A 117334-nucleotide genomic window follows, 5' to 3' on the forward strand; every position below is an offset into this window, starting at 1 on the left:
CTCGTCTTTGGACTTTATTTTCTGCATGTTGCAAATACTCATTTAAAAACGCTTTAATGGTTACTCTGAGCATCCAGAAATAAGGGTAAAGGGGGATAGATGGCCGGCTGCGTCCGTCCTCAGAAGGGATGATCTCCTGGGATGGGATTGGGGGTGAAGCTGAGTCTTAAACCCTGGGATTATGAGGATTAATCCAGATCATCCCTCTAAGCTGATCACCTGGCTGACACACCTGCCATGCCCGGCCTTTCAGACACATCCCTGACAGCCCCGCCCCCCAAGACCTGCTAAGCCCTTTCCTTCTGCCTCCTAACTTCACCCTGGTCTCAACCTCGTATTGATCTGAATAGGGTTTGCGTCCTCCTAACGGACTGGGTCTGCTCTCCCTTGAACGTTCCCTGAGATCCACGGTGAGTGGAGACCTGCAACCAGGGACCAGAGAGAGCTTAGTCCTGAGCTCCAGGCCCAGGCTCTCCTAGAGAGCTTTGACTCCTGGATGTCTTTCCATTCACCCACTGCCAACTGCCAGTCTCACCTGCTGCTGAGACAGAACCGGAAGGAGCCGCGTGGGGCAGACCCACTGAGCTCCCCCACGGGAGCCCACTTCATCATCTCTAAAAACCGTATCTTGCTACCCAAGTCTGGCTGGCTGATCTGCAAAACAGTAGTAGGCTTGCCCGCCGCTGTTCCCCATGGCTGGATCACTACAGCCAGGGTCTAAAGCGGAAGCTTGTCCTCTGGGGAGAAGGTGAAAATGAGTAATTCTTCATTTCTCTGATCATCAAGTTAGGGTGGGAGGGGAGACTCACTACTGACTACTGACTTTTGGACTTTTTTGTTTGTTTTTAGAGTCAGGGTTTCGCGCTGTAGCCCTGGCTGTCCTGGAACTCATTCTGTAAACCAGGCTGTCCTGGAAATCATATAGATCCGCCTGCCTCTGACTCCCAGGTACTGGGATTAAAGGTGTGAGCCATCACCACCTGGCAGGAATCATTGGTGATAGGAAAAATGACTTTAAATTCATGAGTTAAAAATCTGCAATAAACCGGGCGGTGGTGGCGCATGCCTGTAATCCCAGCACTCTGGGAGGCAGAGGCAGGCAGAGTTCTGAGTTCGAGGCTAGCCTGGTCTATAGAGTGAGTTCCAGGACAGCCAGGGCTACACAGAGAAACCCTGTCTCAAAAAAACCAAAAATCCAAAACAAAACAAAAAAACTGCAATAAATGATGGAGGCGCTATTAACGTAGTTGGAAGGTCCACGTTAATTCATTTACTCCATGCATCAGGTACTTTGATACTGAAGATACAAAGATGACCAAGACACTTCCCAACCTTAAAGCAGGCAGTACGCTCACCCTGCCCAGAGGGTCAGAAGAGCACAGCAGGCGGGTGTCTAATAAGGAAGGGATGGGGTGTCTGGAGAGTAACTCTCAAGCCAAGCCTGAAATTACTGATAAGCCAGGGGTGTGCAGCAGGCAGAGAATTGCTTCATTCCTGTGGAACATGGAGGGCTTGAGAGCCCGGCACCTTGGGGAGTCGAACGCAGCCAAGCCATGGCCGAACTTTAGGAGTGAGGATACACGAGAAAGAACTGGTGTGTGTACCCAGCTTAGAAATCTCCCCAGAGCGCATTCCTGCGTATCCACTTCTGGCCTAAAGGAGACCTGCTGAGATGTCAGATCTGCCCCCAAGATCCAAGTTCATCGCTTGAATAAATAGATGAAAAGGTGAAAAAAGCCTCGTGGTCTCGCACATTTCCGGTTACAGGGAACATCGGTGGTGCCCACACTGCACAGGTCACAGAGGGCGTGGCTCAAAAGACTGAGAAGAAGGCAGGTCTTGGGACGCTTGGCTCAGGCTTGGTGGGAATTCGGGGAAAGCAGTGATGTACCGCCTAGCAGTTGGCACACCCAGGTCTCAACTTCCCTATCCGCCAGCCCTGCAGTATCTCTGGGGCGCGTGAGGCCACCCGGAGGGATGGGTTTTGTGGACTGCAGGGATGGGGACGCTAGCCCTGTGTGGAGACCAAGGAAGTGCGCGCGTGTCTGCGCATCCGCAGGAAAGAGTCCATTCTCCTCCACCTCCACTCTATACCAGGCCCCGAGGTCCTACACGCGGCTGACCCAGGGTGGGTTCTGCAGGCAGAACCAAGCCATCCTAGCACTCCTTGGGTGCATCCTCAAGACCAGGTAGCTCACATCGGCTTTGCAGGAGCGGCAGACCCGAAGCTGCCTCGGGCGAGCCTGGGGCACTTTAGTGACGCGCTCTGAGCCTCTTTTGCGGGTCCTCACTGTGTCTGGAGCGGGGGACTGGGGAGGGCTTCCGGGCGGCCGCAGGCGGGCACTCGCGTCAGGTGGCCAGGCCAGGCCCCGCCCTCTCGGCCCGCCCTCCATCCTCCCTGCGCACCGGGCTCCCGGTCCCCGGCCCGGAGGCTGCGGCTTCTGCTTGGGAGGCGGCGGCGGCGGCGGCGGGAGCGGTCATGGAGGCAGGCGGCGGGGCCGGCGCGGGAGCGGCGGGCTGGAGCTGCCCTGGCCCAGGTCAGAGCCGCCTCTCCCTCAGCTCCCTATGCTCCTTCCCCCCCCCACCCCCCCACGGCTCTCCTTCCTTCTGACCCTCAGGTGCTCCTGGTACTGAATCGGCTCCCTCCACCCTGGCCTCCACCGGATACCGGATACTGCTCTCCATCTTTTCGACCTGGGGTGTCCCTTCCCAGCGGTCACTCCCCAAGCGCTCGCCATCTAGTCTCTCCAGCCCGACAGGGCTTCCAGCTCACGAGGGGGGCGGGGAGATTGTCTCTAGAGCCTGCGCCCTTCTAGTTCATCAAAGCTCTTGACCACCGGGAGAGGGTGGGGTGGGCGAGGTCTGGTGAGGGAGGGGAGGGATAGAGAACCGGCCTAGTTTAGATCCCCTTCTCTTCTCTCCTGGTCCAGCCGCCCCTCCCTTCTCTGCTTTGCTCTCTATACAGGATCCTCCCAAAACCTTCTTTCCCAGTTCCCACCCTACCCCTCTTCTCCTTGTGCCCCAGGCTAAACACTCACCCTCTTCTGTCTAGGCGAGGGAGAGGAGCAGACAGAACAGTCTGGAACTGGGGTGCTGAGGTTGGGCCGCGCCGGGCTGGGGACCTCTCCATGGGCATGAGAGGTGGCTGAGGGAATAGGATCCCAGAGCTGGACAGAGTGAGTCAGGCTTCTCCAGTGTGATTGCAAATTCCGGGGCTCCAGTATAAGAGCGCACACCCCAACTTTCCCCTCAGCCTCAGGCCCCTCGAATCCTACAGCGCCTGCTTTCTCCCTGCTCACAGGACCCACAGTAACCACCTTAGGCTCTTATGAGGTATCTGAGAGTTGTGAGAGGAAGAAAGGCCAACGCTGGGGTTCCCTGGAGCGCCGTGGGATGCAAGCTATGGACGGTAAGTTTTCTGAAAAAGACTTTCCCTCACCCTACTCTGTAGCTCCCTGCCTCCTTCCTTCCTTGACCCCAGAACTCTGAGCCAGGACATGACCCTTCCCTCACTTCACCTCAGGCCCCCCCTCCCTAGTGGCTGAGCTCCAAGCCTCCCTGGGCTCAGGCATAGATGGAAGTTTGGACACATCCCTTCGGGGCGCCAGTCACCCAGCTAACCAGGTTGTGTGTCCTGGGGGAGCTGCCAGACAGAAAGAGGTCCTGCTCAACCGGGAAGCAGGCTTTCGGCAGGGGACTTGTTCTCCTCACTGCCTGCTGACCCAGATCCCAAGCTGTCTCGTATTTTTAAAAGCCAGGACATGGGCATGTGAACTGTCTTTCCGATGCCTCCACTGTCAACTCTGAATAGAGCCCCGCAGCTTTAGTGAGGAAGTGCTTAGGAGAGAGCTAGATGAAGAGAGCCATTTCCCAGCAGCACTCCAGAGTAATGGGGCAGGTGGTACCAACACATTATCCAGGACTTCTTGTGAAGGGTCTCCAGTCCCCTCTGTAGCTCAGCACAGGCCTTCCCTAGAGACTAGATGATGTAAGGGCTCTCAGATGAACCATATGCTGTTGGTATTAGAAGAGGAAAGACCAGAGATCCAGAATTTAAAAGCAAAGCAATCCCTACTAAGACAAGATTTTGCTATTTACAGGATCTGCATTGCAGTTAAAAAAAAAAAAGGAAGTGTTCAGGAGTCTGAACACGAGGACTCGAGGACCAGTACCAAATCAGTTTTTCAAATATGTCAACGGGACTGGAGAGATGTCTTAGCAGTTGACCAGTCCCCAGCACCCACGTCACAGCCCACAGCTGTCTATGACTCCAGTCTTAGAGGCTCTCATACCCTCTTCTGTGGGTGATAGACAGACACACATGCAGAGAAAGCATTAAATAAATAACCGAATAGTTTAAAAGAATGTGTTAGATGCAGACTTTCTTTTACACATACGTTCAGCCTGACACTTAGTCTGAACATCAACATGGGTCAGAAGGAAAGAGATGACCCTTGTGGCACCCAACAGGGAAACAACAGGTATAGAAAAATTTAAAAAAAGATATTTGATAACATGCATTTGAAAGGGTTCCAACATTGCTGCAGTAAACAACTCCAAGTCATTTCCCCCTAATGTTTCCTTTTCTACCTACAGACCAAGCCAGTATTTCCTTATTATGAAAAGGCCAACTTGCAAGCCACCTAGATTTCTCCCCCAAGCATGCTCCATTTGGCCTAAATAAACAGCTGGTGTCTGAATGTCTGAATCCTTTTTTTCTTTTTTCTTTTTTCTTTTTTTTTTTTCCTCTGAAACAGGGTTTCTCTGTATAGCCCTGGCTGTCCTGGAACTCACTCTGTAGACCAGGCTGGCCTTGAACTCAGAAATCTGCCTGCCTCTGCCTCCCAAGTACTGGGATTAAAGGCGTGTGCCACCACCGCCTGGCTTGTCTGAATCCTTTCTTAACTCCTTGTCCCGCTACCCAGAGTTCAGACTGCTAGAGCCAGGTGCCCTCCTCATGCAAGCTTCCTGTACTTGAGCCAACATGAGGCTGCCGTAAAGGCAGTAGACGGTCAATATTAGGCGTTTGGAAGCCAGAGAGGATGCATCCAAACTTGACCTACCAGAGCCTGACCATGAGTTAAGTCCTACCCAAGGGCACCTCGGGGGACCCCAGGTGGCACTATTCCAGGCCCTGGGGTGGTAAGGTGCAGGTTCTGGACCGGGCACTGACTGTGGCGGGGTGATTGTCTCTCCTAGGGGAGGTGTTACTTCCAGCTCTGTATGAGGAAGAGGAGGAGGAAGAAGAGGAGGAGGAGGAAGAGGTCGAAGAAGAAGAGCAAGGACAGAAAGGCGGCAGTTTGGGCTCCCTGTCGATGGGCAAGCATCGGGGCCTGAGCCTGACTGAGACGGAGCTGGAGGAGCTGAGGGCTCAGGTGCTCCAGCTGGTGGCCGAGCTGGAGGAGACCCGAGAGCTCGCTGGGCAGCATGAGGATGACACTCTGGAGCTTCAGGGTGAGCTTCTGTGACCGGGCACGGGGCTCGGGCCCAATGGCTCGGTGCTTCCCTGGTTCCAAACCAGATGTTCCTCTCACCGCAGGCCTCCTGGAGGATGAGCGGCTGGCCAGTGCCCAGCAAGCAGAAGTATTCACCAAGCAGATTCAGCAGCTCCAAGGTAACTGCCCCCCAAGTCTAGGCAGAGGGGAGTGGCCACCCTAATCAAACAAGCCTGAGAACCTTACCTCTCTCTTTCTCTCCCTCCTCACCCCTTCTCTCCTCCTTGCTCTCTGCCCTCTTCTTTCCTTAATTTCCCATCTTTGTCTATCTACATGGCCATCCCGACCTCATCTCTCTTGCCTTCCTACCTTCTCATCTTCTCTCTCCTTCTCTCTCTCTCTCCCTCTCTCCCTCTCTCTCTCTGGTTCACCCTTTCCCTTTTCTCTTCCCAGCCCCTCCCCCACTCACGTCCCTGTTTATTCGCACCCATGTCCCACATGTCTCAGGGCCAGGGATGTATGATCAAGGTTGAGTTCCAGGCTGTATTTCTCTTTCTGAGCCCTCCAAGCTTGTGCCCCCCCCCCAACTCCCCTGTTTTCAAAGTCCAGATCCTTTTGTCTTGGGAAGCCGCGAGGCAAGCGTCCCATATTCCCTGCACTACCAAACAGAGAGGGAGCTTTTGTTCCTTCTGTGGGCTTCCGGAAAGTTTGGAGGATCTGCCCTAGAAAACAGCAGGGACTCTGTAGGGAGAGCTGAGATCAAGCCAACTGCAAAGTATAAATGGAAGGGGAAAAAAGGTCTGGAAGCTGTCCTGGAGAGAGTGAGCGAGCGAGCGAGCGAACATAGAAACAGAGGAGCAGAAGAGCCGGGTACAGAGTGCAAGCAAAGGGAGGTGCGGGAAAGGTGGCGAAGAGAAGACAAATGGCAGACACAGCATGGGGGGGGGGGGGCAGCATGGGTGTTGGCCTCACAGCGTCTGAATTCCCAGGCTTAGCTTTACTGTTTACGAACTTCATTATCCTGGGCAGGTTGCGTATCCCTCACATCCTCAGCTTCTTCCGTGTGAAACAGGGCTAACTCATTGGTCTGTCAACTGTTTGTTGAGAACCTTTATATTTTAAAAGGGCCAACAAAGAACCCCAATTGTCCAAATCCCCGAAGAGTAGATTCCACAGCTGGGCAGGGTGGCACAGGCCAAGAATCCCAGTATGTGGGAAGTAAAGGCAAGAAAACCAGGAATTTGATGCCAGCCTTGGCTACATAGTGAGTTCAAGGCTATTTGGGTTTCATGAGACCCAGCGTCATTAAAAATAAATAAATATATAAATTCTAAAGGAAAGCATAAGAATGCAAGTTCAGGTGGTAATAAAGGCAACACAGGTATGAGTGTAATATGCAATATAAATAAAAGTATGTGGTACTGATAAGTTATTTTTCTGCCAGTAAAAGGAGCCAATTCGAGCCAGATTATATTAAAGGCAGGCTTATTGGGAAGCTGCTTTTAGGTGAGTTCACTGACTCCAAGGACTGAGGCCATGGGAAGGGAGAGAGAGGGGAAGAGGAAGAGAAAGAAAGGAAAAGCATGTGTAGAGAGAGAAGAGAAGAAGAGGAGAGGGAAAGGGAGACCAAAATGTCTGGAATATATAAGGAGGAGCCTTTCTGGGAAGGGTAGCCCAGGTCCTGGGCTGGAAAGTTCAGGATTGGAGGCAGGGTGTAACAGTGCCTCAGTAGGGACTGAGGGATGCTGGGAGAACCGAGAGGCCAGGTCTGCTTTGGTACGTAAGATATGCACCTCAGTCCCTTGTCCCCAGACAGATGTGTGGATAGGAATGAGGTAGGGGTTAGTTAAGTTATGTAAAGTCTTTAAGAAGGTGGTGCTTCAGTTGTGTAGTGGGAAGGATCCAACCATTCAAAATCTGATGGATGAACCTACTAGACAGGAGAACAGCAATCACAAGGTCTGGAGGTGAGAGCGAGCGTCATGTTAGGGGGCAGGACCAAGGTCACCACAAAGTCCATCTAAAGGACCCTTGTAGAAGAAAAGCCTAAGAAGAAGGCAGAGGTCTAGTTGGAGTAGGTAGGCCTTTTGGGTCTGCTGACAGAGCTAGCTTTCAGTGTAGATGTAGTAAGAGCTATTTTCCAAGGCTGGAATGACTGATATGTCTTACATTTTTATTAGCTCTTTGCCTTTTTCCTTCTGTGGTGAGGGTTTGTTTAATCCAAGGCTTTTGTCCCGTGCTGACCACTGAGCAACATCCCTGAACCTGTGCTTTACCTTTTCAAAAAGAGTACTTTAGAATCCAGGGGGGAGAAATGGAGTCAGGCACGCTAGTAGGTCTGTTTAACTGGCTGCGTTCTTGAATTACAGCATTAGAAATGGTGATGGTTGGGAACATATTTGAGGGTGGAGCCTTCATGACTTTGCCAGGAGAAACTGGGTAAATACTGATATCTAAGGGCCTGGGAGAGCTTGGCAAATTTGCTTGGGAACTAGAGAAGCCATCTAAGAGGGTTTTTTTGCTGGACAGGTTTGATGTCCAAAGTGAGTATGTGAAGGAGCCATTTGGATGTATGATCTAGAACTGGGGGAGAAACAAGGGCTGGAAATGAGCTTTGGTAATTATTAACATGTGGACAGCATAATCTATGGGAGATGGGACATTCAGTCACGCCGGAGGGGAGAGAAAGGGTTCATAGAGACCCTCCTAACTAGAGGCCCAGGATAGGAGGAATGGCAAAAGAAACGAGATAGAAGGAACACCTAAGTCCATTCTGCCCTGAAAGGCAAGGGCAAAAAATGCTTCCGGGAAATGAGGATCCACTGCGTGGAAAGCTGTGAAGGCAAGTCAGGTGGCTGCTGGGGTTGACAAGATGGAGAACCAGAAGACATGACATGGCAGGACGGATTGGGGTTGGCGAGAAAAACGGGAGGTCAAGTGGAGAACAAACCGAGTACAGATCATAGTGATAGCCATTTTAAAGAGAAATAAGGGGAGGGGAGGTGGATCAAGGCGAAAGGTTTCTTTTGTAAGGCAAGGAACCCTTGATCTTGTTTTCATGATGAAGGAAAAGGTCCAGATGAGTCGACCCAAGTATTAGTCTTTACTTGGAAAAGAGCATTTTTTTTCTTCTTTCCGGTATGGAGAAGTCTGAAAATCTGAAAGAGAGGGGGAAATAGAGTTGACGCTCTAGACTTCAAGGATTCCCCCCCAGGTGAGGGGCGGCTGGCCTCAAACCCACTCCAGGCCCCGCCCCGCGGAAGGAACCTGAGACGGCCCTCGCGCACGCGCGTTGCCCGTTTCCGCCAAGTGGGGGCGCTCGCGGCCTCAGAGGTACCTAGTGTTCAGAGGCGGTTCCGGCCGCCAAAGCCCCCCGGGGCGGCACCGGCCCGGGAGGCGGGAGCCCCCCCTTTGGAGACCGCTTGTGGGGGGCCGCCGAGATGCAGGCCATAACCAGTAAGTGCGAATTGTCTTCTCTGCCCCTCAAGTCGACTCCCGACTCCTCCTCCCGCCGCGCCCCCGACGGCCCCAGCCCTCTGTCAACCGGCGCCAGCTCTTTGGAACCTGATCCCTGCTTTTCCAACTCCTGGCTGCGCTGTCCCCGTTCAGCTTCCAAGATGGGCCTGGCCCCTCACTACCCATCACTACCCCACCTCCCATGATCTAAGAAGGCACTTGACAGAGCCGGGTCCCAAACAGCTACCCAATGAGGTCTGAGGGTGTGCTAGGGAGATGGAGGTTGGTCTGCGCCCCTAGAATACCCAGACCTGGGGTCTTCATCATAGTGACCAGTGGACCCTCATACCTCTTCCTCCAACCAAACCCTTCAAGATCTCACCTTGTAAACTCTTGTACTGTGGGATATATTTATGTTGTGGGGTGTTTTAGTTGGTCTCCCGATCTCTTGGCCGTGAATTTTATGAAATCAGGGAACACGCTTTGTTTACTTCCTTTCAAAGAGAAAGTCAGGGTATGGGGATGTAGTTCAGTACCTAGCACACATGAGATGCTGGGTTCAACCTTTAGTAAAGGAATTTAAACAAAAATCCAGGAAGTTACACAACCTAGTGCACATACTTGCTGAAGGCATAGAGACCTTCCTGTGTGCCCTCTCCACTTACTGGTATCTGCCAACCATATACCCAATTCCCTTGCCTCTGCCTCTAGAGTGCTGGGACTACAGACATGTACAACTATGCCCTTAAATGTGTCTTATAGAATGCCTGTGTGCTCTTAACATGTAATTTGCATATACAAAAGAAACTCAGTAAAAATTGAATGAATGAGGCCCTCCACCCTGCATGAATACAGTATATGTTTACTGAACTGGATTTTGGTTTAAATTCCTTTACTAAAGGTTGAACCCAGCATCTCATGTGTGCTAGGTACCAAACTTCAGCCCCACACCCTGACTTTTCTGTTTGAAAGGCAGTACATAAACCAGCACGTTCCCTGATTCCATAAAGTTTATAGCCAAGGGAGGATGGAACTGAACACAGCCACATGTGCTACAGAGTTCAAGGCGCTATATGATCCTTGAGGGTTCCTCTTAACTTTTGGAAGAGGTGGAAGAGAGGCTAGAAAAAGATGAAACCCAGGTGTTTGCTAGAATACACAGGAGATGGGACATGGGGACAGCTTACCTTGTGACGTCCAGTTTTCTATCATCCCTTAATCCTGCCTGCATGTCTGAATTCTTACTAAAATCCATGACTTTAACCTTTCACTTTTGAGTTATTTTCACCCATTCCAAATGGGTACCTGCATCCATGAGAAACTAGATGTAGTGACTCAGGTCTGTAATCTCATCACTTGGCAGGCTGAGTTTGAGACCAGCCTGTGCTACAGAATGAGACTCTGCCTTAAAAACAACAAAAGAGCAGAGGTAGGTGGACCTCTTGAGTTCCAGGACAGCCAGGGCAACACAGAGAAACCTATTTCAAAAAACCAAAAAGAAAAAATAAACTAAAACAACCTCAGATGATCCATGGGGTTCTGACACATTTGTTTTGCAAATTAAAACATAAGCATAACAAATATAAGCATAATCCATATATAAAGAGTAGAAACTTGTGAAAATCAAGCAACACCAGTACAAGATGTAGATTAAAATACCTGTAATGTTACCCCACTCCTCTGAAGCAACTACTTTTTTTAATGTATTCTCTGTGACTGTGTGAACACACATGTGTGCCTGTGAATGTGGAGACCAGGAGTCAGTGTCAGGTGTCTTCCTCCCCCTCCCCCTTATGTTTTGAGACAGGGTCTCTCACTAAACCAAGGGTTCTCTGTTTCAGCCAAACTGGCAAACCAGTAAGCTCCCGGGATTGGTTCTCTGCCTCCTGCCCACACTCTGCAGTCCCAAGGGTTAGGGTTACTGCCTCATGCCACCATGAGGGTTTTTGTGGATGCCAGGAACTGAACTCAGGCCCTTAATAGTTCTATGGCAACTACCTCACTGCCTAAGCCCTTTTCCCAAACTTGAAGCAACTGCTTTCTAGGTTTTGTGGCGTGGATAGATCTTCTTAGACTGTCTTTCTGTATCTTTAAGTATTTGTGTTGTACAGTATCTGACTTGATTCTCTTTCTATCTAATATATCGTAGAAACACTTTCATATTTTTCTAGTTAATGAAAAGGTTTCCTTTGACTTACTGTTTTTGGAGGTCTAAAGTGGCACGGACACTGGCTTCTGCTCAAGGCCTCTCGGGAACTGTGTCATGATTCAGCTGATGTTGTCAGTCACCATGTAGGTGATTAGTCCATGTTTTATTATCTTGTGATGAAATTATTTTTTAATTTGACCTTGAGTTCTAAATGTGTGCTGTTTTGCATCCTGTGCTTACAGGAAGTATGGGGCAAAGGGGAACCTCTGAGGTCTTATATTTCCTAAGCTCTAGGATGGATAAGTGAAAATACTCTGAAATTTTTTCTAATCCATGGAGATTTTAGAAAGACTTAGAACACTGATAAAATACTACCTAATAGATGCTCTACCTCTCTGGTGGAGTAAAGGCTCAGCTGTCAGCGGCTGCCAGACAACAGGTAAGATTCTTGCCAATGCTGTTTCCAGACTGTGCTCAGCCTGTTCACCTCCTGACCACCAACCTTTGGTTTTTTCAGGTGAGCTGCAACATCTACGGGAGGAGATCTCCCTGTTAGAGCATGAGAAAGAAAGTGAGCTTAAAGAAATAGAGCAGGAGTTGCATTTGGCCCAAGCAGAGATCCAGAATCTACGGCAAGCTGCAGCAGACTCCGCAACTGAACATGAGAGTGACATAGCGTCCTTGCAGGACGATCTCTGCCGCTTGCAGAATGAACTCGATGACATGGAACGCATTCGAGGGGATTATGAGTTGGAGATTGCCTCGCTCCGTGCAGAAATGGAATTGAAGACTTCTGAACCATCTGATTTAAGTATCTCAGACTATGCTGGGATACAAGGTATGAAACTTTCTGATCTGTTCACACAGTTGAACAGAGCAGAGGACATTATAGATAGGAAGATAGTGGAAGAGTAGTGTTAGGTTATGCATTAGGAACCTCTGGGGGAAAAATCCCCCTTGTTTACTTTGAGACTAGAGAGAAAAACTTGGTTGTTACATAACCAGTGGATGGTGGTATAAGAATTAGAGATGGACCCTAGAGATTCTTAACAGGGAGCTGTTGGCACCCTTTGGTTTGAGTATGGGAAAGTCCTCTCTGGGAAAGTGTCCAGGTCTGGGGTAGACACAGAGGGACCTGTCACTGTAGGAAACCCTTCCTATTGCTGTGACATCATGGCTCTTTGCCTGAGCCTGTTTATGCCTTTAGCCCTGCATCAAAGATCCAGAATGCTAATTCTTAGCTTCATTTAGCCCTCCTGAGTAGAAACTTTGGAAGGCAGCAAATCAGAGCACAAGACAGCTGGAGAGGAAAAAAGGTTATTTCTAGTAATGCATGCGGTACTCAAAAGCTTTGAGCCCTGTTTCAGCCTGTCTCCCAGCTAGTTGCTAGGATTCATGACATCAGAGGGTTTGCCTTTATTCTAGCCTAGATTTATGATCCAAGTATAATGGAGGACCTATACTTGGCCAGGTCAAGCAGAGACAGTCAACAAGGAAATCAAAGAATTGCAATCTTCCCAGCTGTATTAAGCTTTTCAGAAAGAGTTGCTTTTGGCCGGGTGGTGTTAGGAGAAGGGTCAGCGCAGGGTGGAAAGGTGCAGCTAGGGGTAAGCTAACCTGAGTCAAAAGCCCAGCTCTAGTCGGGGGAGCAGGGTCAACTTAGTCAAGTTATTATCTCTCTCCAAGCCTCATTTCTATATCTGGAATATGAGCTGCACTTGGCTAATAAAGTCTTACAGCAGGATGGGACACTAGGACAGAAAAAGACCTAAGGAAAACACAGAGGAGCCTGAGTGCTATGTGGAGTTAATTGGATGGATGACTCTTGGCTCCTTAGTCATGGCAAGTGGGCAGTGGTGATCTAAGATGCCTTACTGCTGCCGAGCCAAGGTGGGAGTTCTCCCAGGGAACGCTGGGCTGCATTCTTCTGTTAGTCTAAAACTATACTAAAATCAAAGGTTTCTTTAAGCAGGAGATCTTATGCAAGGCTATTTCAAGGATTAAATGAAGGTTAAAACCATCAAATCTTCACACACAGTTCTCATTACAGTTTCTTACTTCCCATGGTAATCTTCAGGAGTCAAAGAGTTTCTTTCTATTCATTCATTCATTCGTTTGTTTGTTTATTTATTTATTTATTTATTTATTTATTTATTTATTTGAGGCAGGTCTCTCTACATAGCCCTGGCTGTCCTAGAATTTGTTATGTAGACCAAGCTGGCCTTAAACTCAAAGAGATCTGTCTGCCGCTGCCTCTGCCTCCCAAATCCTGAGGTTTAAGCTTGTGCCACCATACCTTGACCTGTCTAAGAACTTCTGATTGGATTAAAGAAGAAACATTAAAACTGGTGTTTATGGAAGTTTAATCCTCTTATAAGTAAAATATCGTATATTGTAATTAAGGCCAGTTAGTGTATCTTAAATGTTGGGAGAATTAGTGTTGTAAATGCTGTGATTCTTTCTGTGTGTGTGAGTGTGTGCTGTGTGTGTGTTGGTAGGGGAAGCACTGACACCCTCATACACTGTAGAAGACATGGGTTGAGGTGGGTACCTACCTCTATCAGTGTCTACCATACCTTATTTTGAGACAGGATCTGTTACTGAACCTGAAGTTTACCACCTTGGCTAGACTGACTCACTGGGGAGTCCCCAGGGTCTACCAGTCTCCACACCCTCAGTGCTGGGGTTATAGGTACAAGCTGACATTCCTGGCTTTTTAATGGGGATATTGGGAATCTGAACTTAGGTCCTCATGTTTATACACTTTACCTACTCAGTCACTTCCCCAGCTTCAGTAATATTATTCTTTTCTTGAAATATTTATTGGTTTTATTTATATGTACATGTATCCACATGTTGGATACCTGCTGAGTCCAGAAGTGGGCACTGGGCTGAGATTATAGGTGGTTATAAGCCAGGCAACGTGGGTGCTGGAAACTGATTTTGCTCTTGTAAAAAAGCATCAACTCACTTAAAGACTGAACCATCTCTCTGGCCCTGTTGGTTCTTATTCATAAAGAGATAAAGCGTGGGTATTTGTAGCAACTGGGGAATTTTAACCAACCTCTTCTCTCTTCTAATGCTTGAGGAAAACAAGCATTTTATATTGGGATGGGCTTTTCTGTCAGCAGATGAGGAAGATGAATATGACTTGGGGGAGTGTGCCTGCTGGCGTGCATGGCAAGGCCTAGGTTCATCCTAAGCACCATCCCTCCTCACAACAAACAACAGACAGCCCAAACCCTGCAATCCTCCTCACAACAAACAGCAGACAACCCAAACCCTACAATCCTCCTCACAACAAACAACAGACAGCCCAAACCCTACAGTCCTCCTCACAACAAACAACAGACAGCCCAAACCCTGCAATCCTCCTCACAACAAACAACAGACAGCCCAAACCCTACAATCCTCCTCACAACAAACAACAGACAGCCCAAACCCTACAATCCTCCTCACAACAAACAACAGACAACCCAAACCCTACAATCCTCCTCACAACAAACAACAGACAGCCCAAACCCTACAATCCTCCTCACAACAAACAACAGACAGCCCAAACCCTACCAGGAACATATCTGCTCCCAGGTTGGTTTCTTCAGTGTGGAGCTAAAAGGAGGAGGGATGGTCAGCATGAGCGGGTTGTCTCTGGAAGGCAGATCTGGAACATAGAAGGTGGCAGTTTACAGCTGGCAGGGCTCTGAACTAAAAGCATCATGGCGGCTGTAGTTGTGCCTCAGTTGCTAGAGGCCGTGCCTAACCTGCATGGAGCTCTGTGCTGCATAAATCCCCAGTACTGTGTAAAAAAACAGGCACTCAAGAGGAGAAAACAGGAAGATCTGAAGTTTAAAGTCAGAGACCAACCTAGGCTACCTGAGGCCCTGTCTCAAAAAGATAAAAAGAAAGAAAGGCAATGGGAGGTACTATAAATAGTTAACTAGAAACTTAAATACGATAAATTCAAGAGTTCCTAAACATGCAAGATGATATTTCTATTGGAGCTTCAAGGATTAATATACTGGGTGTGTATTCTGTGCCTCAGAAAAAGAGAAGCTATGTAGCCCTTTGCTGTTGAGTTTCCATTCAGGAAATATTGGGGTTGGTCGTGAGTGCTCTGTGCACTGAGGACACTCCCCTCTCTCTGCTCTCCTTCTGCAGATGAACTGCACCAGCTTCGGGAGCGCTACCACTTTCTGAATGAGGAGTATCAGGCCCTGCGGGAGAGCAACAGCAGCCTCACCGGGCAGCTTGCTGAGCTGGAGAGTGACAGGTACAGCCAGGGTCAGGAGCACCACAGCCTCGCAGGCTTCCCCAGAAGCAGAGGGTGGGATCGTGAATATTTCTGTGTTCCTGGAAAGCAGTCATGTCTGTGTACTCCCAAGGGTATAGAGACCTCCCAGGAGCAGGCTCAGACTGCCACTAAACTGTGTCAGAACTGTAGTTAAGTGAGCTATAAGATGCAGTTTTCCTCTATTCTTGGCATTAGGGTCTAGCTAAGCTCTGCTTTATATTATAGATCAGCTGAGGTCCCTGTGTCATCCACACAGGTGTGATTCAATGTAGTGGCACAGAACAGCCTTCCTAATGCTGTGGCCTTTAACACAGTTCCTCATGTGCTGATCCCTACCACAACATGATATCTGTGCTACTTCATAACTGTAACTTTGCTAGTGTTATAAATCACAATGTAACTATCTGATATGCAGGATATCTGATGTGGCCCTTAAAGGGGTCATGATCTGAAGGTTGAGAACCACTGGCACAGAGCCTCTAGGTTAGATGTGTCTTGACATCAGAACCAGCCTTGAAACCAGCTAGGTCAGGCATCACAAGATGTTCCAAAGTTAAAATGCCATGCAGTGACATGCTGGAGGTTGTGTGTAATCTTGTGAACATGTTAATCTGTGAGGTGATGCACAGTAAAAGGCTCTTTAGTAGCTTTGGCCTAACTGGAAGCACTGGACCTGCGCATGCCTGACGAGTGATACCTGGCAGAGCTCCTCCCAACATAGTCCTGGGTTCTGGATTACAGGACACGGAGAGCAACGGAACGATGGTTGGAATCTCACCTGCTAAGGAGTACGATGTCCTCAGAGTCTCAGACTTCAGAAATGGATTTCCCAGAGCCTGACCCTGTGATGCAACTTTTGCGCCAGCAGCTGCTGGGAGCTGAGGAGCAGATGCATGACATGCAGGACAAGGTAGGCGACAGAGGGTGGAGTGGCAGGCTGCTGCTACCATCTCTCTCGCCTTTCCCTGGCCTGTAGCAGGGATAGAGCTAACAGAGGAGCCCTGCACTGTAGGAGGGTATGGTATGGTATCCCAGGGTCTTGTCTGACTGGCAGAGTATGTCAGTCAGGGGATGACATTTCAGTCAGAAAATAGACCAGATATTTGGTAGTTGTCCCATACAATTATGTGGATGCTGAAAACTCTGTCCCTACTGATGTGGTAGTGCAGCATGTCATTGCACATGTGTGTGGTGCTAGTGCACATAAGCCTCCTGTGTGTGAGCTGCCAGCTGTGTGACAGTACAACACATACCATTGTTACATAGTGCAGTGACTTGAAATGAGTGCTAATATTTTGTGTTTCCACCATATTGTGTTTTACTGTTATTTTAAAAGCTTTTGTCCTTAAAAACAAAAACAAAGAAAAAGTGTTCATTATAAAAGAGGACACCAGAAGGGCAGTGGTGGCTCACACCTTTAATCCCGGCACTTGAGAGTCAGAGACAAGCAAATCTGAGTTTGAGGCCAGCCTGGTGAAGTTTTAGGATGTCCAGGACTACACAGAAACCCTGTCTCAGAAAACAACAGCAAAAACAAACAAAAAGACGAGGATGCCATGTTACACTGACAGCATCTTCAAGTGTCTCGTGTTTGTCGCCTCTGTTAATGGCGTCATTTTCATTGTGCTGCACTCACATTAGTTCACTGTGAGGGTGTACATTAGCATCCCAGGAGCACTAAGACAGTGACAAGCACACGTGCTGTGCTTATCTAAGTGTGTGTAAATGGACTCTATACTGGTCATACAATATTTCATTAGTGTAATGACAAATTCTCAGCATGAGTCTACATTGTTATTTGACACCTGACTATATTCTAATCAAAGGAATGACATTTTCCCAGGTCGTGTTCTCTCTCTCTCTCTCTCTCTCTCTCTCTGTGTGTGTGTCTGTCTGTCTGTCTGTCTGTCTGATCTACTACAAATCAGCCCCATTCCGTTTCCCACACAGTGTAAGAGCTTGTGTAGTGAATTGGAAGAGCTACAGCATCACCGCAGAGCCAGTGAGGAGGAGCAGAAGCGGCTGCAGAGGGAGCTCAAGTGTGCTCAGAATGAGGTGCTCCGGTTTCAGACCTCCCACAGCACCCAGGTAAACACTGCCAGGGGAAAGGCAGCAAGGCTCAGAGTCACTGCCTCCAGGGTGGCTGGACTTCCGGAGTGAGGCTGAACTCTGCTGACTCTTACCCTATGACCAGAACCCAACAGCATCACCCAAAATCCCTGCATATAGAAGCCAAATAGGATGGTATGTAGAAAGGTGTCATTGTTGAGTGTCTTCATCACTGCAGACACCCAGCCATAGATCCAGAGAGCTTCTTCTCAAGGTCTCTGCGTCAGAAAAGTCACAGAGGCCTGGATAGGGCCCTGCTGTTTCTTGAGAGTGACTGCTCTACCCACATCCTCCCTACCACAGAACGAGGAACTGAAGAGCAGGCTCTGTGTCCTGCAGCAAAAGTATGATGCTAGCCAGGACGAGCACAGTGAGCTTCTGAAGGTGCAGATGCAGCTGGAGACTGAGCTCCAGCAGCTCAGACTGCTCAGATGCACACCTGTAGAGAGCCAGAGTGAGAAGGTAACAGTGCCAAAGGTAAAGGGAGAGCGGAGGGGCCAGCAGCACTGGGCTGGGTTGCGGGGTGTAAATAATAGGAACTCCAGAGCTTGGGATGTGACTTTTGGCAGACCGCCTGCCTAGCATGCATGAAGTCCTAGGTTCACTCCCTAGCATTGAAACAAAACAAAAGGAGAAAACTGTGTTTTGAGCCTAGTGTGATAGGACATACCTGTTATGACAGAACTGAGAAGATAGAAGCAGAGGAATCAGGAGTTCAAAGGCTAGTGCCTGCTACATAGACTGAGTTTCATGAGCTTAGATTACATTTGTTTATAAACAAGCAAGCCAAAAGGATAACCGGCTTCTTGAAGGTCTGCATAGGTGGGAGGACAAGTAGCAAGGGAAAGGAGGAGGTAGATTCTTAGGTGGTCAGTGGTGAGTCAGGGGAAGAGCAAGGTCATAAAACCCAGCACCACTACCCAGCGCCCCCTGCATACAGGAGTTGATGTGCCGGCTCCAGAAGCTGCAGGCCCAGCACCAGTGCAGTGTGAATGAGAAAGAACAGCTTCTAGAAGTCCAGCATCACCTGCACGACAAGCTGCGGTGCCACGAGTCAGAGGTGCATCGTCTCCGAGACATGGTGGACTGCTTGCGAGAGAAAAATGAGAAGGTAAAAGGAAGGCCAGACCAGGAGCACATAGCCAGGCAGGACCTTCTGTGAGGGTAAGCAGGGCGGGGCTGTTGGAGTTCTGTGGAGGAGTTGCTGGTGAGGTGGACCCAGGACATGTAGAAAGAGCTGCTTTGGAGATAGCCACAGTTTCCTTTTATTTTAAACCAGAAAATCAGTCTACAGAAAGGAATCCTGTTGCTTCCTTCAGGAGGAAGTCTCACAAGGTCAGGGTGTCAAGCCTGTTAAGGATAGGTCTGTTTGGTTCTCCCTGGCTGGGATGAAGTCAGGGTTGGAAAGGTAAGGGGCGGAAAGATCACGAGTAAGGCAGTAGTTGTACATAGGATGATGGCTCTGCCTTCCCTACCCAGAATTCAGGGATACACATCCAGCTTCAGGAGATGAAGGGATTGTATCAGTTCAGCAGGGATGAGCTGGAGCGGCAGAAGCACATGTATGACCAGCTGGAGCAGGACTTCCTGCTCTGCCATCAGGAGCTGACAGAGCTCAGGTCCAGCCAGTCCATTTGTGAAGAAAATGGAGACTGCTCGAACAAGGTAATTGTACTTCAGAGTGCTAAGTGCTGCTGGCACCAGCTTGGGAGAGAGGAGAAACAGACAAGGGATGAGGTCACCCAACCAAAGGCGGAAGACAAAGGCAGACCCATGTCTGCTGGCCTTAAAACAGTTCATCTTGAACTTGACTTGAATAAGAACCAGAGCTTAGTAGATCAATACATTTGATCTCAGTCAGTATGGACATCTGTTTTTCATATGACCTCCTGTATATATGCATTTCTACATTGCTATTATAACTGTGTTGATGCCTCATCATTTGAAGGGAGGCACATACATACACATATGTTTAGTTTAACTAAACTAAAAAGAATAGAGCCAGATTTCTGAAACAGGTTGCAAGTGATTTTAAGGGTATGGTCTGTACCCTGAATGCTATTTGAGTATTAGAAGAACCAGTGCTCTTTTAGGATGTAGTCAGATTTGAAGTAAATTCTCAAATTACTTCAAATTGAAGTAATTGAATTTTGCTTCAAATTAAACAAAATGCTATTCTTTTTGGGGGGTAGGATGGGGGGAGAGGAGTGTTGAGACAGGTTCTCAGTGTTTAGACTAGGTTACTCTTGAACTTGTGGCAATCCTCCTGCTTCCATCTCTATTGCTAAGATTACAGGCATGTACCACCATACCCAGCTTGGTACAGAACAATATTTTTGCCTCACTTTCTTTAAGAAACTAATTGCAGCAATGATACATAAGGGTTTGTTCACTTTTTCTGTGGTGTATAAGATGTCAGCCAGCCATTGCCATTGCCCTGTTGAGCACTATCAGCCTTGGCTATGGTAGGAACTGGGAAGGAGTGGAGCCCCTTGGAGAAAAGGCATAAGAGTCTTGGGAGATGGTGAGGCTGGCCACATTCTGTGAGGGGCTCCGTCTCCTTCCTCTCCCAGCATAGACTGTCCCTAGGGAAGGCCTTTAGGACATAGAGGATTGAGACCGTTAGTCTGGTTCTCATTCCATCCCAGGGCTGCGTTTGCCTGCTTTCTTCACTCCCACTCAGTTGAGAGATTCACTGATTTGCTTTAATACCTTGTACAATGCTATAGCTTACAGGAAGTGAAAGGCATGCTGGTGACAAATCACTGAGATTTTACTTGATTTTAAAATACCTGGTTCTGAGAATCAGAGGCTAATGTAGCTTTAACCCAAATTTAGCAATGGCTCCTACTCTGCTAAAGGTTTTACTGTATGGTTAAGACTAGGGATGCAGCTCCAAGGTAGAGCATTGGCCTAGCATGCAGTAGGTCCCAGGTTCAATTTCTAATATGGGCAATAAAAGTAAGGAAAACAAAAATAAGAAAAATTATGTCCAAATTAAGTCTTGATTGATGAGGTAAATAAATTAAGTCTAAAAACAGTTGACGGGGTGGCTTGAACTGGTGTTCTCTGCAGTGCAGGGAGGTGGGGATAGTGTGCCACAGGGAAGGGTGAACTTGGAGCATGGACACTGAGAGGACAGATGGAGTGTTCAGAACCACCTGATGGGGCCCCTTAGCATAGAGGGCGATCAGCTCAGGGGACTGAACAAGGAGGAGAGGGGCTGAAAAAGTCGCAGGAGGCAGGGAGCAGAGCGCACAGTAGGGCCAGCCCCTAAGTGTCCCTTCCGTAGTAATGTTGCCCTGCACTCCTCCCGACCCACAGTGTGACGCACTGCTGGCCAGACTGACAGAATTGCAGGAAAAGTTCAAAGCCAGCCAGCAGGAGATTGGGCACCTGCAGATGGAACAGTGTGAGCTCCTGGAGGACCAGAGGAGGCTGCAGGAGGAGCAGGGCCAGCTGCAGGAAGAGCTGCACAGGCTCACGTTCCCACAGCCCAAGTGTGGTGTCTTGCAGAAGGTACTCGTTGCCAGGGCGACAGCACTGAGCAGGGGAGGCTTTGAGAGGCTCCCAGGTCCAGCTGTCCATCGGGAGAATAAAGGGCGGGAAGTGAGCACTTTCCTTTCTTGCCCAAGCACCTTTCCTTACCCTTCTCCCCACAGAGCTTATTGGGTTTTTCTTCATAAAGCCTTTAAAACTTTAAAATACATTCTGAATTTATATTCTGAAATCTGTGCAGCGTTATATATTTAGCTTTTTGGTCCATCTGGAGGAAGTGCACCTGAAATCACTTTGTGAACTTCAAAGTATCCACACATTGGAATCTTTTTTTTGTTTTTTTTTTCAGTTAGCAATGTTCCATGGAAAGATCCTCTTTCCCCAGAGGGCTGTGTGAGGCAGACAGAGCCCAGCATGGGTGGGCCCAGGAGGGCATTTCCCCTTAATCATCACTTTTCCTTCCTCTTCCCTACTCAGAGTCAGGAGCTGCTTTCAAAGTTGCAAGACCTGTGTGAAATGCAGCTACTCTACCAAAGCATGCAGGACCAACAGAGAAAGCTGATACAAAACCAAGAGTGTGTATTAAAGGAACAGTTAGAGGCACACAAACATCTTCGAGGTTTTAAAGAGTCTAATTTCCAGGAAGTGTTGGCGAGCCCTCAAGATGCTAAAGGGCCTAGGGCCTCCAGCTGTGAGAATAAGGTAACGGCAGAAGGAAGGAAGGAAGGGATTTGGCTCGTGTGAGTACAACTGTGTGGCAGCGAAAGGGGCCCTGTGAAGAGTGGAGTCAGGAAGGCCTATTTGGATAGGAATGAGGGTGAGACTGAAGCCCTAGTCAGGGTCTTCCATGGACTCCAGAAATTAGACACCCTGAGTATCTCACCCAGAAGCACACAGTCTAATGTTTGGATACAGAATGATTTGTTTTTTAAGAGCTGAAGGCAGCATCTAGAACAGAGTTTATGTCTGTCTGACCACTGGATTCTGTCCCTACAACACAGCATTTTCAAATTATGTGCGATCAGTTCAGTGTTTTGATTCCCGTGGACTAGCCCTAAGTATGTCATCTTTTTGTATGGGCTGGAAAGTCTACTTTTCCATTTTCAGAGTTTATAACCTTTTGAGTCTCCATGAACAAAATCTAGCCCCAATCATCCCCAAGGAAAAAGTTGTAGTAGACAGGTTCGTGGTACTGACTGTACTATTTTATTGAACGTTGGGTGACGCCAGTAAAGTCAGGTTACAGGGACTGAGTAGAAAAATCACTGTTTCTCAAGGACTGTCAGGTGATCATCCTGTGAGGCAAGATGGCCAGGAATTTCTGTACAATTCTGTTCAGATTTGGGCAATAAATTTGATCCAAGGTCTCAGTGTAAGCAATAGTACATAGACAGTTTCAGTATGGGCTGAACCTACCAGTTTTAATATTACCAGGAACAAGGAGAATCAGGAAATAGAGGAAGTCCAAGCTGTGGGCCTTCTTGATCATTCCAGGGTGTCAGATATTCAGGCTGAGAGCATGGGTGACATAGAAACTGGGAAATCATGTATAAACTGTTTCCTTGATCAGTTATATTAATGCTGAATATGTACTTGGGGTATGGAAAACATACTTCCAGGCAGAAGGTGCGGGAACTAGTGAGGAGCAGGGACTTGATTCCAAGCATGCATCTTCCAAGAAAAAAAATTCACAGTCACACATTTGTAGCTGGGCTGATTTTACCATGAGGGGTGGTGCAGAGGGCTGAGCCCAAAGGTCAGGATGAGTGAGTGCACCTGACTTAAGATCACCGGTGTGGTAGAAAGCTAGGGTGTTCGTGAGACTCACCTACACAGACAGCTTCAAGGAGGAAGTACCCAGAGTACAGAAACCAGCAGGACAGGAACCCTAAAATCACTTAGTATCTGCCCTAGGGAGGTCTTTGTCAAAGGAGCAGAAAGCTGATATACACCAGTCTCCTGTAGGTTAAGTCAAAGACAAAGGCCTTGTGAAACGGAGGTGTGTGTACCCTTCTCAGGTAAGCGCTCACATCTGCCCTAGGAGAGGGGCAGCTGAAAGGACTGAAATACCTCCCAGTAATGGTGATGTCTCCTGCTCCCCTGCCTCCCCCTAGTTCAAGGTGCTTATGGACCAGCTGCAGGCTCTGCAGGCGCTCTATGACAGCAGTCAGAAACAGCAGGAGGCGCTGCAGCAGGAGCATGGGCGACTCATAGAGGAGCGAAGGAGGCTGCAGGCTGAGCTACAGCTCTGCATGGAAGAAATGCAGCTGCTCCAAACTCAGTCCCCCGTCATGAAAAGGAGTCTTGAGTACTGCAGGAAGAGCTCAGGCAGCAGGGCCCCCAGCACCGAGAGCTTGCACAGGAGTTACGGCAGTACCATTGATGAAAATGAAGGCTATCAGAAGAGTTATGTGAGCTCCCAGCCCAGCAATGAAAACTTCCTCAAGAGCTATGACAGTAGCACCAGTTCCAATGAGGCCTTTCAGAAGAGTTACTGCTCCAGCAGCACAAGTGTGAGCTATAAGAAGAGTTATGTCACTGCTAGTAGTTGTGAAACCCTTCACAAGAGTTATGCCAGCAGCAGTACTGATGAGGACACAGCTGAGCCTGAAGACTTGGAGGTAACCATTGCCAGGTGATTGGTCAGGCAGGAAAGATGGGTTCCTTATCTTTGAAAGAAACATCACCAGGGGAAGGGCATGTGAATGAGATAGGAGTAGGGTCAGAGCTGGCCTGGAAGACTTCCTGAAGTGTGTAAGACGTCTGCTAGTGATTGTCCTGCTTCCTCTTGCTCCTGACAGAGGTGGCCTGATTTGGACAAAGATCCCGGGGTTCAGGACGCTGAACATAGTCAGGATCTTCTCTATGGGAAGAAAGAAAGCCCCCTACCCCACCCCACCCCAGGCAGCTCCAGGAAAGGGCCTATCAGAGTGTGGGACAGAGATGAAGTGCTTCTTGGGGTACTGTCATCGATCCCCCACTCTCTGCAGCACTTTGAGGAAACAGTGGCCAAGGTGCTGACCAAGTTGCAGGCAGTGAAGGCCCTGTACCAAGTGAGCCAGGAAGATCACTGCCAGCTGCAGGAGCGGATGAACAGGCTGCTGGCCCAGCAGAAGTGTCTGAAGGAGGAGCTGGAGTGCTGCGAGAGGGAGCTGAAGGAGTGCATGGAGAACTTTGAGAAGCCTGCAACTCCCCAGAGTGACAAGTGTGAGGTAACAGCTGCCAGCGGCACAGGTCCTCCCGGAAGTCCCTAGAGCCAGCATGGGGGCGAGGGGACAGGCCTCTGCTGCATCTGATGGGTATTGCTCAGGTGAAGGACATCTCTCCAGGGCTCACTGCGCCTGGTACTGGTGACTCCAGTCTACTCGTGTGGCGTGGCTCTCGCTCCCCTTTGCTGCTTCTATTCTGCCTTTTACTTTGTGCCCCAGAGCACTTGTATGGAGCCTTATTTGTTTCCTAGCCAATATTCTTTCATTAGTTGAGTGCATTGTCTCCCCCCACCCCAACTAGATTATATGCACTTTGAGGACAGGGCTCTGATAGACAGTGGACCTCATGATTCACAGGCCAGTGGGAGAATCAGTGTATGTGTTTGGGAGAGAGAGAGCAGATGCAGAGGGTGATGGCCACAGGCACCTATGCTGATTAGTATTTACTGAATAGACCATGTGCTGCCATCAGCCCAGGAAGACAAAACCTGAGATTGGGGGACAGGGTTCTAACTTCATCCATAACCAGGATGGAATTGCAGGTGCCATATATATATATATATATATATATATATATATATATATATATATATATATATATGTGTGTGTGTGTGTGTGTGTATATATATATATATGTGTGTGTATGTATATATATATATATATATATATATATATATATATATATATATATATATACTGTCCTAAGTAACTAACAAAGGAATGGAGCAGGTGAAGTGGGAGTTCCTGGAAAGAGGATTACGTAATAAGAAATGCCCAAGCTTCAGAAGTGGCGGCACTCTTGTAGTTATTTCCTAGACTGGTCAGGATCAAAACACATAATAATATTTTTGATTTAATAATAATTTTTATCATTCTAGATGCAGATCTTCAGCTATTTCAATTTAGGGGGAAAGCTATCTGTGAAGCCTCTTAGGTTTCATTGCCTACTTGAACTTCTTACTGTCTGTCCACTTCTTTGTGAGCTTTAGCGGGGAGATCTGTGAGACACTGGTTCCCTAAGAAAGACCTGGGCTGACTGGGTGGGACTGCTGTGGATAACTGGAGTCCCACTACCAACAGATCAAAGAACTGCAGACTAAGCTGCGGGAGCTGCAGCTGCAATACCAGGCTAGCATGGATGAGCAGGGGCGGCTTCTGGCAGTGCAGGAGCAGCTGGAGGGGCAGCTGCAGTGCTGCCAGGAAGAACTCCGCCAGCTCAAAGAAAACAGGCCCTCTATTAGCTCAGAAGCCAGGGGCAAGAATGTCAATAAGAACATGAACAAGAATGCCAACGGAGTTAGGAATAAGAAGTTGAGCAAGGCATGCTCAGAGAATTCGGAGAACGGTTTTGAGAATGAAAAGGTGAGTTGCAGCCTTAGCCAGGGAGGCAGGAGGTGGCGGAGGCCCTGGGAAGAACCATCACTTCCACTAACAATTCTTCTAAGTAAGGTGCTGTGAAGAAGTACACTTTTGGTACCGCTAATATCTACAAGAGTTCTAACTTTATAAGAGTTTGGCCACTTTCCTGGGTGCTTTGGGGAGGATGCCCACCAGTTGCTTTCACTAACCTACATCCATCTCTGGGACCTCTGTTGTTCCTGGGTTGCATGTTCAAAGTCCATCATGACGCGGTGAAAGGCCAGCTAGATGGAGAGAAAGGAATTTATGTATGCAAGAGGATTGGCTGTGGTGAGGATTACCGGGAAGGGAGGGGGCAGCAGTCGAGGAGCAAAGCCCACGAGTCCTGACTTATGGATATCTGCCTACAATGGCCTAATGATCAAATCTGAGTGCTAGCTTAATAAGCTAAATGTGACTGCCCTCCACAGTGTTTTTTGGAAATATTAGTTTGTAGTTCCAAAATACTATCTTGCACAATGGAACCCTGATGTGGTGTGAGTAGAGCTTTCCTGAGGTAATATAGCCCTGTCTGGAGGGTAAGATTCATTTAGGTAACAGCAGCCCCACCCCACCCTACCTCCATCCTGCAGAATCTGGAGGTGGTGCTATACTACAAGGCCAGCCAGAGGAAATTAGATGAGCTAACGAAAGAAGAAAAAGAGATGGAAGAGGCAAGAAAGAAAGAAAAAGAGAAGCAAGCCAAGAAAGAATTGTGTAAACTAGCTACTAAGTCAGCAGATCCTAGGGCAGAGCCTGAGTCAGCAGAAGATGAAGAGGAAAACTTTGACGAGTACGGCGAAGGGGAGGATGAATCTTGTGAGACTGCTGAGGAAGGCAATCCCCTTAAACTTTCTGAAAGCAAAAAGGTAACCATAGTCGAAGGCTAGACCAAGTGGGAATGAGCCTAGGGCTCAGGTGCTCTGGTGTTGAGGAGTGGCCCTACCATGGGTACACCAATACAAGGTAGAGGCCAGTGAGCATCTGTTGGACAAGGGAATGAGGAAGGAGTTGGAGAGGGCAGTCTTTCTGAAGAACATGGCAGGCTTAGATTAATTTGCTGGAGCCATTGCACAATGACTGCCTTTCTCAGAACCACGGTGGAGGTCATGTGTCCTTCCACTTACACTGTGGCACTCAGTCACCTCTCTATATCAGCAGTGCCCCTCATCTCTCTCCCCAACACAAAGGACCTTGATGGCGTAAGCCCTTGTTCAGCACTTTTCTGCCAACCTCAGCAATTCAGTTCATCCTGTTTTGCTATGATACCCTGTGAGAGTTAACCTTCTTGTTAGTGCCCACTGGGTTTGGCATCTCACATCATAGGATGTGAAAATTGGACCTTGGGAGTCAACAGGGGTGATGAAAGTTGCAGTCTGTGCAGCAGGGACACTGGCCAGTCTACCACTGCTCTAACACTTAGTTCCTGGATCTATGAGCAATTGGAGAGAAGTATCTTGGGGTATATGCAGATGACATAGGTAAGTTAGCTGCCTAAAGAAGTATTTGCATCTTACAACAACTGATACATTCCTTTTGGTATGCACCAACTGAATTCCTGTTCCGAGGTTAAATGACTACTAAGTCCCCAGTTGGCAGTACAGAAAATAGTGGGTTATCCCACTCACTTTGTAGATATCTGGAATTTTGCAGTTCAGTCTGCATTGCTGGTTCATAATACAGTATTCAGTTCCTGTTAACCACTAGATGGAGGATTGTTACTTAAGATGTAAGCAAGGGTGACTCTAGCCTTTCCCCAGGCCAGTGTTTGTTCTGAACTTCCCGCATTCTACCACAGGCTGGCTCAGAGAGCATAGGCTTCTTTGCCTCAGGGACTACCTGTCCAAATCTAAGCCTGACTTTTGTACTTCAAAGTCAAATACACTGTCGATGTCTGCACATGTAGACGCCCTTTCGCCCCAGTGGGTCCTGAATCTTTTGCAGATTACTCAGCTGGCATTCATGTTCCTGCATACAAATTTAGTTTTTCTCAATAAGTTGTTGTAGTCAAAGAAGTATTCTCCAGCCCTACCCTATTGTAGTACATTTTATCTCACAATGTATTAGATTCCTAGGGGATTGTAGAAACATGGCTCTGCATACCTCTAAAATTGGTAGGAAGTAAGGCTGCCGTGTAACCTGGCTCAAGACTGGCTCTTCCTGAAGTTATCCGGGGAAAGTATCTACCCAGTTCCTGTAAGAAAGCCCACTGTATCCTCTGAAGCTTCACGTTTCCCGAGTGTCTGGCTCTAGAAAGACCTGCAGATAACTTCTGCTTGACAAGATATGAGCCGTACACGACTAGAGAGGACTGGTCTGGAGACCTAATCTGGACCTGTCTACTGTTTGACTCTGTTTTGCAACTGTTCCAGGCTGCCAGGATGAGGAAGTCCTCTGCTCTTCTCAGGGCTCTGGGAGCCGAGAAGAAACGCTGCTTCTCCAGCTTATGTGGTTTTTAACCTTGGATTCTTCTCTCTTTCCCTTTGTTTTCTCATCCTCATTATCTGTTGGGTTTGTGTGTGTGTGTGTATGTGTCTTTCCATACTATCACGCGTCTCCCGGTCTCTCCTGTGCTTCTCATTTGACATGTTGCAGCCACCCCCTGCCCCTGATCCCCCCATATTCTCCTTGCCTCTTGTAGGCCTGGTGGTCATATCAGCTCTGCTCTGGTGCTGGTGGGCTGAGACATCGTCCTAACCCAGGTACTGGTATTGCTTCCTCTCTTCCCTCTCAGCTTCTTACTTCTCCCGTTATAAAATAGGTGATGCTCAGGGCTGAGTTTTAGCCCTGACTTTTTCTTATTTTGCTGCAAAACCTACAAGCTTTCTTGAGCATGCCATGATTGACGTAGTAGTGGACAGGTAGTTGGACTGCCTACCAGATGCACAGGTTGAGTTTCTGTCTTTGGCTGGGGAAAACTTGGATAAGCATATCTCTGTTGCTACTGACAAAGCTGCCCAGCTACTTCTGGATGTTTGCTTAAACTCTAGAGCCAAACATTTGCTGTCGTTTCAACCTGGAAGGAAGGAGTTCCTCCCTGAGTTTAGGTGCTAGAGGAGGTCTAAGTGCTGCGATCCTTCTGGTCCTCTCTGGAGCATTTGGATGAGTGCGCTCTGAATCGGTCCCTTCCACCTTGATGGAAGTGGAACTGAATCCCTGCTGTACTGTGTTGCTTACCTTAAAAGATCTCACAAGTTTGAAACTTCTGGTTACCAGAAAAATGTCAACAAAATCCCAGGGAATTACATACAGTTGTGTTTATTCCTTTGGGGTACCAGATTCCATTGCAATTAGCCTCTCAAGCCAGGCTTCTGGAGAGGGTGTGATGTTGCTGAAAAGTTTCTAATGATTAGAGATGGAAATATTCTCAGGAAGTCAAGAGTGATATATTCTGGGCACCTCTTCCTTGGCCCAGTTCATGTAATCTGGTCTGTTGACAGAATTGCCAGTTTAGGATGAAGATTGTTTGATGGTCTAAGGTAGGAAGGAACCTGAGGTTCCACCTGCCTCTTGGAACCTGTAAATTCTCTTTGACTTCCTTCTCAGACTCTCCCGGCTGCATCGCCTCTGTCTCCTCCTCTTCTGCTTCTTTAGATAAGGTACAGTTGACTCAATGCAAAGTTTTAGAGAGGCAGCTTTTGTTGATGGCAAATGGTGAGGCACCCCTCACCATTTTTCTTTTTAAAATTTGTTTATAATACACTTATTTGGGGAGTTGGTGTCTGAAGGTGAGAAGACATCTTCCAGGAGTTCGTTTTCTCTCCTTCTACCGTGACCGTCCCAGGGATGGACTCACATCATCAAGCTTAGCAACAAGGGACTGTACCTGCTGAGCCATCTTGCCTCCCCTCCCAGCTTCTCCTTTCTCTGTTTCACCTTCTCACAGCCTTCAGCCTTCATCTTTTCTTTCCTTTAGGCCTTTCCCACAACAGCCTTCAGTTCCTTTCCTGATGGGAGCGCTCCTTGTCCCTGCTCCTCCCTGAGTCCTTCCAGAAGTCGCTTGAGTTCCTATGGAATGACACAAGGGCTTCAGCCCCAGCCTGTAGCCAGGCTCCCCCATCCCCGTGGAGTGCAGGGAGGGGCCATGGTTAGGTTTTCCTGGAATCCTAGTGTGCCCGGAGCTCTGGCTGGGTCCCCAGTGTACAGCTTGTGCCAGGTCTTGAGGGCATTGACAGTTGCTAAGAACCCGACTCAGTCTGTCACCTCCTGTTAGCTTTGTCCCAAGGAACAAAACTTGACTAGACTTCAGCGGCTTCAGTGGTAAATAAAGGATGACTACTGCCGCCTTTTTCTCATAGAGTTTCTGTGAGGATTGGGCGAGTTTCTCCCTCTGGATCTACATGGGAGAAACCGCTCCGATAAGTTGTCCTCTGACCTTTATGTGCACAGCCTCCTTCCAGTGAATAGATAATGTAATAATATTTTTAAAAGTTAAAAAATTAATTTTTAAAATGCAAAATAGAAAAAAAAAGGTTGCACTCAAATGCTGTGTGCTGTGTGCTGTGTGCGAGGCACATCTCTAGTCATACTGCATAAGGACAAACTTAATCCCTGCAGCAGGGATTAAAGCACTCACTGCGCCATTTTACACATGAAAACTAACCTGAAGACAACTGAAGCCAGCCAGGAAATTGTGTATATGACTATAAGGAATTAATATTAACAGTTAGAAAGTTATAAGTGGGTGCTAGTGTGGAGGGCTAACACCAAGAGGTGGGCTCCCTCTTCTCAAAGGAATGAGGAATCAATATTAACATAAAGCTGCAATCCTGTCACTTCAGTTAGGGAGGCAGCAAGATGGGACCTTTGAGACCAGCCTGGCCTGGTCCCTATCACAGAATAAATAAAACCAAATCCTCTTGTCTCTTAGCTCTTTCACTGTTCCCTCCCTCCCCCTCCCCCGCTGCTTTGCTTCCTGGTGTTTTACACAGGGTGGAATACTGACCTCAAGTCTATATAGGGGAGGGTGACCTGATACGCCATCCTCCTGCTGCCACCTCGACTGCTGCGATTATGTGTGTGTGGTACCACACTGAGTTTGGGGGATTCTGGGGGTCAAGTCCAGGGCTTCGTACATGCTAGGCAAGTATTCTGCAGACTGAGTTATATTCCCTGCCCTTCTGTGTTGTCTCTGCTCATTCTGAGTGCCTTTCATCGGTTGCCCCTCTCCCCCACTGGGAAGACCACACCCTTCAGAGTGTACTGTCACCTTTTTGTGCTTATGGGCCCTCCAACCTCAGCAGCTCTCTTGGTGACTAATATTAATTTACTCGTGCTTGTTTCTAAGACTTGTGTATTGTGCACACTAAGTATCCTCTCCTCATTCTGTACTACACTCGATTGTTTGGCGTTCAAAGGCAATGTTTTCCATTTTTCTATTAGCTGTAGTTCACTGCGTAGCGGAAGAGTTTTGTGGGGGTTTGTTTGATTGTTTATCTTGACCCTGTGTTTTGTGTTTTCACAACACTTGTTTCCTGCTGGCTTCATTCACATCCTCAGGTGACAAGGCCACCTCGCCTTTCACCTTCGTGTTCAGCCAGATTTCATGGAAGGACCCAGCCTCTAGGGGCTTGTCTTGCCGAGTTCTCTTTGTTCAACAATTTCGCACTTAAGAAATGATCATAACAGACAATACTGATATCCTACTCTTTCTGCCTGTTGTCTGCAAGGACTTCAGGGAAATCTTGTCAGGCACCTTGCTTCAGTCTGTCACTTTGGTGATGCTAAATGCTTTCTAGATGGGAAGACCACACCCTTCAGAGTGTACTGTCACCTTTTTGTGCTTATGGGCCCTCCAACCTCAGCAGCTCTCTTGGTGACTAATATTAATTTACTCGTGCTTGTTTCTAAGACTTGTGTATTGTGCACACTAAGTATCCTATTTTGTGATTTCTCAGCGCCCAGAGCTCTTTGCAGCACCCACATAACCCGGCATCATCTGTGTGCACATGGCCTGGAGCTGCCCATGGAGCCTTTGGCTGTGCAGCAGCCCCTCCCCTGCATCCTTGAGCCACTAGATCTGGCATCTAGGCTTTTCTTTTTTAGGTTTTGGGACAAAATTCCATGTGGCCCAGACGGGCTTCAAACTGGCCATGCATCAAATGCTGGGATTGATGTGTTGCTACCAGAGCTGGAGTAAACATCGTTCCCAGAGTGTCCGTTTGTCTTGAGAGGGTCTGGCGCGTAGAGCAGGCAGCCGCTCTCACCTCTGCTCCCACTCCTGCTTCCTAGTTTCTACTGGGGCTTATTTTGTACATCCACTTCTAACATTAATTTTTTCAATTTACATTTTTATTCTTAGCAACTGTTGCTATAAAATTGGGGATTCTCTTTGTAATTAGCTTAAATTTTTCTTTGAGATCAGCTATTTTTTAATGGAACATGTTAGCTTTAATGGGCTCTACTCTGGTTTTTCCTCAAGCCCCCTTCCCCTTATGATTCAAAATCCAAATTCTTTAAGCAACAGTAAAACAAGTAGTGAAAATAGGAACTATTTCTCTTATTTTTGTGTCCAAGAATTCTTGTTTCCTGAATATTTTTTATGGTGTGTTTTCCTACCCATGAATCATCAGGATTTCCTAGCAGCCAGTGTTTAGAAATGTTATCACCCTCAGTGCGTGCTGCAGGACAGCCAGGCCGGACCTAGTGACTGAGGGTGGAGAGCTGGGGGGGAGGAGTGTGGTTATTGGCTTGTGACACAGCTGCTTGGGACCAATAGCCGATTCCCTGAATTTCCTCGAAGTAACACCATCTGACACAAAATCTCTGGCCACCGTGATCTCTCCTTCATTCTACAAGGCCTCTTATTGCTGCTTCTCATGCCCTTTCCCCTTAACTTAGCTCTCACTTCTCCGTAAAGTCCATGAGCTATGCCTGACTTCTCCAAAGGCCCCAGGTTACCCCACCTCCAATCACACACCTACATGAAGAGCCCCTGAAGGCGGGCCTGGAATCTTGCTTGTGCAAATAGGAACCAGTATTCGAGTCAAATCAAGCACAAATACAGGAGTAACCTAAGCAATCAGTATCCTGCCACAAAACTAGTGTGCTGGAATGAAACCACACAGTCTCCATGACCGCCCTGGAGGTGAGAGAGGCTAGGCTAGGCCGTGAGAATGTTCCTGAGGCGTGCCTTCTGGTAGGCAGTGATTTCTGGCTTAAGGAAGGGTTGGGAACAAGGCGTGGAACTCACCGTTTCTCTTTGGTCCCCACAGAACATGTTTGGGATGTGGAAGCCTATGGTATTCTTGGCTATTGCAGCAGTAGCTCTGTATGTGTTACCCAATATGCGACCGCAGGAACCAGAATTCTACATGAAGTGATGGCAGACCTGGACCAGCCCAGAAGGCAGATCCCCAGAGGCTACCACTCTCACCTTTGGGCAGAATACACTGTGCTAGAGCCCCCAACCCGCCTATGTTGCTCCATCTCCTTTGCCCCAGCCACTCAGACTGGAAAGGCTTATGGGAGTTGCTGGCTCTCAACCTCCTGCCTTGTGTAAGAACCCGGGTTCCTTGTAATTAAATGTCAGCCTAATTACATGAGATATTGTGTGACTTTTTCTTCAACGAATGTTTCACATACCATTGAACAGAGCAATTACCAAGTATATCCCATAAGAATCTGTTTTAAATATGATTTTTCAGAAATGAGGTTGGTTCCCCCTGCTGCCAACTGAATCACAGAGAGACTGATCTGTCCCTATTTAATCCTATTTCAAGGAACTGTTGTGAACACAGAGAAATGGAGAGAACTGGGTACTCTGTGTATGGGGCTGGGACAATGAGCAAACAAAAGACCTCTTAGTTTCTGTGCCTACGAAGATCTTCCTGGGAGCCTTCATGGCTTACTCTTCAACTCAGGAGATTCACTTTTGGAAACATTTTAATTAGTCAAAAGCCTGGCAACAAGAAAGACAGTCAGTACTTGGACTGAAGAGAATTGCATGAAGCAATTATGTGGGAAAGACCGGAGAACCAAGGAGAAGTAGTTTGAATATGCTTGGCCCAGGGAGTGAGTGGCACTGTTAGGGGGTATGGCTTTGTTAGAGTAGGTGTGGGCTTGTTGGAGGAAGTGTGTCACTGTGGGGGTGGGCTCTGAGACCCTCCTCCTAGCTTCCTGGGAGACAGTCTCTCCTGGCTGCAGTCAGATCAAGATATAGAACTCTCAGCTCCTTCCTCAGCACCATGTCTACCTGGATGCTGCCATGCTTCCCACCTTGATAATGGACTGAACTTCTGAACCTGTAAGCTAGCCCCAGTTAAATGTTTTCTTTTTTATAAGAGTTGCTGTGGCCATCAGTTAAAACCCTAAGACACCACCCTAGAATGGAGGAGGAAGAAGGGACTTAACACCTTAGGTTACAATCCATTATTGAAGGAAGTCTGGACATGAAGTCAAATCAGAACTAATGGACGAATGCTGTGTGGTGATTTGCTTCCTGGCTCATGCTACTAGCTTTCTTATGTAGCCCAAACTCAACTGCCCACCATGGTACCCAGAGTGGACTGGGCCCTCCCACATCAATCATCAGCCAACACAGTACCTCACATGGGTCATAGGCAACCCTGACCCTCCTCCAATGAAACTCCATCAGGTGGCTTCAGGCTATATCAAGTTGACAGCTGAAGCTAACTAGGATACTGAGCAAGCCTGATGACCTAAGGTCAACTCTGCATCCACGGTGGAAGGAGAATTCCTGAAAGTTGTACTCTCTCCTCCACATGTGCACCGTGGCATGCGTGCCTTCACTTGCCTGACACACTTTTTGAAAGTGGAGCCCTGAGAAGAGACCCCGGCAGGAGTGCTAAGCCAGATCTGTGATGATATGAGACGTTTAGGACCCTTTCCTCCCGTCAGCCTGTATCCCACTGGCCAAACTATCAGTGAACCAGAGAGCAGAGATGCCACGGTGATGTAATCTTTCAAGGTCAGCTTCTTGGAGCCTAACGTTGGACAGAAGATTGAGATGGGTCTTTAAGGAGATAGCAGCATGGCTAGGATAATTTATGCAGCTTCCAATTTACTTTCTTTCTCTGTGATTGGTTATTCTCAAGAGTATTTTTCCACACCCAAGGCCCCCAACTGCTTTCTTGAGCCACAGTGGACAGAATGGCCCTTGAGACCCCTCTCTCTGCCTCTGTTGTGTGACAGACTTTTCCTGGGAAGACTCAACACTCACACCCACTCACAACACACAGATCACATAGGGAACCCATGACAGAATGAAGTACAGATCCCACCGTCAAAGTTGGTGAACCAATGAGTTTAATTGGGGCATTGAAATATAACAGAAACAGAAATGACTAAGAGAGAGCTGCACCACCAAAGCCCACCCCAGCATGCATGACAGCTTACAAAGCTGGCAACCTGGAGCACACTGCACAGCCTGCAGGTAGCACAACAGGTTGGAGAGTGTCCTTCATGGGCGGCTTGATTGGTGCAAACTTGCAGGCAGCTTGGCCACTCTCAGATCTTTGCAGCACACCTTGCACCTCGTCTGAGCTTTCTTGGAAGCCCTACTCCTTTGAGAGTCTTCTTTGTAGCTTGGCTTTACTCTGCAGGCCACATATGCTGCCACAACAGTAGATCGAAGCTCAGATGACTTGGAGGACCACCAATATCATCTGGAACTAGAAGAGAAGGCAGGTAGGTTCTGGTAGTCAGTCCATCTAGTCAAGAGACCCGGACCCAGTGAAGCCTGGGTGACAGAATGTGACTTGTCTTTCCTCAAAAAACAACAGTTGTTCCCTTAGAATACCTGTCCTCTCCTCATCTTAGAGCCTTAGCCCAGGGACGACAGGATGACTCAACTTCCTGCTCTTTCAGAGGACCTGAGTTCAGTTCCTAGCACCCACTTTGGGTAACTCACAACTGCCTATAACTCCAGCTCCAGGAGATCCAACTCCTTCTGGCCCCCATAGTCACCCCATCTCTCTCTCTCTGTCTCTCTTTCTCTGTCTCTGTCTCTGTCTCTCTCTCTCTCTCACACACACACACAAATATACACACAGATACACAGATACACACACTTTAGAAAACACTTTCACTTTCTTCATTTGGCTTGGATTTGGTGCCTTCAGGTCTTGTGACCCTGTATTCCCAGAGGACATGAAACAGGTCCCTTTTTGCTATATGTGAAGAAACATTCACCTAATTTAACTAAAAAAAATAAATAAATAAAAAATAAAAATAAATAAAAAATAAATAAAAACCCCAAACCAAACCAAAACAACACCACCAAAAAGCAGGCCAGGCTTGCCCACAGTCCTCATGTAGGGTAACACCTGCAGCTTCTACCAAGTACCAGCTGCTGTTGGGAACAAGACAGGTGTCTTTAAAGAGCACAGTAGCGCTGGTTCTGGTAGGTTAAGTATTAGGATGGAAGGACAAGGTGAGAGGATCTGGACTGTGGACACACAGCTGTGCTGAAGGAATTCAGTGTCTTAGAAGCAGCAGCAGATGAGATCTGAATCCCACGCTAGTCACCATCCAGGTTTGGTTTGATTTGGTTTCTTATCTTTACGCATTTTGGGGGGATGCTTATTAACACCATTTTACGAATGAGAAAATAGAGGCTCAAAAGAGTTGTATAGCCTACTGAAGGTTACGGATCTAGAAATGGAGAAACTGGGATTCAGTCCTTGCCTCATATCCAAACCAGGCCACACTATGACTGTCAGAATCCCAGCTCTGGAGTCCTGGAACCATCACAAGTGATCATGGGAATGTCCCTGGGTCCATTTGACTTACTGCTGTGGCTGTGCTTGGTGGCTGATAAGCCGTGTCCCTTGAAGGGAAAGGCAGGCCCAGGTAAGAAGCAAGCCAGGCAACTTGGCCTCCTGAGAGGTCAACAGATACTCAGGGGGCTATAAACGGCCTGCGGCCCCACCAACACTTCTCACACTCACTCAGCTGATGAAACCACCTGTAAAGCCCCTCCTGGGACCTCTGCCTGGCCTGTGGGAGGAACATACTAGCTCTTCTCAAGGTGGGGGCCCCTCTTGGCAGGCCCTGGGACAGCATTGCGCACGGTCTGTTCTGCCTGCATGGCTGAGGCTGAGGGCCTGGGCTCATGGGCTATATTGAGGGCTGAGTCACCAGCCTGCGCCTGGGTAGGCTGACTGTGACAGGCTGCTGGGGCCTGACTCAGGCCCCGATTTATCCTGGAGAGCAACAGGCTCGGGTTTCGGGGAGGAGGGTGACGGGAATCATCCACTGGCACTCTGTACCCTGCTCTGCTGACCTGTGGGGCCTGCACACCCCAGATCTCCCAGATAAGAGAATGAAAGGAAGAGACTGCTCGGGAAGCTATCCTTGGGAGGTCTCTCTGCCCTTGCTAGATCCCCTCTGGACAATTCCACCTCAACAGAGTCCCTGGCCTGACTGGAGATTCTTATAACATCTACCAGGTGGCTGTGTGCCCTGAGGGACCGATTGTTAACCAGCTCCCAGCATTCTACCCAAACTCCCTTCTCCCCTCCCCTAGCTCAGAAAGCAATCTATTCTTTTTCAGATCTGCATTTTGGTTTCTTCAACAAAGCCAACATTGCAGAGCCTACTCAAGTTGGCTGTCAAAAGTCTGCCTTCACACACACACACACACACACACACACACACACACAAAACTCTGCTTGTGTGATCCAGCTATGTGTCCAGAGCTAGGCATCCCTCCACAGAGAACTCAGGTTTTCAAATAGACAGTGCTGGTGCCTGCTGGGGGTTTTGGCTGAGGGATGAAGGTGGCTCAGGGAGAATGACAGTTTGGGAGACAAGGGGGGGAGGTTGCCAACAGGAGAGTGGCATTCCTGAGCACCTCGTCACAGGCAGCCAACAGAACATGAGCTGCAGGGCCCTAGCTATTTATACCTCTCCTGTCACTATCAGGGCCTCTAGAGACACCCCTGCTACACACACCATGTGGGTCCCTTTTCTGTTTCTGGCCCTTTCTGTCCACCCCCTCCCTCCTAAGGACCAGGCCTTCTCCTTAGGTAAGAAGGACAATGAAGTGATTGATGGAAACTTCACCATGAGCTCCACCTCCCTAAACTCCTTTCTAAGTTCATCTGCCCTTGGGGAAGGAGCCCCCAAAGACGGTTTAATATCCCCCCCCCTTTTCATTATGACTGGAAGGAGGGGAATAAGGTAAAATAATTTACTGAAGCCTCAGCGGTCACATGATTTGAGTTAAAGACTGTCTTCCTTCAAAGCTAAAGTTCCTCAGTTTTGAAGGATGAGGAAACAGAGGACACACAATCTGGAAGAGTTAAGGACGGCTGACCTCTCCTTACCACACAAATGCACTTGTAGCTCTCTCCCTGGTGTGTGGCAGGTTCCTGGGATTGCCCCAGTTTCTCTGTTGTCAACATTCCCCGTACCTATCCCCGCATTGGGCTAACCCTCAGCCCAATCTTGCCAGGCTCCTGGCCTGCCTCCCTCCCAGTCACATTTCCCTTGGCTGCTGTCAGGGCTCTTCCTGCTGTCTGGAACACCTCTGCTTTCTCTGGGAGGATCTGTCCTGTGGCTCACACGGGCACAGTGCCCAGGGGGCTCCCTGGTAATGCCTGGGCAGCCCTTTCGTCCCCTCATCAACTTGGTTGAGTCAGACGGGGGGGGGGGTGCTGGGGGCACACAAAGTGACTCACTGGGTACCCTTTTCCTGAGATCAGCTTCGTCTGAGCCAGTGAGTCTAAATGGGCTAGTGACAGGGATACTGAGTCAGGGTCAGGGGCCTCGGTTTCCCTGTGGCCCTGGCTTTGGATTCCAAATAAGGGTTTAAGCATTTTCTTCTGTAAAGTGGCAAAATTCAGGGAGCCCCCTTGAACTCAATCTCTCCTGGTCAATGTCTCTGTTCCTTCTAGAGCAAGTTCTCTCTCTCTCTCTCTCTCTCTCTAGCTCTCTCTCTCTCTCTCTCTCACACACACACACACACACACACACACAATTTCCTTTCTGAGTTCTTCACAGGTGGACAATACAACCAGGCTAGAAGCCAGAACTCCCAGGCTGTGTCAACAGACTTGTCACCAACTCCAGAAAATTCTGTCAACACCAGATCAGTTTGTCTAGCCCTAACCACTGCCTCAGTTTCCCCACTACTGTCTTTAATCCAGTCTGGGTGTGGAAGGAGTGTACTTCATCTCTAAATAGTTGAGACTACATTTGGGGTGTACAAAGTACAGCCAGCGCCCCCACCCCATCCAGCTCCTACTGCGGACTGCGTGGAGGAGGGGCGGGCGGAGGCGGGGCCGTGGGGCTCAGCGCGGCCCCCACCCGCGGGCCGGGCGGCATTCCTGGGAGGCCGGCGCTCTGACGTGGACCCCGAGGCTGCGGGCGCGGCGGGGGGGTCGGCAGCCCGGGGGCTTCTTAAACCCCCTGCCCTGGCCCGGCCCGCACTTCCCGATCACCGCTCCGCCCCGGGAGGGAGAGAGAACCCTAGCCGGACAGCCCAGCAGCTCAGCCCAGGAGGCCCGCGATCCCCGTCGCCCAGAGCCCTAGAGAAGTCTCCGAGAGCTCAGTGTCCCGCCGTCCCGCCCCGACAGCGCCCCGACAGCACCCACAGCCCGACCCCCAGGCCGTGCTTCCTCCCCCGGCCCCCCGCCGCGCCACCATGATGAACAACAGCAACTACTCCGACGCCTCCGGCCTCGGCCTGCTAGACGAGGCGGACGAGATGCCGTCCACCGAGAAGGACCTAGCGGAGGACGCGCCGTGGAAGAAGATCCAGCAGAACACCTTCACGCGGTGGTGCAACGAGCATCTCAAGTGCGTGGGCAAGCGCCTGACCGACCTGCAGCGAGACCTCAGCGACGGGCTGCGCCTCATCGCGCTGCTCGAAGTGCTCAGCCAGAAGCGCATGTACCGCAAGTTCCACCCGCGCCCCAACTTCCGCCAGATGAAGCTGGAAAATGTGTCTGTGGCCCTGGAGTTCCTGGAGCGCGAACACATCAAGCTCGTGTCCATCGGTCAGTGCGGGTCACAGGGATCGGTCACAGCGTGGGTAGGGACAGGGCATATAGGTGCGGGTACTGAGATCCGGAACAGGAAGCAGTTCCCTTGCCACGAGAGGACCCTTGGTCTGATTTCTCCCTCACCAGTACAAGCCGGAGCCCAGAGACCCCTCTAGGGACAGGTGGCACCCCCGAGAAGTCCCCTTCCGAAGTTTTCCGAACATCTTAGCGTCAGCCTCCCTACACACACTCCTACCAACCTGCTCAGTGTCCTCTCTTTTCCTTCCAGTGAGCAACCCTGGCTCGCACATGCTTGTGAGGCCAGGGCTGGTGCCCAGTGTTAATTTCTTGGGGGCGTATCCCGCCACCCACATGAAAGCAAATGGCTTCCCATCCCCTTCGCCGCCCCGCCGAGCAAACGCAGACTTAAGACAGGTCCCAATGGTCTCTGGCTTCTCAGGGCGCTGAGGCCGGGGAGACTAGTTAGTGGCTCCAAGCTCCACCGAAGCGGTTGGCAGGCATGTGCTCCCCATCTGGGATCTGGCCGGACTCGGGCAAACAGAGCCTGGCCTCAGAAACCTAAAAAGGCGCTGATCAACGTCCTGGGAGCTTTAACCCCTGATTGCCCTGGTCGCTTCAGTCATCTGGGAGCGGGGACTCCTGCCTGTCCATGCCCTGTTCCAACCCACCGCCTGGCCTGGGATTGGCTGCAGCTAAGGGTCAAGTTGCCCTAGAGGGAGGGGAAGTCATTGACTGTAACCAGATTTGGAAGGTGTGTCTGTTCTGTGTGGGGGTGGGGAGACGCACTAGTCCCGGGAGTCCAGAAGCCCAGGGTGGGTTTTGAGTAGCAAGAAGCTGCCTCACTCCCCTCATGTAGCCCTGCCCTGCTAGGGCCAGGTTTCCAGTTTGCACCTTGGGTGAACTCTAGAGCCCTTCTGGGATATATTAGCAGGACCTCCTGGGAGCCTGCACCCCAGGCCCTGGAAGGGAACTGTATATGGTTCCCAGTGATGTCCACCTCTACAGGCGCCCCCACCCCCACCCCCAGACCTCACTATTTAACTAGATGTCTGTCCCCTCCCTAGTCTCCCTCAGGGCCGTTTCCAGGCCTCCGGAATTAGCAGCTGAGATCAGTCTGGGGCCCTTTGCCCTGTTCAGGCTTCTTCCTGGGCCTTACCTCTTCTAGCCCCAGTACTACCCCCCCACACACACACACACCCCACCCTCCTGCTCTGGCCTGGAAATAGCCCTGTCTCCGTGACACAGCAGATGTCTCTGAGCTTTCCAGAAGGACAAGCCTGAGGACAAGGGGTGGGGGAGGGGGCCCTGGTGTTTGTGGTGGAGCTAAAAGTTAGGAGAGTGTTAGGTGGGTGTGGAGCTGAGGGGCTTGATATGAGCCAGCCCTGGGCCTGCTACCCACTTACACCTCCCCACGATGCACTGGGGTCTGAAAAGCCCAGGGTCTGAAAAGGCCGCACGATCTGACCCAGGTGGGGTCTCCTGGGGAAAGTCTGCTGCCTCTGTAAGACATTATAGGAAATGGCTCTGCCTCCCTTCCCTGCTGGCTGCGGGGGCGGTGGGCCCCTCTCCAGGCCTCATCCTTCCCCTGTGCACCTCTCCCCTCCCCCCATGGCGGTGCCTGGCTCCAGCCCCCTTGGCTCTGCTGCAAAGGGGCCGGCTCAGAGCAGAGGGGAGAAGAGGCCAGCGCTGGTTTGGGGGCGGGAGGGAAGCTCCAAGGTTCCCGCTGAGAGGAAGGGGAATTGTGCCCTGTTTGGGCCAAGTGGCTCTCCCTGTGCTGATGAGATAAGCTGTCAGCGATTCCGCAGCTGAGCTGGGGCTGGGGCTGGGGCGATGGGAAGGGAGTGTCCCAAGGAGGGACCGTCTGAATCACTCTGGCTCCCCATCCTATCTAGAAGTGGGAAAGGGTCTCCCGCCAGATACTGTCTCAGGACTGAATGAACATCCGGGCACCTGAGGGTGGGGTACTCAGAGACTCCCCACTTCTCACTAGAAGGAAAGTTGGGGCCTGGAAAGGTTGCTGACAGCTGAGAAGTTTACCAGGAAGAAGAGCTCTAGGCCTGGCTTGGGTCGAGCTCGGTACCCCTCTTACCCCCAGCACTGGGTGCAACTCCCCCCCCCCCCACACACACACACCCTCTCAACCCCTCCAAACAAAGAGGCCTATGAGGCAGCTCTGCCCCACAGCTGTTCTCCAGTTGCTATTCCTTCTCTCAGAGCCAATAGCTGAGGGAGGGGCTGGAGGGGACAGCAGCTGTCCCAGCCCCTCCCTCGGCCAGCTCTGTCTCCTCCCCTCTATTCTAGGCAAGGAGTCGGGGGGGTCACAAACTAGCTGTCTGGCTCCTCCCACCCCCTTGGGGGTGACCCCCAGGCCAGCAGAGATGCAGGCTCTTGATGGGATGCTGTGTTCCCCCACCCTCTCCCTTGCCTGGCCTCCTGAGAGGATGGAAGGAGAGAAAGGTCATAGCTTCCAGGGTGTAGTCCCGGCCCTGCTACCCAACCCCCTTCTGTCCCAAGCGGGGGACCACTTGCTGTCTGGCCCAGGGCCAGTTGCTAGGGAGAAACCTCTCTCTCCAGCAACTATGAATGACACACACACACACACACACACACACCCAGGGCCATCCCTCTCAACACTGAAGCTTCAAGGTCTCCCTCCCAGGTGTCTGGCTCCAGTTTTTGAAGAAACCTTCAGGCGTCTGGGTCTGGGCAGTTGTGAGAGAGGTTGAGGGTTCCCCAGGTGTCCAGATTGTGTGAAAGTGTTGTGAGCCCGTGTTTGAGAGAGCGAAAGCACCGAAAGCACCGGGAGGTGGTGTGTCATGGAATCTGGGAGCTGCCAAACCATTGTGCTGCAGCGAAGCCAGGGGAAAGGGGCGGGGCGGGCTGCAGGGCTGCTGGGGAAGGAAGGATGAATCAGTGGTGGGGAGGCCCGCGAGACGCAGATTCCTGTCCTGGGGGCAGGTGGGGGTGGAGCGGAGGATGACAGAGGCTCCCCAGGCCCTCTGATCTGAGGAAAGGAGAACAGAAAACACTGCGTAACAGGGTGCCTCCAGTCTCACCAGCTCTGTCTCTCAGGAAACATCAGTAAACAAGACAGAGCCTCAGTCACTTTCTAGCCTCCCACACTCAGGGAGCCTCTCACAGCTCAGGGAAGCTGAGAGATTTCAGACCTCCATTACACTATACAAACAAGCTTCCAAAAATCTATAGTCTACCAGTTGTGGTCCAAAGCGTCTCCGAGAATTGAGTCCACATGTGTGGTATTTCCCCTCCCTCCTGGGAGACACCACTGATCCTCCGCATCAGGCAACATGACTTCCAAGTTTTATCTGAGCAAGTATTGTGTGCGCCTTCTCTCCTCCCAGACCCTTTGTGTTTCAGAAGGCTTTTTAGCTTTCAGGGCAGAATGTAGGCAGAGTTGATCTGCTCCTACTCAACTTTAACTTTGCATTCAAAATACTCACCCACTTTTACTGAGATACTGTAAAGTTTGAGCCCCACCACAGAAACATAAAATCTAGGGGAGATGGTTACGTTGGTAAAGTACTTGCTATGTGAGCCTGAGGGCCTGAGATCTGATCCCAGATGCCCATGTAAAAAGCTGGTGCACCCGTAGTCCTAATTTGGGGAGGTGAAGATAGAAGATGCCCAGGGCATCCTGGCCAGCAAGTCTGGCCAAATCGGTAAGTTCGGCGAGAGACCCTGACTAAAACAAGTAAGGTGAAGAATGACTGGGAAAGATACCTGACATCGATCGATGTCTGTGGTACACTCTCGACACACACATACTCACACATGACACATGCATGCATGTCACACTCTTGGGCACACACACTCACACGTGCACATAGACATACACATACACATGCACACACACATTCCAGGTCAAGAATGGAGGAAGCTAAAAGAAAAATTTATCAATTGATCTGAGATAAAACTACAAAATGCAAACTATCTGGAAAGCAGATGATTTCTTGCCTGGGAATGTGGGGGCATGACAGGCAGGGGGAGAGGATCACAGAAGGGGAAATAGGAGAAAATTTGAGGACTGCTGGTTATACTTATTTCTTATTTTATGCCAATAGTTTTGTATGCCCTATTGTCAAGGCTTACCAGATTATCTTCTCTAATATGCGCTGCCTATGTGTCCATAAAACAGCTAAAATAAAACAAGAAGCCCTGGATGTGGCTTAGTTGGTAGACCGCTTACCTGGTATGCACAAGTCCCGGAGTTTGACTCCAGCACTATATAAACAGGTGCAGTGCTTATACCTATAATGCCAGGACTCAGGAAGCAGAGGCCAGAGCATCAGGAATTCAGAGCCACAGTCCAAGCTACGTAAGACCCGACTTGACTCAGAACAGAACACTGTATGGCCCTAAGAGGCTTGCATTTCAGAAGGACATTCGCTTAGGTGGGAGGTAGAGCCCAGGGCTGGCTGATCTTAGGGTAGAGGAAGGGGTACCAAAGCGGGAAGCAGCGTGTTTCTGAAGATGAGACCTCGCAACCGGCCATGGGAGTGAGTGAAAGACTTTGGTAGGCAGAGGAGGAGACAGGTCCCAGAGAGAGAGGAGGAATCTACCCCTTTGGCTCAAACAGCTGCTCCAGGGGCAGTGTGGGGGAGCGAGGGTACCACCTCGGGGTGCCCTTCTGAGCAGGCTTGCTCCCCTCTCTCTGCAGACAGCAAGGCTATCGTGGATGGGAACCTGAAGCTGATCCTGGGCCTGATCTGGACACTGATCCTACACTACTCCATCTCCATGCCCATGTGGGAGGATGAAGACGACGAGGATGCCCGCAAACAGACACCCAAGCAGCGCCTGCTCGGCTGGATCCAGAACAAAGTGCCCCAGCTGCCCATTACCAACTTTAACCGAGACTGGCAGGATGGCAAGGCTCTGGGTGCCCTGGTCGACAACTGTGCCCCTGGTGAGTAGGCCGGTGGAGACACCGCGGAACTATCAGCCCTGTAGGAGACCGGCAGAAAATGTGGAGACCCTGGGCGAGGCTCACACTTGTCTCCATGCTCACCCCAGGGCCTTATGGATCAGGTTGGCTGTGGGGTTTGATCCTCTTCCAGAAGTTGCCATTGGAATCCAGCTGCTCCTGGTTGCTGGGCTAGATTCAGTAGACGCAAGAAAAGGTTTCCAACCAGTCATTTTATAGACAAGCCTAGAAGCCCAGAAAGGGGTGGCGATTTGTCCGAAAACACACTCCAGAAATGACCCCAGAGCCCAGGGCTTATTTTGTTACCTAGACACTATTCCTTCCAGTGGGAAGAAAAGAAATAGGTTGGACTTACAGCAAGAAATCCTTAGTTATGTACAGAGACAACTCTTTGTACGACCCTTGGGATGGCTTTGAGAAAGGGTTGAGGGCCAGGATGGTGCCACGGTGTTGTCCAGTGACAGGTGGCTCTGGCCTGCCCTTCTGCGTCAGCCTGGTTAGACCTGAACCGATCAGAGCTCTTAGAGGGCTGAACAGCACAGGCCACAGCCCCGCTAAGGTCCAGCTTCTTCTTGACTGTCATCTACAGTGGGGGCAGTTGGCCAGAGGAGCTTCAGCCCCTTGGGGGAATCCTCCCCCGCCCCGGGGTCAGCTGGGGAGCAGCGTGGGGAGGCGGGGGCATGCAGCCTGGGAAGCATTCCCAGCTGCTGAGCCATTGCCCAAAGCTGGCTGGCGGGGCTGCCAGCAGTGAGCTCAGCTGTTCCAGCCAGTCATGGATTCCAGCCCGTGAGTGGGCCCCTTCCTCATCACTGTTATCAAACCCTCTATCTCTGCCTTGAACCAAGCCACCCCTGACCCTACAAGCAGCCCTTCACGGGTGATCTGGGATGCTGTCAGCATTCTATCTGCTGGGAGGCTCGGCTCTCAATGTCCATGCAGAGGAGTCCATCCTCCTGCCTTGATGCTGCTTTATTTGATGCCTCAGTTTCCCCAATAGTCAGTTAAGAAGAGAAGGAGAGTTGTCCCTAAGGCTCATGGGGAGTAGCTTAGAGTAGTGGGATTTCTGGAAACCCATGAAGATGCATCATAGGATTGGGGGAGACAGAGCCCTCGCCTTCTGTCCACACTAAGGCAGCTGGCATGTGGGGGTCCTTTGATGGGGTTTGGGGCTTGGGGGTCTCTACTAGGTCTTGGGTTCAGCAGGCTGCTGGCTGGTAAGGCTGGTGCCAGGCTGTATGATCGCGGGAGAGAGAAAGGCCTTATTGTTGATGCTAGCTAGCAAGGACTGCTATGCCTTACATGGTGATTGGCTGCAATGTCAGGGGATAGCGGGAACCTGACTGGGGAAGGTCCTAGAGCTGGCCAGAAAGGATGTGAAGCCATGGCCTCTCAGAATATTGGCCAAACAAAGACTCTGTGCTAGTTCCGTGGTTCACTGACTGTTGTGTTCTTCACCATCTCTCTAGGTCTCTGCCCTGACTGGGAAGCCTGGGACCCCAACCAGCCTGTGCAGAATGCCAGAGAGGCCATGCAGCAAGCCGATGACTGGCTCGGGGTGCCCCAGGTACGCTGTCACACGGCATAGTGGGGGCATGGGGTGCCCCAGGTACGCTGTCACATGGCATAGTGGGGGCATGGGGTGCCCCAGGTACGCTGTCACATGGCATAGTGGGGCATGGGGGGAGGGGGAGGGGGACTGTACAGGACTAGAGAGGTAAGGACTGTATGGATGCCTGGCAAGGAAGCAGGTGGGAACTGGGAGAGAAGTGTGCAATCATCCTTTCTTCCTACGGCAGGTGATTGCCCCTGAAGAAATCGTGGATCCCAATGTGGATGAGCACTCCGTCATGACCTACCTGTCCCAGTTTCCTAAGGCCAAGCTCAAACCCGGTGCCCCTGTCCGCTCTAAGCAGCTGAATCCTAAGAAAGCCATTGCCTATGGGCCAGGTATGTGTGGAGTCCTAAGAGCCTCCCTGGGGGAGGCATCTGGGCAGGCAGGGAACCTTTGAGTGATCTGGACTCTGCTTCCACGCGCAGGCATTGAGCCCCAGGGCAACACTGTGCTGCAGCCTGCCCACTTCACCGTGCAGACGGTAGATGCTGGTGTGGGGGAGGTGCTGGTCTACATCGAAGACCCCGAAGGACACACGGAGGAGGTACAGTGGAGTACTGGAGATAAAGGGATCAGTAGGGGGCTGAAACCAGAGAACACTTGGGACAGTGGAGTCCCGGGATTACGGGATCAGTCAGGGTTACCACTGTGTGATCTTCAATCTTTTTCCTTCCCAACAGGCCAAAGTAGTTCCCAACAATGACAAGGACCGTACATATGCCGTGTCGTATGTGCCCAAGGTTGCTGGGTTACACAAGGTATCTCCCTAGAGGCCCTCCTGGCTACTCATGGCTGTTGCCTTCACCGCTGTCCCTCTCAGCCCACCCCCCACTGCCACTGCCTGCCCAGCACCCTCACTTTGCCTCTGCACTCCCTCAGAGCTAGTCTCCCCTAGAAGCTAACCTTTGCCCCCCTGCCCCCGCCCCCACCCCAGGTGACCGTGCTCTTTGCTGGCCAGAACATCGAGCGTAGTCCCTTTGAGGTGAATGTGGCCATGGCTCTTGGGGATGCCAACAAGGTATCCGCCCGTGGCCCTGGTCTGGAACCTGTGGGTAACGTGGCCAACAAACCCACCTACTTTGACATCTATACTGCCGGTAAGTGTTAGCCCAGGATGGGTTGAGTGGTAGCCTGTGACAGTGTATGGGTGTGAGGCTGAGACAAGATCCTAGGTGGTAGTGCTAGGGCGGTTCAAGGATGGGGGAGCCTGATCAGATGTGTGTGCGTGTCCAGAGCGGGTTACTGACAGCCTTGTCCTTCACAGGGGCTGGCACTGGTGATGTTGCTGTGGTGATCGTGGACCCACAGGGGCGGCGGGATACAGTCGAGGTGGCCCTGGAGGACAAGGGTGACAACACATTCCGCTGCACATACAGGCCTGTGATGGAGGGGCCACACACCGTGCATGTAGCCTTTGCTGGTGCACCCATCACCCGGAGTCCTTTCCCAGTTCATGTGGCAGAAGGTAAGAGTGCTTCGCCTCACCAAAGCCAGATGCAGAAAGCCTGTCACCAAACTTCAGCTCTGAGGACTGATGAGAAATGACGCACAGGGCTGGAGGAGGGGGCGGTAGCTAACTGTGTGGGCTCATGTCAGGCAGGGGCAACTGGGGTTCCTGTGGGATCTCCTTTGTCATCCCTCCGCCCTAAGGAGGCTGGTATGGGTAAGAGGGGTTCAGAGACCACAGGGAAAGAGACCAGAATATGGGCCACCTGGAAGGATTGGGAGGAGTCACAGGGACACATGTGACAGGCTCTCCCCCCCCACCTGCTCCCGTGTGTGAGGCCCTCAGTTGGTGATCCTACCCCCCAACTGGTTCTCTCCCTGTACTCAGTGCCCTTGCTGCCGCCCACCCCCTCTGTACCCATCGTCCACCAGGCCAAGAGAGTGGCGCCACGTTAGTACTCGCCAGTGGAGGTGGGGCCAGGCATGGCCACAGCTGGCTGGCCTCACCCGTGCTTCACCCGTGGCATGCCCACACGGTGTGGATTGCTCCCGTTCTGTGGCCTTGTGTGACAGGCTGGAGCTCCGAGACACTGTATGTGTTCCCTGGCAGGTTTAGTTTTGTTTCACCGTCCACCTTGTGGTCTCCGTCACAAACTTTAGATTCTGTCCCACCAATGTCTACCAATGTTCTGTGCCTGGCCCCAGCTGCTGAGCCACTGGCTGGATTCTGTGGCAGTGTCCGAGCTCTGTGCCGCAGGCTGTCTTCTCTGGCGGGCCTAGGCTATATGTCACTGTTGGTTCTGTGGTGCCCCCCTCCCCCCCAGCTCCTGCCATTCTCTGTATTGTACCAGGCTGGTTTCGATGCATTGCCCATGCGCAGCGGAAGGCTTGATGCTGCATGGAACGCCTCTTGTTCCATGGTGGTGCTGGATGGTTTGTGGCATGCCACAGTTTGTGAGCCAGCAATGGAGGTGCCGAGAAAGCCTAGGGTTATAGTAGAAAGAAAGCCTTAAGTGTGGATAGAGAGTTCTCCTTTCTCTTAGCCCACGCGGTACAGAATCTGCCACATCTTCGTCTTAAGTGGCTCCAAGGAAAGGCTCTGATCTGGGTCTGCAGCCAGATCTCTGCCCAGCACCCAGCATTGCTAGCAGCAGACCCAGTTCCGTGATGGGCACAGAAAGCATGGGGCAGGGTTGCATGAGGCCATGCCCAGTGCCTGGGAGGGGTCAGGAGATCCATGCCCAGTACAGGAGCGTGGCCTTCGTCCACAGTCATTCAGCACCCAGATCTTCTGTCTCTTCCTCTCCCCAGCCTGTAATCCCAATGCCTGCCGAGCCTCTGGGCGAGGCCTACAGCCCAAAGGTGTGCGTGTGAAAGAGGTGGCTGACTTCAAGGTGTTCACCAAGGGCGCTGGCAGCGGGGAGCTCAAGGTCACAGTCAAAGGTCCAAGTGAGTGCCAGGGCCCAGGGCTGGGGGACAATGACAGCCAGGACACACAGCCCCATCCCAAGATTCCAGAGACATGGTGACCCATGGATTCTCCTCTCTGCCTCAGTTTCCCAGTCTGGAAACGAGAGCCAGTAGTCTTTACCTTAGGCTGTTGTGCTCAGGGACGACACGTGGTCTTGCCGTGAGTTTCAGCTCTGCACACTGGTAGCACCTTCCTCAGATGGGCCTAGGTCCCAAGGACTCCTCGAGGGGACAAAGAACCTGGGACTCCCAGACTTTGACCTGTACTCTCTGACCTTCATTTCCTCAGAGGGCACAGAGGAGCCAGTGAAAGTTCGGGAAGCCGGAGACGGTGTGTTTGAGTGCGAGTACTACCCAGTGGTCCCTGGGAAGTATGTGGTGACCATCACTTGGGGTGGCTATGCCGTTCCCCGCAGGTAAGCACAACGCCTCCTCCCTGTCTGCGTCCTCCTGTCTGGGTCATTTGCTGCAAGGAAAGGAAGATGTGCCTGGAGATTTGAAGGAAAAGAAGAGGGGCACTGCCTGACACCGATGCCAGCTCTTTCCTTTATTCCTAGTCCATTTGAGGTCCAGGTGAGCCCAGAGGCCGGAACCCAGAAAGTGCGGGCATGGGGTCCGGGATTGGAGACTGGCCAGGTGGGCAAGTCAGCTGACTTCGTGGTGGAAGCCATCGGCACAGAAGTGGGAACACTGGGTAAGTGGCTAGGTAGCATGAGGCATATGACAAAGGACTGAATGCTGGGGAGGAGCTGGGGAAGACAGTGAGACTCAGAAGGCTGTCAGGATAAGCATAGAGTGGGGACATAGGGGTAACTGTGCTGGGAGCAGAAGGAAACATGGGGGACCTGCCTGAGAGGCCTGGCTACTCCTTATAAAAATGCTCTCTGACCCTTCCCACCGCTCCCCAGGTTTCTCCATCGAGGGGCCCTCGCAAGCCAAGATTGAGTGTGATGACAAAGGCGACGGCTCTTGTGACGTGCGATACTGGCCCACGGAGCCCGGGGAGTATGCCGTGCATGTCATCTGTGATGATGAGGACATCCGGGACTCGCCTTTCATCGCCCACATTCAGCCAGCCGCGCCAGACTGCTTCCCAGACAAGGTGGGGTCCTAGCTCCCACACTCCGCCTGGACTGGGCTCGGGCGCTCTGTTCCTCCTCCTGTCCCCAACCCTGCCCCCTGTCTTGTCTGGAACATAGGTGAAAGCCTTTGGACCTGGCCTGGAGCCCACTGGCTGCATCGTGGACAGGCCTGCCGAGTTCACCATTGATGCCCGCGCTGCTGGCAAGGGAGATTTGAAGCTCTATGCCCAGGTGGGACACCGCTGTCTCCACTGTACCCTACTGCCCCACATAGGGGCCTAAAGAATGGAGGTTGTAGTATCCTGGAAAGACAGGAGTGAACATCACGTGGTCATAGTTCTGTGGAAAATTAAAACCATATTTTCTTACAGATGATAATCTTAAAAACATTTTCAAAATTCATTTTTTAATCAGTAATTTGAAGTTGAAAGATGATTTCACCATATGTGACATTGGCTTCAAGTCAGTTTAACAAATTAGTGTTCACTGACCCCTAAAGATCCTGAAGCGCCAAGGAGACAGTTGTTCTTTAAAAAGCTTGTTTAATCAGTTTTAGGAACATTGATTTAGCCTCTCCCTAACTACTAACACATAAGCTAAACATAAGGTCAGAAGCAGGCCCTACAGGTGACTTCATGCCAATTCTTTTGGCTCCCGAGGTAGACACTGGCCACCAAAGCACGTGGTGCTAGCCTCAGTAGCTGGACCTTGAGTGGGGGGTGTAGATACTGGTTGGAATAGAGACGTGCAGAGTCTGCCTGATCCAGCAGAGGGCGCACTGAGATACCTGTGGCCTTCTCTGCTCCCATGAACATTGCTTGGCTTGTTGGTACCCACAGGATGCAGATGGCTGCCCCATCGACATCAAGGTGATCCCCAATGGCGACGGTACCTTCCGCTGCTCCTACGTGCCTACCAAGCCCATTAAACATACTATCATCATCTCCTGGGGCGGCGTCAACGTGCCCAAGAGCCCCTTCAGGGTATGTCTGCCAGCGTTGCCCTGTGCATACTACCAGGAGTCCCAAGGAATGTGGGCTCCATGCAGCAGATTGTGGCTGTCCTGGATGCTCTGCGTATTTCCCTTCCTCAAGGGCCCCCACAAAGAGGCGAAGACTGGTCCAGCTGAGGCTTGGGGTGGGGAGTTGCGGGGAAGGGTTAGCCTTGAGCAATGCCTACTCATATGCTCAATGTGAGCATAACCCCCCTGCCCACAGGTGAATGTGGGAGAAGGCAGCCATCCCGAGCGGGTGAAGGTGTACGGCCCTGGAGTAGAGAAGACGGGCCTTAAAGCCAACGAGCCCACCTATTTCACAGTCGACTGTAGCGAAGCAGGGCAAGGTAAGCCATGCCCTCAGGGCGTGTCCTGGTTGGTAAGCTACTCTCTCAGGGGCGTGCCCTGGTTGGGAAGCCACTCCCTCGGGGGCGTGTCCTGGGTGGGAAGCCACTCCCTCAGGGGCGTGTCCTGGGTGGGAAGGGCTTGAATCCACTAGATTTCCTGGGCACCATTCCAGGAGCCTCTAACCAGAGAAGCTCTTGAGCCTTATGCATAGCCCGGGCCCTTCCTCCCCCCAGGTGATGTGAGCATTGGGATTAAGTGTGCCCCTGGCGTGGTGGGGCCTGTGGAAGCTGACATCGACTTCGACATCATCAAGAATGACAATGACACTTTCACAGTCAAGTACACACCCCCCGGGGCCGGCCACTACACGATCATGGTGCTGTTTGCCAACCAGGTGCGGTAGCCCTCGCCTACAGTTGGTAGCCGTGGGTTTGCATGCTAAAGGTCTGGGAGGGCAGTTGGAAATGAGTTGTTTCTGGGGCAGAACACAATTACACAGAGGCCGTGGAGTGAGTCCTTTGGTGTGGGCCTCGTCCATCCACCACGATGGCGCTGTACCCTCACTGGGTTCCTGAGCGGATGACCCGGGCAGCATCTAGGTCAATCCTGTCCCCTGGGAAACCTGACTAAGCCTTTTCCACATCCAGGAGATCCCTGCCAGTCCCTTCCACATCAAGGTGGACCCATCCCACGATGCTAGCAAGGTCAAGGCCGAGGGCCCCGGGCTGAGCCGCACAGGTAGACGTCTGGACAAGGGTGGAGCCTGTATGCGTTGGGGGTGGGGTTAGTTGGTCCCCAGGCCCTCACTGCCGTCTCTTGGGGGGCTTCAGGTGTGGAGGTTGGAAAGCCGACTCACTTCACGGTGCTGACCAAGGGAGCAGGCAAGGCCGAGCTGGACGTGCACTTTGCTGGGGCAGCCAAAGGCGAGGCCGTGCGAGACTTTGAAATCATTGACAACCACGACTACTCCTATACTGTCAAGTACACTGCCGTCCAGCAGGTAGGCCTCGTCCCTTCGCCTTTCCCTGTGCTGCTGATGGGGCCCGACCATAACCTCCTCAGCCGCATCAGACCCATCTGGGCCGTTGGCTGCTTCCTGTCTCCTGCCCGCTCTTGCTCTAGGTCAATGAACTACAGCGCCCAAGGAGCTGTTACCAGATTGTGTCTAAACCACCACATTCTGACACATTCTCTTTTACCCAACAGGGCAACATGGCAGTAACAGTGACCTACGGTGGGGACCCTGTCCCCAAAAGTCCCTTTGTGGTGAATGTGGCACCCCCGCTGGACCTCAGCAAAGTCAAAGTTCAAGGCCTTAACAGCAGTAAGTGAAGAGCCGCCCTGGGGCTGAGGGGTTTGGGCGAGTGGCTGGAGTCTACTCACAGTATCCCCTCCCTTCAGAGGTAGCTGTGGGACAGGAACAGGCATTCTCAGTGAACACCAGAGGGGCTGGTGGTCAGGGCCAGCTAGATGTGCGGATGACGTCGCCCTCCCGACGGCCTATCCCCTGCAAGCTGGAGCCTGGGGGTGGAGCAGAAGCCCAGGCTGTCCGCTACATGCCCCCTGAAGAAGGGCCTTACAAGGTGGACATCACCTATGATGGTCATCCAGTGTCTGGCAGCCCCTTTGCTGTGGAAGGCGTCCTGCCCCCTGACCCCTCCAAGGTAAAATATGGGGGCTGGTGGGATCCAGGAGTTGGGGGCTGATAGAAAAGGTGGATGCATTCTAGTCAGAGGCCGGAAGGACAGATGTGCCTGGAGTAGGTTCTTCCAGGGCCGGGACCATCCTCTATGCAGGGCCTGTCTTAGACACAGCTTAGTTAGTTCAGCGCTAGCTGTGGAATCTGACCTGAGCTTGAATCTCACTGTTACTTCATGTTCACCTCAGTGTCCTCTCCTGGAGCTGTAACCACTCTGCAGCAGCTCAGGGTGCTTAGGCAGGTGGCAGCCACAGAGGCTGGGAGCTTAGGAGAAACCAAGTTCAAGGGACTAACACACGTGTTCATCTTCCTAGGTCTGCGCATATGGCCCTGGTCTCAAGGGTGGGCTCGTAGGCACCCCGGCACCATTCTCCATTGACACCAAGGGGGCCGGCACGGGAGGCCTGGGGCTGACTGTGGAGGGCCCCTGCGAAGCCAAGATCGAATGCCAAGACAATGGTGACGGGTCTTGTGCAGTCAGCTACCTGCCCACGGAGCCAGGCGAGTACACCATCAATATCCTGTTTGCTGAAGCCCACATCCCCGGCTCACCCTTCAAGGCCACCATCCAGCCTGTGTTCGACCCAAGCAAGGTGAGGGCCAGTGGGCCAGGCCTGGAGCGTGGCAAGGCTGGAGAGGCAGCCACCTTCACCGTGGACTGCTCGGAAGCGGGCGAGGCCGAGCTGACCATCGAGATCCTGTCAGACGCCGGTGTCAAAGCTGAGGTGCTGATCCAGAACAACGCGGACGGCACCTACCACATCACCTACAGCCCGGCCTTCCCCGGCACCTACACCATCACCATCAAGTATGGCGGCCACCCCATACCCAAGTTCCCCACCCGTGTCCACGTGCAGCCTGCAGTTGATACCAGTGGCATCAAGGTCTCTGGGCCTGGTGTGGAGCCACATGGTAAGAGAGGAGCAGCACAGTGTCCGAGTTCTGGGGCTAGGTCTGGAAGGAGGGGAGGGGAGTGGGGGGATGGGCAGGTGAGGTTTCAGGGACTGACACACCACAGGGGACCAAAAGGGCGTGCAGGTTACTCTCTGCTCCTGTGACAAAATGGCATCTGCCCCTGGGCACTTTTCTGGTGAGATCTTTGAACTCATCCGTTTAAGACATCTCAGACCTAATAAAACCGAGGATGTACAGGGGCACAGCGGGGAAAGCCGTGTCTTAGGGGTTGTCGGGAATCAGAGGATAGTTAGGTGAATGTGCTGTTTGCGAGAGAGCGCCAGACTCAGCTAGGACTAAGCCAGCAGAGGTAGATAGGATGCAGTCCTCAGCCCGGCAGAGGGCAGAGGAGGGGGAAAGGCCTGAGACCTTGAAGGAACAGCTATGGAGTAAGGGATGAAGAGGGGTCTGCAGGAGAGCTGAGCATGGCTCTCTGGATCTAGGTGTCCTGCGGGAGGTGACCACCGAGTTTACTGTGGATGCAAGATCTCTAACGGCTACGGGTGGCAACCACGTGACAGCTCGTGTCCTCAACCCCTCGGGTGCTAAGACAGATACCTATGTGACAGACAACGGGGACGGCACCTACCGGGTGCAGTACACTGCCTATGAAGAGGGTAAGAGATTTGAGAGGGAGGGTGTGGCTCCCGGAACGCTGAGGTGGGCAGTGATTGGGGCTCTGCACTCCTTGGCTGACTCTGTGACTGGCTTCCAGGGGTGCATTTGGTGGAGGTGCAATACGATGACGTAGCCGTGCCCAAGAGCCCCTTCCGAGTGGGTGTGACTGAGGGCTGTGACCCCACCCGAGTCCGGGCCTTTGGGCCAGGCCTGGAGAGTGGCTTGGTCAACAAGGCCAACCGCTTCACTGTGGAAACCAGGTATCCTTCTCTCTGCCTAACCTTGACCCAAGGGCATGTCCATCTTGATTCCTGCTTGACTGCCCTTCCCATCTGTCAGGGGTGACCCGGGATCATTCCTCTCCATGTTCCCAAACAGCCCATTTCAGCCCATCCCTCAGGGCACCAGGCCCCCGCAGCCCGCCCTCTTTTCTCCCCTCACCCCTGCCCCCAATCCCTCCCATCCCTTTCATTGGCTCTAGAACAGCTAATGGGAGTGTTCTTTTATAGGGGTGCTGGCACAGGAGGCCTTGGCCTAGCCATCGAGGGCCCCTCAGAAGCTAAGATGTCCTGCAAGGACAACAAAGATGGGAGTTGCACAGTGGAGTACGTCCCCTTCACCCCTGGAGACTACGATGTCAACATCACCTTTGGGGGACAGCCCATCCCAGGTGGGCAAAGAGGGAGGGGTGGGCTCTGGGAAGAGGATGACGGGATGCTGAGGTCATGAGGAGAAGGGACGTAGAGATTTGCAGAGGGTGAGAAGCAGGGCAGGAGTGCCATGGATGTGGTAACCCTCCAGTTCGTTCTCAGGGGTCCTTGCCTTGACCTTGGTCATACAGATCACTGACTAGATTTGCTGTCCTACAGCCAGCTGCCTGGGCATGGCATGTCTTCTGTTACTATAGGAAGTAGTCTGCTAAAACAAATTGTTTTCTCTTATTTAATTCTGCATATCCTCTCCCTATTTCAACTCCAATGTCAAAAGACATAAGTTGTGTTTAAAAATACTCCATTGTTAGCGTTTTAAAGATTTAGGAGGGCTTTCTTCCCAGGCTGAGTCTAAGAAGGTGAGGTTTGCCCTGCCTGATTCTGCAGTCAAATTTGCTTACTCTTTTTTTATTTTTATTTTTATTTTTATTTTATTTATTTATTTATTTATTTATTTATTTATTTATTTATTTATTTATTTTATTTCTAAGCAAGTTCCAAACGGCTTTCTCACGTTGCTCTGCCTCTATGGGCCTCTCTGCAGCAGGGAGGTTGTCTGCTCCATAGGGCCTCAGTGCAGGAAGACAGACTGTGCCAGGCAGTGGGCAGAGGCTAGCCACCACCATCTCCCCCTCCTCTGTTCTACCCTCCCAGGAAGCCCATTCCGAGTTCCTGTGAAGGATGTGGTAGACCCCGGGAAGGTGAAGTGCTCAGGGCCAGGGCTAGGGACCGGCGTCAGGGCTCGGGTACCTCAGACCTTCACAGTGGACTGCAGCCAAGCAGGCCAGGCCCCTCTGCAGGTGGCAGTGCTGGGACCCACAGGTATGAAATGTCTGGGGTGAAAGAAGGGAGAGAGGGGAGGCTCCAGGAGGCCCTATTGACACTCCTCTGCCTTTGTTCAGGGGTGGCTGAGCCTGTGGAGGTGCGTGACAATGGGGACGGTACCCACACTGTCCACTACACACCTGCCACTGATGGGCCCTATACCGTGGCCGTCAAGTATGCTGACCAGGAGGTGCCACGCAGGTAAGGACCAGCCTGGGGCAATCCATGCTGAGCTAGAGCTTCTCCTGGGGCCTCACCTTCAAGGCCGGGACTTGGGCAGAGTTCCCCTTATCTGTCTAAACCTTCTTCCGGGACTGTCCCATCCTGCCCCACTCCAAGGTTCCCTGCCCTGAAGGTAATATCACCCCAGTAGCTTCAGCACCAAATAAGCATCAAGGAAAAGAGCCATAGAAAGTATATGGACTCTTAAACAATTAACAGCATCTTCCTTTGGAGAAAGGAAGGACCGTGTTCAATGGGTCCTTCAGTGACCCAAACACAAGGTGTCTCCTGGTTCAGGGAGGCAGCCCCTCCACACTGCCCTGCAGAGTCGCTCCTTCTGCCCTTTGTGGAAAGGCTCACAGCTCTCAAGCTCCAACTCCCTGACAACTGCCCGTTCCTTCTGTTTTTCAAGCCCTTTCAAGATCAAAGTGCTTCCAGCCCACGATGCCAGCAAAGTGCGGGCCAGCGGCCCTGGCCTCAATGCCTCGGGCATCCCTGCCAGCCTGCCCGTGGAGTTCACCATTGATGCTCGGGATGCTGGGGAGGGGCTTCTCACTGTCCAGATCTTGGTGAGTCTGGGCACAACCCCCTGCCCAGCCAGGCTCTGTGGACAGACATAGGCAGGTCTGACCTCCCTCTCCTCCTCTAGGATCCCGAGGGTAAACCCAAGAAGGCCAACATCCGAGACAATGGGGACGGCACATACACCGTGTCCTACCTGCCAGACATGAGTGGTCGGTACACCATCACCATCAAGTACGGTGGGGACGAGATCCCTTACTCTCCCTTCCGCATCCACGCCCTGCCTACAGGGGATGCAAGCAAGTGCCTTGTTACAGGTGAGTGCCAGCTCGGATCCCTCCCTCCTCGCCATCCAGTCCCCTTAGAGTGCATTTAGTCTCCCAGCCCAGCCCAGCCCAGCCTTGCCCAGCCCAGCCCAGCCCAGCCCAGCCCAGCCCAGCCCTGCCCCCTGCCACTAGCTCATCTTGAACCTTCATGGCCTAACTTTCTTATCTATTTCCAGTGTCCATTGGAGGCCATGGACTGGGTGAGTAACCTTTTTCTTTCTCTGCTAGGGGCTGGAGGCTGTGGGAATGGCAGGAAAAGAGAGAGCTAGCCACAGCCCCTGATCTGGCTTTTTCACATGGTAGGTGCCTGCCTGGGTCCCAGAATCCAGATTGGAGAGGAGACTGTGATTACAGTGGATGCCAAGGCGGCAGGCAAGGGGAAGGTGACCTGCACAGTATCCACGCCCGACGGGGCAGAGCTAGATGTGGATGTGGTTGAGAACCACGATGGTACCTTCGATATCTACTACACCGCACCTGAGCCGGGCAAATACGTCATCACCATCCGCTTTGGGGGTGAACACATCCCCAACAGCCCCTTCCATGTGCTGGTAAGCTCATGGCCATAGTGGTGCTGGAGGACTGGGCGGGGCTTATGCAGAGTATGGCTCTTAGTAGGTGCAAGGGATCCTAGGAGCTGTTCTCAAGGAATCAGAGGGGTTATGCAGAGTATGGCTCTTAGTAGCTGCAAGGGATCCTAGGAGTTGTCCTAGATGTCCTCAAGGAATCAGAGGGGTTATGCAGAGTATGGCTCTTAGTAGCTGCAAGGGATCCTAGGAGTTGTCCTAGCTGTCCTCAAGGAATCAGAGGGGTTATGCAGAGTATGGCTGCAAGGGATCCTAGGAGCTGTCCTAGCTGTCCTCAAGGAATCAGAGGGATTATGCAGAGTATGGCTGCAAGGGATCCTAGGAGCTGTCCTCAAGGAATCAGAGACCTTGTTCCCATGTCTGATGAATGGATCCTAGAGCTAGAGTACTTTAGATTGAACCTTTGTAATCCCTACAGCCTCCCAACGTGCAGGTTAGTGGCACAGCTCTGCTTTTGACCTGGGAGGTATCATCCCTCTCTGAAGGAGCTGTGTTCTTCTCTGACCTTTGGGCCACAGTCCCTAGCTCTTGTTTCTACAGAGTTGGCCGTGCAGGACAAGGATAGAACACCTGAGATACCCACCCAGGACTTCAGTCCTGGGCCATTATGAGAGTCAGTTCTGGGGCCTAGGTTCCCCCCACATTGTATGCCCTGTGCCTTACTCCCCAGGCCTGTGACCCACTGCCTCATGTGGAGGAGCCTGCGGAAGTGCTGCAGCTGCACCAGCCCTATGCCCCTCTTCGGCCTGGCACCTGCCCCACACACTGGGTACTAGAGCTTCCCACGACAGGCCTCACCATCCTTCTCCCCACTTTCTTCATTCCTCCTTCTGTTGTTCTGCAGGCTTGGGCCATGGTTGGGCCTCTTGGGGAATAGGCAGGCATTAGGATGGGCAGAGAGAGCCCAAATCTGGGTGTGGAGCCTCTTCTGCAGCTGACGCGTCTCTTCTGCTACTCGGTTTCACTATGAACCTTGTTCTTTCTTCATTCTGACTTCATGAGGCAGGCCACACTCCCCGGCCTTCGCCACCAACACTCCTTCTTCTCACCTGCTACAGGCCACAGAGGAGCCCGTGGTGCCCGTGGAGCCTCTGGAGTCCATGCTGAGGCCCTTCAACTTGGTCATCCCCTTCACTGTGCAGAAAGGGGAGCTGACAGGTAAGGGGCGGCCCACACATGAGACTCTCTTGAGAACTGAGAACGCTTCTCGGCCTTCCAGCTAAGATCAAGTGTAGGGATGAGCCCTAGGGCCCAGGGAGGGGAAACAAATTAGGTTGAGTCCCACAAGTTTGGGCAGAGCTGGAACTCAGGTTCAAGCCCTCTGCCTCCTAGTTCGGGATTCCTCCTTCTGTTCCTGCATAGGATGCTTCCCAAGGTCTCGCCTCTGGGGAAAGCAGAGCCCTGGGACAGCAGGGATGTGTGGTGGGGGAAACCAGCGTCCCACATGTAGGTGTGTCTGCCTTTCAGGGGAGGTCCGGATGCCTTCTGGTAAAACAGCGCGTCCCAACATCACTGACAACAAGGATGGTACAATCACAGTGAGATACGCGCCGACAGAGAAAGGCCTGCACCAGATGGGGATCAAGTACGATGGCAACCACATCCCTGGTGAGTTCGGGGCAGGGCAAGACCACGGCAAGAGGAGCTGACCCCATGTTTAAATACATATGTAAGCATCCGCCATGCACAGGCACCAAGAGGGAAATGCATATCCTGGTGGCGATGGGCTTCTAAGAGTCAAGTCCATGTGGCAGAGACACAAGGCTCAATAGCCAAGGCTGTTGAAGATGCTGGGGGCCAACATGGGTGCAGGGATCCCCTGTCCCTATGCTGACCCAGCTCCACCTGTCACTACCCAGGGAGCCCTCTGCAGTTCTACGTGGATGCCATCAACAGCCGCCACGTCAGTGCCTACGGTCCAGGTCTGAGTCACGGCATGGTCAACAAGCCTGCCACCTTCACAATTGTCACCAAGGATGCAGGGGAAGGTGAGGAGAGCTGTCAAGAGAGGTGAGGGGGTTTGCCAGGCTGCAGGCACAAGGATAGACCCTCTGATCTCGGCCCCCTTTCGCTTACAGGGGGGCTGTCCCTGGCTGTGGAGGGCCCATCCAAGGCGGAGATCACCTGCAAGGACAACAAGGACGGCACCTGCACGGTGTCCTACCTACCCACAGCGCCTGGAGACTACAGCATCATTGTGCGCTTTGACGACAAGCACATCCCAGGGAGCCCCTTCACAGCCAAGATCACAGGTGAGGCGGACGCTCAGGCACGGGCAGCCTGCCACACGCATGCTCAGCTCAGTCCGCCCAGGACATTTGGACAGAGACTGCTGGGCAGGAGAACATCTTGAGACAAATGTAGGGATGCTGTTCTCCACAGCAGGCAAGGGACATCCCACCATCCCGTGCTTTAAAAGATGTGATCACCTATGTCAGCTCAAGGGCAGCCTCGTCTACATAGCGAGCTCTAGCACAGCCAAGCCTACATAGGGAGACCATGTCTCAAAATACCAAAAAACAAAACAAACGAACGAAAAAGGGGAAAAAAAGATATCAATATTTCGGTTTTCAAATTACTCTTTAATAGGTAGGGTATTGACACTGTTTTGATCCCTTGAGAAAACCCAGAGACAGATTAGCACTGTGATCAGAGCCATAGAGAGAGAGCGACTGATGTCTTGTTCTGTCACACCGTGTGACTCAGGATTAAATACATAAAGGTTCGAGGAGAGACTTAGCCTTTCCGGGCCTGAGACAGGCACGGTGAACACGCTGAGCCCTTCTGGAGCTGTTAGCAGTTACGGTGAATGGAGACCAGGGATGCTTGAGTCTGTCTGGAGCCAACAGCCTGACCTGTCCCAATCGTCTCCCAGGTGACGACTCAATGAGAACGTCCCAGCTTAATGTGGGCACCTCCACCGACGTGTCACTGAAGATCACTGAGGGTGACCTCAGCCAGCTGACAGCCAGCATCCGTGCTCCCTCAGGCAATGAGGAGCCATGCCTGCTGAAGCGCCTACCCAACAGGCACATTGGTGAGCGCAGTGACTGCCGAGGGTACCCGGGTGGGAGAGGCCTCAGAGATGTTCCGCTTACTGGTTCCTCTCCACAGGAATCTCCTTTACCCCCAAGGAGGTGGGCGAGCACGTGGTGAGCGTACGCAAGAGTGGCAAACATGTCACCAACAGCCCCTTTAAGATTTTGGTGGGGCCTTCGGAGATCGGAGACGCCAGCAAAGTTCGAGTCTGGGGCAAGGGCCTTTCCGAGGGGCAGACCTTCCAAGTGGCAGAGTTTATTGTGGACACGCGCAACGCAGGTACTTCTCAGCCCAGGATCTAGTTAGCACTCCACAGATTCTTGTCCCTCTCTCCTGCCCATGGCCCTCCCCTGCACTTTGGCTACACCCTCCTCCCCTGGGCTTCCTGGACCAGTTGGGATTCAGTCTGGAGCCCACTGGGAGAAACCGAATGTCACCAGTCAAGTCTGCTCTGTCACAGCTGAGAGAAAGCTCGGCTGTCCTGAGCTTGTTAGTCCCGACTCCCTGGAATCCAAGAGGCCCTCAGTATGGAATTTTCCAGAATGCCTCTTTAGTAGGCCTCGATGACAGGCACTGGCTCACATCTCCTGGTTCCATTTTCCTTAGCGGTCACTGCACCCGTTTGTTCTAGGCAGAGTCTTCGGAATGGGGCCAGAGAGAGGTGTGGGTGCAGGGATCATGGGCTCCAGGGACACATTTTTCTCACATTCGTTCCCTTAGGCTATGGAGGCCTGGGGCTGAGCATCGAAGGTCCTAGCAAGGTGGACATTAACTGTGAGGATATGGAAGATGGAACGTGCAAGGTCACCTACTGCCCAACTGAACCCGGCACCTACATCATCAATATTAAGTTTGCTGACAAACACGTGCCTGGTAAGGCTCTCGGATGGGACTCAGTGAGGACAAATCTGGTGACCAGACAGGTGACCTGTGAACCTGACTTTTCCTTTCGCACTGACAGGAAGTCCCTTCACCGTGAAGGTGACTGGCGAGGGTCGCATGAAGGAGAGCATCACCCGACGCAGACAGGCACCTTCCATCGCCACCATTGGTAGCACCTGTGACCTCAACCTCAAGATCCCAGGTAGACACTGCAAAGGCAGAGCAGAGCCAGGGCGGGGCAGGGTCGGCCATAGGATGCGCTTGCAGCCTGAAGCCTGCCCTGGGGCCTCTGTCCTGCCTGCCTCTCTCCTCACCTCCTGCCACCTGTCTCTGGGCTTTCTATAGGAAACTGGTTTCAGATGGTGTCTGCCCAGGAGCGCCTGACTCGCACCTTCACGCGTAGCAGTCACACGTACACGCGCACAGAGCGGACAGAGATCAGCAAGACTCGGGGTGGGGAGACCAAACGTGAAGTCCGCGTGGAGGAGTCCACCCAGGTCGGCGGAGACCCTTTCCCTGCTGTTTTCGGCGATTTTCTAGGCCGGGAACGCCTGGGCTCTTTCGGCAGCATCTCCCGGCAGCAGGAGGGTGAGCAGGGAACTGGGAACTGGGGTCCTCACAGGGAGATTGAGGAGACAGTGAGACAGAACGGCCTCATCCCTGGCCACCTCAGCCTAGATGGCCAGGACAGGTCTGAGTAGAGAAAGGGGTTCATCGAGGAGAGAGGGGTCCATGGAGCCTGGGTATAGCCTCTTGGCCTGACATCACCCCAACCCTCCAGGCGAGGCCAGCTCTCAGGACATGACAGCCCAGGTGACCAGTCCATCTGGCAAGACAGAAGCCGCAGAGATCGTCGAGGGAGAAGACAGTGCATACAGTGTGCGCTTTGTGCCCCAGGAGATGGGTCCCCACACAGTCACTGTCAAATACCGCGGCCAACACGTGCCCGGAAGCCCTTTTCAGTTCACTGTGGGCCCACTAGGTGAAGGTGGTGCCCACAAGGTGCGGGCTGGAGGCACAGGGCTGGAGCGAGGTGTAGCTGGTGTGCCAGGTAAGGGGCTGAAGCCAGGGGGGGGATGGGGGACAGGGCTGCTGATGCAAGGGGCAATGGCACTAAATCGCCACCCCTACCCTATCGCCGTCCAGCTGAGTTTAGCATCTGGACCCGAGAGGCTGGCGCTGGCGGCCTGTCCATCGCTGTGGAAGGTCCCAGCAAGGCAGAGATTGCATTTGAAGACCGCAAAGATGGCTCTTGTGGCGTCTCCTATGTTGTTCAGGAGCCAGGTAGATGGTCACACTTGGGGTGGGGACAGGGTGTCTACTTGCTCACCAATGGGCTGTGGGACTCTCCACTACCACCAGTCACTACTCCCTTTGCATCCCAAGTTCCTTCACCCACTAAGCTGGGCCCTGGAATGAGGCTGGGCTGGGGGAGGTTTGCCCCTTCTGCCGCCCTTATCCTGGAAAGTGTGCTGACTAGCCCAGCCTCCTTCCTCAGGCGACTATGAGGTCTCCATCAAGTTCAATGATGAACACATCCCAGACAGCCCCTTCGTGGTGCCCGTGGCCTCCCTCTCAGACGATGCTCGCCGCCTCACCGTCACCAGCCTCCAGGTCGGTGCCAGGGGTGGGACCTGAGGGACAGGCAGGAGTCTAGGAGGACAGGCCCACATGGCCAGTGACCGAGCTTGGTGGACGAGCTGGCCGCAGTCCCTTCTCCCACTGGATGCAGCATGAGTCAGGGCCCTGGCGGGGAGCGTGTCTGCATCCCAGGGAACCCCTCTCCTTTGGCTCCATGCCTTCCTTGTGTGGGCTTTTGACAAGCATTGTCTCCGTCTTCCTGAGAGCCAGCATGTCTTGTCGCTGCATTTCTTCCACTGTCCTCTGAATGTTTGTCACTAAGGACGTCATGAGAATAAGTATATAAAAAACCAATACAAAATAAACGGAGGCCATTTTGCAGAGGACTCCTGAGCAAGCACATGTAGACTGGGCTACACCTCTCCTACAGCTGCAACCAGCTGTACTTTTTCCTGATGTGACATCTAGAAAGGTCTCCTTTCCTTCTTCCATACGGGAACGGAAACTCTGTCAAAGAGCTGTTATGAAAGGGCAGGACCCTCCCCCCCCAACATCTTTTTTTTTAACTTTGTTTTTTAGACTTATTTATTTTATGTATGTGACTACACTGTCACTGTCTTCAGATGCACCAGAAGAGGGCATCATATCCTATTACGGATGGTTGTGAGTCACCATGTGGTTGCTGGGAATTGACTCAGGACCTCTGGAAGAGCAGTTGGTGCTCTTAACCGCTGAGCCATCTCTCCAGCCCCAGCCCACATTCTTTTAGCTGACCCTTAATGCAGTCCTATCAGCCAACAGTGAGCCCCTCCGCTCCAGCCTGGGCTTCCAGCCACATACCCCCAAGCCCTTCTTGTGCTCACTTCAGTGCGCCCCCCTTGGTCACCCCCTTCTTGGTATGATCTACCTCAGCTTGCCATGTCCAAGCTCTTACAGGCCTGCAGCAGGCTCAAGCTCTGTTACTAGGCCTGCATTACTTGCGTCTGGCCTCTGCTTCCTCAGCTGAGACAGGGACACATCACTCCTCATCCCCTGTGGTACCCAGCATGGCTAGGATGGTGCCTACAGTGGATGCAGAGAATGGCAGGTCAGCCTTTCCATCTCAGTCCTTCCCTGCAGTCTGGGCTGGCAGGCAGTGACCAGGCTGGAGAGGTGGGGGCATTGGGCTGGCCATACAGTAAGAGCAGCACTGGGCTGCAGAGAGGACTGGTCTAGCCCCAGCTTCCCCAGGACTCTGAGTAAGCTCTGTGGTCTTTGCAGGAGACAGGGCTTAAGGTGAACCAGCCAGCATCTTTCGCGGTGCAGCTTAATGGGGCACGTGGCGTGATTGATGCCCGGGTACACACGCCCTCGGGAGCGGTGGAGGAGTGCTATGTCTCCGAACTGGACAGTGGTGAGCTAGCCCTGCCCCTGACATCCCCTGCCAGGCCAGGGGTATCTGGCAAAGGATAAAGAAACACGGAGGCTCACTCACCAACCTCTGCTTCACAGACAAGCACACCATCCGCTTCATTCCCCACGAGAACGGTGTCCACTCAATCGATGTCAAGTTCAACGGTGCCCACATCCCTGGCAGCCCCTTCAAGATCCGTGTTGGGGAGCAGAGCCAAGCTGGGGACCCAGGCTTGGTGTCAGCTTATGGGCCTGGGCTTGAAGGAGGCACTACGGGTAAGTGTTTGAATTGAGGGGAGCAGGGTTAGATTCGGGGGGGGGGGTCAGACATGCCTTGGTAGGTCAGACACCTGTTGGTACTGACTGGCAGTGCTGCCCCAGGGGTCCAGGGCCCCCCCCTCTGGGCTGCATTCTTCCTTACCTTCACCCTGCTCTCTCCGTCCTCCAGGCGTATCATCGGAGTTCATCGTGAACACCCAGAACGCAGGTTCAGGGGCCTTGTCTGTCACCATTGATGGGCCTTCCAAGGTGCAGCTGGACTGTCGGGAATGTCCCGAGGGCCATGTGGTCACTTACACGCCCATGGCTCCTGGTAACTACCTCATCGCCATCAAGTATGGTGGCCCTCAGCACATCGTGGGCAGTCCCTTCAAAGCAAAGGTCACAGGTGAGTACCTTGCCTCTAGAAGGTTCGCGTAGCGCAGCCCAGCATGGCTAGCTCCCGTTCACATTTGGTGGCCGGCTGCTTTCAGTTACAGTCAAAGTTACCACGTTAGAGGAGGGCATGGCTGGGCAGTGTTCCACTCTGTAGAGTGGTGCATCTTTAAAAATACAAGTCTTGCCAGGCACATGCCTTCTATCCCAGCACTGGGGAGGCAGAGGCAGGTGGATCTGTGAGTTTGAGGCCAGCCTGCTCCACAGAGTTCCAGGACAGCCTGAGCTACACAGAGAAACCCTGTCTTGAAAACCAAAATAGAAAAAAAAAATCTTTTTTTTTGTCAATGCTGGGGTTTGAACTCTGAGCCTTATTCATGCGAGGGAAGTGACCTGCCACTGAGCTGTATCCCCATTCCCGTTTTGTTCCTATTTAAAGTCATTCTCTCACCCTGTCAGTTAACTTGATCACCAGAGGAAGCCTGGAAGGGGGAGGGGCAGAGCCAGAAGTGGCTGTAGTCCAGGGGTAAGCGGGATTGGAGCTGGTCAGATCCTGCCTGTGTGGAACAGGTTGTACTCTTCAAAAGCTGTGGCTGAGGACAGCGGGGAGCCTGGCGTACACAGTGTTGCCCAGTGCCCATCTCAGTGGGCCATCAGTGTCCTAGGAAAGGGCAGGCAGTCCTGACTAGGCCCATGGCCGACTACTCTACCCTTCAGGTCCCCGGTTGTCTGGAGGCCACAGCCTTCACGAAACATCCACTGTTCTGGTGGAGACGGTGACAAAGTCCTCCTCGAGCCGCGGTGCCAGCTACAGTTCCATCCCCAAGTTCTCCTCAGATGCCAGCAAGGTGGTGACAAGGGGTCCCGGCCTGTCTCAGGCCTTTGTGGGTCAGAAGAACTCATTCACTGTGGACTGCAGCAAGGCAGGCACGTTCCATCCGAGAGGCTTGCCTGGGGGACAAGGGGAGGGAGCAGGAAACTGTCCACGACAGGTGTGGGCTGCCGGTGGCCCTGCTGTGACTCACTCCTCTCTGCCTCTCTCTTCAGGCACCAACATGATGATGGTGGGTGTGCATGGGCCCAAGACCCCCTGCGAAGAGGTTTATGTGAAGCACATGGGAAACCGGGTCTACAACGTCACCTACACTGTCAAGGAGAAAGGGGACTACATCCTCATTGTCAAGTGGGGTGATGAGAGTGTCCCTGGAAGCCCCTTCAAGGTCAACGTGCCCTGAATCTCAGACGTACCTTCCCCAGCCCAGGCCCCCACTTCCTGCCAAACTCATACCCACACAAATGTGCCACACCCCTCTGCACACTCACACAATGAGACACTAAAACACCTGCCTTAGGTGTGATGTGGGTGGTACAACCCCACCCCCATGCTGCTGTGCCACTTGAGGGGTGGGGGGCCTTTATCTGTCTGGGATCAGTGTCCCTCAAATGTGGCCTGAGGGCAGACTGGGGTGAGGCGCAGGGCAGAGACTGTGAGATAAGGGGTTAAACAGGGGTTGGGGGGAAGCCCTGGGGATCATAGTGGGGCTGAGACCATCGGGCAAGCACTGAGTTGGGGTGTGTGAAAGAAGTGGCCCTCACAAACTGCCATGCCTGAGGACTCTGTCAGGCCTGTCTGGTGGCCACAACCCTAGAGTGAGGGGTTGGAAAAGCAAGAACAATCAGAAGAAGGCAGCCCCAGAACAAGCAGCACACGGCTCGTGGACTGGCCCTGAGTGACGTGCTCTGCCCAAGCCAGGCCTCCTGGGGAACTGATTTCTCTTACCTTTTTTTTTTTTTAAATGGTTACACAGCTCTGCCCCATTGGGGGTCTTTTTTACACATTGTGGGGCCCAGCTCTCTGGGAAACTTTTGCACATGTGGAAAACACCAAATAAAGCGTAGCTGTTTCGAAGGCTTGGCTGTTCTCTCTCTGTGTGTGTGTATGTGTGTGTGTGTGTGTGTGTGTGTGAGAGAGAGAGAGAGAGAGAGAGAGAGAGAGAGAGAGAGAGCATGGTGTGTGTATGTGTGTGTGTGAGAGAAAGACAAGAGAGACAGAGAGCGTGGTTTTTGTGTGTGAGAGAAGGGGGAGGAAGGGAGAGAGGGACTGAGAGACTGCATGGTGTGTGTGTGTGTGTGTGTGTCCATTGTTGCCTCCTGACCCAGAGCAGAGGACCACACAGAGGTGAGATGACCTGACCCCAGGCTAAGAACAAGGGCCTGGGGTGAGACAACAGGTTTGGGATGCTGGCTAAAAGAAGACCCAATGAAGTAGTAGTTTTCCACTAGCTGGAAGGTTGGTGGTCAGAGAATGGAGGCAGACACTGTTAAGGGGGCTGGAAGGCCACTTACATTCAGCCCGACCTGAAGAATGTTCTTCAGATTAGGTTGTGACCACAACCTAATGACCACAAGGCTTGTGACCACAAGGTTGGGTGGTGATGTACACCTTTAATCCCAGCACTCAGGAGGCAGATCCTTCTGAGTTTGATGACAACTTTGTCTACATAGTGAGTTCTGGGACAGCCAGAGCCATAAAGAGAGCCTTTTTCAACACTTACATACACACACACACACACACCACACACACACACACAGACACAGACACACCACAGACAGACTCACACACACACACACACACACACACACACACACACACACACACACACTGTGACCTCTGACTTAGGCAGTCATGTTCTTTAACCAGAAACCAAAGGAGAATTCTGAACCTCACTCCAGACCTTCTATCAGACCTGGGCCTGCTACCCCCTCAGTTCAAGTCTTGACCTAACTAGGGTCTCCGGGACTTCATAGCAGCTTTTAATATCTTCTAATATCTTGGCTTTGACCTGCCCTCCATGTTCCATGTAGCTAGAAAGGGTCCCATTAACGGCCTCATGTCCCTCAAGTTTAGAGCCAGGGCCCTGTGGCTCCAGTCCCCCTGCAGGAGATGGTTTTCTCCATGTTCCCCTGAATGCAGATACCTATCTCCCCACATGTGATTGGCCAGTGTTCCCAATCCCTGGTTATGTTCTCTGCCTCCACACCCTCCCGTGGTTTTCTGGCCTCTGCTGGGAACACTTTACAATGCTCCCCCTTCTGGCCAACTGGAAGCTTTCCTGACCCTCTCTGGCCTTTCCTGAGTCAGGACCAACTTCCTCGTGTCCCTGGGGCACACGTCTGCCTGTGGTTAGCACCCTGATCTGTGGCCAGGTATGCATGGCCTCCACAATCAGTCTACGCCCCCCTACCCCCGAGAGCTCTAATAGAGGCACGAATGATCTGTGAACAAGTCAGAAAGCAGGGTAAAAGCTCACTCCACTAGACGGATCCCATAACTAGAGACCCATCGCCAGGCCACCGACACCCAGGACAATGTGACCCCAGCCCTCAGACTTCCGTCAGAGCCCTGTCTGCTTCCTCTGCTCTCTTAAGGTTTCCTCTTTCCCTTCCTGTGCTAAGAATGAGACAGGATAGAAAGAATCTTGGGACACAGGAAAGAAAAGGGGGAGCCTCCTTACCCTTAGAGTCTGGCTGAAGTCTGAGCGTCAAGGATCCCAGCACAACTAACATTTTCTGTGAGGATTGCCAACATAGAGACAATACTCCTTTTATGTAGAGAAATATTTCAAACAAAATGTTAAAGTGGTAATGAAGACTAAGTCATTGTTGACAATAAAAACATTGTGATGTCCTCAGAAACACCGCCCCCCCCTTGAGATTTAGGATTTTACTTATCAGCTGTAAAGTCTTTCCAGGGCACACGGGGAACCACCCTATGATCTCATTTAAGCGCCTTAGTAGCCCTCTGAGATGTGACTACAGAAGTCACCAGAACAATGCTAAGACTGTACTTGAGATACTCCATTCGCTCTCGAGAAGGCCACGCCCAGGCTTGAATGCATCCAGTCCTGTCCCCAAGCACCTCCCCATAACCACCTTGCTAAACCTATAAATAAATAAATAAATTATAAATAAATATAAATATAACTATAAATAAAATCCAAACCCAGCTTTGTACTGGCCCCTCCCGAAATTATTTTCTGCAATGAAATTTTTTAAAAAAAAGTCTCAGCTTTACCTAAGAAAGGTCTCAGAAAAGAATTCTCAGAAAGCTGCAGATGACTGCAGTATAGACCTGTGTCTCCTGCCCCTGTCACACTGAGGGTGACAGGAAGTCCTTTCCTGTCCTTGCCCCCCAGGCCCTTCTGCTCCTCCCTGCGGGGCATTCCTGAGAGCAGAACTCCTGTTCTATCATTCCTTCATCCCTAACTCCTCGTCAGGGTCGCATTTCATAAATGGTGGCTGAACAAAGAGCAGAGATGTGTTTGGAACGCTTCTAAAAGCTCATCCAGCCCTTAAAGGTGGACCTGACCGCTCGTGGTCATCCAGGACTTCTAATGCTCCTTCCCACAGCCTTCCACCAGCCCCACTCTCCGCCCTTCCCTCCTTGACGGGAGCTGGTCTGCCGCCGCCCTTCCCCGTGGCCTGAAGTACGCATAGTTAGTGGGCTCAGCTGCTCTCGCCCAGACATGGCAACTGTGGGCCTCTTCTCAATCCTTTAAGAGTCCTGTGACCCAGCCCTGAGAACTTAGTGCTAAGTCTAAAATGAAACCTTGAAACAGTAAAGCAGAGAATGAGACCCAAATGGACCCCACCTCACAGGCCAGTCAGGCCACAGTGGCGATGAAATACCTGCAGGAAGCACCTGAAGGGTTGAAGGGTCCCTTCTGGCTCAGAGTTTGAGGCTATCATGGTGGAAAGACACAGTAGCAAGAAGCTTCTGACTAGACTCGGAGGAGCTCAAGGCTGCTTACACAAAGCTGGGAGACGAGGACACAGAAAATACATCTGGGCAGGGCAGAAGACACGCAGTTCACGTTGGGCATGTTTAGCCTTTTCACTCAGTCTCAGGGCCCGTCCTATGTGATGGGACCAAGCACACCCACTGTGTTTGTTGGGAGACCACAGGTACGTCTCACGAGTCCCCTAGGACCAGTGCTTATCAATTCAATCAAGTTCACAATCCAAATTGACTGCCAGACATACATACAATCACTAGACTAGACCATGTGGCTATGTCAGCACTCCACACCTAAGGTTTCTCTCCCCACATCACTGACTCTGTCTGTCTGCCTATCTTTGTCTGTTGGAAAAACAATGAATGGCCCTTTCTCCTCCAAACTTCTCATTTCAGTTCATACCCCAAGGAATGTTACTACTGTTTTGTTTTGTTTTGTTTTGTTTTGAAGACAGGATTTCTCGTGTAGCCCTGGCTGTCTTGGAACTAGCTCTAAAGGCTATTTTTCTTTTTAAGATTTTTATTTATTTAGTATATTTGAGTGCACTGCTGCTGTCTTCAGACACACCAGAACAGGGTGTTGGATTCCATTACAGATGGTTGTGAGCCACCATGTGGTTGCTGGGAATTGAACTCAGGTCCTCTGGAAGAGCAGTTAATGCTCTTAACTGCTGAGCTATCTCTCTAGCCCTGGAACTAATTCTATTGAACAGTCTGGCCTTGAACTCACAGAGATCCCCTTGCATTCGCCTCAGGAGTGCTGGGATTAAAGGTGTGCGCCACCACCACCATCACCGGCAAGAATATTACTCTTATTCCAACAGGTATGCCCACTAGAAGACTGGTCTCTTTGCTTGCTGCTCAACACATCCAACCTCAAAACCAGTCTTGTGTACTCTGGCTCTAAGACTCTCTCACCTTCGTCTAGTCCACTATTACCAGATCAACATTCCAGCCACCACTGCTGTTTAGTTCCCTCCTTCAGCTGTGTTGCAGGAAATATTAAAAACGATCCCGCCAGCTCTCCTGCCCTGCCAGGCCACAACACCACATCCTGGAGAGGTCCCACTCAGCGCCAAGCTATTATCTCCCAGCCAGCTCCCACAGCATGCCAGCTGAGTGTCCCTGCGCCGTAAACCCCTTTAATCAATGGACCCACATTCCAGTAACCAAGTAAATCAAAACTCTCAAAGCCTAATTAACCAATCAGATTTATATATAAATAATATCACAATTTACAAGATGCCAATACAGTAATTTAAGAGCCAGCTGATAATGATAAAGGCTTTATCCCAGCCCCCAGCCTCAGAACTGGCCGGGGTCAGGCTGCAGCTTTGTCTAATTGTCTCTTTCTCTTTAATCCTCACTCCTGCACTGGAGAACCTATTGACTGACTGAGCAGGCTTGGTCATAACAAAATGTTCAGTCAAAATCTTAATCGTTTAGAATTTTGAGACAGTCTCTGTGTAGCTTTGGCTGTCTGGAACTCTCAATGCAGGGTGGCTTCAAAATACAGTGATCTGCTTGCCTATCCTTCCAGAGTGCTCAAATTTGAAGCTTATAGTTTAGAATTTCTGATAGGTATAGGTACAAGATGACCAATGAAGAACCTCTTCCTAAAAAGGTCCAACTGAGTGAAACAGACTCAGTAAACAAAGTAACGTCACGGGATGAGTTAATTGTAAGATGGAAACAATAAGAAGCGTACGTTCAAGCTTTGGAGGGAAGGTACAAGATCTTAACTCAAACGATGTGACTGGTTTAAAGCAATCTGAAGAAAAACTAAAGCAGCAACAGCAGGAGTCTGCACGTGGGGAGAACATTCTTGTCATGCGTCTAGCAACCAAGGAGCAGGAGATGCAAGAGTGTGCTACTCAAATGCGGTACCTCAAGCAAGTTCAGCAGCCGAGGGTGGCCCAACTGAGACCAACAATGGTAGACCCAGTGTTCAGCTTGTTTTTCCTAAAAATGAAAGGTGAACTGGAACAGACTAAAGACAAACTGGAGCTAGCTCACAATGAACTGAGTGCCTGGAGGGTAAGATGATAGGTAAACAAGTCATACTCCCCAGTCAAGACTTCCCTGACAGTTCCTCCTGAGAAAGCTGTGGAGGGACAGCCAAGTAAGTTTCTACACCGAGACTCAGACTTTTTGAGGCAAAAAAACCACATCCTTATACTGCCCAGCCTGTAATGGTTAATGTAAACCTTACCAGAAGAGCTTTGTGTTTCAGCTTCATTCTCTTCCCCCCCCCCCCGCCCCCCCTGTTTCAGCTTCATTCTCTTCCCCCCCCCCCGCCCCCCCAGCTTCAGAGGCCTGATGCCCTCAGACTATTCCGAAGAAGAGGCCAGCTCCGAAAAATTCCCCTTCTAGGACATGAAGACACTTGAGAAATGTTTCTGTTTGAAGAAAATAAAGGGGGAAAAACAGAAGTCTTAAGTCTGTGGCACACTGTGTCTTCAGATGGTTTGGAGGATTGAAAACCTAGAGGTTTTAAGTCATGATTTGAACATGTAAAATTCCAGTAAAATATAAAAATGGAATATTCATCGATCTTAACCATGAGCACAGTGACTTAGAGACACTGTGCATCAGTTATGCAAATAAGACTGTGGACTTCATGATTGTTGAACTACTGGGTCAAAACTCAAGTGAGGTAAATTTCGCCTTTAAAGGATTTACTTGCTAAGAACTTCTAATAACCTTGAGATAATCACGCCATAGCTACCAGTACAAGTTAGAGCATATATTTATCCATTTAGCTCTGAGCTCTATATTATATAACGGGAGCCTTAAATCTATGTGGTTTTTATCAATGGCTTGTTTTTTAAATGGTTGTGGAAACTTTAGATAACCTTAACGGAGGACTGTGCAAACGTGAAGGTGTGGTCTCACACTTCAGTTTAAACTGTTTGAATAATTATGCGCATTAATTTGAGAACTAGATTGTATGTGGTATTTGGCTGTGATGAGATGATATCCATTCTCCAGTAAACCCTCATCTCATTCAGCAGGCACATGTTAAACAGCGCTGTCGTTGGTGTTAAGTTGGTGCTAATGTGTTCCTTCATTGTATTTGGGGCCTTTTGTATAGAATTCTTGATATTAAATTAAATGTGACTTGAAAAAAAAAGCTTTATCCCAACATTTCTAAGCTTATAAAAACTTAGCTATTTGTGGCTAGTAAATGTCTCACAGGTCCACGTCCAAAGCCATATCGAATCCCCTCCCTTCTCCCACCTCTGTCCCTCCCACTCATAGCCTAGCTCCTCCTCCTTTTTCCTGTCCAATCACAGGCCTTCCACTGTCCTAATGTGATTAGACATGGAAAATCCTGCAACCCAGCTGTGCCGCTACACACATGTAGTTCCAGTATAGCTCTAATGCATGAACCTGGTGGTGATGACCCTTTAGTCCTCAGTAAATGTCTAGATTCGTTAATCTTGGTTGTTTGCTTGGTTGTTGTTGTTGGTGGTGGTGGTGGTGGTGTGTGTGTGTGTGTGTGTGTGTGTGTGTGTGTGTGTCTTTCAAGAAAGGATCTCTCTATGCAACCCTCTTATACTGGAACGAGCTCCGCAGACCAGGCTGGTTTTAAATTCAGAGATCTGCCTTCTTCTGCCTCCTGGGTGCTGGGACTAAAGGAGTGTACCACCTCAGCCTGTTTTGTTTTTTAATTTTTTGGAGATGGGTTTCAAATAACAATTGTTTGCATTTATTTGGTTATTTAGCGTGCCTCTGCGTGTGTTTATGTGTTCCATAAAATAAATGTAGAGAGATCAGAGGACAACTCACAGAACCTGCTTCTCCTTCCATCATGTAGGCTCTAGAGATTTAACTCAGGCCGTCAGCTGTGTGGTGACTGTCATCATGATAACCCCCGAATAATGTTTATATATAGTTGTGGTGGTCTGAATATGCTTGGCCTATGGGAAGAGGCCTGACCCTGACCTTGACCCTAACTCTGACCCTTTTAGAAGGTGTGGCCTTATTGGAGGAGGTAGTATTGTTAGAGGAAGGGTGTTACTGTGGAGGTGGGGCTTTGAGGTCTCATATATATGCTCATGTCTGGCCCGTGTGATCAAGACCCCCATCCTCTCCTTCTGGCTCCCTTTGGATTGAGATGTAGAACTCTCAGCTCCTCCAGCACCATGTCTGCCTGCACGCTGCCATGCTGCCTGCCACAATGATAGTGGACTGAATCTCTGAACCTGTGAGCCAGCCCCAATTAAATGCAACCTTTATGGTCATGGCGTCTCTTCAAGTGCGCTGGTGCCCCCTAACTCCTAAGACAATATTCCAAGCTGGCCCTGAGCCTGTGGCAGCCCTCCTGCTTCAAACCCCGATGCTCCAGCTGTTTCTATGCAGTTCTCTAAACTTAGTGACTAGTGTGAGGCCTTGCCCGGCTCCCCACAGCCCTGCACAGTGTCATCATCGATTTGCCCATTTCTTTAAAAAAAAAAAAAAGATTTGTTTTATGTCTATGAGTGCACTGTGGCTGTACAGATGGCTGTGAGCCGTCATGTGGTGGCTTGCTCCAGCCCTGCTCGCTCCAGCCCAAACATTTATTTATTATTATATGTAATACACTGTAGGTGTCACAGTATATCTTCACTTCACACAGAAGAGGGCATCAGATCTCATTGGTTGTGAGCTACCACGTGGTTGCTGGGATTTGAACTCAGGACCTTCGGAAGAGCAGTCAGTGCTCTTAACCGCTGAGCCATCTCTCCAGCCCCTGCCCATTTCTTTAGTAATTATATATTCAGCAGTTGTTAGCTATGTCATAGCATGCATGCATGCGTGTATCACACAGATTCAGAACTTGGCCTTCCAGCTAGGAAGGATCTTTTCTTGGACAGTTGTGGTAGCCCATGTCTGTAATCCCAGACTGAGGCAAAGAGTTGAAACAAACAAATGAAGGGACAGGAAATAGTGGTGCGTTCCTGTAATCCCAGAATTCAGGAGAGTGAGGCAGTAGGATCACTCGCTGCAGGTACAAGTCCAACCTGGTCTACATTCTGAGTTCCGGGCCAGAAAAGGCTACACAGAGCAGGTTTCAAAATACAAACTACCAAATAAAATCAAAAACCATCTGTCTCAAGAAAGCCAAACCAAAATAACGTACACAGAAAAATAAGTGTATATCCCTTAAACTCTCGGTCTCTAACAACTCTAGGTTCAAAAGGCGTTTCTTCTGAAAAGGAAGAAATAAAGGGCAGAATGCCAGCGAGAGTCTTGTGACGCTCAGCCTTCTGGGAGATGTAGTTCTGTGGTTCCGGCCTCTATGGCGCAGGAGGCTGAGCCGAGTTTTTGCTAATGCGCGTGCCCAGAGGCGGGGAACTGCGCATGACTGAAGGAGGGGCCACTGCGGGGGCGGGGCATCACAGGTGTTTGGGAAGAGCTCTGCCTGGTCGACAGGATGGCGGGCAGGGGTAAACTAATCGCGGTGATTGGAGACGAGGACACGGTGACTGGTTTCCTGTTGGGTGGCATTGGGGAGCTAAACAAGAACCGCCACCCTAATTTCCTGGTAGTGGAGAAGGATACCACCATCAATGAGATCGAAGACACTTTCAGGTACGGTAGCCTGTGAGGCCTAAATGGGTCCTTCCGCTTGCTACAAGCACCGGGAGAATTGGCGGCCTGTTAATCTGGATGTCAGGTGGTGATGGGGATCGGGATGGTCCCGGAAGCCGTCTGTCCACCCGGAGCAGGGGCCTCCGCCCTATAAGTTCCCTTTTGGGGCTCAGTGGGGCCAGGCCTACGGCAGATCCACGAACGCCCCCCCACACACACACACACATCACATGGTTGTGTGTCAGTTTAGAAGGGGAGTGGAGCTTGTGATCTGCCCTGGCTGTAATTGGACACCAGGAGCGTGTAGCTAGTGCTGACCAGCTTACTCAGCCCACTTCCGGGGTCCCTGAAGTTCACCTGTAGTGCATTCTCTGGACCTTACAGTCTTTTCGACTGTATCCTAAACAAACCACCAATGTAGGTCTCGACAGTGGGCTTGTGTGTGTGTGTGTGTGTGTGTGTGTGTGTGTAGTGTACGCTTCATTTATCTTAGAGGCTCACAATTGTCCTGTAAGATAGTGGTTATTCCCACTTACTAGTGAGAAAAATAAAGGACAAATAGGTTCGGGCACTGGCCCAAAGACACATTAGCCATAAGAGGCAGAACCCAGGTCACCTCTTTAATTACGGCGTTTGTTGTGTGTCTGTGGGTAGGAGTGCACACATGGAGGTCAGAAGACAACTTTGTGGAGTCAGTTTTCTTTCCATGGGCTTTGAGGATAGAACTCAAGTAACCAGGCTTGCATAGCAAGCACCTTTACCTGGGCCTTTCTTCAGTTAGCACCTACTCTGTTTATACAGCTCCCTGCAGTCTGCCTTGGGGTTTCCATTTGTCTTGCACACAATGAGCAAAACATCCAGCAAGTGTGGCCTTCCCCAAAGACCTTGTACTTCAAATCCACACTTCATGCCCTGGGTCATAGTTTCAAAAACTGGGTACAGGCATTCCTTTTAAGCTAGGAAGTATCCTGTTGACTAGAATAGAGGGTACCAAATCTTTTTTCTCACACTCCATTTCTAGACTTTTCTGTGTCAAATCTTAGGAATGAACTGCCCACACCTGTTTTCCCTAAATAGCCCAGTCCAGGGGTGCTGGCTGAGACTAGTTCCGACAGCCCGGAATGTGGCAGGCTCTGACCTGGGAGGCTGATCTCTAAGCAAACCAGTAAAGTGACCTCCATTGTCACTGGAGGACAGATCTTACTTTCAAGAATTTACCATGTTTCCAACAGGGAGGGATCCTAAAGTCACCAAGCCAGATCTATTCCATGCTTGGCGCAAAGTAGGTGCCCAGTAAATTATTTTTTAATGAGTAAATGCATGTCTGTGTGTGTGTGTACATGTCTGTGTGCATGTCTGTGTGTGCATGTCTGTCTGTGTGTGTGTGGAGGTGATCACATGAGAGGGAGGCCAGAATGACAGTCTGTCTGGAAATCGTGAGCCCTTCATTGCTGAGTTTCCTCTTTCCATCTTGCCTTTGCCTTAGAGCAGATGTCCTATTGGTCCACCCCCTGCCCGAATCCACATAGATCTTGAGGCCTTCAGTGGCCTCCTCGACCCTATCTCTTAAAAATTTAGTAAAATACAAAAGGTAGACATTAAGAAATCACTCTGCCACTCCATTCTTGTGTCTTGTCTTGCTTTCAATCACTATTAATAAGAAAAAATTTTGTTGTTCTGTTTTATGAGACAGGGTTGGCTGTCCTGGAATTAGCTCTGCAGACCAGGCTGGCCTTAGTCTTTTTTCTTTTGTTTCTCTTCTTTTTTTTTCCTTCCCTTCCCTCCCTTCCTTCCTACCTTTCTTCCTTCTTTTCTTTTTGTGGTGGTGGGTGGTGTTTTTGTTTTGTTTTGTTAATAAGGTTCTTGTGTTTCTAGACTCCTATGCAGATACAAAGGGGCTCCTAGCTATTTCCCTCCCCTTCGCCTCTCCTCCACAGAGGCAGCATAGAGTACACACTCACATGTACCGTGGTCCTCATTACCAGTTCCCTCCACGAGCAAAAGTGTGGACTCCAACCCTGATCAGTGTGGTGCTGAGCTCTGAGTGCAATTGCTTCATCCAAGGAAAGAGAAGGCTGAAGGCCTTAGGCCTCTGGCCGCTGTCATGTCCTCCTCTTCTTCCCCAACAGGCAGTTTCTGAACAGGGACGACATTGGCATCATTCTCATCAACCAGTACATCGCAGAGATGGTCCGGCATGCCCTGGACGCCCACCAGAGGTCCATCCCAGCTGTCCTGGAGATCCCGTCCAAGGAGCATCCGTACGACGCAGCCAAAGACTCCATCCTACGCAGGGCCAAGGGCATGTTCACAGCTGAAGACCTGCGCTAGGGCTCTGCAGCCCTCAACCCTCCTCTCACTACCAGGCCTCTCCCAGTTTGCCTTTGTCTATTTAAGTTTCAAGCCTTCGTTTCCAGCCCCCACCCCCTCACTGAGTGACTCGTACGCTGTTGGAGGTTCTGTTGTTCAGGTCTAGGCTGGGTAGGGAAAGAAAGCCCAACCATCTCTCCACTACCTCCTCCCTGTGCTGTTAGGAAGCATCATTGTTGATATTAAAGGAATATTCTCTCCAAACGGATGCTGGTATGGATATATGAAGGTTGCAGTGCTGGGGAACAGCAAATATGGGAAACTACCAAGAGCAGAGGGAAGAACTGGGGACGGGTGGCTAATTCAAGGACTGGTCACGTGGCTCAGAGACTGGCTTCAGCAATGGAGGACAAAGTTTGAGTCCAGTCTTTCTACCTTTGCTTCTTCACCTCAGGCTTGCTTCATGGTGCTGGGAAGGGCCCCGCCCAGGGGACAGAGGCAGTTGCATAGGATTGTCATTCTAGATGAGCATTATCAACCTGTATCTCTCCAAAACCACAGGGGTCCCTAAGACCATCAGAGAACACAGATATTTACAGTTGGTGGGTAGGAAAATTATAGTCATAAATTAGCAACAATAATTCTATGGTTGGAGTCACCACAACATGAGGAACTACATTAAAGGGTCGCAGCATTAGGAAGGATGAGAGTCACTGCTCTCGATAGAGCTTGGGGCCTACAGGTTTGGGAATCAGATGTCTAGTTAGTGAGCCTTTCAAGGCTGACTCAGAAGGGGTAACCTGGGACTCTGCGGAGGGCCATGACAGGCAGAATCCTGGCTGTCTTAGTTAGGGTTCCGTTGCTGTGAACAGACACCGTGACCAAGGCAAGTCTTATAAGGACGACATTTAATTGGGGCTGGCTTACGGAGGTCCAGTTCATTAGCATCAAGGCAGGAGCATGGCAGCGTCCAGGCAGCCATGGCGCAGGAGGAACTGAGAGTTCTACCTCTTCATTCAAAGAAGCCGGGAGCAGACTGTCTCCTGCGTGACTAGGAGGAAAGTCACAAAGCCCACCCCTACAGTGACATACCATCTACTCCAACAAGGCCACACCTCCTGATAGTGCCACTCCCTAGGCCAAGAATATTCAAAGCACCACACTGACCCTGTGTGAGGTGAGGCTGGGTTGCCAGGTGACCATCCCAGGGCAGCCACCCACTGTCCACCACTCACTGCCCACCACCCACTGTCCACCACCCACTGTCCACTTCTGTGCCCACTCAGCAACAGCGACTACCCTGATACTGCTCGCTCCTTTGCCACCATGTCGAGGCAGCTCAACATGGACACCCTGCGGCAAAACTTCTGGAAGGAGGAATATCTCAAAGAGATGATGTTGCGCTACGAATGGCAGCGCAAATATGGGACTCTGGTGAAGGCCAAGCAGAAGGCTAAGGCTGCGTCCCGTCTGCCCCTGAAACTGCCCACCCTGCAGCCTAAGACCCCAGCCACACCCCAGCCTGCCACCAAAACAGCCCCGTCTAGAGCCCCCAGCCCCACCCCAGAGCCTTTTACTCTGTCAGAAATGTACCCAGTCCCGCCTGGCACCAAAGCCCTACTGTATGAAGGCATCTCTCATGACTTTCAGGGGCGCTACCAGTATCTCAACACCCGAAAACTGGACCTGCCAGAGACGCGTTACCTGTTCCCCGTCACCACCAACTTCACATATGGCTGGCAGCTGGGTGAGGCACAACCTCCCATAAACGAGTCCCACCACAAACACGGGCCCCCCACCATATGCTGGAGAGTAAACATTCTAGGGGAAGGCCAGATGGTGGGCAAGGAACTAGATCTAATAGAGACAAGCTCTGAAATGAAGGGATGGTGGTGGGCAGGGAGGCGGGCACAGGCCTCAGCTGGATTATCCAGCACTGAAATGTATTTTCTTGTAGTCCTCACGTCTCAGAAACCCTTTTTATGCAAGATAGATACAACATGGGTAGAGTCCTAGGGCTATGTAAGAAACTCCTGTGCTCTGAGACCCCCTCCTCAGAAACCCATTCCTAGTATCTGACATCTTTTCCCAGGCCCTGCAACAAAGCAAGAATTGGTCTCCTGCAAGATGTGCCGAATTGAGTCATTCTTCCGTAAGAATGGTGCCTTTGCACTCCTGGACCCACGAGATCTGGCCCTCTGAGCTTGGGCCTGGCAGTGACTTAGGAACCAAAAGAAGAAATAAGAGGATTCCTGGTGGAGCGTCTTCACTCTGTGCGTGTGTGTGTGTGTGTGTGTGTTTGTGTGCGCGCGCGCGTTCAAGAATGCGTGCAAGACTGTGTGTGTGTGTTTCTGTTCTCCCTAGCCTTAATGGTTCCCTCTGGGCCTTTCTAGAACTATTTCACATCTAATAGGGTCACCCTTTAGCCTTCTCCTTAACCATCAGCTCCACATCTCCAGGGGGACCCAGCAAGGGAAGGGGCAGGCTGAGGGTAGACGCTATTCTCCAGGAGTAGGCTCCTCAGTGCCAGGAGACAGTAGCTCCTGGAAGTTCTGGGTGTTCCTGGAAGACAGAGGCTTGTCAATCAAATGTCAGGGCAAAGGGGCACCTACCATTCCCTGCCTGCCCCTTATCTGGCCCCGAGTGCCCGCAGCTGCAAAGTCCTGCCTCTATGCACTTGTTCCAGCAGTTCCCGCAAGATGCCTTGCCCTCCTGCTACATCCTAGAAGGCAAGAGTTCTGAGCGGGTGGGTGTGGCCAAGAGGGGGCCTGCCCCGCACCCGCCCCTCTCCTGCTGAACCGCCCCAGAAGCATCTGGCTACCACCCTCCACAACCCCTCAAGGGACACAGCCGTGGTGGCCAAGCTGCCTTTCCCCAGGCTCTTGCCTGCGGTGCCTTCTGAGCCACGCTGGGAGGGATCCCCAGCGGGTGAACCCGGCGACGGTGGTTCGTAACAATGCGGAGTCGTTCTAGGACCTGGGGAGGCGACAGTCAGCCCAGCCCCGCCTGGGCGACCCTCCCATCCCCTCCAGTACCACTACGGGCCGGCCGGGCCCTGGGACTCACCCGGAGCCGCTGCTGCTCGCGGTCCCTCCACCGCCTCTGCCTGGCCAAGCTGTTCAGCTCCAGCAGTCGCTGCAGAACCTCCTGCCCTGCGCTGGCCAGCGCCGCCTCCTCGCTCCGGGATGCAGGCCATGCGGCCTTGGAGGGTTCGGGGCCCCTAGGGCCTCCCTGTTCCCTGAGAGCCCTGGGGAGCCTTGGCTGGCACTCCTGCGCCTCAGAGGCAAGTATCCCACCTTCTGCGCCTTGGAGCCGTGGCGGGGTGGGAGGAGCCCACGCCCCTTCCCGGGTGGCTGCTGCCTGTGTCACCTGGGTGCTAGCACCCTGGGGTCCTGCTCTCCCTTTTTCCACATGCTGAAGGATTAGCTTTTCTGGGGACTTGCAGAAGTCACTGAAATGGCCCTGAGGGTTTCCCTCTTCCTGGTGCCATACTGTGGCTTCCTGAACTTCCCCCCAGATTTCTGAATTACTGACTTCCGGCAACCAAGGGCTTTTAAATTCCTGGCCCTGCTGAGCCTGCTTCCTTTCACTTTGACTCTGAGGAACTCCTTTGTCTTGTCCCCGAATTGACTCTCCTTTATAACCCTGAGGTGACTGGCCACGCTGACCCTGTGGTATCTCCTCTGGGTGACCCTGAGGAGTCAGCAGTGTCTGAGGTTCTGCTCTCTCCTGGCTCAGGCCAGAGCCAAGCCCCCTAGAGGGATCTTGGAGAGCTGACCAGCCCTGGGAAGCCAGGCCTGCAGGCTCTGGGCCTTCCTGGCCCAGCTCTCCCTCCTGTGCGCTTCTGAGTGTCTGTCCACAGGAACTCCCAGTGTCTGGTTCTGTTCGACTCCTTTCTTCTATCTTGCCTGGGTCCTAGGAAGGAAAAACATTTTGTACTTAACCATTTTATGCAGTTTAAAAGGTCTCAGCCCTGGCCCCTCCTACCTCCAGCAGCCCCGCCTTACCCCGGCCGCCTTCTCCCAGGTAGACTCCGCCCCTTCTGGAGCCCAGAAGCTACTGCTGCTGAAGGGCTGTAAGCAACCTGAGGGAAGGAGCCAGAAGGTGGCGAGGTGTCCTGGCATCTAGCCTCTTACACCCAGATTAGGATGAAGATGCTTGAAGCTGAGCAGTGGTGGCGCCCGCCTTTAATCCCAGCACTCAGGAGGCAGGGGCAGGCAGATAGATCTCTGTGAGTTTGTGGCCAGCCTGGTCTACAGAATGAGTTTCAGGATAGCCAGGGCTACACAAGAGAAACCCAGTCTCAAAAACCAAAACAAAACGAAAAACAAAACAACAAAAATGAGGTTGGTCCTAAGGGAGGAGTCCCAAGCGTGGTGCTTGTGTTTCCAATAGTCACAATTGCTGTGCCTCGTTCCCACCACCTTACCATGTGCTGCGTGCCACCTGTGTCCGCAGCAGCCAACCCAACTTTGAAGCCTGAAGAGTCCTAAGGAACCTGCACTCTTCCTCCCCAAGAACACCACAAGAAGGGCCCATCTGCTGAGATCCTGTGGCATAACGACCACACACACACACACACACACACACTTTCTCTGCGTGTGGAGGTTCTGGACCACAGAAGAGCCCCACTGTTTGGTCCCTGCTTTCTCTGTTATGAAAGAAAATCCCGCTAAGCTCTTTGTTTCTGACAACAAACTCAAAAGAAGTACATGATGAAAAATTTAAGCCAGAGCCTAACTTTAAAAACTGGCTTTAAAAGTCTTCATAATTAACAAAAGAAATCTAAAAGAAGGAAGCCCAGCGGCTGCTCCCTCCAGCTGAGGGAAGGAGAGCCTCCGTAGTCAGCATTGGCTCAAGGGTCCGCATTTCATAGCTCCTAAATAGAGCTCCTTTGCAGACTCTCACATCCTTCTCTTGCAGGGAAAACAGGCTGAATATTCACAACAGTAACCACAGGTGTTTGTTTTCTATAGAAATAGAAATACATGCAGCTTTCAAAGGGCTTTTTGAACAAAGGAGTTTTATAAAATTCTCAGGCTTTAGAAACCATTGTCAAGGGCTGAAGAGATGGTTCAGTGGTTAAGAGCACTGACTGCTCTTCCAGGGGCCCTGAGTTCAATTCCCAGTAACCACATGGTAGCTCATAACTGTCTGTAGTGAGATCTGCTGCCCTCTTCTGGTGTGTCTGAAGACAGTGATGGTGAATACATAAATAAATCCTAAAAAAAAAAATCATTGTCAAAAAGTGGAAAAACAACCTTTCCCCTTCTTCCTGATGAGCTATGGTCTTATTAGAGAGTAATACCCCCATCACACACACACACACACACACACACACACACACACACACCAGGTAATATGGTGTAATTTGTATCCATTTCCTAAAAAATAACATACTTGTAAATACTCTGTCAATCATAAAAGGAAGAATTAGCCCTCTTTCATTCAAGTGATAAAACAGTTGGAAGTATGAAGCTTTGAGAATCAGTTCCCTTTACATCAGGCAGGGGGTGAAGAGAGGAAGGCAGGGCATCCTTCCCACCAGACCCCATCCGCCCACTTCACGTCTTAACTCTCTCACAAGGTTGTGATCTCGAAGACCAAGTCCTTCAGTGTCTCTGTACAGCCCCTGGGCGTGGCATAAAGGTGACAGCTAGCTAAGATTCCTCGTCTGTCTCATCTTTGGGCATCAACTGCTGGTTCTTCCTGCTGCTCCTATGTGAGCTCCAAGTTCAGTTCAGAATCCCACTGGACACAGCGCCAATAGAGAAATTGGCAACAAAACCTACTTCCATTGAGCATAGTGGTACACCTGTAATCCTAGCACTCATGAGGCTGAGACAGGGGGATTGTGAGTTCAAGACCAGGCTGGACTATACAGCAAGTTCCAGATTAAGATGGTTTTGACCCTGTCTCAAAAAAAACAAAACAAAAATAAATAAATACAGATATATTTAAAAACCTTTTTGCGTCCCTGGCTGACTCTGACGCCCAATGAAAAGCTGTGAAAGGAAGAACGAACGTCCTGGGGTGAAGGGCCCCACCCCCCAGTCGAGTCTGGCCTACCAGCTCCAGGAGCTCCTGCTCCACTGGCTTCTTGGCCCTCCCCTGTCGGTGTGCCAGGTGCAGCCTTGGCAGGTATAATGGGGCCCTCCAGCCTTGGGTCTCCATCACTCCTGGCTTCATCCAGATCTGAGGCGGATGAAGACTCTGTAGCCAGCCTCCTGCAGGAAGGAGTTCAGCAGCTGCAGTGGGCAGGCAGCCTAGACTGGCCCCACTATCTCCCTAGTCCAAGCCAGCTGCCCAACTCTAAAGCCAGGGAGTCTCCCCTAATCCCTGTGCCCAGTGGATCCTGGGAAATGGAGGCAGGAGGAGGAACGCTAGGCAGACTGTGAAGGGAAGCACCTTCTCTGTCACTGTGAGGCAGTATTGAGAATGTGGAGTCCCTGGGGAGCAAGACTCACCCCTTTAGGAGCTGATGGTTCTCTCCGTGGGCTTCCCCAGCCTGGGGAGGAGGGCACAGCTGGGAACTCTGCACGGATCAAGGAAGCCCAGAGCCACAGGGTAGCATCGCTCCAGTGTGGAGTCGTGATCCCTACTTGTCTGCCATTTGTTACTACTGAGGATGCCTCAGCCTGAGAAGCTCCTAACGTGACCTCAGTGACAGGACTGAGTTGCTGTCCCTAGTTCTCAGCTCTGCTTTGGCATCAGTCACCTCTCCAAAGGATGCCCAGCCTGAGGGGAGCCCGTGGCAAGGGCCGCTCTGAATCTCTGGCTTGGGGCTTTGCTGGGCACCAGTGCCTTTGCCCTCTTGGATCTGCCAGGTTCTCTTGGATCTTTTCTCTGGGTAGCCACATGGAAAGACTTGCATATGGCCCCCAGTTGATTTCACCAGCTAGTTAACCGTTCAATCTTTGGGTTAGGAGAACATGGCGTTTGTTGGGTATGGTAGAAACCTTTTTGTTCCAGTGAGTCCAGTGGTTCTCCCAAAGGCCTTTGAAGAAAGATCTAGAAGGATCTATCATCACTCATATTCATAGCCGGGCAGTCAGAAGCTTAGAGTCCACAGGAAACCATAAAGCAGACATTTGAACCTCTAAGTCCTAAAGGCCCATGTGCCTCCCCCATCCCCCATCCCCCCACCCTCGGGACTCCCTCAGTGTCACACAGAACCTCTACCCGACCCACTCACCAGCTGCTCAAAGTCTCCACCTACATTCCTGCCCCAGGACTGGCTGCATTGGCTCCATGCTTGCTGAGGCTGGATCCTCTGGCCATAGAACCTGGCCCTGGGGGGCCAGAAGAGGCCCAGCCCTACCCCAGCCAACAGCTCCAAGTCCCAGAGAAGCTGCAGATGGATGGGAAAGGAGAGCATGAGAAGATCTACCCTGCCCCCTGCATCTCCTCCCCTCCTGTCCTGTGCCAGCCCCTACCTTCTCCTGGGCCCGCTGGCTCCCCTCCATCTCCAGCAGTACCATAGGTAGCTCCAGCCCTGGGGGACAGTCCCAGCGCCCGTGAACCTGGAGAGGGGATCAAGAGTGGGGTCAGGCCCCTGCCTGATCCCCTGGAAGCAGCACTTGGCTTTCCTTACCTGCTGTAAGGCATTTTGGAGCTGGCCTAGATCTGCAGGGCGCTGGAAGAGAAGTTGGTATAGGGTCAAGGCTTGCTTGGGGCTGCAGGGGAGTCTTGGGTTCCCAGGAGTGGTTGCCTGTGCCATGGGGAAGAGAACAGGTCAGATGTCCTCTCCTTCCTCAATATCTGCATCTGCTACAGGAGCCTCAAGGGAGGCAGAGGACAAGGGACAGGGAACAAAAGCTCTGATCTCAATAATGCAGGGCCCTGACACCTGAGCAGGGCTGTGCAGGAGCCTCCTGAGACACTGGGGTCACTCTGGGAAGGCTTTCGAGGACTAAAGGTGGAACGCAGAGCTGGACACAGGACACCTCCGCGCATGCTCCTGTTTACGACCCTAATGAATAGTTGTCTTACATAGGCATCGTCGTGGTTTAATTTATGCTGCTGTGGTAAAATGGCCTGACAAAAGCAACTTAGCAGGTCCTGTGGAGATGACTCGGCAGCTATGCGCAGTACCGTCTTTTCAGAGGACACCGAGGTCACCAGCATCCACGTGGAAGCCCACAGCCATCTGTAAGACCAATCCCAAAGGATCCTGTGGCCGCTTCTGATCTCTGTGGGCATCAGGCTCACTCACAGTGCCCTTGTATGTATGCAGGCACACACACACCACATACACACACCTTTTCTTTCTTTCTTTTTTTTTAAAGACCAATTTAGGGGGAAAGTGTTTGGTTTAGCTCCCAATTCCAGGTTACAACCAATCAGTGTGGGGAAGTCACAGTGGCGGGAACTTGAGACAACAGTCATATCACCTCTGAAGCCAACAGCAAAGAAAAGCAATACATGCACTTAGTACTCAGCTTTCTCTCCCTTCACACAGTCTGAGGGAGCAGTGCTGTCCGCCGTCAGGCTGTGTCTCCCCACACCAATTAAAGCAATTAAGGTGATTGTACTCCCACAGATGTGGCACGGGTCAACCTGATCAAGCCATCGCTCCCTGAGATGCTCTTCCCAGGTGATTCCCAGATGCATCAAGTTGAGCATTAGAACTAACAATCACACAAGTACATCCAGGCTTGTGAGAATGTTCCAGCTGTGTCAAATGGTCATCACATAAAGATGCTTTGTACAGATAGTGGTGACAGCAGCAGCTCCTGGCAGCGTGACACGTGTCAGCCCACACACACCTCTGCATGTGACTCCTCTTCACAGTTCCATGTGGTAGGCGCTGTAGCCATCCTCATTTACACACCATGAGACTGGCTCCAGAAAGCTTCTCATTTGTGGCAATGTTTCTCTGGCTTGAAGGGACATGGCAAACACAGTCCGGATAGGCATGGTCCAGGGACAATCGGTAAGAGGTGGGTGTGAGCAGCAAGAGTGAGCGAGCAGTGCAGCAACGATGTCAGCAACGGTGCAGTCTCAGCCCACATGCTAAACACTGTGCAGGGTCATCCCACCTGTTCCCCTTCCATGCAGGATGCATACTGCTGCTATACTCATGCACATATGCATGCATGCTGCTGCTATACTCATGTACACATGCATGCATGCTGCTGTTATACTCATGCACATATACATGCATGCTGCTGCTACACTCATGTACATATGCATGCATGATGCTGCTATACTCATGTACGTACACATGTATGTTGCTGCTATACTCATGTACACATGCATCCTGCTGCTGCTATATTCATGTATGTATGCATGTATGTTGCTGCTATACTCATGTACATATGCATGCATGCTGCTGCTATACTCATGTACATATGCATTTAGGGAAAAGAACCAAAACAGACAGAGGTCTACTCTACAGCTGAGATGTCAACTATTCCCCAAAGACCAAGGCTTGGCCCACAGGCTGACACTATGGGGAGATGCCATGGTCTTTTAAGGAACGAAGTATTCTAGTTATCCTTAGGTCTCCAGATGGTGGTGGCATACGCCTTTAGTCCCAGCATTCGGGAAGCAGGCAGATCTCTGTGTGCTTGAGGCCAGCCTGGTCTACAGAGTGAGTTCCAGGAAAGACAGGGCTACACAGAGAAACCCTGACTTGAAAACACAAAACCCCCAAAACAAAAGAAAGAAAGAGACAGAGAGAGAGAGACAAAGAGAAAGACAGACAGATCACCCTTAGGTCACAATCAAAGTGGATTGTGGGTCCCTGTCCTGTCCTGTCTGTTTCCTGGTTCCTGATGTAAGAAGTTTGCTCCAGCGAATAATCCCCACCGTTGCCATCCACCGCCCTCACCAAAGGCCCAAAGGAGCACAGCAAGCTAGTCTTGGATGGAAGCCTCCAGCACTGAGAGTCAAAAATAAACCTTTTCATTTACAAATTTAAAAAGCTTTGGGTATTTTGTTATAGCAATGGGAAGCTAAGACATCCCAGACTCTTACAGCCCACGCCCCTTTGTCCTGAGCAGTTTAGCTTGCTTATAGCCTTGTCACCCCGGCAGGAGGGGGGTGGTGCGCACTTTATTCTCTGGACCCCCAATGGAAATGGCCTCTCTCTTTGAAAGAAGGCGGAGCTGGAAAGGATGGGTGGCCTCCAATTCAATTTAATACTCTGTGGCCTAAGTAAATAATGAAGGGCTTGGCTGCATCTCTCCTGCCCTCACTTACCTTATATTGGGATCACTGGTGACAACAGAGTCCCCTGATCTTAGAACCAAGCTTCCTAAAACCGGTTTGTTTTGGTTTGTTTTGTTTTGAAGACAGGGTTTCTCTAGGCTGTCCTGGAACTTGATCTGTAGACCAGGCTGGCCTCAAGCATAAAGACCTGCCTGCCTCTGCCTCTCGAGTACTGGGATTAAAGGCATGTGCCACTACTGCCCAACAAGATTCCTAAAACTCTTAAGGTCACGTAGCTCATATATGGCAAAGAAAATTCAAATTCTGGGTCTTTTCTATTCCAAAACCTTCCTCTCCAGTGACATCCTGGTAAGCTGTTTTTACTGTCTGCATGTCCACCTGATGCCGAGGCTGTGAACACACACATGTGCATGCGCATGTGTTTCTAAGGGTTCTCCTGTATGTGCACCAGTGCTGCACATGAAGCTGATTAGAGTAACCGAGAAGATGTTGAAGCATTTGGGACAACAAACCCAGAAGAAAGAGGAAGACCAGGCGCGATTCGCACCTCTTCTCAGTGGTTCTTCAGCCCCTGTACAGTCCCACGTGGATCCACAAAAGGTCTCAGGTAAGAGTCACAAGCCACCGGGCAGTGGTGGTCACATCTTTAATCCCAGCATTTGGGAGGGAGAGGCAGGCAGATTTCTGAGTTCAAGGCCAACCTGGTCTACAGAGTGAGTTCCAGTACAGCCTGAGCTACACAGAGAAACCCTGTCTTGGAAAACCAAAAAGAAAGGAAAGAAAAAAAAGGAAGGAAGGGAGGAAGGAAGGAAGGAAGGAAGGAAAGAAGGAAAGAAAGAAAGAAAGAAAGAAAGAAAGAAAGAAAAGAAAGAAAGAAAGAAAGAAAGAAAGAAAGAAAGAAAGAAAGAAAGAAAGAAAGAAAGAAAGAAAGAAAGAGGAAAAAAAGAAAGAGTCACAGGCCATGCCTACCACAGAGACTGAGCACAGGGCAGAGACCAAGGCACCTGGGGCAAGCTTTCCATTTCAAAGTTTCTGAGACAGCACCAGGAAGTGGCCAGCTGGGGCAGCCCAGGGATACAGACATGAGTTTGGGTTAAGGACTCTGACCACTTGGCCCCACAGCCCAGCAGCCCAGCGTCCAACACAAGTGCCAGGAAGAAGTACACACACAAGAAAACCATGGGCAAGTGTAGAGTTTATTCTTTTGTTTTGACACTGTGGATGTCCGGAGAACAGGCCTAAGATCCCATTGCTTGAGCGAGACAGTCTCCACTGCTGCTCACCAAGGGGTGACTTCTGGCCAGACAAGCCCAGGATATGGGTATTCTTAACTTGGGGTGGAACCAGGGGCTACTCCTGACTGGGAACAGACAGGATGTGAGCTGTCTAGTCTCCAGTAAGCAGGACTGGTGGGCAGGCCTCAGGAAAGATGCAGTGGCCTTCATGTTCCACCAGGCCTGCAGGACACTGGCAGCCTGGAACACAGGGCCTCACACAGTGGGCTGCCAGCTCCCCTAGGGGTATGTGCCGGTTGAAACAGGTACGGGGACAAGGTGGTCCACACTCATCAAACACAAAGCCACGGTCCACGGGGCAGCCCACCACTGCAGGCAGAGAAGAAAGCAATGTCACAGAGGTCCCTCAGAGCCCCTCTAGCTGTCACACCACACTTTACAGGCTACCTGTGCCCTCTCTGTCCAGACTTGAGTCTACTGGGCTGCCCCTCCTTTCTGTATGCCCTTCCAGCAATGCAAGCTGGTATCACCCCCTTACCACAGAGGGTGGGACCCCTCCAGTCAGGAGTCACCCCCGCCTGGCGACAGTGGCTAGCGTAGGCTTCAAGGGCATCACACAGACAGGTGTCAGCTGAGGTGCCTGGCCCACAAGCACACAAGTCGTACACACAGGCAGCAAAGAAGGGCTCTGGTGGCACCACAGCATGGCAATGACTGAACGGGGAAGTCTTCAGGATCCCGCACCGGGCATTGGCCTCACGCCTGGCACGGTAGCCCGCTCCCCGGCACGGGTCCACCTCTCGGCCTGCAGAACACGGCCGGCCAGGCCCCAGCCCCTTGGGGACCTACATGGAAAGAGTAACCATGATGTGAAAACGCGGCTGGCAAAATCGATCAGGACGTGTCATGCTCCTGTAAACAAACTCTCCGCTACACCCCACTACAGAAAGTAGAGGTGCGGGACAGCTCAGAAGAGGAAGAGGATTAACAGGGAGACCAGGAGAAGGTACGGGGAGGTAGTTAAAGTACATTTTACACATGTATGAAAATGTCAAAATTAGGGGTGGAGAGATGGCTTAGCAGTTAAGAGCACTGACTGCTCTCCCGAAGGTCCTGAGTTCAAATCCCAGCAACCACATGGTGGCTCACAACCACCTACAGTGGGATCTGATGCCCTCTTCTGGTGTGTCTGAAGACAGCTACAGGTGTACTTACATATAAGAATAAATAAATCTTAGGGCCAAAGTGAGCAGAGGTCCTGAGTTCAATTCCCAGCAAGCACATGATGGCTCACAACCATCTGTACACTGTACTCATATACATTAAATAAATAAATAAATCTTTTTAAAAAAAAGAAAATATCAAAATGAAATAAACTATTATGCATAAGAATATAGGCTAATTTTAAGGGCAAGGCATGCTGGTACACACCTATGATCCCAGCAATAGAAGCCTGTGGCAGATTGATCCTAGGATATATATCTAGATACATATATCTAGACAACATGGAGAGACTTTGTGTCAAAAAAGAAAAAGCAAAAGAATCAAAGCTGTCCCTTCAAGAACAGCACACGCTGGGCTGTGGATACAGCACAGTTGGAAGACTGCTTGTCTATAGCACAAAGCCCCGACTCTGTCTGATACTCTGCAAGGCATGAAACACTGGAAATGGTGGTGCATTCCTGTTATCTCAGCACTCGGAGACAGGCAGGACTAGCTGCTCAGTGCTATTCTTGGCTACGTGGAAAGCTCAACGACGGTCTGGGTTATGTGAGAACCTGTCTCAAAACAAAACAGAAGGAAGCAAAAGTGCCCGTTGGGTTGTGATCCTGGTTCTCCAGAAGCTGGGATAAGAGGGTATCAGGCTGGGGCCCAGTATGGGCTACCTAGCAAGGCTCTGTATTAAAACCCAAACCAATAGGACAGCAAAGAAAAGCACCATCTATATTTATCTTGTCTTCTTTTGACAAATAATCTAAGGCTAGACTAGGTAAATGACTTGTTCAAGGTCCCACAGCCATTGAGTGACAGAGTACGCTCTAGGGATTCAGGTGACATGGTGTCCAGCGGGCCATCTGCCTCTTCCACTAATCAAGGCAGGCTTTAAGCCCTCCAGCTTCCATGACCGACCATGCAGAAGTCTGACCTGCACCCACTTCCTCTGGTCTGTTGCAACTCCCCACTCCCAAGCTCCTCACCTTCCAGCTGTTCCCAAATGCAGCCTCTGTGGGCAGGAGCCTCCCATCCGGACCCTGCAGATCATCCTGGGCAAAGCCATTGAAGTTTCCACAGAGACCGCAAGTCTGGCCCCGGTAGGAGCTGGGAACTCTCACCTCCACCTGGGATTGCCCATCCCACAGCACCTGTGCAGAGAGGCTTGGGATAGGGAGGGGGAAGGACGGAGACCCCAAGGGACACATGTGCTAATTTGATAGTCCCTTGGTGTGGGATGGACAGCTGCACTGCTCCCCCATTCCCTAGCCTGTATACACTGCTACACAGCCTGACCAAACGCTGATGGCGGGGAGAGCTGCCCACTGCTCCTGGGCATCTTTCAACTGGGCTCCAGGTAGAACAAAAACCCTCTACCAGAGAATCACTGTCTTGGGGCCTTAAGGAAGGCACAACGCCATTAGAGTTTGGATCAGGTGCTCACAGCTTGGGTTTGTAAGTTATGGCTCGGGCTGCAGGCAAGAGATCAAGTCACTTTTCCACATGGGAGATGGGAGAGTCCTCAGAGACCGCCCAGAACACTTTGACTGCCTCCTGATCCCCACCGAGACCGATGGCCCCGAATCTCAGTATATGGATGACTGAGCCTGAGCACGGAGGTCTCTGCTGCCGAGTCCTTTTAAGGATGCAGCTACACCCTCCTGACTCCTCCTCCCCCCAGGGAGAACAGCCTTGGAAGTTACAGAAGCGTTAGTTAGCAGTGCTGAGGCTCCAGGACCACCCTGCTTTGCCCTCTGTCCACACCTGGAGCCCAGGCTGGGCATGCAGGATCACAGTGTGACCACGAAGTTCAATATACAGCAGTGGCTCCCGGAGGAAGGGCAAGGTCACTGTGTGCTGGTCCACCTGGAAAAGGCGGAGGGGACGGAAGGGCCCGTGTCGGGTCACGCAGGTGAACTGCCTAGCGCTGACCTTCCCTGGGTCCTCGGCTCACCATGACTGTCCTGCCCTGCAGCAGCCTCACAGCCAGGGTTCCCAACAGCACTGCTACCTCTTGGGTCCAGGCCACACCCCTCCGGCCCCGGTCATCATTAGTCACGTGCACACTACGAGGAGGAAGGGCCCGGGTGCCAGAGGTCAGAGGTGCTAGGTTAAAGTGTCAGGGAGAAGGGAAAGGGGTTCCTACCTGAAGTCCTCGCTGTGGCAGTCCTTGGCCAGCACGTAGCTGCAGCTGCCCTGGAAATGCAGCAGGCGGCCATCGAAGGTGCGGTAATGAGGGTCTCCGAAGGCCATGCAGGAAGCCGGGCGGGGCAAACAGCGGGGACAGCAGCTGCCAGGACTCAGGGCAGGGACCTCATCCTGGGCTCAGACCCAAATGTAGTCAGTCACAGGACACCCCAATGGCAAGTCTCAGCCCTCCCTCAGTCTGTCTGATCCCTTGAACCTGGTGGTTCACCCCCTGGTGGTCACTCCAGGAATAGCACCAGCCCTGCCTGCACTAATAGTTCACAGCCATCAACAGAAATTCAAGGCCCCTCTCATCGCTCTGGGATGGCAGTGCCCCGTGTGCCCTGGCCCTACCACCTTGAACCAAGGCACTCACCCGGCCACATTCGAGCTTCCTACAGCGCTGACTCTGGCAGTGCACAGTACCAGCCACACAGGAGCAGCTGGTGCAGGCATCCACTGTCCACTGTTTTCCAGAGGCCACCCAGCGACCCTCATGAGGGCATGATGGGGTAGGGTCTGAGGAGAAACGAGACAGGTTCAGTGCCCTACTCAAACCAGTGTTCCTGGATGGACATCCATTTCTCCTGAAGAGTGATAGGTGGGGAGTCGGCAGGACCCCAGCAACAACAAGGACACCCAACAGCGCAGGTGGCCGTGAAGCCCGGGCCTCACCTCCGTGCCCAGCACAGCGCAGGTGCTACTCACGCGGCCCCCACTTGCTGGTGGGTGTTATGCCGCCTCTCTTTCCCGACCCACCTGTCCCCAGGTTGCATGATAGCAGCAGGTAATGCAAGTGCTGCTTCCAGGGCTGGAGAGATGGCTCAGTGGTTAAGAGCACTGACTGCTCTTCTGAAGGTCCTGAGTTTTATTCCCAGAAACCACATGGTGGCTCACAACCATCTGTAAATGGATCTGATGCCCTCTTCTGGTGTGTCTGAAGACAGTGACAGTGTACTCATACATAAAATAAATAAATCTTAAAAAAAAAAACAGTGCTGCTTCCGGCTCTCCACACCCAACTCTCCTCCCAAGAGCCTCCATCACGCTGTCTGTAGAGGAGGAACTCTCCCCTCTTGGAACTCACTGTCTCCTCCCACTAGCACCCGAGGGTGCTAATTTATTCAATAAGCATCCAGAAAGCCTGGGAGGTCTGTTGGGTATTAGGCCTTGCATCAGACTGTTTGCTTACGGAGTCCTAGAGACCCAGGATGCCAGTCAGTCCTCGGAACCCTCCACTGGGCTGACTCCCGTAAAGTGCACCGTCCAGAGAGCCTGGGGTCCTCAAGGCCCCTGAAAAATCCTCAGGCTTGAGAACGCAGGGTTTGGCCTCTGTTCCCTCTGCCCCATGGGTGTTCTCTCCACCCATGTGGATAGCCCCTCCATTTCCACAAAAGCTGGGCAGGAACCTTCTAACTGCAGACCTCGGGGCACCCACAAATGCCACCCCTTCCTTCCTCCGTCCCGGGCTCCTCTCTGATGGGGAGACCAAGTCTGGCCACTTACCTTTACACACGGGGCAGCAGCTGCCAGGGGCTGTGTGGCGCTCCCACAGGGGACAGTTGAGCTCAGGACAGGGCCGGTGGGTACAGAGCCATGTCAGATCCTATTGCGACCATGTGAACACAACACGGGGAAAGCAGGAGATCGTGTGGGGTTGTGGGAACAGAGTTGGGAGTAGGGTGTAGGCAGGAGATGACACTCAGGACAAATGTCAGAGTGGGCAGGAGCTCGGGAGCTGCTTGGGGGAAGGGGCTCAGCCTCAGCTCACAGCAGAAGGGGGTGGAGGACTCTGAGGGTCTCCACAGCAGGAGGACTCACCTGACACTGGCAGGTGTAGCAGGGGTCCGGCGGCACCAGCTCGGACCCCACCAGGTCCTCTGTGCAGTTACTCAGTGCCTCTGTGAAAGCAAGAACCCAATGTGTGGCGAGCAGGTGAGGGGACAGCAACGGCAGTCCCAGCTCTGTCCTCAGAATTCTCTGTCTCAGACAGACAAGCATCCCCAGAACTCGAAAAGTTTGGAACATTTTTTTGAAGGCTAGTTCAATGTGAGTGATCCGTGAATCTGCATGTCTTCCTTGCACTGGGGCCATGATAATCCACACAGGAAAGATGTCTGTCCGCTACGAGCCCAATTCTAGTGTAAGCGCTGCTGAAGCACCTTTAGCCTCTTGGGAGAACTTGGTTCTGCAACGAAGGGAGGAACATGGAGCACGCCACGCTGCCTGACCTGTTCTTGTCCCTTCCCTTCACACAATCTCCCAAAGGGGAAAGTAATGGGGCCGCCCAGGTTCCAGTCATGGTTCCACCAACCGAGGGACAAATTAATTTTACTTCTCAGAGTCCCGTTGTTTTCATGTGTGACAGGGAATAAAAATATGTCACCTGCCTGGATCACTGTAAACATGAGATGAGATGAAGCTTATTAGACACACCAAGTAGTGTGCGGTATGCAGTAGGTGCTTAATAAAGGAGGCTTCCTCTCACCCCTTGCGGTTCATCCTGGCAAGTGCTATAAGGCTAGATCTTCCCCGACGGAAGGCCGTGATGGTTCTACATTACGAATGTATTGACGACTCCTGAGCCGTACGTAATAAAGCATGGCTCAGGTGACACTGGATGTTACCACCGAGCTGCATGTCTTTACAGTTACAAGTATAAGAAGTGTAAGCGTGCAGAAGGGTGGGCGGTCCCCAGCAGAGAACCCTGCCTGTCTGCAGGAAGACGTGAGTGTGCAAGTCAAACCACGCCACCACATCTAAGATGACTTCGTGACATCAGTGAAATGCAGCAATGAAGAGGGGCGGCTGGGTTGAGTAAACTCCCAGTCTTAAACCTAGGAAACAGCTGCGCTATTTTACCTTATTTATAATAAAAACACAATTCTCGTTACTCCCACAAATTTTCATAATTTTTTTTTTTGAGACAAGGTTTCTCTGTGTAGTCCAGGCTAGCCTCGAACTCAGAGATCCACCTGCTTCTGCCTCCTGAGTGCTGGGATTAAAGGCATTTGCCACCACAGCCCGCCCAGCATCTTTATAAATTCTTACACGAAGAAAAGAGACAGAAGGGCTCTCCCTATCCCCTCCATGTCCCTTTGCCTCAGCTCCCAAAGAGCCAGAAGATAATCGCTACCCTGCAGTGCCACCTACCAGCCAGGATGTTCCACAGCCCAGAGGCTTCCCCAACCCCAGCTGCTCTCCCTTTGGAGTGGAACAAGTTTTGCCAACTTAGGCAAGGGCTTCCAGAAGTGTCTGTTCGGGTCAGGAGAGGCTGTAGGAGGAGAGCTGGCGGACTCTTGTAGCATTTCTCCGGGGGGGGGGGGGGGGGGCAGCCCCGCCCTCCTAGTTTACCCCATAGCCTAGGCTAGGACTCACGGGCACAGGAGGGGCAGCAGTGCTGAGGGTCAGGCGGAAGAAGCTGGCTTGGTGGGCAGCCCACCAGACTGGGGCACTGCCGCCGGCGACAGTGAAGGCTGGGAGGCCCCTCACGCTTCAGCTGCAAGAAGAGAGAGCAGAGCTGAGTCCAAGTCGTGGATCCCCAGCTGCCCCCAGGCACCAGGGCCCCCTGTCTGCTGCACCCGTGTCTATGGGTGCTGTGGGCACAGCAGCTTGCTCTTAATCCGGAGATGATGAGCTTTACGTTTGCAAAGTTACTGGAGTCTGAACTGTCATGTGACCTTTAACCCTTTGGCATTCTTCATCCCATCCCCCCACTTCACTGCCTAACTTATAACACCATGCACCACTACTTTTGGTTTTGATGATAGGTCTCATGTAGTCCAGGCTGGCCTCAAACTTGATGTGTAGCCAAGGCTGGCCTTGAATTCCTGGTCCTTCAGCCTCTACCTCCCCAGTGCTAGGATTATACACATATGCTCCATACGTTGTGTATGTGGTCCTGACGATTGATCTCAGGGTTTGTGCATACTAGGCAACCACGTTGTCAACTGAACTACGCACCACCAGCCCTCATCGTGACATTTAAAGTAGAAGGTACACACTTTCCATATGGGTCCTCATTACCCCTGAACACCACCATCCCGAAGCCCAGCCAGGGGTCCATGTCTAAATCCAGGCCTGCTCCCACTGACCAAGGTCGGCCACAGTCCTGGGCCCAGAGACACATTCTGATCCCCATGGTCTTGCTCCATGGAGTTTGGAACCCCAAACTTCCAGCCCCCACATCCTGCCCTCTCCTACCTCGCAGACGCACACTTCACACGGGTCTGCCCCAGGCTGGAAGCTCTCCCCAGGCTCATACTTCCTGCCCTCATGCTCACAGCCTAGAGGTAAGACAAGAACAGACCGGAGCAGGGAGCCCTCAGGCTGGGCGTGGCGGGCTCCTCCACCCTCCAGCTCCTGCTCCCCACCCTGGGGCTGAAGCGTGTGCAAGGATGAAGGCCACTTCTCCTGAGCCCCCTCACACCCACCCCAGCCACCCAGCTCAGCGTAAAGCAGGGAGGTGTGGCTGCTCGCCCCCCCCCCAGGGCTTCCCACCCTCCCTTCCACCCAGCGCTTCCCACCCCACCCCCACCCCCGGTTCCTAGTACCAGAGCATGGAGGACAGCAGTCACTGGGCCCCTGCTGGGGCCAGACACAGGTGCTGACACACTGGACTTGAGCACAAGTGACGATGCCCTGGTGACACATGCAGGAGGAGCAGGGACTGTCCGCCGGCACCCAGCTACTCCCTTCAGGATGCTCCTCCCCACGAGCCAGGCAGCCTGTATCCCAGGCAGGCAGGTGTAAGCTTTGAGTCTGAGATCTGAACTTCTGCACCCCCAACCCCACCTGTGGTCAGCATGGCATGGGGGCACCAGGAGGGGCGCCCTCTGCAGGGATGGGGTATGGATATGGGCCAGGGCAGAACTCATGTCTGTGGAGGTGTAAGGAGCCACTTGCTTTTGATCAAGGCTGCAGACAGCAGGCACCGCTATGAGAACCCACCACACCACACTGGTATGCAGTAGGTATGCAGTAGGTGCACACCGAGTGAATGAATTGTCCTGTCACTCCCCATGTGCCCCAGTTATCTCTCCAAGCCTCAGTCCTCTCTGTATTTAATGGGAATTATATTTGAGATCTGAGCCAGTTCTGGATTAACTACCCAGGGTGGGGTGAGAGGCGGCAGGCTGGCCAAGACAGGCTGGGGCTCTCCAGCCACTGGCCAGAACATACACCTTGGCCCTGATCGCTGCTATCTGAGCGACCAGGCAAATTATGCCACCTCTGTCATCTCCTTTTTCTCATCCTTAAAAAATGGAAAAAAGGACCCAGAAAAGGGGAAATCATTTGAAATGTAAATAAAAATATATCAATTAAAAAAAAAAAAAACGGAAAGAAGGGGACCAGTGAGCTAGCTGCCTTAGTCATGGACACCAAGCTGGACCACCTGAGTTGAATCCCTGGGACCCATGTGGCGAAGGAAGGTAATGGACTCCCATAAGTTGTCCTCTGATCTCTACATGCAGGCTGTGATGTGCCCCCCCAAATAAGTGAATAGATGTAATAAAAAATGGGATCAAGAATAGTATTTATAGGTAAAATAGCTGTGCTCTATGAGGTATGCGTGTGTGTGTGTGTGTGTGTGTGTGTGTGTGTGTGTAGTGCTTAGCTCAGGATCTAGTACACTGTATATACAGTGCTTAATAAATGTTCAATAAATGTTACTAACGATGATTATTATGACTGGGAAATGGGGAGAGACAGCACAGAGAGGAATTTAGCCTACCCACTCAGGGACAGCCAAGAACTGATGCAAGAGAGTCAGAAGGAGGTTATAGAGCCAGGGACTTCCCTGTGAGTACAGGGTTGCGTATACCTGTGCATCGAGGACAACAGGTCCCTGGTTCTGTGACCTGAAGCAAGCAGGGCAGAGGCGGGCACTGAAGCCTCTTACAGCTGACCTGGCCAGCCTGCAGGCAGGAGATGCAGGGTCAGGTTTGCCATGGAGACTCAGACCCAGAAGCATGGGCCACCCTTACCCAGCCTGGCTTCTACATACCTGACAGCGGCAGCGCTCACAGCTGCCCTCCGGTCCCTCAAACTCTTCCCCATCCTCGTGCTCCCGGCCCTGAGAGAGGCAGCCTATGGGAGACACACTTCCTGTGGGAAGGGGGTCTGTACCACCCGGCCCCACCTCACACCTGGCAGAAGGAGACGGGGTTAGAGCACAGGTGTCAGGCACACAGAAGGTAGTGGTGAACCATGCTCACTGCGACAAACGGGGCAGAGGCAGGGGCCTGGAGAAGGGTGTGTGCAGGGAGCCGGAGGGCATGGCTTCTTTTGACATCGCATAGAGCCTTCCTAGGGGAGAGATCACACTGTTACTCAGAGTTACAGCCCCTTCAAGTCAGGCTGGGCTACCAGCGTGGAAGGCACCCTACTGAGTTTTATTCAGCCCTCTCCCCTCTCCCCTGGCCAGAGACACCTGACCCCAACCTTTGCTCAAGATGTCATGAGCAAAATATGCTCATTGCAACCTAGGTGCAGACGACTCTTTCCAGGCCAGAAAGGAAGATAAAGGATGGGAAGATGCTGAGACCCCAGAGATCAGCTCACCTCACAGGTGCAGAGGGAGCAAGTGGGGTCAAGAGGGTCAGGAAGGGTCTCTCCAAGGGCAGCGGTGATCCCGTGGTACAGGCATCCTGGCAAAATGGAGAATGAAATGGTAGGGCCACTGTCACCAGAGCCCTCCCCTGTCACTTGCATGAACACACACACACACACACACACACACACACAGTTTAGCTAGAGATAGTATGTCAGAGGAGATGGGAAGGGGAGGAGCGGGAGCGGGGATATCATCCGGGATTCTGCCGTGATCTGCTTGTAGGGAGAGCCTGGAAGACAGTGGACAGGAAATGGGGGTGAGAGGCAAGCGGCATGTCCTGCCTTCATGGAGAGGAGGCACAGGCTGTGTGGCCAGATGGGGTGGGGCAGGAGAAGCCGCCCTCCTGGTTGGTGACTCAAGGGTAATGGGAGCCACTGGACAGTTTTCAGGGGGTGACATTTTAAGAAGGCAGCAAGACAGTTTAAGAGTAAGAAAGTTTACACAAAAGACCCATGGGCAAGGTGACAACAGGGACAGAGAAGAGGGCAGAACAGGCATGTGGGAATTCTGCGGGTGGGTATAAGAGAGAGAGAGAGGGAGAGAGGGAGAGAGGGGGAGAGAGAGAGAGAGAGAGAGAGAGAGAGAGAGAGAGAGAGAGTATCTCAGGGTTGAGTTGATGGGCTTCCATGGTACACAATCTTCCTGCCCACTGGTGTCTAGCTAGCTACCCAGGAGCCCTGGCAGGAGCGAGGGGGTGAGGGGGCGAGGGGCTGAGGGGTGCCCTCCTACCCTGGCAGGTTGGACAGCAGTGCTCGGGTACGGTGAGTGGGTGGCTGCAGGCTGGAGGCTCGCAGGGCCGGCGGGTGCACGTCACAAAGCCTTCAAGGCAGGTGCACAGGTTGCAGGCTTCGCGGGGGTCTGGGAACTCCTGGTTGCTCAGATAGGATACCCCCAGATACTCACAGCCTATCAGGAGGAACGGAAGAGGAGGGCAGAAAGGGGTGAGGGGAAAGCAGTCACTCCTTAAGCTTGGTCTGGGGGTGGGCTGGATCCAGGCCAAAGGGCAGGCTTTTCTCCCTCTACCCTGCAAGAATTCCATCTATAGAGAAAACCCACAAGGCTCTGCCCACGGGGTTAAATGCTCAGTGAACCATTGCTAGAAGGCACCAATTCTCCCGAACTAGAGTTAGGGATCCAGTGGTGTCAGCTCAGAGGTAGCCTGTTCCCAATACTCTGTCAAACCCAGGTTGATTAAGGAGGGAATGGTCTGACCTGCACTCCCCTATGGCACGGCCTATATCCCCCCTTTTAAAAAGTGTCTCAGGAGTTAAAAGCACTTGTTCTTCTTGCAGGTGACACAGAGTTCAATTCCCAGGACCTATGTGGTGGCTTAGGATCATCTGTGACTCCAGTTCAAGGGAATCTGATACTCAATTCTGACTTCTGAGGGCATCAGACACCACACATGCCACACAGACATACACACTACCAAAACACTCATATACACAAACTAAAAGAGTAAATCTAAAAACAAACAATAACAACAAAAAAACAACAACAAAATAAAACCCAACCAGGTGAACAGAGTATAGTAGCACATGCTACTTGCAAAATGGAGAGAGGATGATCAGGAGTTCAAGGCCAGCCTTAGCTACACAGTGGACGGGCCGTAACAAGAGGTGGCTCAGTGGCTAAGAATATATTTGCAGTAAGCACTAGGACCTGAGTTCAGCTCCCAGTAGCCAAGTAAAAAGCCAGACAGGGCCATCCACACAGCTACAGCCCCAGCTTAGTGGAAACAGAGACCAGAAGGTCACAGGGCCTTGCTGGCTACTAGCTTAGCTCCAGGTTTAGTAAGAGGCCTTATCTCAAATAAAAGAAGAAGAAGGATAGTGTTTGGATTTTTACACACCCATACACATAAAGCACACTCATACACACAAAATTAAAGAGTCTGAAGTCTAACACACATACAGAAATATATTAGATAGATTTCTTTAAGTTTATTCATATTTTTATTTTATGTGCATTGGTGTTTTGCCTGCATGTGTGAGGGTGTCAGATACTGGAGTTACAGACAGCTGTGAGCTACTGTGTGGGTGTTGGGAATTGAACCTGGGTCCTCTGGAAGAGCAGCAGTCAGTGCTATTAATCACTAAGTCATCTCTCCAGTCCCCTAGATTTTTCTTTCTTTTTTTCTTTTTTTAAAAAAAGATTTATTATTATACATAAGTACACTGTAGCTGTCTTTAGACACACCAGAAGGTTTCATTAGAGATGGTTGTGAGCCACCACGTGGTTACTGGGAATTGAACTCAAGACCTCTGGAAGAGCAGTCAGTGCTCTTAACCACTGAGCCATCTCCCCAGGCCCCTAGATTTTTCTTTGAAGCAGAATCCCGTATCAGTGAGGCTGGCCTTGAACTCTTGATCTTGCTGTCTAGGCTGCCTCAGTCCTAGAACTGCAGGCACGGGCTACCACACCCAGGTAGAATTTAGTGGTATTGTATTTTAATTGTATTCACTTTAATGGTAACCTTCTCTTCCCAACAAGTCCAATTGTTTCCATCTACTCCATCCAGGGGGCTAATGAGATGGCTCAGTGGGTAAAGGCATTGCCAACATGCCTGATAATCTGAGTTCAATCCCCGGGAACATGTGGTAGGCAAGAGAACTGATTCCTGCCACTGGTCCTCTGACCTCCGCCCGAAGTAAAAATTAAATTAGCATATTTATTTGAGGAAAGTCGCTACTTAAATAAGTTTACACTCGGCAGAGATGCTAAAATACGTTGGGGTTGTTGGGTTGCTGACGGAAGGAAGCCTGTAACCCTGAGGAAGGAGGAGCAGAACAAGTGGCAAACTCCATTAGACACAAGTCGGAGGCCAACATGGGCTACATGAGACCCTGTCTCAGAAACTAAAGATGGCTAAGATAACATGAGTGACGGGGAGTGGGAGCTTTTTAAAGCATTAAAAACTAGGCCTGATGGGATTCGGTAATTTGCCTGAGTTCACACACCCAAATTATTTGAGGACGGGGAAATTCAGACATCAGTGCAGGACTTTTTTTTTTTTTTTTTTTTTTTTTTTTGAGACAGAGTTTCTCTGTGTAGCCCTGGCTGTCCTGGAAGTCTCTATGTAGTCCAGGCTTCTGAGAGCTATAATTAAAGGTGTGTGTCACCACCGCCCCTTTTCTCTTACCGTAAAACCTAAGTTTACTATTTTGGTCTATGTTTGGACAGTGAAGGGGAGGCTGGCCCGGCTCCCTAGCCCCAGCAGTGTGTATTGTCACGTTTTCCCCCACTCACTATCACAGTGTGTATTGTCACGTTTTCCCCCACTCACTGTCACAGTGTGTATTGTCACGTTTTCCCCCGTCCCCCACTCACTGTCACAGGCAGGGCAGCAGTCTTCCCTGCTGGGAAAGGGGCACTGTGCAGGGGCACAAGCCCTGGGCTCGCACTTGACGCTGCCCTCCCAGCAGAGGCACACGTGGCACGCGACACTCGGGGATGGAAAGCGCTCCCCACTGGCAAACTCCTTCCCCTGATACAGGCAGCCTAGGTGGAAGGGGAGTGACTGAGAGACCATGGGGGCTGGTGGCCAGACCGTGTAAGTGGACCTCGTTCCTCACGTTCTTACTAAAGTACCCAGGTAGGAGAGACAGAGGAAGGAGGACCCCAGGGAAGGCCCATCTGTAAGTGGGGAGCAGGGTATCAAGGCTGGGAGGCCAGTAACAGATGACAACATGAGGGGGAGTTGCCACCCAGGGTGCCACAGAGGAGGTACCATCACAAGAGGGGCAACAGGCGCCCCGGCGCGGGTGGGCGCAGGGCGCAGGAGGGCAGGGCAGCCGCTGGCAGGACACAGAGCCGTCCAGGCAGAGGCAGCGACTGCAGGGGTCTCCAGGTTGGAAAAAGTGCTCCTGGTGGCGGACGGGGACCGTATTCCCTGACTGTGGGCAGTCAGCAGGGGCGTCTGAGGAAAGAGCACGGCATGACACGCGCGAGGCAAGAGGAGCCGAGGGGAGGGGTGGCTAAGGGGGCGGTGCCTACCTGGGCACTGCGGGCAGCAGTCTCCCGGAGTGAGGACCGGCTGCGGACAGGACAGTGGTGGACAGCGTCGCACCAGGCACTGTACATTGCCGCTCTGTGAAAAGCCAGACCAAGGAAGCCAAGTCGGGGTTAGTGGGAAGTGGCCCCGACCCCTTACATATCACATATCCCCCACCCCTTATGCGGCTCCCCTTTCCTCCCTCGGGGTCACACACTCACCAGACAGTGACACAGGCGACACGGATCAGTGGGATGTGGGAAGTCTGCTCCGTTGGGGTACTCTTTCCCGCCAAAGGCGCAGCCTGCGGAGAGGGCAGCTATGGGCGCCCCCCGCTGTCTCCAGGTGGGGGTCCTCCATGCCAGGTACACCCGTCCCCAGCCCAGGCTCCTCACCTTTGCAGTCGTTCCTGCAGCAGGTGCCTGGCAGAGGGTGACCACAGGGGGCGCTGGGGCAGGCCCGGAGCTGGCAGTGAGCCCGGCCATCCTGACACAGGCACTCCTGGCAGGGGTCTCTAGGATGAGGGAAGCGGTCCCCATCTACAAACACCTGTGCCTCCAAGATGCAGTCTGGGCAGCGAGACAGTGGAGACAGGAACCCAAGCAGAGACTGAGAGTGTGAGGTGTTCTCCGAGGCTCCCAGAATCCAAAGCCACCAGTCTGGAGGTCGACTCCAACCAGGGAAAGGCAGCTGTGTGTAGCTGTGTGTATGGCTGTCACAGGTGTGGAAATGTTGAGTCCCTTCTCTTTATTTGCAGATGGGGATGAATGTGAGTCTCTGAGAGTGCTAAGAAGAAAAGCTTACACACACGCACACATGCATGCACGCACGCATGCACACACACGCACACCCTCGCTCGGGTGTGCCTACAACACATATCCACGCCCATGGGGTCTATGCAGGCCCCATCGTATCCCCGCTGCAGGAACCTGCATTACTTGGGCACGCTGGTGAGTTCATCGGAGAGGATATGTGTATCCACTAACACAAAAGGATAACAAAGCTTTATTTCCCTCCCACCCAACACTTGTGAGTTCCAGAGAGTTTTTAGTTGTGTGGGACCAAAACCACTTACAAAAGCTATCGCTTTGGAAAATGTCTGTTGGTCCCACTGGGCTGTGTGACAACAGGGTCTGGGCCCCAAGGCCAGTCAGACACATTAAATGCATACCTGGGCACTTGGGGCAGCACTGGCCTGGTCCATTCTGGGGCTTGGCACAGGTTGTGGAAGGACAATTGATCAACGAACACCTCACAGTCCCATCCTGGGAGCAGAGGAGAGGCTATGGGAGGGGGCCCAGGAGGGCTCTGCAGGACAGCTGTAAGCCCGGGAACGTACCTCACAGGAGCAGGTGTGGCAAGGGCTGTCCACGTCTGTGAAGTTGTGCCCGTTAGCGTACACTAGGCCGTGGTAGGTGCAGCTCTCACAGCTGGGGCAGCAGGCACCTGCGTGGGGCAGGCTGGTCAGGGTGGGTCAGTCGAAGCCAGAGAAGACAAGATAAGGTCTGGCTGGGCACTCACCGGGTGGCTGGGTAGGATGTTGGCAAGGTACCGGGGAACAAAAGACAGCCCTGCACACTGGCACTCCGTCTTGGCAGGAACAGGAAGTACAAGGCTGGTCATCTGGCTCCCACTGGATCCCCTCAGCAAACTCCTCACCATTGAGCACACAGGCTGTAGCAAGGAGGCCTGTCACCATGGCAACCTGAATACCTTCATCCATCCTTATCCTCACGGGGCAGGGGTGGGGAGGTGGGGGTTGGGGGATGGGGTTGGGGGGATGGGTGGTGGGGAATGGGGTCAGGGGATGGGGTCGGGGATGGGGGTGGGGGTAGTGATGAACGCCCTGGTTCATAGACTCTGCTCAACCTCCAAAATGCCTAGTAGGCCATCCTTTCTGGAGAGGAGCTCTCCCCTGAACCCTACTCCATGGTAATAGTGCCCTTAGCAGTTGCGCCCCAACATACACACCGGAGCAGAGCTGGGGGCCGGAGGCAGAGCGGACACAGGGAGAGACCGGGCAGTCCTGGTCTTCACAGGATACTTCACCAACCTAGGGAGAAGGCTAAGTGAGAGGCCTTTAAGGACTGATGCAGGGCTGGGCGGAAGGCGGGCTCACTCACCTGGCAGACGCACCGAAGGCAGCGGCCATTCTCTTGGAGGGTGAAGGTCTCCTGGCTCCGATATTCATGTCCCTGGTATTTACAGCCTGGACAGGAGGACAGGGGACTGGGGACAGGACTAGTGGCTGAGCAGGAAGCATCATGCCACTCCGAGGCATAAATCCCCATCTTGAGGAAGATCGCCTAGGCCACCACAGATGCGTGTGCCTCAAGAGGAGAGGTAAGGACTCAACCATGGGGAAGGGGTGTAGGTGCAAGGCGAGCACAGCCTGTCCCTAGTTGGTGCCTGCCCCCTGCACGGTGAAATGGTGACCCCACCCCCACTCACCATCACAGACAGGGCAGCACTGCCCAGGAATCCTGCCCGGATATCTGCAGGGTGCAGGCGGGCAGGGCAGAGGCTCACACTGGACACTCCCATTCTGCCAACAGGGCCCAGTCAGCAGGAAGCAGGCAGGCCCCAAAGCCAGGCCCTCGCCTCCCCGCCTCCCAGCCAGGCAGCCATACTCACGGTGCAGCGGCAGCTGGAGCAGGGGTCCTGGGAACTAACGGGCTCCCCACTGCTGTGCTCTCGCCCATTTAGGAAACAGCCTGCAGGAGGAAGGTGCTCAGTCAGGGACCACGACCGGCCATCATCAGCTCTCTGGCCTCTCTAGAGACTCTGTCCCACTCCTGACTCACCGTCACACACCGGGCAGCAGGTGCCAGGAAGGGGCCTGGCAGGGTATGGACACAGGCTGGCACACTCCCGCTGGCGGCACTGAATGCGGCCCTCCTGGCAAGGGTAGGCAGAAGAGAGACCCTCGAGTTCAACCAAGAAAGAGAATGGCGTTCGCCTCCCAGCCGTGTACCCGCTGGGTGTTCTTATGAATGAAATGAAGCCCCCCAGATCTGGAGGCTGAAATGGCTGCCTCTGGGACCCCAGAACATGATCTCTTTTGAAAACAGATTTTAAGATGTGGTTAGTTAGTGGGTTTTTTTTTCTTTTGGTTTTTGTTTTGTTTTGTGTTGTATTGTGTTGTTTTCAAGACAGGGTTTCTCTGTGTAGCCCTGGCTGCCCTGGAACTCACTCTGTAGACCAGGCTAGCCTCCAACTCAGAAATCTGCCTGCCTCTGCCTCCCAAGTGCTGGGATTAAAGGTGTGCGCCAACACTGCCTGGCTAGTTAGTGGGGTATTACTAGAGTAGGTTGTCCCCCTAATCCAGCATGAGTTAGGGGACTCAGATTCAGACACACTCACAGGGAGAATGTCACAAGACGAACTTAGATTCGGATGCTAGAGGGATGGCTCCCCAGCGGAGAGTGCTGTTGCAGGGGAAGAGGGCAGCCCAGCCACCTGGAGCTCTAGCTCCAGAGATCCGGTTGTGGCTGGTCTCCGTGGGGAATGCACTCACGTGCACAAGTCCACATTCACACACACACATATTTACATAATTAAAAAAAATAATAAAGGGACTGGAGGGATGGCTCAGTGGTTAAGAGCACTGATGGCTCTACCAGAGGCCCTGAGTTCAATTCCCAGTAACCACATGGTGGCTCACAGACATCTGTAATGGGATCTGATGCCCTTTTCTGGTGTGTCTGAAGACAGCTACACTGTCCTCACATACACAAAATAAATACATCTTTTTTTTTAAATGTAAGAAATATATTTAAGAAATTTAAGAAATATATTTACAAAAAAGAAGAAAGTCGAGGCCAGTTATAGTGGCACACCACTTTAACCCCAGCGCTTGGGAGGCAGAGACAGGCAGAGCTCTGTGAGGTCAAGGCCAGTCTGGTCTATATAGTGAGGTTATGTCTTAAAAAAAGATCTTTATAGCCGGGTGGTGGTGGCAGCGCACGCCTGTAATACCAGCACTCTGAGAGGCAGAGGCAGGTGGATTTCTGAGTTCGAGGCCAGCCTGGTCTACAGAGTGAGTTCCAGGACAGCCAGGGCTACACAGAGAAACCCTATCTCGACAAAACCAAATCCAAAAAGCCGAAAAAAAAAGATCTTTATAAATGAAACTTAAAAATAAATATTAAAAATAAATATGGACTCTATAGAAGCCACAGAATGCTGACAAAGGCCAGAAGCCAGGAAGGACACAGGCCTTCTTCCAAGCCAACCAAACCTCCCACCCTTGGGTCTTGAACCTCTGGCTTCCAGAACCGTGGACTATATTCATGTTGTTTCAAGGCCTTAGATACAGAAGCCCCAGGAAATTAGCATAGAGGTACAGCCTGGCATGTTACTGAGCAATCTGTGACTCAGTTTACCTATCTGAAAACAAAAGGCAATAGTAGTCCTCTGCTCGTAGGCTTGAGGGGCTGAGAGTAGGTCTATCTCAGGGCACTTACAACTCTTTCCAATATCCGTTTATCCTGCCCTACTTCCCATCTGCACTCACCACCCCACCGAGGCAGCCCTCCAGCCAGGCTGCTGAAGAGCAGGACAACACAAGCCCCGTGAGCCTTGAAAATGGCTTTTCTTTCTCTCTCTCTCTCTCTCTCTTTTGTTTGTTTGTTTGGATTTGGTTTTTTCGAGACAGGGTTTCTCTGTGTAGTCCTGGCTGTCCTGGAACTCACTCTGTAGACCAGGCTGGCCTCAAACTCAGAAATCCACCTGCCTCTGCCTCCCAGAGTGCTGGGATTACAGGCGTGCGCCACCACTGCCCAGCGTAAATGGTTTTTCAAAGTCAACTTTTGAAGCAGAAAAGGAAACAGAAAATTAAAACTTAACATTGAAATTTACCTATCACGTGTGAAATATTATTTCTACATGCAATCAACCTAGAATATTAATAAGCTGTTTTTTATTCCTTCTTATCCTACTGACCCTTCATTTTTGTTGGTTCATTTTTGTTTTGTTTTAAGGGAAGATGGTTGAGACAAGGTCTCACTTTTATAACCCAAGCTGTCCTCACATTTTTTTTTCTTTTTGGTTTTTTCTGCCTTTACATTTATAGTCTTCCTACTTTAGACTCACAGACAGTATAAACCACATCCAGTTTATACTTTTTTTTTTTTGAGATAGGGTCTTACTATGTAGCCCAGGCTAGCCCTAATTTCATGATTTTTTTTTTTATCTCAGTCTCTTAAATGCTGAGACCAGACGCATTTGCCACCACATCTAGCCCATAACAGTTCTGGCCGGCCACATCTTAAGGGATCCAGTGTCACTGGCTTGGATAGCCCAACGGTAGCCCTTGGTCCCTGGAGCTCTCCTGCTCTATTGGTTCCATGAATCCATGAGCTTCGTAAGCCAAGGTTACCAGCCTGCTTAGCAGAGCAGGCAAACGGGCAAGGCCACCAGGTTGCATGCTCACAGGGCCCACAATGCAGCTGACTGTATCTCTGTCTCCTTTCCGTGCCCTTGGGTGTGGCCCGTGGAATGAAATCTAGAATCCAACAGGCTTGGTGGCAGAGCAGGGCAAGGGACAGTCCTACGGCAGCCCCAGGACTCACCAGGCACTGGCAGATGCGGCAGGGGTCTCCAGGAGGGGTCCACTCTTGGCCATGGTCCCTGTGAGAGTTACCTTCTGTGCAGCCTGGGGCTGGGGACAGAGAACAGGCCCCATCTTGCCTTCCTCTCCACCCTCCTCTCACGCGCCCACCTCTGACTCTCAGAGACTCTCGGTGCCCCAGGCAGGGAAAGTTCCTCATCACTCCCAGCCTGCTCTGCCTCAGCGTCCCACTTGCCCCCCTGTGGCCGCTGCTCCTCACCTCTCCTTCCTCGCCTTGGCCAGTCCTGATAGGACCCTACTAACATACACCCGCAGCTGAGCCCAAGCCTTCGAGCACGCAATCCTCTTCCCAAACACTCCCATCTCCTTTATCTCTCCCCTCCCACGCTAGCTGTCCTGTATCCAGGGTCGCTGCAGCAAGGATTCCTCCCCCTGGAATCTCTTCCTTCTGTAGGATTTGATCCCCTCCTCCTCAGCACCTGTCTGATTCCTGCTTCTGCCTGAGCAACTACAACTTTATAGTGCTGATGTGACTCAGGGTCACCATCTAGCGGTAATCCCTGAGGGAGATTCTATGTCTGCGCACCCAGAGCAGAAGATAGTCATTGATTATACAACACCAGAAGGTATATCACATGCACCCTACAAATAGAGAAACCAAGGCACAATGACGTGGAGTCATGGAACTAAGAGACAGTGGGGAGTTTCAAACTCAGGTACTATAGCTCCAGAATGTGCTGGACTGGCATTGCTTGCCCACTGATTAAACTTCAATCTGGAAGGGAGAGCTCTGGACTGAGAAATAGGGACGGCCTGCTGAGAACTCTACAAAAAAAAAAAAAAAGTGTCACGGGGACCAGAAAGATAGCTCAGTGTTTCAGACTTTCTTCCAGAGGACATGAGTTCGATCCTCAGTACCCACGCCACAGGCCTGGCGGCACATGGCGGCACATGGTGCACATGCAATGTAAACAAAGCAAGTACCCACACACATTAAATTACTAGATAAAGGAAAGGGCCATGGGTTCTCACCTTGGCAGGTTGGGCAGCACTGTCCAGGCCTCAGGACTGGACTGAGGCAGGGGCTTGGCTGGCACTTCACAGGCACACATCGGACCAGGCTCCTCTGCAATGGACAATGGCCTTAACACCCCTGGGTGTGACTTCCAGTGGGTTCAAGGCAGGCAGGTATCCAGTAGGGACGGAGGGAGAAATGTCAATGGCACCAGGCTCAGAAGGCACGTGCAGGGCTACCCGGGACTGACACGGCAGGATGGGTCAGAGAGGGTCCAGGAAAGCAGGCGTGGGCAGAGGCTGCACCAACTCACCAGGCAGGAGCACTGGAGGCATGGGTTGGAACTGGACAAGAAGCTGGTCCCCTCCTGGTGAAGCTGCCCTTCGTACTCACAACCTGGAAGGATGACAAGGGGTCACCAGAGCACACAATGGATGGACACAACCCAGGGGAATGCATTGCCTCAAGTAGGTGTGGCCCCACTGAGGCTGAGGGGAAAGAACGGGAGGTCACCTGGCCGGCAGACGGGGCAACATTCTCCAGGTGGGGTGAAGCTCTCCAGACAGTTGAGCTCAGCGCATGAAGGCCCCTGGCACTGCACAGCTCCTGCCTGCAGAGCAGACACCAAGCCCCCCCTTGAGCTCACCCACTGTCTGGGGTATTCTGCAGGCCTCAAAGATCTATCCAGCTCCAGACTGGGATGCCCAGAGGCATGGCCAGGCCTGCCTGGGGTAATGAAGAGCAATGGGAACATTAACAGTGGCAGAGGCTAGACCCTAATTCTCTTATCTGTCCAGCTTGGGCTACCCAGTAAGTTTCAGGCTATAGTGTGAGGTCCTATCTCAAGAAATAAAAAATCAAACGTGGTGGTGCACGCTTAGAATGCCAACATTTGGAAGGCAGAGACAGAAAGATCAGGATTTCTCAATAACATGAAACAGCCTCAAAAAAAAGTCCCAATTATTATGTGGGTATACTTAATACATTAAAAAAAAAATCACACATTATTTGAAATTCAGATTTTGGAAAGCCTAACTAAGAAGAAATGAACTCAGGAGGCAGAGGCAGAGGCAGAGGCAGAGGCAGAGGCAGAGGCAGAGGCAGAGGCAGAGGCAGAGGCAGAGGCAGGAGAACATCTGTGAGTTTGAAGTCAGTCTACCTTTACAGAAAGTTCTAGGCCAGCCAGTGCTAGATACTGAGACTCTGACTCCAACAGAAACCTCCTACAGAGCCACTGCCTTCCCTCACCCAGCTCTCTGCAAGTCACTGACGTCATCACTGCCCTTCCAGTCTCCCAAGTCTGACTCCTTATTCCATGGGATTGAACTACGAAGAGACCCTACCTGCAGCCCCCTGCCCTCTCTGGCCCTGTCCCTAGACAAGAGCTGGAACAGCCTTCCCACTGGTCTCTGCATCTGTTCCACACCAGACAGATGTCCCTAACACTTTTTTAAAGCACGCCACACTTTGGCTCCTTTGGACTTCAGTAGTGCCCCACAGCCTGCAGAAGGGAATTCAAACTGATAACTGCAGTATCCTGTCTCTTCCGGCCTTGTTAGAAGGACTCCTGCCTCACGCCTCCCCACCTCTGAACCTGAATACTGAGGTCTCTTAAGCATTCCTCTTTCTGGTACAACCCCACCAAGAAGCTTTGGGGCCCAACAAGTTTGTGGAGACTGAGCTCCGGAAAGTAGAGCCTGTTAGAATCCCAAGGTCGTAGATGAAAGTCTGGGCAGAATGGGCAGATAGACTATGACAGGTGACAGCCAACAGGTGTAGGATATCCAGGTGGGTCTCAAGCACTCACCAGACAGCGGCAGGTGGTACAGGCATCTGGGGAGAAGGTCTCCCCGTGACCATAAGACTTCCCATTGTGGCTACAGCCTGCGGTGGAGACAGCCATGTCACCTGAGACCCCAGTGTCTCCTCCAGGCCTCCAAAATAGCCAGGATGGGTGGATAGCAGTGTACTGACCGCGGCAGTGGGGCAGGTCGGGCTGGGGGCCACAGTGCGTGGTCCCGTCACGGCACACGCAGGCTGTGCAGGCATCGGGCTCCCAACGAGCTCCTTCAGGACAGGTGCGACCTGGCCCCCAGCACTGCGGGGAGACGGAGCAGCACTCACAGGACTCCAGCTGCACCACCCTGGCCTGCAGGTCCCTGTTCTGGGGAGAGCGAGAGCGGGAGGTAGGAGGCTGAGTTCAGTTTCCTTCATGGACAGTTTTCTCATGGATTGTGAGACAGAGAAACTGAGGTAGGATGAGAAGATTCCTGAGCAGAGGTGGGTACCATCCCATCAGCATGTTTCAGGGAAGATAAAAACTATTCCTTGAACACAGAATTTCAGAACTTGTTGCATGCCTCAACAATTACAGAGTAATTCGGATGGGGAGTGATCCCTGGCTGGGGGTTACTTGTAAAGCTCAGTCTGGTCTTAAACTCATGCCAATCCTCCTGCCTCAGTCTTTCAGGTGCTGGTACTACAGGCATGCATCACTCTGCCTGGCTTTTAGAGGCGTTTATTACTGGGCCATAATCTTTCTTGTCTTAAGCTTGGCAGCATTCCGTTCTCTTTACCAAACCCGTGAAAGACTGTGTAAGCCCGGAGGCTCCACACTTCTAAAAGAAATTAAGGCCAGGCCAGATGAGAACCTCCCTGTGTTTTCACAACAAAAGTCTAAAATTCTAAGGGCTGCGGACATGTACCTGAGTGGGACAGTCCTTGCCCAGCATGCCTGAGGACCTGCATCATCAAAACAATAAGCAAACAATCTGACAAAACCAGGACCAGGGAGATGGCTCAGGGGTTATGAGATCAACGCTTCTTCAGACGACCCGGTTTGGTCCCCAGCACCCACATGGTGGCTGGGAACAGTCTGTAACTCCAGTTCCAAGAGCCTCAGTGCCCTCTTCTGGCCTTCGAAAGCAGCAGGCACACACATGCTGTGCATATATACATAAAATAAAATAAATACATACATACACATAAAATAAAAATAAATCTTAAAAATAAAACAACAGGGCTGGAGAGATAGCTCAGCAGTTAAGAGCACTGACTGCTCTTCCAGAGGTCCTGAGTTCAAATCCCAGCAACCACCTGGTGACTCACAACCATCTGGAATGAGATCTGATACCCTCTTCTGGTGTGTCTGAAGACAGCTACAATGTATAAAATAATACAGTGTATAATACTAAATAAATCTTTACCCAAAAAAGGGGGGGGGAACAACAACAAAGGTTGATCGTTGTGGTGCAATGCCTTTAATTCCAGTCCTTGGGGGACAGGGGTAGGGGGATCTCTGTAAGTTCAAGGCTAGCCTGGTCTACATAGTAAGTTCCAGGACAGACAGGAGTATGATTAGAGAAACCCTGCTTCAAACAAAACAAACAACAACAAACCCTTCTATTTTAGTGTCTTCACAGCCTCCAAACTCAAGCCCCCCTCCTCCTCCTAATATACAAAGCCCATCCTACCCCATCCCTGCCCCCACAGTACCTGCTTTCTGAGGTCAGTCACCTCTGCCTCCAGCCGTCCCAGCCTCTCCTCCAGGGGGCACCACTGCTGTTGGTGGGTCTCCCCAGGCACCAAGGAGTGGGAGGGCACCTGCAGCTGCCGGTCCAGGGCACCAGCGAGCGTAGGCTGCTCTCTGGAGACCTCTCCACCTGAAGGGCACAAGAACGCAGCTTGGCCGGCAGACAGAGGCTGGTACGGTCTCCTGGGTTCTGTCCCCAGAACCATACAGGGGACAAGGGTCATCCTGTGCCCCATCCTTTCCATCTACTGCTCCAGGGGAGGAGACATGGGCTGTGAAGATGCTGGAGAGGAAGCAAGGAAGAAGACCACGACAACGAAGAAACGACAGGAGGCAGACGCCCTGACAGCACTGAAGGGGTCCACACCAGTTTCCCAAAGGGGACACAGCAGTATCCCACCCCAGGCCCCCCTGCAGCCTGCTGTGACTATGGGGATCTTTAGTCATACAGGTGGGGTGCGCGGACCACCCATCCACTGTGGGTCAGAGATAGCTCAGAGGGCTGACATGTTATACCAGGATCAAGAGACAGCACAGGGTTGACATGCAAGAATGAGCTGGTGTGTGTATACACACGCATGTCCACTCACCTATACCTGTCAGCAAAGGAACTGCCTTGGGCAAAGGTCCCTCCCCCACCCCACTGTTCACAGGCGTGTGGCAGAAGCCAGGAACTCCCATATTGGATGCCCTGGGCTCTGGAAGGCTGTGCTGTGCCTGCAAGGCCTCCAGTAGACGCAGGCACAGTGAAGACAGCCTGTCCCTGGTGCTCGGTGACATTATGTCCAGGAAGGAAGCCTGTGCCTCTGAGCTTGGGCCTGGGCTGGGCCTACATTCCCCTTCACCTTACGTCCACTCCCAAGTCAGGGAGGTGGAGTCAAGGGGGCTTCCCAGGAGTGGAAGACTCCCCAGAGGTGGTGACCAAGAAAGGGATTGGAGACACCTGGCCTTTCTTTCTCACAGTGGCAACTCAATCAGGACAAGCTGGGGTAGCTGAAAGTCTTTTTCCCAGGGACACTAGGCCTGCTAGGCAGGGGGATGTCACCTACTCCTTTCTTTATACTGCCACCATGAAGAGGGGGGACATTCCAGGCTGATTTCCATGGCTCAAAGAATACCACCCCAACTCTGTTACTCAAGACAAAAATCTGGGGTTCAGTGCCACTCTTCTGTATCTCTTAGTCTCTGGTCTCCCTCAGTTGTTTCATAATCCACGCCTTACCCCCTCCCCCCACCCCCTTCCCCTACACCCCTCCGGCCCCCCACCGCTGTCTCTCACACAGAACAAGGTGCCAAGCAGCAAGTTAAGATTTCGTCTGTCACCACAGCACTGCCCAGTGTCCCATCCCGCCTTACAGCCCTACAGCTTCCCCTCCACACACAGGTCCCAGCCCTCCTACCTTCACACCACCAGCACCCCAGAAATTGGCACTGTCTTGACATGGTGGTCTCTCTGCCCAACTTCCATCCACAAGGATGATGCTCATGGGCAGGTCTCAGTATCTGAAACCCTTCACCGGAGTGAGCGTGACCCCCTCTAACTGCCCTACCCCTAAAGCCCCAGCACCCAACCAGCTCCTCCGACTTTGCTTAAGCAGGCACTCCCCCCACCCCACTGTTTACAGCGGTTCTGCATGTGGCAGAAGCAAGGAACAAGGAGTCAGTCGGGGTGTCCCTCTGGGATCCCCAGCTGAAGACAGGCTCAGCCCCTTTTCCTGAAAGATCTGCAGAAAGTCCTGGAAATGGCATGAACCTGGCTGCTCCCCAGAAATTGTCTTCGGGTTCCCCCTCACCCTCTTCCTACCCTGCTCCTGCAGAGACCATCCATTCTTGCAAGCCCCAAGACTTATAGCTTGACAGGGCGAAGTCAGTTCCCACAGAGAGCGCTCCCCTTCCCCCTCTCCTTCTCAATACAAATAATTAACTTCAGATACCCAGATGCCAGGACAGCCTCTGCTTCACCGCTGCTCAGGACTCTTTGGCAGGGACCGCTGAAGAAGGACCTGGCCCAGTTCAGCAACCCGTCTGGCCACCCTGCCCCCACCCTGCTCGCCCACCGACGGGGAGGACAGAGAGAGGGCACCAAGGCCGGCCGGGGACACGCGCAGCCCAGGCTGAGCTGGAGAAGTGGCCTGGCCCGGTCCGACGATCTGCGGGGCTGAGTCAGAAGTTGGGGCGCACCCAGGACGCCCCGACTCACCCCGCGCAGCCAGCGCCAGGCTCCCGAGGTGCAGGAGCAGCGGTAGCAGCGCCGCCCGAGCCCCCGCCATGCTCGCTCCACCCGCCTCGCTGTACGTCTGGGCTCGGCGGGCGCTGTAGGAGGCGGGGTGCGGAGACTCAAGCCGCCGCCCACCCAGTCTTTGTTCAGGGAGGGCTCAGCAGTTCTCCGCCCCTTGGTGCCCTCTCCCCTACCCCACCTTGGGCTTCTCACCCCCGGTGCCCCTGAGGATCCTGACCCATAGCAGTCTTCCAAGCTCTACAGGAAGTTGGGTGCTGGGTGGAGGATCGGACCATCCATGCCCCTGCTCTTTTGGGCTGCTCACCCTCTAGGGGATTCCAGTGACTTTTCTTCTTTCTCTTGGGGAACAGAAGGCTGAGCTGGGTTGAAACCCCTCTGCTAGGGACTGGAAAGATGAGCGTTTGCGACTCTTGTAGAGGACTTGAGATCTGTTCATAGCACGCACGTGGCTGCTCACCACCATCTGTAACTTCTATCTCAGGGAATCCAATGCCCACTTCGGACCTCCCCAGCACCAGGCACGCATGTGGTGCATGTTGGCATATTTCTTCTTTTTCTTCCTTCCTTCCTTTCTTTTTTCTTTTTTTCCTTTGTATTGGGCTCTTAGACCTCTGGTTCCCTTCCAACCTTTATTCCACCCTAAACTCTTCTAAGCCCCCCAAACTAAATATATAACCCGTAACTTCCCTCAGGGCCTCTGTTTTCCTGTTCATAAGCAGCGGAACCAGCATCCACTTTAGAACAGCCCAGTGAACACCAAGCAAAGTCACCTAACTTAAGAATCTAGGGGGCTGAACTACAAGAAACCTGGGTGTAAACTGGTGTGGTGGCACACACCCCAATCCCTGCTGCTTTCCGGGTTGAAGCAAAAAGATGGGAAGTTTCAAGGCCACCATAGGCCACAGGGGTGGTTTGAGACCAGCATGAACGAGGTCCCGAATGAAACACACACACACACACACACACACACACACACACACACACACACACACGGCGGGGTGGGGGGGTTGTCGGATGGTAAGAACTCAATAACAAACAATAGTCAGTGTCATTTAAAAGTACCCACTCTTCACTTCTATATTCCTTCCTGGAGCTAACACACCACTTCTACCCCAGATCCAGGCCCAGGGCCCAGGCCTCCCCTCTCTGACTGGATGGGCTCCTTTTCCAGAGTCTGAAGTCAGGGGGACCTCAGGGCTCGGCCCCCAGCAGGAAACCCCGGGCTAACTTCAGGGGAGGAGCCCAAAGTGAGGAAATAAGGAAAACTGTCCACGGAGCCTGGGATTGGAACAACTCTGTGCAGCTGGGAAGGAAGGATGGGGCCCCACATTCACAGGCAGAGGGACATGGAGGGCGGGGCTGTAAATCCAGCCAAAGAAGTCCCTGTCTTGGCCTTGAAGACCCGGAATGTGAAGTCACCCTCCCCCAGCTGGGGCAGGGCAGGGACTGAA

At 51.8% G+C, this 117334-nt stretch overlaps 5 protein-coding genes and 1 pseudogene across 6 annotated transcripts; 5 read left to right on the top strand and 1 right to left on the bottom strand.

Annotated features, from left to right (window-relative positions):
- Positions 1–2479: 2479 nt before the first annotated feature.
- On the top strand, positions 2480–33070 carry Ccdc136 (coiled-coil domain containing 136). Of its 2 annotated transcripts, XM_052173344.1 has the most exons (18): positions 2480–2537; positions 3302–3409; positions 5200–5454; positions 5540–5614; positions 11558–11878; positions 15199–15310; positions 16073–16241; positions 17282–17419; positions 17744–17902; positions 18381–18551; positions 18920–19105; positions 20765–20959; positions 21416–21640; positions 23053–23559; positions 23929–24150; positions 25228–25509; positions 26139–26414; positions 32760–33070. In XM_052173344.1, the coding sequence occupies exons 1-18, from the start codon at positions 2480–2482 to the stop codon at positions 32865–32867; spliced, it is 3567 nt and encodes a 1188-aa protein (XP_052029304.1). In that variant the 3' UTR covers positions 32868–33070. The 2 variants fall into 2 exon arrangements, with proteins under 2 accessions (XP_052029304.1, XP_052029303.1); XM_052173343.1 differs by lacking the exons at positions 25228–25509; positions 26139–26414.
- A 5782-nt stretch (positions 33071–38852) lies between these two features.
- Flnc (filamin C) lies at positions 38853–67316 on the top strand. The gene is made up of 48 exons (XM_052173345.1): positions 38853–39509; positions 44194–44442; positions 45927–46024; positions 46257–46407; positions 46498–46616; positions 46753–46830; positions 47007–47169; positions 47337–47537; positions 48830–48967; positions 49278–49404; positions 49546–49682; positions 49897–50090; positions 50188–50301; positions 50910–51053; positions 51288–51411; positions 51646–51806; positions 52060–52150; positions 52243–52412; positions 52619–52736; positions 52814–53076; positions 53426–54023; positions 54509–54682; positions 54781–54943; positions 55193–55353; positions 56048–56215; positions 56296–56419; positions 56853–57009; positions 57090–57279; positions 57465–57488; positions 57592–57839; positions 58546–58644; positions 58934–59033; positions 59343–59483; positions 59735–59863; positions 59954–60127; positions 60751–60912; positions 60990–61193; positions 61635–61787; positions 61876–61998; positions 62142–62384; positions 62578–62847; positions 62943–63080; positions 63295–63410; positions 64638–64770; positions 64869–65045; positions 65218–65436; positions 66141–66350; positions 66471–67316. Exons 1-48 carry the CDS (start codon positions 39155–39157, stop codon positions 66656–66658), a joined length of 8181 nt encoding a protein of 2726 aa, XP_052029305.1. The 5' UTR covers positions 38853–39154; the 3' UTR covers positions 66659–67316.
- Positions 67317–71812: 4496 nt separating this feature from the next.
- Positions 71813–72264, top strand: LOC127677868 (pre-mRNA-splicing regulator WTAP-like; annotated as a pseudogene).
- Positions 72265–75577: 3313 nt separating this feature from the next.
- Atp6v1f (ATPase H+ transporting V1 subunit F) lies at positions 75578–78369 on the top strand. Its single transcript, XM_052173347.1, has 2 exons — positions 75578–75795; positions 77925–78369. Exons 1-2 carry the CDS (start codon positions 75638–75640, stop codon positions 78124–78126), a joined length of 360 nt encoding a protein of 119 aa, XP_052029307.1. The 5' UTR covers positions 75578–75637; the 3' UTR covers positions 78127–78369.
- Positions 78370–78447: 78 nt separating this feature from the next.
- On the top strand, positions 78448–80307 carry Atp6v1fnb (ATP6V1F neighbor). Its single transcript, XM_052173349.1, has 2 exons — positions 78448–79852; positions 80198–80307. Exons 1-2 carry the CDS (start codon positions 79432–79434, stop codon positions 80305–80307), a joined length of 531 nt encoding a protein of 176 aa, XP_052029309.1. The 5' UTR covers positions 78448–79431.
- A 9161-nt stretch (positions 80308–89468) lies between these two features.
- Kcp (kielin cysteine rich BMP regulator) lies at positions 89469–115914 on the bottom strand. The gene is made up of 38 exons (XM_052173346.1): positions 115845–115914; positions 113608–113774; positions 112087–112276; positions 111920–111996; positions 110626–110722; positions 110426–110508; positions 110130–110223; positions 109099–109187; positions 106330–106423; positions 106160–106239; positions 105977–106070; positions 105649–105734; positions 105497–105578; positions 105047–105199; positions 104865–104971; positions 104697–104790; positions 103921–104094; positions 103747–103829; positions 103528–103621; positions 103262–103450; positions 102862–103032; positions 100261–100437; positions 99480–99565; positions 99134–99224; positions 98923–99005; positions 98740–98833; positions 97469–97642; positions 97119–97201; positions 96294–96414; positions 94737–94816; positions 94422–94521; positions 93292–93434; positions 92875–93047; positions 92683–92794; positions 92493–92594; positions 91715–91879; positions 90055–90361; positions 89469–89885 (listed from the first exon to the last, which is right to left on the bottom strand). Exons 1-38 carry the CDS (start codon positions 115912–115914, stop codon positions 89668–89670), a joined length of 4677 nt encoding a protein of 1558 aa, XP_052029306.1. The 3' UTR covers positions 89469–89667.
- Between the last annotated feature and the right edge of the window lie 1420 nt (positions 115915–117334).

Source organism: Apodemus sylvaticus, chromosome 2 (assembly GCF_947179515.1).
Source record: "Apodemus sylvaticus chromosome 2, mApoSyl1.1, whole genome shotgun sequence".
NCBI lineage: Eukaryota > Metazoa > Chordata > Mammalia > Rodentia > Muridae > Apodemus > Apodemus sylvaticus.

Coding starts and splice junctions, on each gene's coding strand:
- Ccdc136 (XM_052173344.1), top strand. CDS start 2,480: ATGGAGGCAGGCGGCGGGGCCGGCGCGGGAGCGGCGGGCTGGAGCTGC. Junction 5,455..5,539: donor TGACACTCTGGAGCTTCAGG/GTGAGCTTCTGT, acceptor CTCTCACCGCAG/GCCTCCTGGAGGATGAGCGG. Junction 26,415..32,759: donor AACTTTCTGAAAGCAAAAAG/GTAACCATAGTC, acceptor TGGTCCCCACAG/AACATGTTTGGGATGTGGAA.
- Flnc (XM_052173345.1), top strand. CDS start 39,155: ATGATGAACAACAGCAACTACTCCGACGCCTCCGGCCTCGGCCTGCTA. Junction 59,034..59,342: donor GCAGAAAGGGGAGCTGACAG/GTAAGGGGCGGC, acceptor TCTGCCTTTCAG/GGGAGGTCCGGATGCCTTCT. Junction 59,864..59,953: donor CACCAAGGATGCAGGGGAAG/GTGAGGAGAGCT, acceptor TTTCGCTTACAG/GGGGGCTGTCCCTGGCTGTG.
- Atp6v1f (XM_052173347.1), top strand. CDS start 75,638: ATGGCGGGCAGGGGTAAACTAATCGCGGTGATTGGAGACGAGGACACG. Junction 75,796..77,924: donor GAGATCGAAGACACTTTCAG/GTACGGTAGCCT, acceptor CTTCCCCAACAG/GCAGTTTCTGAACAGGGACG.
- Atp6v1fnb (XM_052173349.1), top strand. CDS start 79,432: ATGTCGAGGCAGCTCAACATGGACACCCTGCGGCAAAACTTCTGGAAG. Junction 79,853..80,197: donor CACATATGGCTGGCAGCTGG/GTGAGGCACAAC, acceptor ATCTTTTCCCAG/GCCCTGCAACAAAGCAAGAA.
- Kcp (XM_052173346.1), bottom strand. CDS start 115,914: ATGGCGGGGGCTCGGGCGGCGCTGCTACCGCTGCTCCTGCACCTCGGG. Junction 110,509..110,625: donor TTGCCCCGTCTGCCGGCCAG/GTGACCTCCCGT, acceptor TCATCCTTCCAG/GTTGTGAGTACGAAGGGCAG. Junction 96,415..97,118: donor GTGAAGTGTGCGTCTGCGAG/GTAGGAGAGGGC, acceptor CTCTTCTTGCAG/CTGAAGCGTGAGGGGCCTCC.